This window comes from Photinus pyralis, unplaced genomic scaffold (genome assembly GCF_008802855.1).
Source record: "Photinus pyralis isolate 1611_PpyrPB1 unplaced genomic scaffold, Ppyr1.3 Ppyr1.4_LG1, whole genome shotgun sequence".
NCBI lineage: Eukaryota > Metazoa > Arthropoda > Insecta > Coleoptera > Lampyridae > Photinus > Photinus pyralis.
Window position 1 is genome coordinate 25454862 of NW_022170249.1, and position 142727 is coordinate 25597588.

General features: G+C 36.1%; 13 protein-coding genes across 27 annotated transcripts in view; 5 read left to right on the forward strand and 8 right to left on the reverse strand.

The window, feature by feature from the left end:
- The first annotated feature begins 17903 nt into the window (after positions 1 to 17903).
- LOC116158691 (galectin-4-like) lies at positions 17904 to 19941 on the forward strand. Of its 2 annotated transcripts, none has more exons than XM_031471516.1 (7): positions 17904 to 18009; positions 18057 to 18344; positions 18388 to 18654; positions 18704 to 18835; positions 18944 to 19090; positions 19268 to 19402; positions 19460 to 19941. In XM_031471516.1, the coding sequence occupies exons 1-7, from the start codon at positions 17986 to 17988 to the stop codon at positions 19463 to 19465; spliced, it is 999 nt and encodes a 332-aa protein (XP_031327376.1). In that variant the 5' UTR covers positions 17904 to 17985; the 3' UTR covers positions 19466 to 19941. The 2 variants fall into 2 exon arrangements, with proteins under 2 accessions (XP_031327376.1, XP_031327377.1); XM_031471517.1 differs by lacking the exon at positions 19460 to 19941 and adding an exon at positions 19151 to 19197.
- A 3873-nt stretch (positions 19942 to 23814) lies between these two features.
- Positions 23815 to 29091, reverse strand: LOC116178977 (galectin-7-like). Of its 3 annotated transcripts, XR_004146931.1 has the most exons (5): positions 28813 to 29091; positions 28470 to 28766; positions 28120 to 28422; positions 27293 to 27445; positions 23815 to 25745 (listed from the first exon to the last, which is right to left on the reverse strand). XR_004146931.1 is itself a non-coding variant. In XM_031498647.1 (4 exons), the coding sequence occupies exons 1-4, from the start codon at positions 28834 to 28836 to the stop codon at positions 25641 to 25643; spliced, it is 729 nt and encodes a 242-aa protein (XP_031354507.1). In that variant the 5' UTR covers positions 28837 to 29091; the 3' UTR covers positions 23815 to 25640. The 3 variants fall into 3 exon arrangements, 2 of the variants coding, with proteins under 2 accessions (XP_031354507.1, XP_031354522.1); XM_031498647.1 differs by lacking the exon at positions 27293 to 27445; XM_031498662.1 differs by lacking the exon at positions 23815 to 25745 and having other exon boundaries at positions 27292 to 27445.
- Positions 29092 to 31839: 2748 nt separating this feature from the next.
- Positions 31840 to 32811, forward strand: LOC116181044 (proline-rich protein 13-like). Its single transcript, XM_031501277.1, has 2 exons — positions 31840 to 31993; positions 32137 to 32811. The coding sequence occupies exons 1-2, from the start codon at positions 31991 to 31993 to the stop codon at positions 32668 to 32670; spliced, it is 537 nt and encodes a 178-aa protein (XP_031357137.1). The 5' UTR covers positions 31840 to 31990; the 3' UTR covers positions 32671 to 32811.
- Positions 32812 to 34778: 1967 nt separating this feature from the next.
- Positions 34779 to 41192, forward strand: LOC116163912 (galectin-7-like). Of its 4 annotated transcripts, XM_031478068.1 has the most exons (5): positions 34782 to 35079; positions 35128 to 35424; positions 35470 to 35886; positions 38612 to 38790; positions 38864 to 39372. In XM_031478068.1, the coding sequence occupies exons 1-4, from the start codon at positions 35056 to 35058 to the stop codon at positions 38786 to 38788; spliced, it is 915 nt and encodes a 304-aa protein (XP_031333928.1). In that variant the 5' UTR covers positions 34782 to 35055; the 3' UTR covers positions 38789 to 38790; positions 38864 to 39372. The 4 variants fall into 4 exon arrangements, with proteins under 4 accessions (XP_031334090.1, XP_031334038.1, XP_031333980.1 ...); XM_031478230.1 differs by lacking the exons at positions 38612 to 38790; positions 38864 to 39372 and adding an exon at positions 40568 to 41192 and having other exon boundaries at positions 34779 to 35079; XM_031478178.1 differs by lacking the exons at positions 38612 to 38790; positions 38864 to 39372 and adding an exon at positions 35926 to 37594 and having other exon boundaries at positions 34779 to 35079.
- A 2034-nt stretch (positions 41193 to 43226) lies between these two features.
- LOC116163653 (transcription termination factor 2) lies at positions 43227 to 61281 on the reverse strand. The gene is made up of 17 exons (XM_031477735.1): positions 61263 to 61281; positions 50700 to 50773; positions 50529 to 50651; positions 50076 to 50146; positions 49101 to 49187; positions 48161 to 48256; positions 47960 to 48109; positions 47696 to 47912; positions 47450 to 47650; positions 47154 to 47400; positions 46833 to 47103; positions 46511 to 46784; positions 45906 to 46045; positions 44028 to 44237; positions 43770 to 43976; positions 43564 to 43721; positions 43227 to 43518 (listed from the first exon to the last, which is right to left on the reverse strand). The coding sequence occupies exons 2-17, from the start codon at positions 50737 to 50739 to the stop codon at positions 43371 to 43373; spliced, it is 2640 nt and encodes an 879-aa protein (XP_031333595.1). The 5' UTR covers positions 50740 to 50773; positions 61263 to 61281; the 3' UTR covers positions 43227 to 43370.
- LOC116163726 lies at positions 50736 to 65238 on the forward strand. Of its 3 annotated transcripts, none has more exons than XM_031477934.1 (5): positions 50736 to 53461; positions 53511 to 54166; positions 54211 to 54397; positions 54517 to 54651; positions 63847 to 65238. In XM_031477934.1, exons 1-5 carry the CDS (start codon positions 53335 to 53337, stop codon positions 65040 to 65042), a joined length of 2301 nt encoding a protein of 766 aa, XP_031333794.1. In that variant the 5' UTR covers positions 50736 to 53334; the 3' UTR covers positions 65043 to 65238. The 3 variants fall into 3 exon arrangements, with proteins under 3 accessions (XP_031333794.1, XP_031333716.1, XP_031333847.1); XM_031477856.1 differs by having other exon boundaries at positions 50739 to 53461; positions 53505 to 54166; XM_031477987.1 differs by lacking the exon at positions 54517 to 54651 and having other exon boundaries at positions 50745 to 53461; positions 53505 to 54166.
- Positions 65239 to 69070: 3832 nt separating this feature from the next.
- On the reverse strand, positions 69071 to 70989 carry LOC116164337. The gene is made up of 4 exons (XM_031478538.1): positions 70714 to 70989; positions 70484 to 70664; positions 70254 to 70436; positions 69071 to 70206 (listed from the first exon to the last, which is right to left on the reverse strand). Exons 1-4 carry the CDS (start codon positions 70899 to 70901, stop codon positions 69163 to 69165), a joined length of 1596 nt encoding a protein of 531 aa, XP_031334398.1. The 5' UTR covers positions 70902 to 70989; the 3' UTR covers positions 69071 to 69162.
- A 4043-nt stretch (positions 70990 to 75032) lies between these two features.
- Positions 75033 to 87161, reverse strand: LOC116164423 (N-acylneuraminate-9-phosphatase). Its single transcript, XM_031478641.1, has 3 exons — positions 86960 to 87161; positions 77218 to 77392; positions 75033 to 76152 (listed from the first exon to the last, which is right to left on the reverse strand). Exons 1-3 carry the CDS (start codon positions 87059 to 87061, stop codon positions 75641 to 75643), a joined length of 789 nt encoding a protein of 262 aa, XP_031334501.1. The 5' UTR covers positions 87062 to 87161; the 3' UTR covers positions 75033 to 75640.
- On the reverse strand, positions 84257 to 86919 carry LOC116164162 (neurochondrin homolog). The gene has a single exon (XM_031478333.1). The coding sequence runs from the start codon at positions 86664 to 86666 to the stop codon at positions 84459 to 84461; it is 2208 nt and encodes a 735-aa protein (XP_031334193.1). The 5' UTR covers positions 86667 to 86919; the 3' UTR covers positions 84257 to 84458.
- A 12931-nt stretch (positions 87162 to 100092) lies between the features above and the next one.
- On the forward strand, positions 100093 to 111217 carry LOC116164252 (patj homolog). The gene is made up of 2 exons (XM_031478431.1): positions 100093 to 101321; positions 107035 to 111217. Exons 1-2 carry the CDS (start codon positions 100305 to 100307, stop codon positions 107983 to 107985), a joined length of 1968 nt encoding a protein of 655 aa, XP_031334291.1. The 5' UTR covers positions 100093 to 100304; the 3' UTR covers positions 107986 to 111217.
- A 1205-nt stretch (positions 111218 to 112422) lies between these two features.
- On the reverse strand, positions 112423 to 113109 carry LOC116164515. The gene is made up of 3 exons (XM_031478740.1): positions 112885 to 113109; positions 112724 to 112834; positions 112423 to 112676 (listed from the first exon to the last, which is right to left on the reverse strand). Exons 1-3 carry the CDS (start codon positions 112946 to 112948, stop codon positions 112552 to 112554), a joined length of 300 nt encoding a protein of 99 aa, XP_031334600.1. The 5' UTR covers positions 112949 to 113109; the 3' UTR covers positions 112423 to 112551.
- Positions 113110 to 116644: 3535 nt separating this feature from the next.
- The window catches only part of LOC116160628 (photoreceptor-specific nuclear receptor-like), a 40622-nt gene continuing 14539 nt past the window's right edge, over positions 116645 to 142727 (reverse strand). Inside the window, exons 3-8 of one of the 2 annotated variants that reach the window (XM_031473875.1) lie at positions 126762 to 126865; positions 124885 to 125005; positions 117736 to 117866; positions 117318 to 117556; positions 117037 to 117268; positions 116645 to 116985 (exon numbers count right to left, since the gene is read on the reverse strand). In XM_031473875.1, the coding sequence (XP_031329735.1) occupies positions 116747 to 116985; positions 117037 to 117268; positions 117318 to 117556; positions 117736 to 117866; positions 124885 to 125005; positions 126762 to 126865 (1066 nt within the window). In that variant the 3' untranslated portion in view covers positions 116645 to 116746. Of the gene's footprint in view, positions 116986 to 117036; positions 117269 to 117317; positions 117557 to 117735; positions 117867 to 124884; positions 125033 to 126761; positions 126866 to 142727 lie in introns of both variants that reach the window. The other variant, XM_031473874.1, reaches the window with a different exon arrangement.
- Positions 134544 to 137277, reverse strand: LOC116160629 (ubiquinone biosynthesis O-methyltransferase, mitochondrial-like). 6 transcript variants are annotated; one of them, XM_031473878.1, is made up of 5 exons: positions 137165 to 137277; positions 135682 to 135745; positions 135446 to 135630; positions 134986 to 135402; positions 134544 to 134708 (listed from the first exon to the last, which is right to left on the reverse strand). In XM_031473878.1, exons 2-5 carry the CDS (start codon positions 135702 to 135704, stop codon positions 134593 to 134595), a joined length of 741 nt encoding a protein of 246 aa, XP_031329738.1. In that variant the 5' UTR covers positions 135705 to 135745; positions 137165 to 137277; the 3' UTR covers positions 134544 to 134592. The 6 variants fall into 6 exon arrangements, with proteins under 6 accessions (XP_031329738.1, XP_031329739.1, XP_031329741.1 ...); XM_031473879.1 differs by lacking the exon at positions 137165 to 137277 and adding an exon at positions 137066 to 137131; XM_031473881.1 differs by lacking the exon at positions 137165 to 137277 and adding an exon at positions 136476 to 136700 and having other exon boundaries at positions 135449 to 135630.

The window sequence follows — 142727 nt, forward strand, 5'->3', positions numbered from 1 at the left end:
AATGGAAGAGTATTCATAATTTTATGGACCTATATGCAATGGAAAGCTTTAATTCAATATTTAATAGTAATGGTAGGACTCTTGATTTGGTGTTGACTAATGTACATAGGGTGTCTGTAACCCGGGATGTTGTACCTTTAATACGTGAGGATTTGCATCACCCAGCTTTGAATATTTTGGTTCATGCTCCAAGAAATCCATTTACTACATCTAACCTTCAAAATTTGAGTAGCGAAATTATTTTTCTCCAGTTTAAGGAAGCAAATATTAAAAATGTAAAAAATTGTATCCAAGAGTGTGACTGGAAATCTCTATATACTACAACTGATGTTAATTTAGCTCTTGAAATGTTTTACGATAATTTAAATAAAGTTTTTGATTTGTTCGTCCCTAAAAGTACATATAAATGCGAAACAAAATCACCCATTTGGTTTAATGATGATTTAAAATTACTATCTCGTAAAAAAACAGATTAGCAAAAAAGAGAAAGCACTCTAGAGATTCGGAAAATTCTAAAATTTAAAATAGCGGAAGCATATGAAATGAATTATGATAATGCCAAATTTAAGGGGTCAGAAATTCCTGATGCCTTTGCTAAATTTTTTAAATCGGTACATCCAACTGAGAACTCGAGTTATGATCTGGAGAAGTTGAATGATGATAGTAGTGAGGAATCCAACTTACACTCAGATAAGTTTTGCCTTAAAGTTGTTGATAACAGTGTCACTTCCAGAGCAATAGACCAACTTAAAAATAAAATGAGTAGTGGACCCGATGGAATTCCGACATTTTTTCTTAAACAATTAAAAGATGTTATTTGTGATAAACTGACATATATTATTAATTTATCCATTAAAAGTGGTACCTTTCCCACTCTTTGGAAAATGACAAAGATTACTCCAGTTCACAAATCAGGTCCCGAAAATGTAATAACAAACTATAGACCTGTATCAATTTTGAACAGCTCTGCGAAAGTATTTGAAAATGTTATTTATAAGTCGCTGATGGACGGAGTGAGGTGTTTAATAACTCCCTCTCAGCATCGATTTTATCCCGGCCAATCCACCGAGTCTAACCAACTACTGTTTTCTAATTATGTGCATAGAAATTTGGACGCAAGGGGTAGTTATTGATGTTGTGCTATGTCCGTTTTCTAAATTATGATTCTTTTAGATTTTCTACTACATCCGGGGTTCCGCAAGGTTCGAAGCTTGAGCCCCTATTTTTTATTATTTTTATTAATGATTTGCCAAAAATTTTTACCTCCTCTTGTCTCTTGTATGCTGATGATTTGAAACTTTACAAAGAAATAAACTCAGCTCTTGATGCATTGACTTTGCAGAAGGATTTAGATGCACTCAATAACTGGTGTATTAATAATAAATTAATGTTAAATATAAAGAAATGTTGTGTTGTGTCTATTTTTCGGAAAAAGCCGAGGCGCTCTACTGAATACAGAATTAATAATGAACGTCTTGAATCAGTTTGCACAGTGAGAGACCTCGGGGTAGTTTTTAATAATAACTTTACATTTGTAAATCATATTGATTATTTAGTAAGTAAGTCTTTCAAAATGATTGGGTTCATAAAAAGAAACACTAGACATTTTAGAAATACAAAGGAAATCATTATGTTATATTGTGCTTTTGTAAGAGCAAAGCTAGAATATTGTTCTACTATATGGGCTCCACATACAGTTAAACAAAGGATAGAAAAGGTGCAAAACTATTTTCTTAGATATTTATATTTTAAAAAATTGAATAAGGTTTGCCCAAGAGATCTTCCTTCTTTGATACTTCGGGGTCAAGCTAGTATGTGTAGTTTAAAAGTGCGAAGAGACATATCCAGCGTTATGATTTTGTATAAGATTATTCATGGCTTAATTGATTCTTCTGAACTACTATGTGAAATTAAATTTAATGTTCCAAGAACAGCTAATGTCAGAAATTACAACACGTTTTATATTCCCTGGGCTAAATCTAATTCGTATAAGGACTCGCCACTTTTGTATTCCATGAAATTATATAATTTAATTTCGAATAATGATACTAATATAGATATTTTTCACAACAGACGCAATTTATTTTAAAAAAAGTTATTTGAGTTATTATAGATCTAAGATTTCTATTCTCAAACCTATACATTAGAAAATTCAGTTATCTGGACCGTTTTGGGCTATGCCTGTGGTCTAATAGTATTATGTATTAATAATAATTTTTGTTAAATATTACGACTAATAAATGAATTCAATTGAATTGAATTGAATAGATAAACATATTTTGGATTCCAACTCAAGCTTGTAATAAAGCACCAGCGCTCTATGCAAATCCTATTGTCTACAATTTTTTTTGTAATTGTAAATCTAAATATTTCTAGCACACTAATTGTCGTAAATTGTCGGATATACCTACAATGAAAGAACCATTTATTAAATAAAATATTTTAAAAATATAGTAGTATAGATGCAATATACATTAAGTACCTAATCATCATTATATCATCTGGCATCATGATCATCATCGTTTCATAATACATATACAGTGATATTCATGTAGAAGTATGCATAGGGATTTCCTATATCTACTCTCAAATGAGAAAAAGTCTTCTGAAAGACGCCTAATTTTATGCAACCGAAATAACTACCTAAAACAAATGAAGATCTGGCTGTCATATTAACTATTAATTTGAATATTGTTGCTTTGGCTTCGCAGAAAATAAATCTCTTACTTCAATAAATATCGATTTTATTACCAAAAAGGCATTTGCCATTTTCTGATCGGCTCCAGAAGCTCTCGAGACCATTTAAAAAAAATTACCACTTTGACCTGAAACTGGGTGCACTTTTCATTTAAAAATACATACATTTGTTCAGGGGATAAACCTGTGAACTCTTCGGCAATGTAAAAATGACTTCAAATGCAAATTCCTTACATAAAAACCCCAAAAGCGATCTATTCCTATTTTTAAACAATACAAATATTCAAAGAAACTTACTTTTTTCGGTATATTGAAGTTTTCTCCAATTGTCAGTTGGATTTCTCCTCCTGTGTAACTGTCAAAAACGTGCCCTTGTAACGTAGGGTTTTAACAACAAACAAAAACCGTTTAGTTCGTACTTCATTTTTTACGACAAATTTGTGCACAACGAAATGGACTCACCTTGGACCCAAACGCTTTCGTAGTAAGAATTTATTTAATCGCAAGAATAATAAACCAAATATGTCTCATACGAAAAATGTTCGCTTCCGTATTAATACGGTAACGCATCGCAATATTCACGTTTGAAAATTATAGTAGCAGCAATGCGCAATGAAGTCCTTTTTCTGTGTAAACCAGACCCGTAGTATTAATGTACGTCTAATGGCAACTCGTAGCCAATTTAGAAGGCGCTCACGTTCGTTAAACTCGTTAAAAATGGCGGCACTGTCTTTGTTTATGAGGCCAGCGATTCTCACAGTCCGCGATCTCAAAATTGGCGTACACAAAATCACAATATTCGCCTTGGTAGTTTGGCGATGGATTTCGTTCTATGCGGTATATCTCCCCGTTCGCAATATGTAAGTTGCGCCATAAGGTCGGATAAGAAAGCAATACGCGATCGTAAAAATATAGCGCTTGACCGGCATAGATTCAGTTCGAAAGTTTCAGTAAAAATCCCGCTCTCCCACCAGATTTTTACTCGCACAATCCAAAATACGAAACAAGTAGAACACAGGTTGCTTATCTCAAAGCGCTCTATTCCGCAAATGTTAGTTTTGTTCTCTTTCATTATGAAGCGGTACACGTATAAAATTTCCTATACCAGTAAATTTCGTAAATCTTAAAAGACTCTTTAAATGAATAGTTACTTTTACAGCCACAATATTGACTAACTTGGGCATTGTAAATAAACAAAATGGCGGTCTTATTACAATGTGCTGCCACCAGAGGTCTCACTCGAATAGAGACCTTACCAACGGCAGGAAAAAGGCACGCCCACAAAATCCCTAATCATCTAAATGAGATCGAGTGGGTGCGTTACATAATAAGGCGCTTCCAATTTTAATTTCGTGTGGGCGAGCAACCTCAGGCAAAGGAAACATAATGAGGGTTGCTTGAGGATATTTTTTCTTTAACTAACAAATTGAGAAACACAGAAAAAATGAATTCCTGTTCTTGATACGTTTCTACGTCGGGAAGCTTCCGTCTGCAGTCTTTTTTCCAGAGACCTTTCTATTGCCGGCCTGGGATCAAAATGGGCTACCTCTACACCATTTGGGGTAATATATATCCTAGAATTTATTGCTTATTTAGAATAATTCTGATGTCTATAACTACTATAAACTTCTCGCCGAGTTACGTAATGAAGATTTTCAACTTTCTTGCTTTCTTGGAAATGCTGCAACAATCGGAAATGTGACCGGTGTCTTCGGAATCCACTCAAGCGCAGATTTAGTACTGCGTGATGCCTGTTTCCCACTATTTACACTCATATTTATAGGTATCGCCCTTGTAAAATTGCATTTTTCTAACCGCACTTGTTACTTTATGTTTCTAATTTCCTTTCAGTCTCCGTACGGTTAAATAAAAAGTAACTTGGGTCATAAATAAATGAAATAATTAATTTCCTTTCAATTCCTTTCCTGCTCACACGAACACAAAGTCAATGTTTAGATTATGCATTTTTACTAAACTACAATTTTTGAGTGCATACATTTTCCAACTAGAACTCGAGATAAGATTATTCTTTTTATCTACAACTCACTGGAGCCCGAGACTTTCGAGAGTTATTAAGAAAACAATGCGCCATAGAAATCAAATCACACAGAAAGGATAATTGTTAATTCCACCAGTTGAAAAACTAAATTAAATGAAAGTCCGGTACTGACCAAAATATCCTATCAAATCGATATGCCAAAAAAGAAAACAATACTAGGTCAAGCTATTCCAACAATCCACCATATTTTATCCTTTGCGTCAAATATGTAAGAAAATTTCAAGATGAACCTGACCTGTTACAATGAATTCATTTTTAAATGGAAACTCTGCAGGAAGGTGTCTTGAGTTCTCATGCCTTCGTTTGAAATAAGTACTTGGATAATTGGACGAAGTCATTATTATGCAGGTAATGTAATTTGTGTTGCAACCGGCAAACTCCACCAAAGAACAACTATATGCACGTTCGACTACTTAAGCACACATGTCGAGTATATAAATTGCAAAATTATATTAAAATTACTGAATTTAGATTCTAGTGTAGTTTATAACTCTATTGAAGTTGGAAAAGTAGTTTTCTTTGAATTCGTTTTCAACGTGGTGGTTGTCACACTTTGCCAAATTTGATTACAGTCGCTACATACTCGTACTATTTCCTGCGAGTGTTTTTTTGAGGTAAGAGAAATCTTGTCTGAATGTATTTGACATATAAAGCGTATTCAGAATCTGTCCGGCCTTTCGCGGAATGCAAAAAAACAATTTCAGCCAATTTGGTACTTTAAGGGATCGTCTATGTTTCCTTTTGGCGAGGGAGTAAGACGTGGTGAACGCAGATGCATGCAGGCGGGGGTCTCAATTTAATAAATAAATGTATTTCCTTTGTAACCTGCAGCAGTAGACGAAATGGGATTGAAAAGCATAATAAAGTAGCATTTTGTTTTTCATGAGATGAATATGGAGAAACAAAGTTGAAATAGGATATCATGTTTTAAGGTTCTTAGTTGTAATGGATTATAGTGTCTTCTGCATTTACAATATGGACTAATGGACAACACACAAAATTTAATTTTAGTCACAGACGATGGAACGTGGGTGTTTTATTGGAAATCTCCTACAAAACAGGAATAAATCGACTCTGCTGATTCCAAAAATGGGCTCGGTTTCCACCTCAGGCGCCCTTCCTTAAAGCCCTAAGACCCTTAGCAAGAGTCGAGGAACGCCCTAAGATCCTTTTAGACTAGCGACTGAGTTGCTACCTCGTTCCAAAGAGGAAGGATTGAAACAGATATCCTTTCGGCTACCTCTTCCGGTTTCAAAGCTAAACTTTGGAACGGGCCTGTACCCGAAGCCCTCTGCTCTCGAAACTTTCAAAAATTGTGTAAAAGTTGCTTTACATTTGGATTTACTTTTTCGAAATTTATAGAGTTGGGGATTTTTGGGATTTGTAAAGGTTCACAAGGTTAAAGAACCACAGGGTGTTAAAATAGAGGGTTCGTAAGTAGTTGGCGGAATTAGCGTTTAATTAGATACGGAAATAGGTCTCACCCAACTCTTCAGAGTTATCTTAATTAGAGCTACGTGATTAAAATTGCGTATTAAGCATTAGATCATCCCTTATCGATTCGTAAAGTTTGCAGAAGATTCAGGGAGTATACCTTTCAGGGGGTATCGCAACTCTGATTGACTCTTAACGTAAAATAGTTTACTTCATTACTAGAAGCCATCTTGAAAAAAGAGTTAAGCATAATTAATGAAGTAGGGGTTATTCCGGGATATTTTGATTTCATTCGTGTCCTCTCGTCTGATGCTATCTGGGTTATAATATGAACCTTCTGTTAGATATTTATTTAGCCGAGGAGATGTTTATAAAGGGGGGTTGCAATAACTTACCACTTCGTTATGTGTTCAGAGATTAACGTCCACCACCAAAAAAGTCACGATTCACGTCTTCCTCTGCTATTTAAAACAATTTCCCTCTATTTTCAACTTTCCGAACCATCTCCTCCTTATCAAATTATTGCGTCGTCAACAAAACTCACACCTGTCTATTTCGGCGATAAATAAATAAATTAATTAGCCCACGCAGCGATTGATCGCAGATAAGCGATTATTTAAACAAAATGAACAACATTAAACAATTCTTAAACAAGAAAATTACATTGGCTTCAAATTCAATTCCCATGATCCAAATGGTGTTCAATCTCCAAAGTATCGACGCTTAGAAGTTCGACATACAGGGTGACCCATCGTTATTTTAGGTGCTGATACCAAATAAAACGTTCGCATGGCGTAGTTTAGAGAATGCTTGAGGATTCGACCTGTCAATTATTAGACTCATTTTAATAGAAAAAATTGAGTGTGAAAGCCACCACTTACAAAATTCAATTAGCTCGTTGGATACTCAACGGCTACCCTTGAAATTTATATTTTCCCCGTCTACAATAAGTAAATTCATGCAGGGATTGAGATTTTAACCTAGCTTTTGTGTTGATTTAGGACGAATCAGTGGAAATTTAAAATAAGAGCGAATTTTTCATGTACGAATAATACGAGATTCATTCTCCTCAAAGAACTGGGGTGTAATTGTGTTTTTTGTGCATCGATTGAACTAGCTGTGGGGCAACAGTAAAATTTAACAATAATAACACGACCATTAGTAACAATAAGTATAGAGGAATCCTAAGTACCGCTGCAAGCTGTTTAATTAGCAACTTCCCCCTATAGCTTTCACTATTTCTTCTGGTTCTCAATAAGTTTTCAGGTCGAGTCTTAAATCTTGTTTTTATTTTTCACTTTTTTCAATTTTTCACCACCCTTTAGTCTAGTTGTTTTTCTTCATTTCACTTGTACTTTTTAACCTTCTTTATCAGTAACTTGCACACAATTTATCACATACGAGCACGAAATCACTACTCATTAATTCCGCGTCGATGTTGGAACTCCCATTAAACACAATTCCATTTGCTTGTATAGCAAACGGAAAGTTTCTAGAAAGATCGAGTGTATTCTCGAGAATTTCCGAATACCTGCGAAGTTGACTTATCACATTTTTTCGCTTGCGTTTCTTATCGCCGGTGGTAAATCTTTTATGGCGCCTCTATGACGGCTGCTAGCGCCCAGATGTCTGGAATATTTGTTCGAAGATATTATTTGCTCGGCAGCTAGCTCTCTTTACTAAAATACTGCAATTTACTCAGGCGCATAGACCTATTTTTTCTTAAAAACGGTAAAGGTTTAACATGTCGCTTTTTCGATGGGCATCACCTTGTTGCAAATAATATTAGTCAAACTGCTCACTCAAAAATCTGCTCCTTTTACATAGCTTCCGCATTAAAAATTAAATTCAATGTATGAAATGTCGGTGGCCACTTGGTTCCCCGATTGAATCTAATTTACTATGTGAGGCCTCGTTTGCAAATTCATTTGAACCTTCATTGGACCATCCACAATTAGTTAACTCATGAGCGAAACGGAGTGGTTTGGTCCCACCAATCACATGCGCACAATCCATATAAAGCCCACGGCAATTTAATATTGCAAGTTCAGCGCTTCATACGAACCCACATGATGTCATGAAGAGTAATCTCGACTGAATTATTTCGGACACGTAATACACATTAAGCATATTGTATCACTGGTCAGACTGTTACCCAGGGGCTTGTAAAATCAACCCTCTAAATACGAATACCCTGTATAGGCACTCCCAATGCTTGTAACAAAAAAAAAATGAAAAATTGAAAAAACCTTTTTCGTCTGCGTTATTCGGCCTCCGATAGTAGAGAAGATTGGATGAAAACAAAATAAAGTTACCAATAGACTTAATGCAAACAAATTACCTTTTCATGTCATGTTTATTGCCGGTACGTGAAACGATATTTTTCCGAACGCATTCCATCGGAGGGAATTAGAAAAAGTAGATACTAAATCGAAATTACCACGTACTTTGTTTTCGAAAGGGTAGGTATCCGGAATAGATCGACTAACGCAATTATTTCGAAAGAAGTCGTAAAATGCGAGTTCATTAGATACGCGCTTCAAGACATACCGCCCTGCATGACATTAAATCAATTTCCACCATTCGTCAGCCTCTTTGATATCAAAACGTTTCGTTATCTGAAATATTGAGCTGCCAAAGCTCGTTTGACTGCGGCCATTATTTAAGGGCGCAGCGAAAAGGTTCTAGTTTCCAAAGAGAAATTAACAAGCTAAAGTTGCGAGACAAAAAGGAATAAAAGTTTTAGGCAAGTTACCAGTAAGTAATATATAACGCGCGGCCATTGTTGTTTGATTTCCTCCCTACTTTATATCGGTATACAAAAATATCACGAATATTTGTAAGGGAACACAGTTTCTCGTGGCCCATTAAAAGTTATTTACCGACCGAAATTCGCATTTAACAAATTAAAGTTAAAAAGGTCGGAAGAATTGGTCAAGAGGGTTGAGTGGTTCATTGTGCGCGTCCTATCCTTTTGAATATATGAGATTTAGGGGAATTCTTATGTTTTTGTTGGAGGAAACAGTCTTATTTTTATCATTATACCATAGAAAAGTGCTCTCGGTTCAACAATTTTAAGGATTCGTATGTACACTGGTGAAATCCTCTCGATTTGTCATTGAATAAAAGTTGGTGACAACTACAGATTCCGCGTTAAGGGATACAAACTGCCCTTACACATTTGATGATATGTTCCAACTGCTGTTTCGATAACAACAAAATTTACGATTTCTGTTTTCGAGGAGATTCCCCTACAAGTATAACGGCGGCGTGTATATGTTTTATAAAGAATTGGGTCAATAGTTATGGGCGAGTGTGATAGCATCCCATTATAGAGTTTTTCCTTTCAGATCTTTCGTAACAAATTGGAATTTATACGGCAAGAATATTGAGTGGTTAGGAGAAGATGCGGAGGAAAAGGGTAATTAAAAATCCCAATTGACATGCGATCGGTATATGTATCAATATACAGAGAAACGTTTGATCTGTATAAGTTCTCTTTAGGGTTCTAACACAAAGTTTCCGGCGATGCTTCGTGATACGAATGTAACATTAGCAATCAAAAGAGCAAGGCGAACTCGAGCTAACTCCTAACAACATCGCTTCGGGATCAGGAGCGATCTGTTTCAGTTCGAGTTGAATAGAGTCAATTGAACTGTTTTCAAGTTTCGCTGTATTTGCGCTATCTGGGGTAGAAACCTACACAATTGTGTTATATTATCTTTATAGAAAGTTTGGCACACGGTCCTTCCATTCTATACTTGTTTAGCAAACTTTATTTTAAATTGATTTCCTACTGTGATACGTAAGTATGATACATGTAATCAGAGAACCTTCAATAAATCCTATCCTGCCCCCCAACATCACACATTTACTAACAATAAGCTTCATTATAGGTGTTTATACATCGATTTTTACCAACAGATTCGCGGGGAAAAACAAATTACACCAATAATTGCAATGTCGTTCCGTTTGTCCGTCCATCCCTGTCCCCTCCACTACCTACTCTCCGATCTTAAAGATGCGCGGAAGGATTTCTTTAGGTAAAAAAAGCAGAAAATGTCATTGATCCCTCGAGAACACCGCTCAAGAACCCAAAAAATGTATGGATGGGGTCCAGAACTCTCTCCAATACTTAGTGATGCGTTCGATTCACCAACCCACCAGCTTCCAACATTTTTTCATCACAACTCAAGCCCAAATAGTAGCTTCGTTATGCGGACACAGAGGTTAGTTCGTATGGGTAACTTACCATGAGGGTGAGAACTACCCAGTTAGTTTGAAAGCTTCACTCACCCTAGGAAGATGTGTTTCCTTTTTTCATTAAAGTCTGGCTTGCTTCCGTATTTTATAGTAGTTATGTGTCCTCCCAGTAAGAAAAAATCTATTGCAAATGCGTTACATTACATAGTGATGTGTGATTTTAGGTCTTTAGTTGCAATAACGTGTAGAGGATGTTACCGCAATGCCTTATGTCCGCGTCAGGGACGTTAGTTTTCTAACGTTTAAATGTTAACGTGTACGTAACGTTTGCAGTTGTCATCACACAGAACTGGGCAGTATTCGATTTTGTAAATACTTTTTAGTATTCAAATCCTTTAAAGTATTCAAATACTTTGTAATTAAATACTTTTATGGAAGCAGTATTTGTTTTTGTAACTCAAATACTTTCACAAATATTTAGTATTCGAATACTTCGCAAGGTATTTGAATACTTTGAAGGCCTCAAAAAAACCTTCCTTTTTTACCAAAAATCGACTGCACCAAAATTTCTCGGGAAATCACTTTTTCTTATTAATTTTGGTGCGTAGAATCCAAATCAATTCGTACTTTTTCGATCAGACTTCTCAATCAAAAGTTATAGACTAGAAACCAATTTCGAAAGAAAATTCAAAAGGCTGTAACTTTTGAACTAGTAGCCCAATCTTGGAACTGTTTGAAATTATGGATTCTACAGGCCACATTCTATAAGAAAATTTTTTTTCCGGTCGATCTGAGACAATTTTTTCTTCGGGCCTTAAAAAAAGGCAGTGTATAACCTTCCTTTTTTACCAAAAATCGACTACACCAAAATTTCTCGGGAAAACACTTTTTCTTATTAATTTTGGTGCGTAGAATCCAAAACAATTCGTACTTTTTCGATCAGACTTCTCAATCAAAAGTTATAGACTAGAAACCAATTTCGAAAGAAAATTCAAAGGGCTGTAACTTTTGAACTAGTAGCCCAATCTTGGAACTGTTTGAAATTATGGATTCTACAGGGCACATTCTATAAGAAAATTTTTTTCCGGGTCGATCTGAGACAATTTTTTCTTCGAGTCTCAAAAAAAGGCAGTGTATACCTTCCTTTTTTACCAAAAATCGACTACACCAAAATTTCTCGGGGAAACACTTTTTCATATTAATTTTGGGGCGTAGAATCCAAAACAATTCGTACTTTTTCGATTAGACTTCTCAATCAAAAAATAGACTATGAAACCAATTTCGAAAGAAAATTCAAAAGGCTGTAGCTTTTGAACTAGTAGCCCAATCTTGAAACTGATTGAAATTATGGATTCTACAGGCCACGTTCTATAAGAAAATTTATTTTCCGGGTCGATCTGAGACAATTTTTTTTAAGGCCTCAAAAAAACGCAGTGTTTAACCTTCCTTTTTTTTACCAAAAATCGACTGCACCAAAATTTCTCGGGAAAACACTTTTTCTTATTAATTTTGGGGCGTAGAATCCAAAACGATTCGTACTTTTTCGATCAGACTTCTCAATCAAAAGTTATAGACTAGAAACCAATTTCGAAAGAAAATTCAAAGGCTGTAACTTTTGAACTAGTAGCCCAATCTTGGAACTGTTTGAAATTATGGATTCTACAGGCCACATTCTATAAGAAAATTTTTTTCCGGGTCGATCTGAGACAATTTTTTTTCGATCTGAGACAATTTTTTTTTCGGGGCTCAAAAAAAGGCAGTGTATAACCTTCCTTTTTTACCAAAAATCGACTACACCAAAATTTCTCGGGAAAACACTTTTTCTTATTAATTTGGGTGCGTAGAATCCAAATCAATTCGTACTTTTTCGATCAGACTTCTCAATCAAAAGTTATAGACTAGAAACCAATTTCGAGAAAAAATTCAAAGGGCTGTAACTTTTGAACTAGTAGCCCAATCTTGGAACTGTTTGAAATTATGGATTCTACAGGCCACATTCTATAAGAAAAATTTTTTTCCGGGTCGATCTGAGACAATTTTTTTTCGGGGCTCAAAAAAAGGCAGTGTACAACCTTCCTTTTTTACCAAAAATCGACTGCACCAAAATTTCTCGGGAAAACACTTTTTCTTATTAATTTTGGTGCGTAGAATCCAAAACAATTCGTACTTTTTCGATCAGACTTCTCAATCAAAAGTTATAGACTAGAAACCAATTTCGAAAGAAAATTCAAAGGGCTGTAACTTTTGAACTAGTAGCCCAATCTTGGAACTGTTTGAAATTATGGATTCTACAGGCCACATTCTATAAGAAAATTTTTTTTCCAGGTCGATCTGAGACAATTTTTTTTTCGGGGCTCAAAAAAAGGCAGTGTATAACCTTCCCTTTTTCCAAAAATCGACTGCACCAAAATTTCTCGGGAAAACACTTTTCTTATTAATTTTGGTGCGTAGAATCCAAAACAATTCGTACTTTTTCGATCAGACTTCTCAATCAAAAGTTATGGACTAGAAACCAATTTCGAAAGAAAATTCAAAAGGCTGTAACTTTTGAACTAGTAGCCCAATCTTCAAACTGTTTGAAATTATGGACAATTTTTTTCAGGCCTCAAAAAAAGGCAGTACTTTTAAGTTATTCAAATATTTGAGAACAATTTAGAAATGTTTAGGGAAAGTTTCCATTGTCACAAAATCAAATATAAAAATCCGATACATCTGAATACCGTACTCGATAGTCTACGTAACTTAAAAACAATAGGGACCTTTCTTATATCCTTAAAACCATGTGTACCAATTTTCAAAGCGATCGCACGTTTCTAAACAAGTTATCATGCATACGGACAAACGGATGGTCAAAAATGGATCTGTTCCAAAATCGCTAGGAATGCTAGGATTAATTTCAGAAAGGCGTACGTATCATGTGCACGACGTACGATCGCTTTGAAAACTGGTACACGTATTCTTAAGGGTATAACTGGTATAAGAAAGGTCCTGGTAGGTACCTCCTATATAATAATATAATAATAATAATACGCTTTTACTCCCCTTAAATTTGTATATAACAATAGAAATATAAAAAAAGGTAACCCCATACAAAGTATAACTTGATTTTTTAAGTAGTATTAGTATACTATTTAAATTTTTAATGTATTTGAGTGACAAGTATTTGAATACTTTTATAGTATTCGAATACCTTTGATAGTATTAGAATACTTTTGAAAGTATTCGAATACATACAAGTATTTGAATACTTATTTTATTTGAATACTTTTCAATGTATCTGTATCTAGTATTCGCTTGTGCTGGACGTAAAAGTATTTAGTATTCAAATACTTTTTGAAAGTATTCTGCCCAGCTCTGTCATCACAGACACATTACTTCAACGTTATTTATTTTACTTCTAGATTACACAATAAAAACATTGAAAACAGTGGATTTGGCCGAGTATACTGATGAAATAACCGCACCAATCGATAGTCTGCAATGTAAAGTTTAAAATTGAAGAAAAAACATTTTTTAATTTGAATATAGCCGGTATTGCACGCACGCAATCAATTCGATCAGCCAACCAGTATCAAATACGGGAGCTAGGAGTTAAATCCTGATAAACAGTGAATTCCAATAACTATAATTCTCTATCTGCCTAGCCGCACCAAAAGCTAACCCAATCTCTCTCTCTCTCTCTAGGTCGAAAAATACGAAAATATGATAATTAAATTGTTAAACCTAGTGCTAACTTTGCCTAAATCTATGCAAAATATCATACAGCTCTAACCTGAACTACCATAACTATCTACTACCTACCCTATACACTATTTCAAATTGCTACACTCCTCATATATTATTTAATTATTATTTAATGCAACATTAACCAATTTTCCCCTTTAAATAGGAAGGAAGCACTCCAGAATCTGGCTCAGGGACTTCTCTCGTCTGGCAGGGTTCCGCAGGGTGTAATGGCGTTGGAGGTCACCGTTCCTCTTATTAGGCCCCAGGATGGCGCGTCCTAAGGGAATGGAACCACGGTGATGCCTGTGTTATACGGCCTCCCGGATGACAAAGCCACCATCTTGATGGTGTCGATGCGATGGGACATCCTATCGGGCTCCGGCTGCACCATGTAAGGGAAGGGGCCCCACGAGAGCCGCGGAACCCAGTCCCTCGTTATCAACCTCCTGTAGAGGCGTCGGAATTACCAACGTGCTGTAAAGGGAACAGGAAACGCGTAAGGGGTCTAGACCCGGTGGAGGACTTTCTTTATTGAGGAATATAAAATGGCTGATTTCTGTTTCAGGGTTGTCGTAGCTATAAGACTTCAGCAGAAATATGGCAGAGGACGGACCAGGCACTTGGTGGTCTGGTCCCCGTACGACTCGGAAGAGGCTCCACCTACCAGGGAGCTGACTGAGTTGTCTGTCTGTCTGTACAATGATTTCTTAGCCTATAAAATCCCAACTATGTATCACATAAGGGTAAAAATGCCAACTCTCGCATAGGATGGTCTAAATGAGGATCATTGAGGACCTTCTGTGGTAACCTGAAGTTCAAGAACTTCGTAAGATGCTTTTGAAAAGCCCAGGGCAAAAAGTGAGGACACTGAAGCTTCCATTCGGCAGATATACGTCTACCGCGGGTGAGGCTCCCACGTATCTCCTAAAAACACACTTTCCCGGCGGGCTCTGATCCTAGTTACGAAGGAAAAGGGGGTAGGGTGGGCTTTTGGTGTGCCTAAGTGCTACCTGGTAGGGCTCCCCTTATTAATAAGAACCGAAATTCTTAGAATTTTCGAAAACTCTTAGGATTTGAAGTTTTCGGAGAATCTTCTTAGGACTGTAGGAACGTCTTGGAATCTTCTTAGAAGAAGTTTATTAGAATTTGTGCCATAATATAATCGCACGGGGTCGGGGAGCATCAAAAGGTTTGAATTTTTAATTTAAACAATGGTAGAAAATTGTTGCAAAAAAGACGGTATGTCATACGCCTACAGAGTAAATCTTCTTAGAACCACGATATAGTCTGAATTGGTCATTTTTATGTTATTTTTATATTCAAAGATCCCCCGGATAAGAATGCAGCGTCATCCTAGGATACGGAAATAGGAGTTTTGTTAACATTTTTTTTCAAAATTAGGATGGGCTTATTGAAACAATTGGTTAAACCCATTCTGTTTTAAGAAAAAATAATTGAAAAAATGCAAGTAAATTTTGAAACGTTTAGGAACGTGGCTCACAAAGATCTCCCAGTTTATGAAACGCATGTCGGAAAAATAAATATTAAAGTCGTATTGGACATTTTTGATGAGAGTAAAATCCAAGTTGTTTGTGAGAGCTTTGAATAATAAATCTGATTATTCAATGGTGAAAGCTAATGTTTGTAAAAGGAAGTGTGGCGAATCTCCGGAATAGACAAATTTTCACGTGGGAATTTGTTATTTAATTTAATTATCTTAAATTACCTCCTCCCTCGTTTATTATTTTAATATCTTCACTTAGGGAGATGTGCAGATAAAAACACTTTGCATGTAGGTATTTGGTGTTTGGCAAAGCTTTCTCAATTAATAAATATAGGTAGGTAATCTGGAGACGTCTAAGTAATCGAAAAAGTACGAATCTTTTTGGATTCTACGCACCAAAATTAATAAGAAAAAGTGTTTTCCCCAGAAATTTTGATGTAGTCGATTTTTGGTAAAAAAGGAAGGTTATACACTGCCTTTTTTTGAGGCCCGCAAAAAAAATTGTCTCAGATCGGCCGGAAAAAAAATTTCCTTATAGAATGTGGCCTGTAGAATCTATAATTTCAAACAGTTCCAAGATTGGGCTACTATTTCAAAAGTTGCAGCCCTTAGAATGTTCTTTTGAAATTGGTTTCTAGTCTATAACTTTTGATTGAGAAGTCTGATCGAAAAAGTACGAATTGTTTTGGATTCTACGCACCAAAATTAATAGAAAAAAGTGTTTTCCCGAGAAATTTTGGTGCAGTCGATTTTTGGTAAAAAAGGAAGGTTATACACTGCCTTTTTTTGAGCCCCGAAAAAAAATTGTCTCAGATCGACCCGGAAAAAAAATTTCTTATAGAATGTGGCCTGTAGAATCCATAATTTCAAACAGTTCCAAGATTGGGCTACTAGATCAAAAGTTACAGCCCTTTGAAATTTCTTACGAAATTGGTTTCTAGTCTACCTATAACTTTTGATTGTGAAGTCTAATCGAAAAAGTACGAATCGTTTTGGATTCTACGCACCAAAATTTCATTGAGATGTCGCCACGTACGTAACTACATTAACAAGAATTTTTTAATTTATGCACTTAATGGCCACGTCCGACTCAATTTTCCTTAAAGGGCAGTTGAAAATGTGCAATTTCATGTAGGATTTGTAGAGCAATTGTACTTCAATGATCCAGGAGCTGGAATATGTCTTTTGATGTGTATGCAATTGGTACATTTGCGCCATCTCTTTGGTAATCCCTATACTTTTACTAATTATTTTCTTTTAATAGTTGAACCAGTTCCAATGAGATGTCGCCACGTACGTAACCACATTAACAAGAACATTTTAATTTATGCACTTAATGGTCACGTCCGACTCAATTTTTCGTAACTAAAGGGCAGTTGAAAATGTGCGATTTCATGTATTTCAAACAGTTCCAAGATTGGGCTACTAGTTCAAAAGTTACAGCCCTTTGAAATTTCTTACGAAATTGGTTTCTGGTCTATAACTTTTGATTGAGACGCCTAATCGAAAAAGTACTAATCGTTTTGGATTCTACGCACCAAAATTAATACGAAAAAGTGTTTTCCCGAGAAATTGTGGTGTAGTCGATTTTTGGTAAAAAAGGAAGGTTGTACACTGCCTTTTTTTTGCCGGAAAAAAAATTGTCTCAGATCGGCCGGAAAAAAAAATTTCCTTATAGAATGTGGCCTGTAGAATCCATAATTTCAAACAGTTCCAAGATTGGGCTACTAGATCAAAAGTTACAGCCCTTTGAAATTTCTTACGCAATTATGGTTTCTAGTCTATAACTTTTGATTGAGACCGTAATCAATTTCTAAGTCAGCCTTAAGACATATACCTATTACCCCACTGATACATTTGCGCAATTTGAGCAATATGAAACGTGTAAACAGCAAAGTGTGCATCCACAAACAAAATCGTAGGAGTAGGTAACATTTTTTGTAAATAACATATTATTTTAAACATTAATATTTATGAGATAATCATAGTAGAATCTTTACTACGTCATACCCACACAGTCTAAAAATAAAGATTAAAGAATTCAATCTGTAATTTAATTGGCACGCTTCGTCATACAGTATGCGCTAAAAGTAAATATCGCCTGGATACAATGGATACTTCTCTGTATAATAACTTAATTAATGTAATTACCTACCTCAAGTCAACAGTGAATTGTTATCACTAGATATGCAAACTGTCCATTGGCGCTAATAGTGGCGTAACGCACTGATTTGGAACACCCTGTAATTCAGTTATAGCCTTGTTTTTATAGATTGCGTTAGGATTTTTAATGCAGACTGCAGTCGTTCGAGCAGTTGTGTCGTGTTAGTTGCCTACGTTCCCATTTAAACAAGGTGCTATTATGGTGCAAGTGATAAATAATCCGGTAAAAATTTGTATTTCCACTGCAAATTTCCCAAATTTTTATTTTAGGCCGTGCCTTTCGTGGGTCCAATCAAGGGGGGCCTTGATCCCGGGTCAATGATCAGAATTCAAGGAGCGGTGCCCGAAAACGCCGACAAATTTAATGTGAACTTACACTGTGGTCGGCCACCTTCCGATGTTGCCCTTCATATTTCAGTTCGACTTCTTCAAGGGTACATAGCGAGGAATTCGCTGCAAGACGACGACTGGGGCGAAGAGGAAGGTGACGGAAATTTAACTATCGGTTCCGGACAGTCTTTCGAAATACTGATTCTTTGTGACCCGAGTAGTTACAAGGTTTTGTGGTTTGCTTTTGGGTCGTTTCGTAATTTAGCTGTAGATTGCAGTGAATGGGCGACATTTTTGCGAGTTTCGGCATAGGATACCCTTTAACGGAGTAAGCCACTTGGAAATTGAGGGCACGGTTGAGCTTCAGCTAATCGCAATTGAGAGTGCGTTACCTGCTCCACCGCCACCTAGACAACCTCCACCCAATGCTGATTTTTCGTCAGGTTACAATATGCCCCCTCCCCCCGGTAATTACGGGCAAGGTCCACCGCCCCAAGGACCTTATGGTGGAGGCCCGGGTTACTACCCACATCATCCTGTAAGTTTACAGTATTTAAATAAGAAGATGCACATATACATACTTTCAGCCTGGAAATAAACAAGAAGAATCTGGCCTTGATTCGATATTCGGAAATGCTGGTGCTGCAATAGCAGGTGTGGTAGTTAGTGGACTTGCAGAAAATTTTCTAAGCGGTTTATCTGGAGGTGGTGGACAATCGGTAGGTGACTTTTACTAATTTGAATACAAGCACCCCCTATTACATTACGCTTTGGGTGTTTGAGTCTTCATTTTTTTCTGCTATGAAGTACAAGTCAAATAAATTTAGAACAATACTCAACAACACCCACCGATGCAACCCCAGCAGCCCCACTACCAAGGTGCACCCCAATCTCACGGGCAGCAGTCCTCTAATATTATGGGAGACATACTTGGATCTTTGGCATCTGAACTGGCCGGAGGTGGTGCACAATCGGTAGGTGCAACATTGTATAAACCCCAACAATGGTGGCTTCACAATTTTACTTATTTTAAGGCGGGCACCCCTTACGCTTTGGGTGTTTGAATCTAAAATAACAGCATGTATGTATTATTTCCTTTATTTTTTTTCTGCTGTGAAGTAGATACAACTTAACTGATAATACAAATTTAGCGCCATCCCCAACAACCAATGCACCCTCAACAGCCTCCCTACCAAGGTGGCCCCCAACCCCAAGGGCAGCAGTCTTCCATTGTGGGAGATCTACTTGGAAATTTGGCTTCTGAAATATTCAAACCGTCTAGAAGGGTGTGTAGCTGAAATGTATTATAAGTGATATACTTATACTACTTTTTTCCATTACAGAATTAGACGAGCAGCTTACAGCTTCCAGAATTAGTTAAATCTTGTTATTAAGCTATTTAAAAACTTTATATATTGTTAACACCGTCCTGTGGTAAAAAAAAGGGGGGGTTATTGAAACGTGTAGAATGTGCCTGCTAATATAGGTGTGGCCCCAAGTCTCGAATGTAAATCTGTTTCACTACTGAGTAAGTAATGGTAAAGTGGTCTTATACAGGGTGTAACAAAAGTATGTAGGATATACTAATATGTACGTAGGGGTGCATTTTCTGGCCTTTTATTTTGCATACACGTTACACGCTGTAGTTTGAAATGCAGCTTTGGGACAGTAAAAGGCCACACTGTATCATTTTTATTTTGGACAACTGCGCTTAGAAAAATTAAAGCAGCACTATTTATTAAAATCTTGAAATGTTCTAGTCGTCAATATATAACAGAAAATTGTGTATTTTGCCAATAAAAATCGAATCTGAGCGCTTTAAATACCCACTAATGTCTTCTAATAGTTTAGTTTCTATGGGTTATGGGTTTAATTTGCACTAATAGTACACCATTCATGGAACAAACACATTCAAAGATGGCAGAGGGGATGCATGCAACACAATTACGCACTTTTGATGCACTTGACTAAAGTTGTGCTCCATTGTTCCCAAAAAATTGTAGTTAAAGCACCCGTTTCAACCTGTACTGCGCACTAATTTCCTTATTCTTTACTGGATTACGCTATGTATTTTTTGAAATTTGATAAATGCCCACTTTCAAAAGTAGTCGCTGTTAGTTATGCTGAATATTAAACAAAAGAAACATTTTTTTAGTGTCATCGTAACCTCAAAAGCGCATTCTATTGGTATAGGGAAATGTTCTAATTCAGACACTCCACTTCATTGCCGTTCCCACTGTTCAAACGTCCAAAAATTCTGCGTCGCAAATAACACGTAGGCCACGACGCTAAATCTTGTTACTTAACAGACGTCCCCAAAATTCACTATTTGGGTACATGTTACACTGTTCCAGGATATATGTCTGAAATATAGGCGCATATCAGTGAGGCATGGGCACAGATCCACAATTATAATACTTGCATTAAACGTGCGTCCATGTTACTTGCGATACTTTGAGAGGTTATCGAAATGGTTGTAGGCAGTTAACAAATAAAACATTCATATAGTGGTATGTAAATAAAATTAGGTAGTAGTTTCCTTTGGGACCTTTGGGTGCAAAAAACAAAGCATTTAAAACCCCGGGTATATTTTGAAAAATATTGTTTCTTTAATGATTTTTATTATATTTGTTCCCATAAATATGAGACAACATTAAAATCTTATCAAACGTTCTGGAGGAGAAAACTCCATCATGCTCCCTTTGCGCATGAACACTAAAATAAAGAAATGGGAACAAGGCTAACATTTGAACTCAAAATATGCGGTGTTCGTAGATCTCGCCGAAAAAAGAATTACTCCATATACAGGGTGTCTTACATTGAGTAGGATAACAATGGCTATCTTTGTTATTATATTATACTTACAGATTCGGTAAATTGACAAAGTTGTGTAGTGTTTGATGCTGATGGATATTTCGATGTGATATTTTGAAAAAAATAATTCGTTTCGTAGATTTTTGGAAAAAAGTTAAAATCCTCATTTTTAAAAAGTTCAAATATTTTAGTAATAAAGAGAGCTATCGAAAAGTTTCCAAATTCGGTGGAATAAATTCAATGGACGTAGAACATTTTTTTCCAAAATGGCGGTTTTCGAGATAGACATCAACTTCCTTATTTTAACAGGACGCCATATTGGATTTTTACGTCACTAGAGAAAAAAATTACAATGAGTAAGATGATGAAAGTCACTTTGGGTTTCAGGTTGTAGTGTACTAACCCCCCAGGTTCTACGCTACCGTCACACTACGGTAATAAAACGAACCCGATAACGTTTAAAAATGGCTATTCTAAAAACTGACCACGTTCTGCTTAAATTTGAAATGGCGTGGTTATTCTTGCAAGTATTTGAGACTTGAAAAATATAACCCCTTAATCCTATCCTACCTGAAAGGCCTTTGATAGAGAATGTTATTCAAAGCGGAGTGTGTCAAAGAATGACATATCTCCTATTTTTTGTGTATAATTGCACTGTTCACAATTAAAGACTTTGGAAATATTATGCGTTAGACGACAATTTTTTAAATTATTCTTGAGATGCATAATTTCACCGATCACATTTAAAATCCTTGAAAATAACGTGATGAAATGTGACGTTTTAAACTATCCTTGTTCTTTAGAGTGTATAATTACACTGATTGCAAATGAAATTTTTACAAGTGTATTACCTTCACAACCATAAAAACTACAATATTGATTACTTTTGGTAAATAAACAAAATGTCAGTCTTATCCCACCAATATTAATTACAATGCGGTCTCAGCAGAGGTCTCACTGTTAATCTGAATCGCAAAAATTCGAATTTCAGTTATCAGTTATTTTGTCATTAATTTCGGTTGGACAGTAGTGAAAATATCACGTGCAAGATATAATTTGTTTCATTAAATGGCAAAACAAAGAGCTGGTGGAGTACAAGCAAGTAAAGAACAAGGTGACTTATCTTTCGTACAATAAAACCCTTGTTACTTGCCTATAGTTGCGAACAGTCCCAGCATTAGGTGTCGTTACAATTATTTACCACTCACGTGGCTGTCTCATTCACGGCAAAAATGTCCGTAGAGTCTATACACACATATCAAACATCTAACAATTCGAAAATTTCCACTACCTATTTTAATTAATGATCGAAAATATAAATTTAACTTGGGACCAAGATTATTTAATAAAATTCAGCCAACATTTAGACCAAAAATGAAAACGATTTCAAATAAAAATTAAACAAATATAGCAAACGAGCTCCTGGGTATGGCTATAGCATGTGCAAAACCAAATTTTAAACCTGATGTTAGTTTTGCTTTTATTTAAAGTGTAGGTATATGTATGAAATTTCATTTGAATGCCTCCATAAATAAGCTGCGCATGCGCAAAACCAAATTTTGAAACTGATGTTAAATTTTCTTTTATTTCAAGTGGTTATGTACCAAATTTCATTTAAATCCCCCTATAAATCAGAAAGTTGGCACTGCGCATGCGCTAAACCAAATTTTGAAACTGGCGTTAAATTTACTTTTATTCCAAGTGGCTATGTATCAAATTTCATTTAAATACCTTCATAAATAAGAAAGTTTGCAATTCGGTCTGTAAATGGTCGAGATGCGCAAAGGGCACTGTGAATGCTGATCGATTAGGTTCAACTTTTGGAATTGTGTTTTATATGGCTAAAGCTATGCGCATATCGAATTTCATGCAATTCGGTTCATAACTAACGGAGATGTCAAAAGGGCCTACTTTATTTTTTGGGCTACATTGCCAATTCACGAACTCCGATCTACAAATTTGATAAAGAATCCACCTGCAAAATTTCATCGTAATCGGTCCATTCGTTTATGAGTTATCGTGCTAACGGACGGACAGACACAACAAAATTATAAACTCGCTAGGAGCTCGTTAATAATAAAAGTTAACTGTATAAAACACATGATTCTGCATTGTGGTTAAATCAAGTTAACTTCAAAAACAAAAACAAAAATTATAAAATGTTGTATACAACACAAATACATTATAAATCAATGAATGTAAATAGTACCTATATTAAGTAACAAGGGATTAAAAATAGCTTTTGTTCCTAAGAGAATGGTTTAAATTCTTAAGGGAACAAAAACTAGTTTAATCCAGTGTTGCTTATGCTATTTTTTCCAATACCGGCCGATTTAAATCAATTTTTCCATGAATTGTTCATAAAAAAACAAAAATGAGGGATTAAGTAGGTATTGGAAAAAATTACGATCTGCATTAAACAACATCGTTTACGGAACGATACTTTTTAATTAATCCTCGCCATTAAAAACAAGATACCAAATGTTCGTGCTCTCCGAGGTGACGCAAACAGTTTATATAGTACTAAGACAAAGTCGGAGGGAAAAGGCGATGAGTTCGTTTGGAGAGACAAAAAATCACACTCGCTTTCATTGCTTATTGCCAGTGACTATCCCTTATCGACTTGATGGCGCTCCGATGTCGGTCTGGAATATTCGCTATATAATTAACATATTGTGGGACCTACCCACTAAACACGAACCATCTATGAAACATATCTATTTAACCTGGTGATGGATATGAAGTCGGGAGTTGACAAAAATACCAGAAATACAGGAATAAAATTAGTAGAAAGAAGCGATGTGGTGGAAAGGGAAGGAAAAGCCATCAGAGAGGTGGAGTGATCGACGAGGACACGGGACTTTAAATATATGTCACAGCAGACGGAAATCTTGATAGGAAGATCAAACAAAGGATTCAGTACTGGTGGAAAACTCAAAAAGATCAAACATATTGTAGGTATTATAAAATGTCTCGTGCAAAAACAATTTATTATAACAATATAAAGATAAACACAGTCATTACAATGAGAAAGGTAGGCTATTTTGTGCTGTGACACAAATATCTAGCAAATTGAGCAATCACAATAGAAATTTTAAACGGTGCAACCATAAGTTAAAAACAAATCGCAAAATCTATGTGTACTTACATAGTTTTTTAGTAAGCAGTGCAGCATCCCTCAATGGAACACACAGTGCAAATGGAAGGCACAAATTTCATGATTTATGAATGATATACTACAATCATTTATCTTCTATTGTATATAGAGAGCTATAATTAGATTACAGCTAAATTTTTGTTGGTAGTCATTTAACATCCTATACCTACCTAAAATTGGAAGTGTAAAACTAGTTTTCTATTAAAATAGATACTATAACTAGGCTGCCGAATTTAGTACAGTTTGCTTACAGTTTGATGTGAACGCTGCAAACAAAATTATTTGGAACGGTAAGGCAAACCACATGATTTAACATTGTTGCTGGCTGCAATACGGTTGCCAGTAGCTTTAACTTTGGTTTATGCGATAGTAAACTGCGAGAATATTTATCAATGGCATGCAAGATCGGGGAAGACCACAGATAATGGAACACTAGGTCTCGAACTGGGATTCGAAACGAGATTGATCTCCTGGTTGTGGAATAGATGCATTTTGAAGCGCAATTAAAAACTTGAAGCCTACGCTAAACAAAACTGATAACTGCTGGTGTCCAAAGCAAATAGATGCAATATTGTCAAATGATAAGTATTGAAAGGTGCAATAGCGATGTTTTTGAAATGCAACCAAATCAATTTTTGATATTGAATGAAACAAAGGTGGAGGAGGTTATTATATCATTATCATATATAAAGGAAGCATATTGTTAGCTATCTGTGCGTATGAAAGTAGAAGCCCGATACATTTACATTTCAATAGAAACCTTCTTGGCGATCGTGCAAAGCCGAATGGCAACTGTAATGTGTAGGACCAGCAACAGGGTCAGTTGCATTCAAATCTGAAGATCTCGGCATGTCATTTGAAAGGCAAAAAATGCGTATTATAAATGGTTGTCAATTGTAAGCTAGCGATACCTATACTTTAATTAAAAGTAAGTTGTGTATGACTCATCGCACAAAATGTATGGATCTCATGGCTCACAAACCAAAATGTCGTTTTTCAGTTGTAATGACGCAAAGATCATAGTCTTTGAGTGACGGGTGACACGTTCTCAATTTATTTATTATGGTGTATTAAAAAGATGTCAGTTAAAGAGCGTTTTGGGTGATGGATCACACGCGACTTCATTAACATGGTACTTTTACTATTACCACAAGCATTATTGCTTACAATATTATATAAGGTAGAAGCATATAGCGATTATAAAATTCGTATGAATGCATTTACTTTTGTTTTGCTAAGACTACCTACACAGTTAACTCTGGCAGGATGGAAGTGTTTTCTTCTTCTCACTCATAAATAAAAGGTTACAGAAACATTGTACAAAAAATTAGTTGTGTGAATATTACACCCAACTGCAGGCTTTTTTACCAGTGGCGGCATAACGGACGCGCACTGCCACTGTGATCACTGATCAGGTATGATTCTGCGCGCTAGCTTTTCTGACTCACAATCAGACTTCAAAATTTTCAATTCATTTTTTAAATGAAACTGAAACAAAATAGCTTACCCAAGGTGGAATTAACAAAAACCGCTTGCCTAATTCTGAAAGCAGTTTATGCATTAAACATAACCCATGTGAGTAGAAGAATGCCCAGAATGATGTTAACAAGAAAAAAAACAAATATTCCAACTCTTCCCATCGGCTCTGATTTTTTATCCTGAAAAAAACAAAAATCGTGTTAAAGACAGACTTAATAATTCACGAGGAGGCAGAGGATTAAAACTGTGTCAATCCAAATCAAATTCTGTACTGCAAAGTGATAACGGATCATTTGTTCCCTAAAGCACATCCAAATTATACTTAAACGAACACAACATGCAACTCTGCGCAACTGTGAAGTTACATTGCAAAAAACAAATTTCAATTGTTTGTTTTAGTTCTGTCGTTCGGTTGCAACTGCAGTACATTTTACCAAATTTTCAAAATGGGCAGTACAACTGCACTTATACTGCCCAACCTCTAAACATTGACCGTATTACCCTTTCAAGCTTCTCTTCCAGCCACAGTAATCATATAAGGCCTACCCTGACTCAGTTCAAGGTCGCTAGCCACCTGGTGTTGACTTTGGAAAGTACATAGGTCAAAGTGAAAGTTGCATGCCACGTGGCATGCTTGGGAAGTAGGTCAAGGCATCATTTTTCTGTTATATTTTACTTTCAAGGTTACCAACGGTCACCCCATTTTTGCAGTACCACATTTTTACCCCCAAGGTCATTAGAGATCATTGACTACATTTGTAATGCCATCTATTTTTATTTTCAAGTTAAATAACCTACATTTTTGTGGTGTAATATTCTATTTTCAAGGTCAACAAAGGTTTTTTAATTATTTTTTATTTTCAAGGTCATCAAAGTTCCTCATTTTTGTTATCTATTTCATTTTCAAGGTGGCCTCATTTCATTTTAATGACATCCATTTTTGCGGTGTAATTTTCAAGGTCAACAAAGGTCAAGGATACCATAGTTTAATGTCATCCATTTTTATTTTCAAGGTCATCAAAGTTTAATTACCTCCAAGCAGTGTAATATTCTAGTTTCAAGGTTATCAGAGGTGCACTATTTTTGTGGTGACATTTCATTTTCAAGATAATCAGAGGTTAATGCAATGCTTCGCACGATTTAGAACTACAATCCCAGTGACTATGGAAAGTCTCAAACCAAAATATCCTACTAAAGGGGTGAAAAGCAAAAGAAACAGAGGACGTATATATAAAACCTAAGTAGGCGTGGTAGTGTGCATGAGAAACAACTGATACGTAAGCACTTGTCAAATATTTACTTTCAGTGAACGCATTCAATTAACAAATAAGAAAAAAAACAATAAATATTCGATACAAATGAAATGATGATATGTTCAATTTGTAATGATTGGGTAGTACCTACCTAATGTACCTATATGTGAAGCTCCGCCCACTTTGAAATTTATAAAAATTGGATTTATGGTGGTAAACAAAAGCTATAATTGAATAAACAAACGGTAATACTGTCAATATTTAGAGGTTGGACAGTCCAGTGAAGCTGTACCTACTGCTCATTTTGAAAATTAAGTAAAATGTACTGCAATTGCAAACAAACGACGGAACTATAGGTAAACAAATAATAAACAAACAATTTAATTTTGTTTTTTGTAATTTAGTAACTTCACAGATGTCAACTCTGCCCTCATCTGCTTGTAGACATTAAAAAAAAAAATAAAAAAATAAACCTTTATAATGCCAATTGCGATGTAACTATTATCGTTACTTCTACCACAGTGATAACGACTAACTCGATTCTCATGTCCCGTGCTTTAGTTAACTTTGCAAAATGTCCAACGATAATAATTCCAGTCATAATTTCCCGAAAGTATATCTTCCACCTGTAAATTATGAATAACTTTTAGCCTCTCACTTTCAAATGTTTCCATTGTCTTTCTCCGTGACAAACAGAACAAAATCAAAAAATAAATTTTTATAATTCTGTTTTGTTTCATTGGTAATTGATGGATTAAAAAAATCGAGAGGGGGGGGGGGATATTTTCATACTATAAATTGTCAAATTATGAATAAAATTTATCAATGCAATTATTCCATACATATGGACCACTCTATATATAATAATAATAATAATGTGTTTATTTCCACCAAATTAAAGAAATGGAAACCACAGGGGTTATCGGTTCAGTTTCTGCACAGGCAGGTTAAATATCAATTGATTACATCAAGTACATAATTATGTGGTCATGTACTTGTACAGTGGAAGCATCACTTCCAAATGTCAGTTTGACCTTGCGTCATCGACATCCTTGATGGCCTCATGACAGTTACCAATGAAACAATGGAATTTCCTTTGATCTGTTAGTCAATCAACCAACATAAAAGTTGAAGAAATTGAACTTTAGGTACTGTTTGTTGATTGGCTAAAGGATCGATTGAAGTGGATGGTTATCAACCAACCAGGCTTAAGGGTGGCTGCACAATTCGACTTCCAGAATATTTTATTTTTAGTGGATAGATCAGTTCTATGCAACCAACCCCTTTATGACTTACGTACCGGCTTAGATAGTGGCGCATTAAGTTCTGCACCAGTCAGTGGAATCAATTCTGGTGCAGTCGGGGACGAATCCGATGTGACTGTCACTGTAGCCGAATTATGAGTGGGTGGTGATGTGGCAGACAAATCTTGGGGGTAGGGAGGCACATTTACAACCTCCGAATACGAGGGAGGTTTCCCGGATGCTTGCGACCCGTCGGATATTTCGGCTACCGTCACCTCACCCTCGATCACTAAATGCGTAATACGATCATAATGGATTCTTTGCGGATAATCGCAAACTAATTGATCGTTTATTGAAACCTGCAAGCACCACCGAGTTACGAAATCACTAACAAGACAAAAATTACCATAAACTTATTGAAGTCGCACACGATGACCATCTCGAAGTGATCTGCCCGCTTGATCGGCTGTGTGTGACCTTTTAATTCGTCGTCCCATATCCCGTTTTGCAAGGAATTCAGGGCTATGAAACCGTCGAGTATTCGTACAGCAATCTGGAGCACGATGTCGTCTCTCGGTGCAGTCTGTGGACCGCATTGTAGGTTTATATCAAATCTATTTGCTATTGACGGGACAGCACCTTTTATACGAATAACCTTGCCAGGGCTAAATCTACCTCCAATAGGACCGACTAGGGGTATGGGCTAAAAACCGTCGTTTAAACATTGTGTAATACTAAGAATTACGAACCGGATCTATAATTGGTTGTTCCATGATTGAAATATTTTCCAAAATATTTAAGCCATCACTTATTTATCACTTTTCTAATAAATATTGAAGATACCTATCAATTAAATCAGTCACTGCAGATATTTGTGCACAAAACAGGATTTGTGGGCCATTTCTGTTCTGGATATTTGATTTGTGCTTAGGGGTTGTGCAGGGTTACTAGGGAAGTTTGAATAATAAATAAATAATTTAGAATTTAGGGAGTTTTTATTTGACTTGTGGGTATGCAACACCATTGCACCATAGACAAGTGGTTTGTCTATAGACATATTCATATGCTCTACCTACTGTCTAGGGAATTTCATTCTTACAGGGTTGCTATATCTGATTAGTCCGCTCCTTTTGAATAAAAAGAGTGGTCTATAGATCTACGACATGACAAAGCCCTAGTCAGAAGGTGGGCAGATGTTTCTGGGAAATGGACAGCAAATGTAAAACAGACCTAAAGAGTAAGGATGAGACGTGACACAGTAGTAAAGGAGGTGAAGAAGCACGAAGAAAGATGAATAAAATCTATAAGTTCTGAGGATCATGCTAAACAGCAATCAATTTCTTTTTTCTGGTGGGTTTTCTCAAAATATTCAAGGTCTTCCTGGTCCTCAGTATCTTCATGACGGTTTTTTGGGAAATGACCATAGAGTCTTCCTTACGGTAGAGGTATTCCATATACTCCCCAGCCCTCTGGAGTAGTATGTTTTCCCCGAAGAACTGAAGAACCCCCTGAAGGAAAACGTTTATTGCTATCCTCTAAATTTTCGGGATTATCATTTAGGGAGACCCATCAATTTCTTTTCCCCAAAATATTCCAAGGTCCTCAGTATTTTCATGAAGGTTTTTTGGGAAAGGACGAGTGTCTTCTTTTCATACTTGGGGGGGGGGGTATTTCCCAAGGAGTACGTTTTCCCCAGAACATGTTTACTATCCTCCTTTAGAAAGCTATCCTCCAAGTTCGCAGGATCATCCTTTATCCTTGAGGAAGAACCATTAATTTCTTTTTTCTGAGGGGTATTCCATAACCCTCAAAGCTACATTTCGCTAAAGTGTTCAAGATCCCCATCAGTATCTTCATGATGGTTTGTTTGCGGAATTCCCTTACCCCCGGAGTACGTTTTCCCCAGAACACGTTTAGTATACCTCTAAGATCTTGGCATCATCATTTAGGAAGAGCCATCTTTTTCTTTTTTCTGATGGTTTTTCCATACCCCCCAAAGCTACGTACGTTTTCCTTAAAATGTTCAAAGTCCTCAGTATCTTCATGAGGGTTTTTTTGGGGAAAGGACCACACAGACTTCCTTACCTAGGAGGTATCCCATACCCCCGGACTACTATGTTTTCCCGGAAACAAGTTTGCTATCCTGTAAGTTCTTAGGAACATCCTTTAGGAAGGGCCATCAATTTCTTTTTTCTGAGGGGTATTCCACACCCCCCAAAGCTACGTTTTCCCCCAAAATGTTCAAGGTCTTCAGTATCATGAGGGTTTTACACAGTCTTCTTTTACCTGAGAGGTATACCATATACCCCAGACCCCCACAGTAAGGGGTGGACTGGCCCGGGGGGGGGGGCGGATGGCATGGCGATTGCCACCTGGCCTGTAGGTCATATTGGCCCGTTGGAAATTTATAAGTATGTTCTGTATTTCGTTTCTTGCACTATTAATAAATTATTAACACGTTTATCTCATTGGGGTCGATGTTTAGGTTGTTATTAAAAAATTCTCTTTTTATTTAAGTGTTTTACAATGAATTTATCATTTTTTGTCGTATTTTGAAAGTCCTGAAACGCAATTATAGGCAACTCATTTGTATATTTTGTTACTTTTAATTATCAGCTGCCAGTGGCGTATTTAGAATGCTTTTCTAGGGGGGTCATGAGGTACTAAGTTTGAAAAATGAAGAAACATATACGTATATTATACTTACGTATTGCATACATGGAGAGGTATCTGGTATCAATAAATCAATTTAAATTTTAATTGAAAAAAAATTTACAAAATCCATCCTTCTTCCTTTCTTCTGGAGTTCATCGAGTACTTCATCGGGTGTAATATCGATATGTAAATACACATATAGCAGGGCGAGTCCATTGAGCCGATCTTAGCGTCAAGTATTGCGCAAATATGTTTTTAAATCTTTTAAAGTCGAGAACATTCTTTCATTTGTAGCAGTACTAACGGGTAATGTACAAAGAATTAGGAGCAATGTGTGAATATTTTTAAAAATTGTAGCGTAGCATATTTCAAGGGTTTCTATTGCTGATTTTGGATACTCGGCGGTTTCTTCAAAATTTCGCATCCATCCATCCATTCATTGAACTCTGCTTCCAGGACTGCCCAACTAACATCATTTAAGTTATCCAAGTAGAAACTCAGTTAAATCTTGAAACTTCTTGAGTTGTTTAGCAGAATCTTGATATTTTTCTTTGGAAGGAATATAAGGCATTCAAAAGCAGACAAAATCTGTTTGTGCTTAAGAAATCTTTCCGACAGTTGCATTATTACAGTGTCAACAAAAGGATTAAAAACACTCACTCTGTAATACTCTTCCACAGTTTCTGTGTGAATATTAACCCTGTGAGTTTGCCTCTTAGCAATTCTTGGTTTTTGTAATTCACAATTGAATATGTCAGCAGCGATTGAAGTTGCTTCTTGAAAAAGTTTATTAAATATCTTGGCTGCAGTTAAGCATTCGTGCGCTGGCGACGTTATCGCAGACGTGAGGAACGTGAGGGTAGGGTAGTGGGAGACTAGGGGGGGGGGGTATTAGCCCCCACTGCCCCCCCTTAAATACGCCACTGTCAGCTGCAATTTTAAAAAAACTGTATTCTAGGTAATTGATTTTCGAGAAAGGAATACTTTAAAATGAAGCAAAAAATGTTTGGTTGCTCCCCCCCCCCCCCCTCAAGGCTCATTACACTAATACTTTAATGGCCCGTAACCTATGCAATTCCTCCTGGCCCGTAAGTACCCAGCTAACGTAGTGATGATACGCCACTGGTTTATGTATGGTACTTTTATTTATTGTAGATAATTTAATTGAATAGATTTCTAAAATGAGTCATATCTACCTACTTACGTTTACCTACTTATATTTCGTTTAATTGAAGACGAGCAGTGAAATTATCAGTGTCTGCTACTTTAAAAATGGTAAGTTCTCATGATTCTAAATCTAAAAAACAATTTTTGCTATAAGCCAAAAGCAATGGCGTACCATATTTCAATAATAAGAAAGTATGTCAAATGATTCACATACGCAACCGGATTTAGTTATTGACCAATCTCAATTTTAGTCTCACCCTCCGCCAAACCAGTATGGCATGCATCCCCCTCCAGGACAACCTCCACCGGTTTATCCTGCGTCAGGTTCAATATATCCCAACCTTCCCCATCCGCAAAACTTTGGGCCGCCACCGCCGTACCACTCGAACCCGCCACCGCAGCCAATGGGCCACCCCATACCGCAACCTCAGCATCATACAGGTCACCCAATACCGCAATATCATGCAGGTCAACCCATACCGCAACCGCAATATCATGCAGGTCAACCCATACCCTACCCATCGAGTGGAGTACCTCAAATGCCAGTACCGGGTTTGCACCCGCAACACGGGTATCTACCGCCACCTGGACTTGCAGGGCCGCTCGATTCCCACCACCAAAAGAAACTTAAAAAGAAGGAATTAAAGAAAATGATGAAAATGGGAATTCCGATCGCGGGTGCGACCGCTGTTGGAGCTTATGGTGTTTCGAAAATGCACAAGCATAAGAAGCACAAGCACAAGTCGAAGCATAAGAGCAGCAGCAGCAGCAGTTCAAGTGATTAAAATTAATTATTCTTATTACATGGTTTAAAGTTGGGGTTAAATGTATAGGTTTTATATATTATCATTGTAATATTATGGATTATGAATTGGTTAAATAGGCTAATCTTTCAATAAAAAGTAGTCGGTTTTCTAGAGCCAGCATTGAGCATTTAGTTCATTTTTGACGGTGGGCACAGTATCAATAATAATAATAATAAATTGTCTTTTATTGGATAGTGGATAAAATATATAAAACATAATAGAAGGAAAAGAAAAGATATAATTTTGACACAATCCAATGGGGCACAGTTCAGATGGGGTACATGACCACACATCTGCTCTTTCACTTAACCCCTCCAATTTAATTAACCAAACAACAAAGTGGAATGAAACTAACCATATAATGATGATGTGAAACGTATGATTAACATACATTTGGGAATAACAATAATAATAATAATAAATGCTTTTATTCACTAGGAATGGGCGAGGTTCAGCAATGACATGTATGCCATGTGCTGCTCTTCCACCTAACCCGATATAACATATAGAAATTAATATTGATATGGCCACAGATAAAACATAAACATGTAAAAAATTAAAGAAAGAATATCTCCAGTGAACACTAAGGTACATAATTATTTATATACATATATAGGTAGGTATATTATTGGAATTAATGGGACACGAAAACAAGCAAAGATTCAACTGAAGGGAGCAATTAAGTGTATAAAAATTAATTTTTATATAAGAAATGCATTCTCAGCCTTTTTTTTAAAATTAACTTGGCTTAATGTTTTAAAATCAGATGGTATCTTGTTATACAGATGTGCAATTTGGTAACTAAAGGATCTCTTGAAAAATTCATGTTTGTGCGACGGAGAAGTTAATATTCCTCTGTAACGTAAATTCAGATGATGTACATCTGTCCTGAAAGTTATTTTTTTATATAAGTATGCTGGACAAGCATCTTTTATAATTTTGTGATACAAACAAGCAGCATGGAATATCCTGCGATCATTCATGCTTAACCATTTCACCGTTTCCAACGTATGCGAAATGTGACTGTATTTCCTGATTCCAAAAATTAATCTTAAACAAGCATTTTGCAAGATTTGAATTTTTTTATTTCTATGCTTTTTAATGACGGACCATACACAACATCACAATAATCTAAGCTCGACAGGACCAAAGATTCGCACAGTACCACTTTAGTCTTTATATTTAAAATATCGCGATTAATATAAATAGCTTTTAAAGCAGCATAACCCCGTTGGATGTTTTTTGATATTTGCTGAGTGAATCGCAGTTCACTATCTATGATTACACCGAGATTCTTAGCAGATCTTTGAATTACTAGTTTATGACCACCTACATATATATTCGTTTGAGCAGACAAAATCTCCAAATCACTAGAATTTGCAAATAACATAACAACTGATTTTCTCATGTTTATGTTGAGGCAATGGTTTGTAGATGTTTCAAAAATGTTTTGTAGGTCACTATTTACAGTTTCACACGCCTTCACTATGTCTCTTGGAAAAAACGAAAAATATATCTGAGTATCGTCAGCATATAGGTGATATTGGCAATCTTTTAGAACAGAAGGGATAGCATGTGTGTAAATTAAATACAGTAAAGGCCCTAATATGGATCCCTGAGGGACCCCTCTTTTGATATTTAAGTAATGACAATTGAACAAAACCGACAAAAGAAAATAATAATAAAAAAACATGTATCAATTTTGAATTTTCTGTTTTTTAGGTTGTTAAATAAAACTACATACTATTTTTTGTAAATATAAATAAATTATTATTAGACATTATTTCTGGTATCACTCGTGTGTTTTTAGTTTATTTATTTAGGCAACTAAATAAATAAACTAAACACACACAAGTGATACCAGAAATAATGTCTAATAATAATAAACCTCGTGGAAATCTAAATGAAAGTATAAATAAATTATGCCCATCTGTATTAGTATGGTATGTCAATTTATATTATATTAATTATATATTATTATTATTAGTATACTAATTATTCTGTGCCGCCACTGCCTATATATCAGCTGTTTACGTATGTTTGGAAAAAGATAGGAGGGGAGACATTAAGAGCAGCCTTGGGAATTGGGAAATTCATTTATTCTAATTTATCTTTCTGATAACTTTTTGCAAGGTTTTGCAGATAAGGTTCATGATCCATGATCCTATGTAACCAAATCAAGGCCACCGTAGTTCTCGGGACGCTGACGCTTCTGTTTCCCATTTAATTTTGTCTCTCAAGTCGCAACCGCCGTCAAATGAGTCATTCTTGTTTTAACTCCTTGTGCGATAAATTAAAATAGCGTGTCGCTCCTCATTTCTGTCTTAACTGAAAATAACAATAAGAGCGGGAGCCCTGGGAGCTATGGAAGAACCGATTAGAGACCCAGTAATTATAAATTTCATTTAATTTCGATAAAATCAAAGATTGTTCCAGAGTATACCATACGTGGGTGTAATCGCCGGTAGATTTACCCCTGGTAAAATAATTCGAATTCAGGGTGCAGTACCGGGTATAGCCTACAGGTTTGACATTAACCTACAATGTGGTCCGGAAACGCGACCGAGGGACGATATTGCCATGCATCTTTCTGTGCGATTTCTCGACGGATTCATAGCCATGAATTCCTTACAAAACGGCATTTGGGGCGAAGTGGTGCATGGAAATACGCAGCCGGTGAAACGCGCAGAACAATTTGAAATACTTATCATGTGCGATTTTAACAAATACAAGGTAAATTAATCTTATACAGAGCGTGTCGTGTATTACGATTTTTAGATTGTCATAAACGACCAACTATTCTATGACTTTCCGCAAAGAATTCATTACGACTCCATATCTTACTTAACAATTGAAGGCGATGTGACAATAGCCAATATAACGTACGGATCTCAGAATAGCCTACCCACCCTTCCAAGGCCGGGCCCCGTGCCCGTTATACGCAGACCCCCGGATAATGATTTCGAAATTGTAAATGGCCCAGATCATTCGCAACCGCCGTCGTATTCCGAAGTGGTACACAATTTACCACCAAAAGGACAACCGTACCCGATGAAAAGTTCTCCTTATAATCCTGGGATGACCGCACCATATCCCACCGCTTCGAGTTCGTTCCCATCGCCGTCTGCACCAAATTTGACTTTACCTGCCGGTATGCCCGTTCCTCTGAATGCAGCTTCTTCCAATTTTAGACCCGTAAGTATAATGAAAAGCGATCGCTAAATGCTTTCGTAGCTGTCGTAATTTTAATTTTATACAGGGTGTCCCATGACGAATTTTATATGGAAACTGGTATATCAGAAGTTCACGCCCACCTTGGTTATCTTAAATGCAACACCCTATATATTATTTTATTTTTATGTTCTACCAAAATTCTATACACCTTTCCGTTTATGACATATTTTCATTTTTATGTCAAAAATGACATTTACTACCCAAATCATATTGCACTCATTACACAACTATTCCACAGGCATTGCATGTTTAATCTGAGGTTTAATCATCGAAGTTGCAAATTTTTAACTATGTTAATAATTATTAGATAAAACTAACTACAAAAATATGTATTTCATCTTTAATTTTTTTTTCAGCAATATTGTAATTTTATTTCAGCTCTGCCACCCTCACATTAAAACTACCCCCCCCCCCATCCATCTAAAAACTTTTTAAAAATAAATAGCACACTTGATTAAAATGCAAATATTGGTTTTGACTAGTATTTTTTATACACCACTTATAAGAGATTCCCCTTAATCCTATCAAAGTTTCAGTATATTGAATAAAAGAAAGTGGCTATTCGTGCCAATATCCTACTGTAATCTTGACTTTCATTTCGACCCAATTTTTGAGTTTTGTCTTATCGAAATAAGGAACTTTCATATTAAACTAATTTTCCTCAAATCTGTGGTTTTCATTTTTTTTAGATTACTTCTAATCATACTTTTATCTTAAAACCTTCTAAATGGAATTAATCAATAATCAGCATAAAAAACAATAATGAGAAAATTACCCACGCCATACCGCTCTATCTAGGAAACCCTCTGTACAGGGTGTTCCTAAATATGATGTATAGACGGAAGGGACTATTTGCCTTAATTTATGACTAAAAAAGTTCATGTAAACATAGGGTGTTAATATTTCCAGGATTTTTAAGTTTTTTCTTTAAATCCTGTAGTTGTTGAGATATTGTGCTCAAATTTGGAATGAGATTGATCAATGGTAGTGAGAATCTACAGGGTATTGTTTTTTCAGCAGCCATGTTCCATTTTCTACCCCTGAACTTTTTTTCTGTGCGCCACTTGTAGATTGTAATATAAGAATTTGATTTCTTGGTTTGTTTGGAAACTTTTTGGCGTTGAGTGAAGGACCTAGGTAGAGACGCAATGTCTATAAGAAAATCATTATTCTTCCCGAACTTTTACTAACGCTGTGATGACCCAGTTTTTGTAGCAATCATTTTTGTTGAAAGTGACCTCCTCCAACTCTATACATGTATCCGTTCTTCTGCTCATTGATGCCATTACTCCTTTGAATACCCCCTGTATTTGATTTATGATTTCAAATGCATCTAATATTCGGGAATTTTTTAGAATACCTGTGAATTTTCGGAATTTGTGGTAATACTCATCTTATACAAATGTTAGGTAATATAACGCATCTGAAAACCTTAAAACGAAATTTGACATTTTAAGTTTTTCGGTGATATCTCATTTATTTTTCAAACATTTCAAATGTGTTTTTTTACCCTCAAAGAGGGGCAATATTGCCCCCATTTAATCTACACTGTACCTCTAACCGAGATTATTAATTACATTTATCGAAGATTTATAACAATTTTACACTGTACACTTTACCATTTAAACCTTTAATTTATAAACATATGCAAACACAAGATATAATTTCAAATGCGAACTGTCAAAACTAATAAAAACAAGAGATTATCCAAATAAAGTCAAAGCCTACTGGACTATTTTAAAAATTTGACTTTCGTTTAGCTAACTACTGAAAATTGATTTTTATTTTATATCAACCATATGCATTTCTTATGTTGTCCTACAGTAAATTGATTGCTCATTTCAAATAACAAAAGTTGCATTGATTTCCGGTTAAACCGGAAGTGTGAATCAGATACATCATAATGTCCCATAAAATTATTTTTGACAAATTTTTTGTATCTCGCCAAATAATAGAAATATTGAGGTGCCCCTCTTATCTGAAACGCAATGTATATACCTTCCCGTTAGAGGGAGAATTTTAGTGTTCTGAAGAATCCTCGACAAGAATCCAATTTGTGAATATTTGCAATTGTTCGGATAATTCTCCGAGACGCAGCTAGAATAAGGCAATGGTCCCCCATCAACAAATTCCCAAATGCAGGATATAAAGAACAAATCTTGAAATTGTAACACCCTATAGATCTGTAACGCTAACAAAGCGTTTGCAGACCTATGTTTATAGGAACTTTTAGTCTTAAAGTAAATCAAAGAACCCCTTCCGTAATTACATCATATTAAGAAATTTTCTCAGTGAAGGCAAGACCTATATAAAAATAATAATGGATAAGTCAATCCACAAATTTTTAATTCGATTTAAATATAATGAACAATCTTTAGTTTTTTTCCCCTTGTTCTTGTGCTAATTTAAGGTATGTTTTCTAAAACGAATTGTTATTATTAATCTATCTTTAGTTTAGAAATTTATTTAATTTAATTTACTTTGTGTGCACTTACCAGGTAATTAACGTGTATATGTCCTGTAATTGGTAAGGATATTAAATTATTATCTAAACAATTCTGTGAAAAATTGTTTTTTATTTTGTTTGTCATAGTACATAGAGCAACACACAAAAGCTTGGCTAGTATATGACAGCTGCGTAGTAGTAGTTTTAAGCGCTCCATTAAAATACTTTTATAATTTACAGGTTCAGAAAACGAATACGAAAAAATATTGCGGATACTTTTGGTCTGTCGTTATTGGAATTATTATTGTTGTCGCTGTTATAGTCAGCAAAACTAAAACTACGCATACTACGAAGTCTAGTTCCCATTATGATTACTACCAAAATAACAATAACCGTTATACCGACAATTGGCGTTAAAGGTTTTGTTTTTACTTTATTTTTTATTATTATACTTTTTCATTTCTTGTTTTATAATGTTTTATATTTTTCCAGGGTCGGAGCCAATGGGTAAAGTGGGAGTATTTGTTTTCATGCTTGTTAGCATTATAATCGCAATTATTTTACTTACCATGGTTATGTTCACTGCCTAAGTTTTATTGTTCGTTTATCTGTTTTTTACTCAGGGACTATCGTTTTGTTCCATGACAATGTGAAGGCACATTATACATGTTTAGAATGTTTACTCATTTAGACAAATCTAAATCATGATGTACCCCACAAAATAAATGTGCCTTGTATATGTAATCTATGTGCTGTTGTTAATATTTAAGTATGTAGATATTTCTCTACAACTTTTAGTTCAAATTAAATAGGAATCTTCCCGGAAGACTGTTATAAATATGTTTTATGTATTCTTAAACATTTTGTAATGTAATGGTACTATACAGTTTGCTAAAGCATATACTGTAGATGCTGGTTATGCAATTTACTTGATTACGGCATTATTTTTTTGCATAGTTTATAAGTGTTTCTCATAATAAAACAATACATATGGAAAGCAATGATATTTTCGAATCACACGCCGTTTTTTATTGGTTTACCCTTGGGTAATTTATAATTAATTTGCTTAATGATCGTAAAAATATCGTTTGGGTTCTTTCAAACGTCGAGTTGCAAAATTCTATTTATTTATAATCAATTTCATTTGGCTCAAAGGACCAATATCTTGCGGCGTTTTTAACAAATCTCATTGTAATTTAGTGTAGATAATTTGTGCTACCTCATTTCTTCCGTTTGCATACAACTGTTTTAATTTCATCTCGTTATCATTTACTTTACACATTATCAAAACGTGTAGGTATGTAAAATTATTACCACACACACAAGGTCAGAACTTTTTAATTTTCGGTTTTTGTGTGTTAAGGTTTTGATTTGATTTTGATAAAACATACCACTCGTCTCGTTCAGATACATGATGACCCATACCTCGGCTTCGCACAGTGCACTATTTATTCATTACATCACATTTTTTAAAGTGGGTTTTTTTACATTGTGCAATGTCGGTCAAGCGATTACTTTTTTTGTAAGAGAAGTGGCTTTTTGGGAATCACATGTCCAGATAAAGCGCATTTTTAATTTTCAAAGAGGAGCTTATTGCTTCGCTAACACTTGCAAAAAAAACCTTGACATTCTCTAGTGGATTGGATTTTTGTAATTTCAAGGGAAATTATTTAACAATAGAAGTAAAATAATCAACTGATTTCAAGGGACCAAAGTGGAAATGGCCAATAAAGTTCAGTGTGTCAGGTGACTGAGATGAGAGGCGGCGTATCATAAAGTATACAGCACACGTACATGTGGGTCATCAACTCAATCTGACTGTCTATGGTATTTTCATGTGACTATTTTTTGTGTGAAAAAGTGTAACAACCCCCCCCCCCCCCGCCAAAATGGGGACACTTTCCCCCACTCTTTTGTCTGCTTTTTATCCATTTCCGTCGCGTGCTCCTTTAATGTTACTCGCTTGTTTTTACTCGTAGGTCCATAATGATAGAACATGCGGCAGGTGACGCGCGCACGTTAATTTGTATTTTCCCGCGTCGACAAACAACCAAGCGTTCACTAGTTGGCAGCGACTATGACTACGTTTACAGGGCAAGACGCTGGTTTTACTAAAATTAAGAATTATAACTGGCGTTAAGTCACCATGTAAACGTACTTTAGGTAACTGTGTTAATAATTCCAGGCTTCTTACAGTGATGCACCATAATGGCGGCAATTAACGATGTTTTCATCTGGGTCGCTGGACCACTATGGATTTCAATAGATCCAAAAGTAAGAAAAGGAACAAACAAAGCACCTGGTTCAGAAGGAAGTTACGCAGATAACACCAGTAGATCCCGACTCAGGTACCAAGGCGCCTTAATATGAGCGGCACGATTCAATTTTTCGGTACATCATTAGAGGAACCTACCATAAAAATTTAGATCAAATTGCTCCACAAATAATAAAGTTGTCTATTGCGCATGTGCGGTGCCATTTTGTTTGCTTTTATTAGAAGAACCTACCATAAAAACTTTGCTCCAAAAAGGTCTGAAATGCGTTTTTCTACACTCATATTATTGAACACCCTGTGTCTCATGTTTTCAGTTTATTTCATTATTAATTTCTGCAAGGGCCAGGAACCTTCGACCTGCAGCCCAAAAAACTTACACATCAGTCTGCTCCTGGTGTTCATTACACATGATGCAAGGGAAGAGAAAGCCAAGAAAGATATGATACTATGCTGTCTCAATCCTGTTCGATTTTAAGGTCCCACAAGCCAGCAGAGCCATTTTAGAAAAATGAAGGACGAAATACATCAGGATTATAGGCCCTTTTTGGACACTTGAACAAATTTTCAAGCGGCATCCTTTAAACAAAAAAAACTATGATTTTCCTGACTAAAGAAGAAGCTAGCCCATGCGCAAAATTTTTGCCTTGTAATTAATATCGATCCATTAACAGTGACTGTATAAAGACAGTGTGGTCATATGCTCTATATCCGCCATGTTTTTCCCATATTCTTCATTAAGCTGATCGGTTTAATTGAATTGGTAGATCTTGGCATTTTTCTATGGTTACAATATTATTGCCACAACTGTTTGTGACTTGATCACCTTGGATTCCAAGTTAATTTCCGCCAACCCGATTTATTTGGTTAAAATATGGCGGATATCCCACATACCAATAAAAAAACACCAAATTTTGACCAAACTGCCTCTATACAGTAGGTATACAGTCACTGTAGATCCATTATAAGTCACTAAATATAGAAAGTACCGCAATCCATTGGGCCCGTGTGTTAGAGAGAGAACGCATGTTTTTTTGCCCAAAAATTGCGGAAGTTACCAGATTCTAGTAACTTTAATGTTAGGGATTGTTCCACCTGTTTGGAGACATCTGTCAAGTAGGTATTTGAAATTTGAATTTTCTTTTATTAATAAATCAAATATATAGCGAGTTGTTGTGTTTCAGGTTTTAAAAAAAGTAATGTTAAAAGTGTCTGAGTTGTCTATGCATCTTCTCTTGTATTATAGGAGAAGAAAAGTTGAAACGATATTCCTGAATTGGAAAGAAGTACAAAAAAAATTAAAATTATTCGTCTCATTATATTATTAACGAACCTCGAGATCGTTTATAATTTTGTATTGCTGCCTGCCTGTACGTCTGTCTGTCCGTCTGTCTGTCAGTGTGTACGATAACTTTGTGTAGAAACGTCCGATCGCTTAAAAATTGATATACACATGTTCTTCAGGATATAACAAAGTTCGCAATTGTTTTTCGGCTACGTAGACCAACGGACCAAAAAGTTACAGACCAAAAACTGCGCAAACCTCCAAAAAGGGTTTCTAACTCTTGTTACAAAGAACATATGAATGTCCGGTTTTCTGTGTTAGTTCCTTAAACTTCAGGCAACTATGCAAATGCAAACAAATACTGCGCATGCGCATAACAACTTTTGTATTTGCGCAATCCTAATTTTTTATTTGTTAATATATTTAAATGAAATTCTGTATCTAGGCACCTCCAATAAGTGAAACTAATGCCAAATCAAAAAATTTGTTTTGCGCATGCGCAGTCGGTTTTCTTTTATTTGTTAAGGTATTTAAATGAAATGTTGTATGCAGGCACCTCAAATAAAAATAAAACTAATTCCATTTCAAAAAATTTGTGTTACAAGCTATATCAGGTGGGACAGAATCAACCCCTTAGGGTGTATTGTAAAAATGATGTATGTGTGAAGATCTTGAGGATCGTTTGGTATTCAGTTGTATCGGATTTTTGAAATATAAGTTAGAGTTTAAATAAATATATTAATTGGGCGAAAGCCCATTGAGGGCCTAGAACAAGAGAGGGACAATAAATAAATAATTTTTATTTATCCACTACATCTCCGAGAGGGGCAAAATCAAACTGATCTGGATGATAGTTTTTTTTGTTTAAAGGATGCCGCCTGAAAATTTGTTGTAGTGTCTCAAAAAGCCTATAAATAGCCTATAATTTTGTGATCTGAATTTTTCACCTTCGAAGCAAATCTCACAAGTGGTCAGTTAGCTTCGTCTTTAGCCAGCAGAGCCATAGTTTTTTTCTTTAAAAAATGCCGTCTGAAAATTTGTTAAAGTGTCCAAAAAGGGCCTATAATCAGCCTATAATTCTGATGTATTTCGTCCTTCATTTTTCTAAAATGGCTCTGCTGGCTTGTGGGACCTTCGATTATGCGTATGACGTCATGCGGTACCTACAGTTCCCATTTAGATGGGAAACAGAAATCATGTTCATTACATACAGTTGAAAATCAAAGAAATTTTTCCCCTTTTGTTCTATTAAATGATATTGTTTGTTACTGGCAGGTTTAATGAAATTAAACTGGTGGTTATAGTTCTGCTTAGACAACATGACTTATATTTCCTGCAGTACTGTATAAAAAAAATTTACAAAATATTTTAATTAACCAATCTTTAGACCTTAACTATGTACATTAAAAAAGTAATTTAAGAATATAAAAATCTTACGTACATCACATATTAAAAAGCAATTTTATATCATTTAACGACAGCTTGCTTTGCTCCCCGACTTGAACCCCCGATAACACTTTATCGGACATCTCTAATTTGTTTTTTTGTAATTGCTTTATTCGTTCCTCAATCGTATCCAACGCCATTATCCTTGAAAAATGTGTTAGGTATACACACAATATTACAATTACTTACTTAAAAATCTTTACAGGTTTCGTTTGGCCGACCCTATATATTCTATCTTGTGCTTGCATTTCCAACTGGGGATTCCAGTGAAGATCGGTTAAAATTAAACGATTTCCGCCGATTAAATTTAATCCGACCCCTCCGGCACTTAGCGATAACAGAAAGACCTACGAATATTTTCACTTACACAACCAGAAAGATTCATTTCAACTTACTTTCACTCCATCTTTTGGGTTATTAAAATTGGTAACAAGCGTCATTCGTTTATGAATCGGTACAGACCCATCCAGCCGGTAATGCTCCAAACGACAAGCTCTCAATTGAATTGTCAGTAGATCAAGCACTCTCGTCCACTGCGAAACGACAATGATCTTGTCACCGCTATCAATACTTTCCCTGATCAACGACAGCATCACTTTCATCTGAAAGTTATCCGTTAGTTGTCGGTTTTTTCGACAAATTCGAGTCTTTACTTTGCTACTTTGCCTGTCCTCCGCAAAAATTGGATTAGACGGATTAAGCAAATTGCGGGAAGCGGCTGCTAATCCTAACGTGTTATTTTCGTCGGGGACGTCATTCGCGTCCTCTTCATTTATGTTTAAATTATTTAATTGTTCTAGAAGATTTAATTCATCCACCCCTTGTATGTCTTCGTCATCTAAATTTTCCTCGCCCTGTAACATCTGCGAAAAGATTTTATTGTGGACTGTGAGAAGCGACCTGTGCTGATCTTAAAGTGCCAGTTACCACGGGATCGTTTCCTAATTGTATGGTTGCTAATAACCTGGCAATTGTTTTTAATAGTTTCTACCTCTGAGGTATGAAACTGTTGGCCGCTAGGAGGCGTTTCTCAAATTTAGTCGATTTCTCTTTGTTCGCCCAAACTTTTGTTATTAAAGATAAACAATTTTTGAAATGAAGGCGGTATTTTTATTTATTCATCAGATTATTTTTTGTAGTTTCCATATCTGAGATCTTATTTAATAAGCGGCCGACTAAACAACTGCAGGTCGGTCGCAATCCCCCAATGTCAATAGACTGACCTTTTTTATTCTTTATATAGTGTACGTAAAAGGCATTGTTGCATATAGGTGGATCTGGGCAGTATTTGATGTTGGAAATACTTTTTAGTATTTAATTACTTTAAAGTATTCAAATACAGTAGGTGCTCGGTAATCCGGCACCCAAATTTTTTCTCCCATATCATGGATTACTGGAATTGCCGGATTAGTGAATTTGAATGGGCTATGAAGCATTTTCCAACTTATGTTGGAAGGCGCTATTATGGCCACTTTCTCCGTCTGTCACTCCAAGGCCTTGTTTACCCCATCAAGATGGGCGAATGTTGACCTTATGTGAGATCTTGTACTAGAAGGGTGGTTTTTCCGAAAATCGTGAATATCTCGAAACGACCCAACTTTACGCCTCCAAACAATTATCTCCTTTTTTCTCATAAAAAAAGACCTATGTTTCCTCCAAATTTTAGACCCATACGATTTTTTGTCGCAAAAATAAAAAATGAAAACTAAAAAACAGTTATTCGAGTCTTTTCTCTGAATGTTAGAGGTATGTGAAAAAAGTGTAGATACAAACAGGTGTCTTTTTTAATTCCCTACAACTTGTGTTTCGAACATTTTATAAAATTATACGATTAACTGGCCTGGTAGGGGTAAGTCTCCCCATCTTTTACATAAGGACTTGTTCCTTTGGAGATATTTAAAATCCAAAACTTATTTTGCACATAGATGTCAAAATGTGAACAACTGCAAAATTTATTTTATATTATTTATTTTATAACAATGTTAAATTAACATTTTAATAGGTTTGAATGTGTAGGCTAAGTCGCTCCTTAACCATGAGGGTAGATAAAGTGATCACTTTAACCGCAAGTGAAACAGATGATTGTGCATTTTAATGAAATCTGTCATTCTTATTTTAAATGGGACGCACAGCGCGATATAAAATGACGTTCAGAACATATGCCAATGCCGTTTCTGTGGATACGACTCTTCTTTTCTTGCCACGTCATGGTTAAATTCTGTTTACTTCGTTGCAGGATTCAGAAAATGGTTCAGTAACACGCTGGTAGCGGCATTTAGCGCACATACAATTCGGTGATCTAAACAAGCGCGCCAAGCAGAGGGTATGTCACGCGGTTCTTAATAAGCGTTATACTTCTTACAGGGTTTTTAATCAATGACGTATATCTAAAGAAAAAATGAAAGTATACCAGGCGTTCCATAAACAAAGCAGTTCTCTTAAAACTAATCTAGAGATATCTCATAAAAAACCCTCCTAGCGACCATGCGGTTCGAATTCATTTATTGAAGCTTGAGTGTGAGTATACTTACGTTGGTAATTAGCGAAGGATGACAACAGATTTGCCTAAGGCGCAAAATTAACATTAAAATCTCGGTCTGTGTTACTGCTTTGACCCTATTTAACTTGAGAAGATGTTTATGCATTTTATAATACTCTTCGTTTGGTTTGGCTGAAAAAGATTACATAGTTTAGGGATCGGAACTGTAGAATGTAGCTACAAAAAAGGTGAATCCGTTCACTAATTATTCCAGAATCCCCAATTTAATGAATCCAATTGCCAGATATTAATAAAACATGGATGATGGCAATTAAAATTCCATGCGTTCTAAGTTACGCCTCAGCTGTTAGTTTTAATGACGTGTCACCTGATACGGTTCTCGACAGAAAGGAAGGAAGACAATCGACGACCAAAAATCACGGCGCGGACATTCTGCGCGGCGAAAGGCGTGGTTAAAATTTCAACAGTCGATAGAGCCATCTATCGAAAAGTTACGAGGATCTTTCAACACTAATAATGCTTGTAATGAAGAAAATAAATCGTTACACAGTGCCCTGTGTATTAGAGTTAATGCCCGAGATTGTCTCTGACATAAAAAACCACAACCATAAACACCAAGAAAATAAATCTATTTACCAGTCGGTGGAGCCAACTCATCCCTCTTTTCTGCACGCTGATGCAAAAATTGAGCAAAAAGCGTTCGCGAAAAGATCAAAATCTTTTGGTAAATACTAGTCTCTTCCTTATCCAAATTAACCGATACAAGTGTCCAAGACTTTTCCGGTAGGGAATTTAACATTTTTTTCTCTTGCAGCTCCTGTTTGGTTCTACGCAACAAAAGAGACGACATAACCGTGTTCATGCGATCTTGACCTCCAGCCTGTTTATTTGCCACCCACCTTTTCCAAACCTATAATTTACGGGTAGTTTGTCGGAAGAAAAAACCGAAAATACTTACTGCCAAATCATCAAATGGTGAGCATCGTAAAAACTTTAATAAGGAGTACAAGTCCAGTTCTTTGTTATGGATTGGTGTTCCGGTTAGCACCCATCTCGACCTTGCCGATAGCTCGCACATGGCAACTGCAGTTTTTGTTTTATAGTTTCTGATTTGGTGCGCCTCGTCTACAATGATACGGCGCCATTTCACTTTAAATAAAGGACCGTCTTTTTGAAAATCGCTCATGACCAGCGCATAAGTGGTGAGCACTATATTATGCTTGGCCAATCTAAAATGATACTCTCAGATATATACAAAAAAAAAAGGCAGAGTTGCAACCTTTTAGCCTTTGTATCTCTGTCACCCCCATGATACATTCCTACCGTGAGTAAACCTTTTTTTACATGTTTTTTAATTTCAGCTTCCCACTGGTAGATTACACTAGCCGGACACACTACCAAAGTTCCGCCGGGATATTTAGACGATCTCCCAGGGGCCTCGTTTTCATTATCTTCCTCTTCCTGTTGCAAAACTTTCAGAGTTAGCGAGATCATTGTAAGAGTTTTTCCTAAGCCCATGTCATCCGCTGTAAAACGAGGCATTAAGTTTAAATACTCCCACCACGGTCGACTCACCTAAGATACCGCCAGGTGGCTTCTGCTTTTCGCGCCACATTAGCCAAGCCAACGCGTGTTTCTGATGAGACATCAGCTCAACCTTTAGACCTTCCGGCTGGTCAATTTCCGTTTCTGCAGTAGGACAACTTTTTAACGATCCGTGTAATTGTTCCAAACGATCCATAGTCAAGGCCTTCTGTACATTAAGAGTTTGCATAGCTAAAAGCAAAATTAGACTATCATCAATTACGGAATAATCCGTACCTTTTTTGCCAAATGTTTTTGGTTCGACGCGTCCGAGACCCTGCTCCAATTGTGTCCAGGATACCGGTTGTAGTTTGGGTTGCTCGGTTGTGTCTATTTTCATTTGTTTAAATATTGATTCTTCTAATTTGTACTCCTGCTGAAGTTTGTCTAGCCGAGCCAAAACAGACCTTCCTCCATCGGGAAGTTTACTCAAAGTAACTTCACGCATAAAGTTCTATAACATAATAATCACAGTATTGGCAACGCCGCTCGTGCAACTACCTTCATTTTCTCTAACGAATAGCGTAGAGTTTCAATTTTGCTTTGTTGAGCGTTATACTGAACACTTGAAACTAGCTGCTTTGGACTAGTATCCTCGGTCATTTTAGCAGTTTCAATTTTGCTTTGATGCATCTTGCTGGCTATGTTATGCTATAGTTCAAAACGTAGTTTTGGTAAATTTTAATATTAAGATTAACCTACCTTGCTCTCTTGTTTCCCATCGTGCGGTTGAAAAGTTCCCTTGGTCTCTACCTTAATTGGACTTCCATCATCAATCTCTTGCACATCTGATTCGTCCTGTAGTTAAGTTGAATATCAAATATGACAAGTATTATGTTGAGGGGAGAGCAAGTGTCCAAGTCAGAACCAAGACAATAGGACGAGTGGAAACCAGGTTAAACTAACAACTGGCCTGGGGATAAGCTTTCGTCGGTGACAAAAGGAAAAGGACAAGTTCTAACTTGCGAAAATGGGAACTTGCACCGCCCCCGCAAATAGGTTTTCAGGTAACCCCCTAAATTTTATTCTTTCTTTACTTAATAAACTAACAATCAGGATAGGTTTTTATGTCACCAACGAGGTATTTTACATATTTTATGAAGTGGTAGTGCAATTTTTCCATTTGCCTCCAGCTAGGTCGAGTGAAATAGAGGGTGAAACAGCCCACTTAAAACTTAATTCAATTTAAAAATAACCAAATTTCACAATTTTTTTGAAAATTCAAAGTCAACATTTAACAAACTTGAACATTTCAATTTTCCAATTTAAGTTTCACGATATTTGAGAATTTGTAACATATAATGAAGTTCAAAAAATTTAAATTTAATTTTTTTTTAATTCAAAGTGCCAAGAATTAAAGAAACTTGGATGTGTAAATTTCGCAATATTCAAAAACTTACAATTCGAAGTTCAAAGAATCAAAATTACAAAATTTTTTTTTAATTCTATCGTCAACATTATAGAGAACTGGAGCATTTAAATTTTCCAATAATTTTGTGATATTCAATAATTCCAGGTTCAAAAAATTAAAATTATTCAATTTTTTTGAAAGTTCAAAGTCTCAACATTTTAGAAATCAAATCTTAAACATTTTTTTCAGAGTAGTATTTTAAAATTGAGATTAATAAAGCCCTTAACCTACCTTGCTCTGATTGTACTGACTAAAAGATCCCATGCTGTCTACCTTAATTGGACTTGCATCATCAATATCTTGCACATCTGATCCATCCTGTATAGTTAAGTTGAATATCAAATACGACAAGTATTATATTTCATAGGGGAGGGCAAGTGGCCAATGTCAGAACCAAGACCAAGTCTACGCCAGTGGTAGAGTGGCAGCTCCATATTGTTAAAAATGGAGTGATTTGTGGCAAACTAACAGCTATCCTAGTTAACGCATCCTGACACCACACGGTGTGCTAGATTTCAGAAGTTTTCTAAATATTGAATCACGAATTTCTCACTTTTTGGTATATCAAACACATGCATTTTTTATGTTGTACCGCAAATTGATTGGTCTTTTCAAATATCTTAAAAAAAAACATAGGTAATGTCACATATTTATATGTATATCTCGCCACATAAAAAAGATATTGAGGGTACCCTCTTGTCTCAAACACACTGGATAAATTTAACTGTTTTTGACCATTTTAATTTTTATCCCAAAAATGATATTGCAGTCAAAGTCAGAATTGCCAACTAAGATAGCTGTTATTTTTTAATTATAAAGGGTGCCTCTTTCGTGGACTGTATTGGTAGAACATAGAACATTAAATTTTGAATTGAAAAAATTTTTAAATGGAACTTGGTAACTTTTAATAATAATAATAGTGGCTATTTAATTTTTGTATTGTAAAAATACTAAGTATGATAAGAATTTTTGTTAGTTGGCCATGACTTGTAGCCAAAAAAAAAAAACAGACAAGCACTATAAACTGTCACTTTTACTTACCACTTAACACTACGCTAAGAGCATTTTTACAATAAAAAAAATCAAAATTTAAAAACCTTGAAAACTTCTGGAAACAATTAAATATAAGCCGATAGAAAATTAAATAAAAGTTTATGTGGGTAAAAAAAGTATATATAGTCTCACAATTTAAATAGTCATACTTACACTATCTTCCTCTTCAGAATCCGAGTCAGAATCTATGATAATTGGCCCATTTCTTCTCTGTGCAGGTACGACTAATACAAAAAGAACAAGAACTTTTTAATGTCGGAAACATGAACTATTTGTAAGGTGCTTTCTTACTAAAATGCAGCACATTTTACAAATGATTTAAAATTATCTTCATAAGAATGATTTATGCGAGACAACAACAAACACATACAAGGGGCTCTAGAGTGTCTTGCTACCTGAATTTCAATTAGTGGGAGTCTTGCTCGCGTTCTATGCAAGACGAATATGTGGAATATCTAAAAGGTTCCGTTCCTTTACATAAACCAACAGGACCTCGTGCCATTTTAATTATTTAACTGGGGCTGATCAACTGTCAAATCAAAATTGAAAATACCTTCTTATAGGTCTATATTAAATAATAAAAATAGTGCAATTTGAAACACTTACTAAAACTGTCATCCTCGTTTTCATCACCTAGATCCTCCACTGAGAAATCTGAATCATGAACTATTGAAGAGTCCACAATAGAATGTTCCTTACTTGCAGATAATGCTTCATCATCAGATGGATCTAAAACTTGACAATCAAAACCTTATCACGTTAAAAAACCTTGCATACCTGGAGTTTCAGGAACTTGTTCCTTCAAAAAGGATGCCATTGTTCAAAACGTGCTTGAGAGTAAAACTTTGACACTAATCAACAAAACAGACAAATCACAATATTGTTATAAATAAGTCTACTTTACGAGTAAGTAAAGAGGAAAAAGGCATTGCAAAACGTTAAAAGTGCAAGATGCACATTGCAGTCAAGCTAAAAACCAGTAAAGTGAACCAATCAAAATTTAAACTTCAAATTCGTTATTTTTAAGGGAAGGTGGACCAATCATAACTCGGCGGTTACGAAAATACAGGGTGTTACTATACTGTTGTCACATTCGTTCAGTATAAAGTGTTGCCTATACATCTGTGCGGGTGACTCAGTTTGACCGTAATTTCATTATTCCCAATTTTTCTTTTTCTGTACCATCTTGTTATTAAAGCTTGGTGTTAGATTCTAATAATTGTGTATACCTAAGAATGGGATCTGGTTTTGAGAATCAGGAGGGACAGCAAGGTAATGGGCCGATCTCTGGGCAGACACATAGCTATGGGGAAATTGATGTAAGACTGTTTATCCTTGTACACAATCTGTTCAGGCAATGGAAACAATTGGTAGATGAAAGACGGACAGATTTACCCAGGTATTAGTACTAAAATAATACTAAAAATAGACATATGTCATTATTGTTTTCATGATCTACTGCTTGAATAGAAGAAAAAAATAGTTGTTTTCTCCGTAAACTATAAACTATAATGAACGTGCAAAATCCATTTGCATATTCCTTCCTCCGTACCCATCTTGTATGTGGAGGGTGGCTCCCAAAAGGGCGTGTCCCGAAGTGACGGATATTAGGAGGATGGCCCTGTGAATGATCTAATAAGACACAGAGGGTTATTAATGCGTAAATGGGATGCGCACAGGACACAGACAAAGCTGTTAGAGGCCAAGGACTTTGCACGAAGTAGAACGGCGCCGTCTTGGTACTGATCTACTTCAAATCAGCCATGGCGGGAAACCCGATAAAATAACAGAGGGTGTTGCTCCTCGCTCCTCTAAGCGCACCATCCTTTGGACCTGGACCTACTTGGTGCTTCGTCAGATACAGCAGTTGCGTCACATTGTGCGGAGTCACAAAATCCAGATGAAGCTGCAAGTATGCTGCGTGAGGCTATGTGGTCCAAATCCAGATGAATGTTAGGCTCCCCAACATGAGCGCTGCTGCAAGGCAACGGTACCGTTGGCTGAGGCAACATGGCCTCAAGTAGCCGAGCAAGCCGTCTAGCAGCATGTATAGAAGAGAGAACAAGGTAACTCGGACAAAGGGAAGAAAAGGTCCCGCAGTCCGACGATATATCGCATCCGAGGCTGCCCAGACAAGGAAGCGATCACGCAGAGAGACGACAGGTTCAAGTGGGAGTACGTTTCCACAGCTAGGACTCTGTCAATCTCTCTACAACCCATAAACAGGCTACAGATGGTAAAAAAAGGTAGGGATTCTGCCTGGCAGGTATCCGGCGAGGGGAACCTGTCACTACAGATGAACTTAAAGCACTTCAGGAGAGTATCCTTGGAACCTGAGGAACGGTGTGTCCTCCAACGTGGCTGGTTGCTGGTCAACTGTGCTGATGACACCACCGCAGAATGGCTCAAAGGAGTGGCGTCAAGCATCAAGTCATGGGAAGGTTCCAAAGGCGACTATTGTGAACGCCTATTTTAGTTTTTAGGAGTCTTTGAAGAAGGAAGGTCTTTAACGCTATTGAACCGGTTTTCTAGTTTCTTAAGGGATTCAAAAAATTGTAAACAGTCTTTAAGAGCGATCAAGAGTTGTCCACGCGCCCTACATTACAAAGAAATTTTTCAGAGCTCTGTGGTTTTAAGAGGCTGTTTAAATGTGTGATAGGAATAAAATGAAAAATTCAAAGAAAATTAAGAATCTAAACCGTTCATGTGAATAAGATGCTTTTGAACGAAAGAATTCCATGAATCTGAAAAACTTGAAGGAAGTAAATGATCAGAAGAATTTGAGTGAAGAATCCAAAGTATACGAATGGTTCGAAGAAATTGCAAGAATCTGAAGGGTCCGAAGAGTTTCTTGAAAATGCGATACCCAATTGAAAGTTCACTAAAATTCAAAAATCGAAAAGGTAAGGAAAAATCTAAATCGTCTCAAAAAGCAAAACAACGTGAAATATCTTAAGCGTAGGGAGAATTTGGAGAATTCTACCTCGAAAAAATCGCAACGACTACACAAATATAATGTTTGCGCATTTACAATACATTAAACAAGAGATACTTATGAACAGCTTTGTATACAGTGGACACTTGACAACGTTGCTTTCTTTGAATTTGAAAAGTAGGTGAAAGGCAGAGACATGTCTCTGGTGAAAGGACAACTTCACAGTGTCAAAAACGTCTAACTTCGTTGGTGATAAAATGGCAGTTGAAAGGAATACAAGTTTTTAGTTTTACAATTTTAAAGAAAAGGTGGACGTGTTTTAAGTACTCATTTAATGATGTAAAATTAAGAAATGTCTATACGCCCAACGACAGATCAGTTAATTACAAAAAGTGCTTACTACGTGTCATAGAAATATTGAAGGTGACATATGCAAGTATTGACAAATTTTCCTAAATTTGGTTGTAAAAAGTCAGCATGTCGAATATTATACCACCTTTGCTAAGTAGTTCACCGCCTCCAATGGTCGGTACAATTTCACTGGATGACGACGACGAATTCGGTACCTTTACCATGGCGGCAGACTTGCATTCTGATGCTGATGGTATGGCATTACATTTTAGTTCACGTTAATACATGCTTTGCAGTTACAGTTTCGTCACCGACCTGCGAATTACCTATTCCAAAAATAGACAGTATTGAAGAGGAGTTGGACAGAAGAAAAGGCGAAAACGGATTAGACGAATGCGTTACCAAATATAATAGTTTTCAGTATTACCCCGATATTCCCCCTGATATATCGTCCAAAGTATGCGATTTAGACGAGGATGATAAAGAAATTAGTGAAATATTAGAGACTGAACTTTCTAATTGCACAGTCGTAAATGATATTAAACCAGTAGATGTAGATGCGAGTTCTCCTCACTCGGAGGGCGATTTTGCCGATTTTGACGTGTACAAGCAGGATGACGAGATTTTTGAAGGCACATCGGGTTTGGCTAGTCTGAATGTAGAGCCCGAAATTCCTGAGGACAAAGTCGATGAGGAATTTGGGGATTTCAATGATTACTCGGTACAAAGTAGTTGTAGTGTTGATTGGCCTTCTAACCTGGACGATACTGTTAAAGTTATGTTTCCCACATTGGAAAACATCACCGAAGAATTCGTAGACGAGGATATCACTAGTGCTAATGTGATTTTTGTACAATTAAAAGATATTACCGATACGCCCGCGTTATCGTATCAATGGAGTAAGTCTAGCAGTCAAAGTTGTTTGCTGCAAGCCTTAAATATCGACACCCGAAATATTGTAAGTGCACCACCTTCTGATTCATCTGTACAAGTATATTTCAGTTGTATGGACCACGGTGGAACGAGTCAATGCCACGTTACGCCGCAACTTTAGGCTACGCGCCATTGCAACCGGTCAAATCCGACGGTCCCTCCGGCGCAGACGTTGCCAACGAGTCGGTTCAACCCGCCGAAATTCCGTCCGCCGAATTCGATTGGGTGGGGTCAGGTCTTGTAAATCCGCTCGAAAGTAAGTATTTTACGGCTATCAGTTCAGGTGCGCGAATTTATTCTGACAATAAATTTTTTTCACGCATTCGTTTTGGATTGTTATTCTATTGCACTTTATTTTATACCAACTGTTGGTAGATTCCCCAGCTAGTACAATGCTATTAGATTTAGAACAGTTGGTAGCGTCATTAGACATTCAGTACTCTTCAAGTCAGTCCCCTAATTCGTTTTCTAACGTCGATGATTTAGACGATTGGGAATTTTGGTTGAGACGTAAGTATTTTGCTAAAGTTGCGATTTTTTTTTCATTCGTTGTCGATTTATATGCACAATCTCCATATTCCTTGTTATCACAGACCAAAATCTTTAATTATAAGGTCCAAAAGTGAAATGAGTAAATTGATAATGATTGATTAGATGATGGGTAACCAGGAAATGTCCACTAAGAACAAGAAAATTCCCAGAATTCAAATTTCTATAAAAAAAGTGGTAAAGAATTTTAAAAAGAGTATACATAAATTGTATGCACATTGGGTATCCCCAATTACTCATCTTTTATTTAAATCACTATTTTTGCATTGTTTCTGAATTCCAGAACGTATATTTTTTGCTGTATTTTGTGAACTTAAATGAGATGTTTTAATTCAATACCTGTTTAATCTTATATGTTATTATTACGTATATTTTAATTGTATCGGGAAACCCAGGAAATTCCTGGTATTTTCCCCATCAATTTAGGTTGGTTCACTTTTAGTTGTCTGGCACAATTCACTAACTTTTTAGTTTAAAAGTTTGCCCATAGGTGTCACGGCAGCAGTCGGTCTGCTTGTGGCTGAACTCGTATATCTCATAAACTGATCGAAAGTGACACATTGAACCCCATGCTATTCTCTATTAAATTCCCTCTCATTGAACTTATCAAGGGTGTCCCAACTAAGCATCTAAAGTTCCTTTGACTGAATTGGATATTTACCAATCAAATTTGTTTATTCAGTCGATTGAACTGAATTTGAACTACTTCAGCACAAATGGCCCTAAACGCTACTCGTTACAAGCGCCTCATTTGTACAAATCGAAAATGTATGTTTGCGCTCCCTTGATTGGGCAAAAAAGTTACAGGGTTGGCAAAACGAAAACCCACAGAGTTTTTGTGTCAAAAACCCAGCACAAAAACCCATACAAAAGCCCAAAGAATTTGAGACCAAATCGAGATAATTTTTATATAGTATTTAATAACAAAATATAATGTAGTTTACTTGGAAACAGACAGATACTGATAGATCAGTCTTACATTCTTATTCCTAAGTTTCAAGAACATTTTACATTAAAATATAGAATACGAAACGGCTTATTCATTAGGAACAAAATAAAATAAAAATAATAATTAAAAACCTAAAACAACTTTTAGTCTTTTTTAAAGTGGCTCATTTTTATTATTTTTACAAGCTTTTCTACTTTATCGGGCAGCTCAAAAAAGTTCAAAATTAATGTTATTTTTCTATAATTTGAGGTTAGAGTTCCGGAAATTCGACAAATACCCAAAAATCACCCAAATACCCAAGAAAAACACAAAAACCCAACACAAATATCCAAAACCCCACCCAAAGCATACAAAAACCCAGATTTTTGCCAACCCTGAAAAATTAAAAATTCGGTACTCCATGCAGGGCGCAGTTTTGATGCTATTGAGTTACAATTTGGTAGATATTTAGCGTTCGCCGGGAAGTGAAACCGTAAATGTTTTCGGTGAAAATTGAAAACCATGTTCCCGAGTAATCTTTGTGAATTTTATCGTTCGCATTCCTTTAAATGTCATTTCTAAAAGCGGAATAAAACAAATAGAAATTTTATTTGGCTCGAAGGACCAACATTTTGAAGCGCTCATTTTTAACAAATCGCATCCCTCGCATTTTAAAGTGGTATTTTAGGTAGAATTATTTCTATGTTTGCGTTTGTTGAAGGTTCTAGCGCAGAAAACTTTTTAACTTCGGTTTTAGTGTGTTAAGGTGTTAAGGTAGTGTTTTAATTTAATCTTGTTTTTTGATTTTGAGAAAGCATACACTCGTCTTTCGGGGCTATGCCGCCTCGCCTCGCGCTGTACATAAATTATATAGGAATATTTTCATACGTTTGCGCGCGTCATCTGTGTATTACATCTGAATTAAGTATGTTTACATAGTATCTGAAATCGATTGAACAGAATAAGTATGTAGGAAACCATATGAGAAGTATAGCATTGTAGTTGGTATACTCAATACACCAACGATCCTCTACAGTATACCAACCACAATGCAGCACTGCTCATATGGTTTCCTACATACTCATTCTATTTTATCAATTGCAGATACTATGTAAACATGCCTAATTCAAATGTAACACACCGACGACCTGTGCGCAAACGTAGGAAAAACCTACTATATCAATATCAAATTACATATTGCAACATGAGTAGTAAAAGCCGGATTCTCCCCTCCCCCTTTTTTTCTGTTGTCACAGTGCTTCGTTGTAATTGGCTGCGCCATTTTGTAGCGCTTAGTTTGGATTGGTGCAGCAGATTTGAATTGTTGTGGGGAATTTGAATTGTTTATTGTGATTGGCTGTGCCATTTTAAATATACAGGGTGTAATGATAGTTTACCCTATACATAGGGTGTTTGTGTTTCGCCATTTTGGTCCGGGGTGTGTAATGGCACTAATCTCCCAGCCATTCAGTTCTGCTGAGGGCATTTTGAGGCAGGTAAATGTTAAAACTTTCTCATAGTGATTATGTGACGTAGACGGTGTATTGTCCTTGGAGTGATTCTGTGTGTAACATTATATCTAAGATTGCTCGCCCGAAGGTATTGTGACAGTTGTTATTCCTTTTTTAAATGAACAAGTTACATAATACCCGTGGTAAATAAAATATTGTACAGCGGTAGTTCTAAATTGGTCTCGTTTCACTGTAGTGTATGATGGTAGAGCAGACGACAATGGAGTCGCCGAGCTATCAGGTGACATATGACAAATATTATATTTTTGTGAAAATTCACATTTTCTCGATTAGTCAAGATTACTTTTGAGTCAAGGAACCTGAGGGAAAGGTAAAAAATGAGGATTTCTCATATTTGACCCCAAAATGATGTTATAAAATTCCGATTTTTCAAAATGCTCTGAAGTTTAAGATCCTGGTATGTAATCATACTCGGCTATCTCCATAATCCTGGCGTTCATGGAAGTTCTTAGGTTCGAAGAGATCATCGCCCCTTTCCCCAATACATTTCTTGCTATCGCCAGACATACTTTTGTGCATGTTCGCTATGAAGCGCTGTATGTGTAAATTTTCCTATAGTTAATAAAATACACATTTTTGAAACGGTACAGCGGCCACCTGTAACATCCTCGCGCTATTTATGCATTAAATAAAATTCTTTTAGCAGAGCATTTTACATTTTACAACGTCGGAAATATCAATTGATTGAATAAACAATTTTTTAAATTTTTAAAAAATGGTTTGGTTGTTTAGCAATATCGCCCCGACCCGTGTTGCGCAGTTCAGTTGAAATCGGACTTCGGTACTAGGGTTCCCTAGTCTGAATCCGGGTTCGAGAATGGATATTTGTAAGTGTATAGTGGATTGGGTTGGATTGGTAGAGCAGCTTTGGCCGTCCACTCAAAAGTAAAGGCAAACGTAAAATAAAAATAAATTTTTTTAAATTTTGATACAAATCGTCTCTGGATTTGCAGATAAATGATTTGATGAATCACGATTGATTATGCGGGTTGAATGTCAATGTTCAATCGCCACAAGGTTTTCAAGCCCGATTCACGTCTATTTGAGATTTATGGTGGTACATCGCACATGGAATGAAAGCTCTCACCCATACCGTAGCGGTTGTATCTTGGTTTTGGGATATATTTTTTTTTGATTTTTTTAACATTTTGGCAGAATTCATACTTGAAGAGGGTACACCCCTAAACGACGAGAGTCTAATTGCCACATGGTACAGCCCCCCCTCTCAAAGGGGATTACACATGCTCAAATTATATTTATTATTAACCATCTTCTAAGCATAAAGAAAAAAAAACCAATGAATCTCGTAAAGTTAGTAAAAAATGCAAATTTGGTAAATTTTTAATGGAACACCCTGTAGATTTGTATTCGTATATTGATTACAAATTTCTTTGCCAGAAAAATATTTAATTATAGTAACTGATTACTTCATAAAATGTGTATTCGATTACTGATTACAAATGTAATCGATTACTTTGGCATTGTAATCACAATTACTTTTTCTTTTAACTTTTTCCTCGCTTTTTCTATTTGTAAAAGAAGAAGACATTTATTTAAAATAATCTTTCAAGCCAGTATTGTACTTTTGAACTCAAAATCTCTAGCAATAGATACTCATTCAACATTTAAAAATTCTTTCGTCTATCGTCTAGATATTTAACTAGCTCTAATTGCTGCATATTTCTTTTGGTTTCTTGGTAATACTTACTGCACCAATATATAACTGTGATTACTTTTGTATTCATGATTACTAATTACGATTATACCGCAAAATGTAATTAAATTACAATACTGATTAAGTGATTACAGTACTTTAACAGTCATTTGTTATATAAGACGAGAAAGGGATATTTTACATTGAGTGAATTAACTTTCGCGAGATGGTTAGTTTCCCTTTATCGTCGTGTATTATACAACACTTTATTTTATAGTAGTAGCCATATAAATCGTTTTAAAACTTGTGACAATTCTGAATTTACTTTAGACGTCAAAAATAGCAAGCTTAGATTCTGCCGTCGCGGTCGTTACTATAGAAATAGCATTGTCATGTTCAGAATGTCATTTTATACCGTGCTTCGCGTCCCATTTGAAATAAGAGTGACATGTCATTAGAATGCACAATCATCTGTTTCACTTTATCTACCCTCACAGTTCAAGAGCGACTTAGCCTACTCGTTTAAACCTATTAAAATGCCAGTATAACATATGCTATAAAATAAAAGTATTTACTTAGTGATTACACAAAAAGTAATTAAATACTGTAATCGATTACTTCCCAGCTCTGGTCAAGGACATCGCCTAGGTGTGTGAGTTTCAGTGTAAACGAGTATGTCTGATGAGACACGATTACAGACTGTCAAAGTTTAAATTAACGTCAAATAGTGATAAAATTAAAACGAAAAAATTACGCATCTAACAAATCTTCTAAAACAAAAGATATAAATATAAGTTCAAGTAAAATAAACCAACTTTGTGTTTATTCGTAAATAACTCACCAGAGTTGCACTTAAAAATTGAAATTCTCATATACAGTTCCATCATTATTTTTGGTGTTCTGACAGTAATAAAGTCTACATTAGACACATGAAAACGAAAAACAACGGGGCGGATTTTTGAGAAACATTTTTTTGAGCGGACGAACTTTATTTTTCAAATAGTGACGCAAAATTTGTATTATTCGAAATACTGCCTATTTTAGATATTTTTGCGTAGAATCTAGTGGTGTAGTCACAGCTCAAAGTTGGTATTTTTTTAATGCACCACCCTGTATATCTTAAAGTCAATTGTTTATAATTTTTCCCTGATAACATTGATATAACACAACGTATATTTTTTTAATATTATATCATATTTTTCAGATTTTTGGAATGACCGTCAGCCAAGTCTATTAGAACTTTTCGTTTTCACCCTGTATCTGTACAAAAAAGTGGCTCGAAAAAATATAAATATGTTATTTGCTTTAGTCATATTTGAAATTTTTACATTTATAGTATATTATCAAATTATTGTTTTACCAAATCACAGATGCCATAACAAAACAAATGAAATGCCCATTTATTTATTATTAATTGATATATTATTTTTACCTTGGAAATAACCTAGACCAGATTTAGTTTTTAATATTGATTTTCAATAAACAAAATTAACCAAAATTTATAAAAATAAAAAATAAATAAATACAAATATTTCAAAAACGGCTAAAGTAAATGTCAACAATATATTTTTCAAATCAGAAAAATAAGATTTATTCCAAATTTGAAAAATGTATAGGCATAGGGTGTTCTATTAAAAATTAACCAAATTTGCATTTTTTACTAACTGCGATATTCATTTGCTTTTTACTTTTCTGGCGATTTCTGATAAACCTCACAATTTTTGTTGTTTTCTTGTAAACGCGCTACGTGCTGTCTAAGTATATGGAATAACCCTGTACAAAAATTGCGCCTAAGAGTTATTTTTGGTATCAGGAGAAGGCTACCTATTTCGCATAAATTAAATGGTTAAAAATTTAGAAAATACGTTCGTGCTTCTCTTCTTTTTTACAGAATCCTAACCTTGAAGGCCTACGCGCGCGGCGGAGCGCCTTTTCTCACACATAAATAAATTAAGGGTTGAGTGGAAGAGCAGACATGGATAATATCCCTGTCTGAACTCCAGCATTTAGACAGGATCTTCACAATGTATAGGATTGAAAATTATACTTCCACGTTGGTTGCGCCAAAGATGTTGTTTTTTTTCTTACTCGCTCATTGACTTGTAGGTGCACCTTAGGTTATAGCTCGTTGTATGAAACTTATCTTTTTTGATATGCCATATAAATACCGTCAAATGCAGGTTATACTTTAAATAAAATAAACAATTCTATGTGAGAGTTAATACACAATTTGAACGAATATTCTAATGATAAATTCAATTAAAATTTACCCCAAAGTCTTACGCGCCACAATATAAACAATTGTTCAGAGAAACGCCAACGCAATTCAGTTTATTTAATATGTGTAAAATGCACTATGTACCTTGTCTCAAACCAGCTGACGTAACTGTGACGTCACAGGAAAATGCAAATAAATGAACCTGGCATTATGAGAACGAAGATTTTCTTCCAATCTTTTATATTTTTCACAGCAATCTTCGATAAATAATACCAGCGTGTTACTACAAAAGTTTTCCATGTAGTGGCCGTCCTCCTTGTACAGGGTGTCCATTAATAATGGTCACAGGCTGTATCTATGGAACCGTTAATTGCACAGCTTCGGGAAAAAAAATTTGTTAACAAAAGGGGCCAAGAGAAATCGCTGGAAATTATTTTCAAGTTTCTAACTTCGCCGCTAGAGGGCGTATGATTCATGGTTAGGTAGAAAAATGACTTTTTCTCTAAAATATACCCAACAAACATGCATAAAAAATACATGCATAGTAATCTTGTATCAATTTTGCATCATTTTGATGGAGCACAAATTGCTCTAGCTCATAAAATATGAGGAGTGGGGAAGGGGAACATCTCTTTAAGGAATTGATTGTAACTTCGGATTAGGTTAACAGATTTTCACAAAATAGGTCTTGTTGGAAGGAGCTCTCTTCGCGGAATCAGATTTTACACTAATAGAGTCAATAGAGTAAATGTGATGAGTGGTAGAGGGCGCGATGTGACATTAACATAAACTTTGCAGGTTTTTTTGGTAATTTCAAATGGAATGATATTATTATTATATGATCAAATAAGGTGAAATAGTGAGAATATCAGTGAAAACCGGATTTTGATATCTGTTTTCTAAACATAGATCTGGCGAAAATACGAATACATTCACAAATTTTAATTGCAATATTGATGCTTATTCAAGTTGGCTTTGAAACAAAAGAAAACAGAACAAAAGAAAGTTTATCAGTCCTTTCATTAAACGTATTCGTGCGAATTATCACCACTATGGGTGCCCAGCACATTTCTTGGTAAGCGAGAGTCGAGGCGAGAGTGTTTGAATTTGAGTTATCCTGGCAAATGGATAGAAAGAGGAAGTATTTTTTCATGACCAGCTAGGTCACTCGACTTAACTTGCTTAGACTTAAATTTGTTTGAAGGGATAAAAGACGCACAGTCTTTCTAACAAGGCCAACTACAAGAAACGATATGGTGACGAGAATTAGAAATGTAATTCATAGTCATGGCTGAAGTTAAAGCAACTGTCTGTGTAGAGAGAGCTACACAGCAGAGACTCGTCTTTGTGTCGAAAATAATGGCAGACATTGAACATTTACGTTAATTATAATTATTATTTCTTTTATTATTTACTTAATTCATATTTCTCTGATTTAAAGTTTGAATCATTTTTTTGTTGCTCATAATTAGAAAACTTAGATCGAGTGTTAATTTTGAACTGCCATCGCCTCATTCATTTTGACATAATTATCGGTTGCTATGTGTTCATTTGTTTCAAATCCAACTTGGATGAATATAAATATTGCAATTAAAATTTGTGAATGTTCGTATTTTCCCCATATCTCTGCTTAGAAAACAGATATCAAAATGCAGTTTTCACTGATATTCTCACTTTTTCATCTTATTTGATAATATAATGTAATAATTATATCGTTCCATTTGAAATTTTCAAAACAACTTGCAAAGTTTATGTTAATGTCACATCGCGTCCTCTACCACTCATCACGTTTACTAATTAGACTCTCTTCATGTAAAATCTGATTCCACGAAGAGAGCTCTTTCCAACAAGACCTATTATGTGAAAATCTGTTAACCTAATCCGAAGTTAACATCAATTCCTTAAAGAGATGTTCCCCTTCCCCCACTCCTCATATTTTATGAGCTAGAGCAATTTGCGCTCCATCAAAATGATGCAAGATTGATACAAGATTACTATGCATGTATTTTTTATGCATGTTTGTTGGGTATATTTTAGGAAAAAAGTCATTTGTCTACTTAACCATGAATCGTACGCCCTCTAGCGGCGAAGTTACAAACTTGAAAATAATTTCCAGCGATTTCTCTTGGCCCCTTTTGTTAACAAAATTTTTTCCCCGAAGCTGTGCAATTAACGGTTCCATAGATATGGCCTGTGACCGTTATTAATGGGACACCCTGCACATACATGAAGTGGAAACGTTATGTAGGCCAACCGCAATTAACTCTTCTAAACTAGCTGTTTAGCGTTGAAAATTGTTGATGTGTGTGGAAAAAGGACTTGTAGAACAATATTTAGCACTTTTTCCACTAAACATAACTAATTAGACGCCACATAATCACGCGTCTTTCTCAAGAATGCGCTCACACGTTCTCGTCTATCCCGTGATTACATAAAAATATATATTCAGATATAAAATGTCTAATAAAGTCGTTTATTGTTATTGTTATAATTTAGATAAGACCTTTGCGTCATTTTTGATGCATTGCCATTTATTTCCATACATAGAAAAAAGTTTGTACAAGCTCTGGCATTGGTTTTGGAGAAAGTTGCATATAACTAGACTTTAGTCGCAGAACCGTATTGTATTTTGGTTTCATTTTGCTTATAAAGGAAATCATTCAGATTATACATATTTAGAGTTCTGCAACTAATTTTTTTGTTTTGCAATAGGCCCCCACAAAGATACGGTAAAATGCTACTTGTTCATTGTTATAGTTGTGGAGGTCTCTTTAGCTAGCATTTATCGCTGAAATAGTCACAAATTTATAAGTACTTTTTTCAGTCACCCCACCCAAGGTGGAAAAACCACAATTAAATAATGGCACAGCTCAACACGCAAACGAGTCAATTACGCAAACAAAACTGGAATCAAATAACACTAATATTCCGGTAGAAGTTTTCGATAAAGCTGAAACCGATTTTGACGATTTCCATTGTTTTCAATCCGGTAAGGTGGAAGAACCGGCTTATGACAGTTGGCCAATGTCGCTGCGTGAAACGCATATTTCCAATGTAAAATTGGACGATCCTAGTTGGCTACAGCCTACAATTTTGACACCTGAATTACCACGAAAGGAGTTGCGGAATGGAGACGAATTCGCTAATTTTCAATCGGGAACTTCTGAGTCTGTACAAGACGCTAGTGAACCGCCGACAAGTCGGTCCGATATTGCAGCATCAGATATACTGGACCCTTGCAAGTTGGAACCGATCAGTAACACAGATACATCAATTCCCGTTGTGCCAGAGGACGATGACGAATTTACCGAGTTTCAATCTACAAGCTGTTTACCACCGACTGAACCTGCGATCTGCGAACCACTACAACCTTCCATTCTTCAACCTGTCAAGATTGAGAGCCAACAGCCTTCGGCGGCATCTACAACAATAAACTGGCCAGATCCTGGAATTACAGAAGAAGATTTGCAACGGTTCAGTTTATATAAACCAGCGGCTAAAGAGCCTGTAGTTGAAAGTGACAAAAAAGCTGAAGAAGACGATTGGAGTGACTTTGTCTCAAACCAAACGGAACAATTAAACAACTCGCACCTCAATCAGTCGGTACAAAATGGCTTTCAATCAACCTTGGTCTCAAATCAGTACGTCGTGTTTGCATCAAAGCCCGACGAGGTTGAAGAGGAATGGAATGATTTTGTTTCCAGTGAACCTCCTCCTGCCCCCCCAGTTTTCACTAGACCACCACGCACCTCGTTACCCAAGCTGAATCTCGACTGGAACAGTCCGCCACAGTTTTCCAGTTGGTCGTCGAGCATCGCACCGAACATAATTGCAAACCCCACTTCTTTTGAATCCTTCCAAAGCTTCACAACTTTCGATGGTGACCTACTCAAAAATCGGATAGCCAACAAAAAAACTCCCAACATTCTGGTACAGCCGAAAATGAACGCGGTACCGAGTATATCGACGATACCGGATTTGGAATTTATCGCACCGAAGAATCGAACCTGGAAAAAATGACTAAAAGAGCAGGTCATGCTGTGAACCAAGGAGTATTATTTTAGTACACTGTTTTCTGTAATTTATTTAATTCCGACTTGTGATCCTAAGGCGAAAATAATGCGTTTGGCATCTTGTTAGTTCTTAAGAACGAAAATAATTGTAGTTTTCGAATAATCTGTGGTTTTGTGATAAATTGTTAAATTACGTTTTGGAATGTGCAAGCTGATTTGTTTCACCGTATAAATCCCTTGTACGTGTATTATCTTGTACTTAATTACCTTACTTGTTCGTCCATGTATATAAAAGTATGTTAACATTCCAATTTTGTATATAAAATTGTAAATTAAACGTACTTAATTATTTTTTTATCTATTCTAAGAAAATATGGGTTTGCTTACAATATATTTTTAGTCTAGTACAAAACAATGTAGACAAATGTCCTTTTCGTTGTGTTGAGGAGCGTTGGGCAAAAAAATCGATTAATCGATTATAATCAATCGATAATCGGGTTTGATTATTCTATTAAATTAATAGATTATTTGATTAATCGATTAATCAGTGTAATCGATAATTTTTCATAATCGATTATTCAAACCCGTAATCGCCCAGCCCTAGTGTTGAGTCTTCAATTGTCTTGTCAAACAAAAGAAGTGTGACATTTTAGAATCCTTTATCTTGTAGTCTATTTACATAGTTTTAATTGATATTTGTTTCATATTGTAAGATTATTGTTCTGGTCATCCATGGATACCTTTTCAACGTTGTACATATTACGTATGTTCAATTATTTGTTTGTCGATTTTGACATCCAGAACTAGCTTTGCTATTTGTATTGTTTCCGCATTTCATGTTACAAATCAAACCTCCAAGTACCAAGGTCTGCATGTGGCTTGTTAAATGCCGGCGTATCTGTACTGGATTTGACATTTGAAGAATTCCACACTGAAACTATTTACCAGCCAGCTCTGTGTGTATATGGAAAACTCTCCCTCCCGTAAAGGCCAGTGGAAAATGAAGTATAAATGAGAAGTTTTGTGTTTCAAGCACAAATTCGGTTAATTACCACCCGCACTTTCTTGAAGCACCAGGAATCTGAATCAAACAAAATCTTGCTGATGTCGGTTTCTCTGCCTGTACTCTTTATTTCCGGCTAAACCAATTGGAACCATATTCTTAGACAAAAGGAAAAGCATTTGGCCAGAATCGCGCATGCGCAGGAGTGGGTGCTAGCCGCAGCAAATTTTTATGGATCGTTTGATGAATTTTGTAAGCACCGCAAGTAATCGCCTTCTAGAAAAATTTTCCATGGATTTCTTCTGAATCTTTAAGAACCAGGTATGTCCGACTTATAAATTATATCAAAGAACTTACATTTAATACATGCCTGGCCACTTTCAATTCATTGTGATTCACGGGCTGCATGCAATTGGTTTTAGTAAGTGAACATTTTTTGGAAGAGAAAAAAAAGAATTAATTTAATGTAGGCCATATTTATTCTTCTTTTTTAATTTAATTTAATAATACAAGCCCGAATATTGGGAGACATACTTTTATTTAGGCGAAACATCAATAGGCATGTTTTGCACCAAACTTTTATTTATGTATTTGCAATTGTTTGTCTTATCGGCCGTGGATCCTAGGTACGAATAGAAAAATCTGAAATGAAAACTCTTATCTGGGTCGCACTTAGGGTTCAATTAAACACAGTTAATTATTAAAGACAAGAATTTATTCTGCAAAACAAAAAAAAAATTAAGAAGTTAAGAAATCTTAACTACCTACTTACAGTTTTTTTTATAATTCAATAATATTCAGACGCACTTAGCACTGTCACCAAAAACACTTGCTGACAGCTTCACTTCTTTTCTATTAAACTGAACTCAATGATTCGAATTGCCTTGTTCAATTAGATTTCGTGGTTTCTCAGGCACTATGCATGACAAAGCCTATCAAAGGCTTCACTGTGCAAAAATACTCGGTACTAACTTTTCCACGAACATTTATTCGCTTGGACAATGTAATAATTAAATCTATTACTTAACTTCTTTCGTACACTTTATTTCGATACCGACGAATTACGTTAACACATAAAGAGGCTGACTGCTCGAAAAATTTAGCGTAAGGAAATGTACACGTTCTCAAACCGTCGCGATATAAAAAAGCCCTGTCTTCCCGTTGTCTTCAGTATTTAACCACTTCAACCATAAAAAAAATTCCTCATGAATTTTCAAATACACCGCCAATTACGGACTTCAATAACGCCAACTGCGACAGGATATACTTCTCCACATGAAACATGCATTTAGACCTTTTAGACCATACAGTACATGGACAGTCAAGGACAGAGCTGGCATGATTCCTCAGAAAAGTATTCAAATAGTGATTACAAATTACTTTGCCAGAAAAATATTTAATTGTAGTAACTGATTACTTTCGCATTGTAATCACAATTACTTTTTTTTTTAACTTTTTGTGTTTGTAAAAGAAGAAGATATTTATTTAAAATAATCTCTCAAGCCTGTATTGTACTTTAAATTCAAAATCTAGCAATAGATCCTCATTCAACACTTAAAAATTCTTTCGTCTATCGTCTAGATATTTAACTAGCTCTAATTCCATTTTGCTACATATTTCTTTTGGTTTCTTGGTAATACTTACTGCACCAATATATAACTGTGATTACCTTTTGTATTCATGATTACTAATTACGATTAGTATCGTAATTAAATTACAATACTGATTAAGTAATTACAGTAATTTAATAGTCATTTATTATATAAGACGATAAAGGGATATTTTACATTGAGTGAATTAACTTTCGCGAGATGGGTAGTTTCCCTTTACCGTCGTGTATTATACAACACTTTATTTTATAGCAGAAGCCATATAAATCGTTGTGAAGCTTCTGACAATTTTGAATTTAGTTTAGACGTCAAAAATAGCAAGCTTAGATTCTGCCGTCGCGGTCGTTACTATAGAAACAGCATTGTTATGTTCTGAACGTCATTTTATACCGTGTTTCGCGTCCCATTTGAAATAAGAACGACGGATGTCACTATAATGTACAATCATCTGTTTCACTTTATCTACCCTCACAGTTCAAACCTATTAAAATGCCAGTATAACATATGCTATAAAATAAAAGTATTTAGTTACTGATTACACAAAAAGTAATTAAATACTGTAATGGATTACTTCCCAGCTCTGGTCAAGGACATCGCCTAGGTGTGTGAGTTTCAGTGTAAACCAGTCTGTCTGATGAGACACGATTAGAGACTGTCAAAGTTTAAATTAACAAACGTCAAATAGTTCATTCAAAAAATGGATAAAATTGCGTACCTAACAAATCTTTCAAAACAAAAGATATAAATTTAAGTAAAATAAACCAACTTTGTGTTTATTCGTAAATAACCCATCAGATTTGCACTTAAAAATTAAAATTCTCACATACAGTTCCATAATTATTTTTGGTAGTCTGACCGAAATAAAGTCTGCATTAGACACATGGAAACGAAAAACAACGGGGCGGATTTTTGAGAAACATTTTTTTGAGCGCACGAACTTTTTTTTTCAAATAGTGACGCAAAATTTGTATTATTGGAAATACTGCCTATTTCAGATATTTTTACGTAGAATCTAGTAATGTAGTCACTTGACCCAAAGTTGGTATTTTTTAAATTTCGATTTTGTAAATACTTTTATGGAAGCAGTATTTGTAACTCAAATACTTTCGCAAATATTTAGTATTCGAATACTTCGCAAAGTATTCGAATACTTTTAAGATATTCAAATATTTGAGAACTATTTAGATATGTTTAGGGGAAGTTTCCATTATCACAAAATCAAATTAAAAATTCGATACAACTGAATACCGAACGATCCTGGAAGTGAAACTTTAGGGTGCAGTTAAACCCCAGTAAATCTTCCACTGAAACTGATATCTTTTCTAAGCAAAAATGTTTGCTTTATATGGCAAATCATCTACATGCATGTATAACAAATGAAAGACCAAAGTAGGTACCTATGTAAAAACAATCACCATCAAATAAACAAAAAGAAGAATTTTATTTAGTTAAAGCTGTTTAAATTACAATCTGCCACGTGTCGTCTTTAATTACAGAAATTTGATATGATGACGTTAATCTTCGTGCTGGGGATTTTGATCAGTAGCTCCACTTCTTAAGTTACATTTCACTCGTTCCTTTGTCTTCAACTTGCCTCGATCATGCTTAATTTTCGCATCGACTTTATGAAGTTCGTTTGGAACTAGTAAGTCCGGCCCATTATTAATAAAATACTCCTGGGCGCCTTTAGGAATTTTTCTTAAGGGCACGAGACGGTCTAAGGAAGTTTGTGTACCACTAGTCGGATAAAATTGGTTTAACGTATACATATCTAAATTTCTAATTTTGTGTTGAACGATCTCGTATTTGTCGCCCAGCAGCAGGTTTGTATCCGCTTTATTTATCGAGAGATCGACGTCTCGTTGTGGCGTCAAATCGTAATGGTTTAAATCGACTTGGCATATTTTGTTTTGGGGGACATTCGAGAAGTTGACGGATTGATCGATACAGTCGGTCTCGGTGGAGGTGGCTTTGTATTCGGTTTCTATCTGAGTGGAGGCCTCGCAGTTTGCCGATTTTTGGTCCGTGTTGACTGCCACATTTTTCGTTATGAGTAAGTAGTGGTTCTTTTCGGAAGAAACTGGTGCTACCGAAACACTCTCGCCACCTTTGCTTTCGTTTAGGTAAACCTTCGGCATGTACAGAGGACCAGGAAGTAATACAAACTCTGCATCTGCAGTTTTAAAATTTTCCCTCTCATCTTCACCTTGATCTAACTTAATCTCTTCTTTTTCTACCTCAGATACAGTATGCTCCATTGAATGCTTATAGCTGTCATAGAGACCAATATCTGCTTGCATAACTGTAATAGTGCTATCATCTTTGGTGTTTGTTTTATCTTCGTCTAAATGCTCGGCATTCTCAAAATTGGGTGTTAATTCCGTAACTCGGTAGCATAAGGGTGGGTTACGAACGACGTCACACTCATCACAGTTTAAACTCAAGTTCTTTTTTGCTACAACACAATTTACACATTTTTGCGACTGTTTCATCGTGTAAATTTTTTCTGGTATGTTGAATTCAGTTTTTAAAAAACTAATTTGTTGCATCATTCTCTCCTACAAGAAAATAAGGTAATGACAAAATTTGAAATTTGTACATTTACATTGTTCAGAGTTTCACGGTTGGCCTCAATATGACTATTGAATACATCTTGTATCTGCCTATTTGTATGGAGGTCATTACGAATAATATCCTCTATAATTCGTAACGAGAACCGTACATATTCGTGTTCCGAGGTTTTTTTTGGGTGTGTCATTTCAGTAGTCTGCTGTTCACGTGTCGATGTCTACATTTACAAAGCGTTAGCCTGCTAAAATTATTGAAAATACTTACCTGTGGGGGACTAACTTGCACTAAAGCTGACCGGAGCCTTGATGCCGAACGAGGTTTTATCGAACCCGGTTCGACACATTGCACATTCGCGATTTTCCGTCTCGTTGATTTTACTGGTAAACTATGAGATCGGGCAGATTGAGGTCTATTCTTCTTCAAATACAGCAAACTTGCATAGTAACTGGAAATATTCGACGTATAGGCCTAAAGCAAAATTCGAAAATTGTTACCTATCTGAACTATTAGCTGACGATATGCGACTTTCATTTCTCGATGTAAGCCTACTTTCTCTACTTGATTGTGATTTAAAAACTGTTGGAGGAGACGTATCAACTACACTTTTCACATTTCTGAGTTTCCGGTAATGATTTGTCATATGAAAGTATATGTCTATCGGAGCTGTGGTTTTTCGCGTCATTTTTATGTTACATATTTACAAACCTGTACGGTATTTAACTCGCAAAAAATTTATGAAAAAAATGTGTACAGTCTTGTTTGCAATGTAACATGTAAGCTGTTGTCATGGCAACTAAATCAATCGCAATATAAATTGTGCTTAATAAATGTTTATAGAATTTAATTTATTGACATGTTATTCATATGCTTAGGTATGCTGTAATACGCCAGTGTGAATGTCCCCCTTTGGGGGGGGGGAGGTTGTGGGACAGAAATAGCATATAAACCACCCATGATACTTTTTTATATTTTAAATTGGCCTATGAAAAACTGGTGCTCGGGCCATTCTACTTTATACTCAGGATTATTTAGGTCTTTAGCAAAACGATAAGGTTCATTTAGAGCTTTTTAGACTCGCTCAGTCCTTTAGAACTTCTAGATCATTTCAATAGGATTATAGGAAGACAAAAGAATCCAAGGGCATCTCCTAAAAATTTTGATGACATCTCATATGATGATTGGAATTGTGGTAAATAAGATTCTGGATAAATACATGGATTCCGATGCTTAAATCATTGATCGGTGCGGTTCCATCCGCCTCGCATAATACGATAACTCAAAATTTAATAGGATAAATTCCGTAAAGACGTATTACTAGTTGCTGGGAGACCACACCTATTAATTTTCAGACTGGTAGGCCGTGACCTTCTGCGCATGCGCGGAAATATCTTTTATTTATGGACTGATCTTACTGAAATTTTAACGGTAGCACTCTTTACTAAATGCAAATGGATCCATTAAACATGTAAAAAGACGCGTGCGTGCATGCGCAGAACTAACTTTTTCCCATCCTACTGAAATTTTAACAGTACCTAGCACCTTTTAATAGATAACATTAAATATTTGTGTAATATATACCAGGAATATTCAAAAAGGTGTATTTGAACGATTTTGTTTTAATTTTTTTATGATGTTATTTGTACAGATACAAAGAAATAGAAAACACTTGCCACTTTTTGGACAAATCATCATCAACTTTATTTTTTCATATGCCCCGCAAAAACGTACACACTGTATTGGGTAGACTTTTTATTACGAATACAATGATGTCCGGCACACACAAAAAAAACAAAAGTTGAAAACTGTTGGTTCAACAGGATGGTGCACCGGCGCACAACGCCCAAATCGTGCTGGAATACCTATCGGACAAATTTCCTGGAAAATGCAAAAGGCTTGTCTGCAACCAACTTTGTGTATATGCATTTACTGTTTCTTTATTATTGCTTAAATTTGATAATTTTTCAAATTAGTTTACTATCTTTTTTGGGTTTATTAATGAAAGGTCAAGATTGTTGAATAGTTGTACTTGGTATTGAATTAATTAACTTATAGTTACTAATATTTTTCCACATGTAATGTTAATATTTTATAATATTTGAACCGGGATTTTTTTGAACGGAATATTAATATTTAGCAATTAGTAGAGTGAATATAGTTTCGAATATGTGATATACCTACTCGGTACATAGCCACCTGACACACGCCAAAGATATACAGTAGGCGGCTAAAATACGGAACAAATGCATTTAAAAATCAGGTGTTTGGGTAAAAAAAATGCTAGCACACGCCTATTATAATTTTTTGCACTAATGAGAAAATATATAAGATGCGCCAAAAAGAAGATTTTGATCCCAAAGTGGATGTATTTAAATGAAACAGTAATTTTTAAAATCCATTTTCGAATTCTGTGTCAAATTCTACGCATAATATAAATAATTCGAAAATGGATTTAAAAAAGTACTGTTCCGATTAAAAAATCAACTTTGGTCTCAAAATCTATACTGTTTGATGCATCCTGTATAGTTTATTATTATTTATGTGTGTACGTGCCACAAAACACTGCTTGTTTTCATGTGTCTTAGGAAAGGGCCACCGGCCACCTTCATTTTAAGGGTCCAAAATGACCCCGCAGCTGAATCCTGACGTCATTTTTGGATTTGGACAAGTCAACCTTTTGTTCACAACAAAAGAACGTTTTGTTTTTCCAAAGCACTCTTCTCAAAAAATTAAAAATTGTGTTTTTAAGAAAAATGTAATACTGAACCACCATGTGTGATATATCGTTGTAAATAGAAAAAAAGACGTAATCCCAAAATGTGAAAATTCAAAATGCGCCCATAAGAAAAACTAAAGTTTCCACGTGTTTCTCCGTCATCTTGAAAGTAATTAAAAACAGGATGCCATATTTGAAATCTCCATTAAAAAGTGTCCGAATAATGTGTTCATTAGAAATGTCTACTACGATTAGTTTATCATAAAAAAATTAAAAACGAAAATCAGAAATGTTCGTTTTTTGTGATATCTTCAATATATTTCAAATTTCTTTTCAGATTCTTATTCAGCATGGAAATTTGCAACTTTGCCCCCATTTAATCAACGTTCTATCTCTTAAGATAAGTGAGATCCCCACAGTGGCACTCAAAAAATGGACACAGTGTAGGTGGCCTAAATTTCTGCACTACGTGCTCCCATTCGTCCTCTGTCGTAAGTGATATCTAAAAAACATGAGAAAGTTAGGACTTTGGGGAGGATGTAATGTTAGGTTTTTTGACTTTTTGTCTCTTAAGGCCCCAAAATGACCCCGCAACCCCCTTCTACAGATTTCAAAATATTGAAGTCGTTTATGTTCACGTTTTAGCACCACAAAGATTAAGAGCCTCCAACCAAGAACTTTCTAAGGGCCATTAAATACATGAGCGTATAATAAATAGCCTTATGGCTGTTCAAAAACTGCTACTTGTCTTTGATAGTACATAGCGATCAAAAATGAGTGACCGTCTAGTCACTTTTGGAATTTTTGTTTACATGGGAAATCCTACTTAACTTGAACTTTCAAAGGCGACTCGACAGTCACTCATTCTTGATCGCCCGTTATAAAGAATCCTTCAAGTTACTCAAGAAGGTTTTAAGGAGCTTCCAAGCAGGGCTGCGAAAAATAATCATATCTATAATTATCGATAAATATTAATAATTATCTCTCCTTTTACAAGAATGCACCCTTTGTGTCCCAGGTGGCCCTTTTCATATGAAAAATTATCGATAATGGACAATATAGATAATTAACAGTATCGATAATCCATCATATCAAGAACCGATATCGATATAGGCATCATCGATAACTTTTTATTATTGATTATCGACAGTGAATTTCGATTGTCGCGCAGCCCAACTTCCAAGTATACCTAAGAGTCCCTAGAGTATAGTAGTAGGAAAAAGTCTTTTGGAAACGTATGTACGGGTATGGGTTTGTAACGACGATTAAAGACTCCAAAATGTTTTTATTCCAATCCACAATAATTAGATTCGTAATTCCCAAAAAAACCTAACTAACCAGCAATAAATACAAGGGACAATTTAATAGCTAACCACTTACCTAACACCAGCCTTTTCACTTCAATTAATATAATTATAAAAAATCTGGTAATAATTGGCCTAATGGCTGTTACAAGTCTGAATAGGAAATACCGCTTTTTGAACTTAATCGCATTACCCTGCCTACACAATACGTAAGCTTGATATCCAACTTTAAAGTATGAAAAATTGTCGGTACTATCAGAAACTGAGTAAGGCGTCAAATTTGAATTTAAAAAATTGAAGTTGGTTACTTCAGTCTGGTTTCGGTAATTGTGCTACACGTATATATTGAATCTTTGAGATCACTACAGCGCTTTTATAAAATCGAGTCGGGTGTAGTATGACCACTTCCAATTTTAACGTACCTCATTGACCATTGGGGATTAAAGGACTTTGCAATAAAAAACCATTTACAGGTGGAAATTAATTTTATTAAAAAAGTTTTTGTCAGGAACCCAAAACAAAATGTATAACAACTAAAAACTTACTTTACGCTATTTACAAAAATATAATCGATCACTACGAATATAAAAATAAATATTTGGAACAAGAATACGCAACCGCTTCAAAACAAAAAATCCATTACGTCTAGTAATATACAAAATAAGCGTCTTTTAATTTGTTTAGGTACCTACAGTTAATAAATAGAATACTTTTAGATTATCGGTGTAATAAATAACTTATGGAAGAAATTATGACAATACTTCTGCCGTTACATGAGATAAATTTTGTCACACTGTTTAATAATGAGCGCTTTAATATTTCTAAATATACTGTACAGATGAGCACACTCTCGCTTAAAACTAAATGGTATTCAAACGTTTTGTTTAGTTGTACTATCTCTATTTGTTTAATATGTAGATGTAAAAATAATTCGAAGAAATAAAAAATATGTTATTTCTGAGAAGAGTGAAGAGTTTCCCAACACCAAAAAGAAAAATATTTGCACTTGATCTCCATCAGATGTCTTCTGTTACGTTTTTTTTTGTGTTTTAGGTGTGTAATTATGTTTTCTTAAATTAAAATAAATTAGTTATATTCTACTTGCGTAAAAAGTTAGTAAACAATGGCTAAAAGTAATATTTTTGCATTCTAATACAGTAGTGTAGTGTATCACAAATAATTGTGACGACATTCTGCAAACATTTAGCTTACATTATCAGTCTCAAATTCATAAGACTGTAGATCATTCACTTCGGTAACTGTTAAGATCATATCACATGCCATCCTAGCACCATTTGTTACGAAAGAAAATTTGTTCTGAGCTATCTAAATACTACTACCTACTACACCCACTACGTGTCGAGCAACATTCATTTATAAATTAAAAATTAAAATGAATAAGAATCAGCTCCCGTCGCTACTGTTGCTGTTAGAATCATCCAAATCGATGTTGCGTCGAAAAACGGGTACAGCGACATTTTTCGGTAGCAAACTAATCAATTCGTGAACGCTTTGGATGATATAATCCGGGCGACATTGGCTAAACTCGAAGCTAGCGCCGTTCAAAGGTATCCAAATGGTACCGCCTAATTTCGCCTGCATGCCACCTAGGATATCGGTTTCTAACTTGTCTCCTACCATTAGACACTGCAGCGGTTTCACACCGAGCAAGTTACACGCCTCCTTAAATATCATTTTATCGGGTTTCTCACAGGGAAGGTCTCCCGATACTAATATCACGTCGAAATATTCGCGTAACTGCAGCCTGTTAATTTTTTCCCATTGCGCGTTCGATGTACCGTTCGTTATTAGTCCGAGTAAGTACGTCTGGTGTAGTTTGTTAAGTAATATTTTGATCTCTGGCGTTATCGCCAGGTAGGCGAAGCGCAGCTGTAACCATTTACGGTATACTGTATCTGTAATAGAAAGCACATTTTAAAAATGCGATCGAAATTACATGCGATAGTTTAAATTTAAATGACTAAAGAAAAAAATTCTCTCTGGTAAGTACTTGATTTATATCTGATCATAATCAGGCATACCAGTTCAGCAACAAAAATTATATGAAAAGGTCCCCCATAAAGTGACTGGTTACTCTTCGCGAACAGGCGGGCGTAATTTTCAGGCGTATATCCTAAAAATATTATAATCGATAGATGGCTTAAGCGAAAAGTATTTAAATACCTTTCCGTTTTTATCATCTCCTCAACTTTTCTGCTTGATTTTCTGTCCAAAGTGCCTCCTTCCTCAAACAGAACATGAGATGCAGTTCTGAGTGGTAGTCCCCTATCTTGAGATGTACAGGACTAATGAGCTACCAGTACTATGGCATTGTGTACAGACAGACATGTTGATAGTTTTTATAAAGTTATCAAGCATTGAGGAACTGAATCACCATCACGAAATGATTTATCGTGCTATTATCTACGTCAGTGATATGATACACGGGCGATATTATTTTTTAAATTAAGCAACTGTTAAGTACAGTTACCGTGAGATAAAATGATGCCTTGCCAACAATCTGCTAATAGAAAAATTGCTTTAAATTACGTGCAGGGTAACAAAGTCCTTGATAAGCGAAATGTGCGCAATTAAGTGATTAGTACAATCGGTCAAATAGGTGTAAAATATGAGTGCAATAATGGACTTTGCATACAATACAATTTGGCAGGTTAATTATAAACAATGATATGAACTGTCAAAATCTTTCGTGCTTAAAAATACCACTGTCGACTACAAATGCTATTAAAAATTATAACAATAAGTGGCAACGAACTGGAAATTGACGTACAATCGTCCGATAACATTGAAAGAGTGAAAGAAAAAATTGAGCAGCTGGAAGGTATACCTCCGGCTCAACAGAGGCTCATCTATCAAGGAAAGCAAATGAACGATAGTAAAACTTTGGCAAATTATAAGGTAAAAGGTGGCACAACGCTACACTTAGTAATTGCTTTAAGGGGTGGAATTTGAGTACCTACCGGCAAGGTGACAATAGTCATCGCCCAATGACTGAACCCACAACAAGTGTCTCCATTCGTCTAAGCCCATATTTACGTTCTCCGGACATTTCCTGAAGGATTTTAAGAAAGTGTTGCAAATTTGAGAGGTTGCGGTTGACGTCAGAGAGTATCTGTCTCGTAGGATTTCTGATATCTGAAACAAAAATATCTGCAATGTAGTCGAAGCTTTCAATAATAAGTGCCATTATAATTTCGTACTCTGTACTGTAAGATTTTGGTATATGACTTTGTCAATTGTTATTATCTAAAATTTGTTTACGTTATACTAGCACAAAAGCATACAAAGAGATCATCGTATCACAAATTATGGAAACCCTTTGTAGATAATTCACTGAGCCTTAGTGCAATCGACAACTAGGCTTAGTCTAATAGAAAACTTAATTTTTATTGTTCGAAAACTAAAGCCCTCCTTAGGATCAGGCTTATTTAGAAGAGAACGCCCATACTTCTGGAAAGGGGGGCGCAAAATCCTACGTTTTGATTTTAATGATTTATTGATACTGTATACATACACCCCACGTGTCTTTGATATTGGAGGTATGTTAATCTGCCGGGGGTAGAAACAGGGATTTATTCAAGAGCGTCAGAGAATGTTAAGTGAAACCCCCATTCAAACGACTGACGATTTGAACATGACGCAAGCTCAGGGTGGCTTTTTGAAAATGCAAAAAATCGCCATTTTGAAATACTCGAGTGCGCCAGCTTATTATACAGCCCTAGTTCTAGTCGGGCTGACCCATAATCTAACGATAATTCAGAGGGATTCTCGTAATCTGACGATTTGAAAAAACTTTTTAGGCGAGGCATTTTTTAGCGCATTTTTGGAAAAAATCCGCTATTATATTCGTTATGGCTGGCTGGCTGGCTGTCCGACTGAGATCTCAGCAATTACAATAATAGCTAGAGACTTCAAATTTCCACTAAAAGCTTTCTGCTATAGTGTAGATGTGCAGGCTCTACTCTATTTTGAGATTTATTCGTGAGATCGATAATTTTAAACTTTGCTAATGAAATACTGATCTGCATTATCAAAAATGCGCTTTCATCATGCATATGCTGATTTACAACTTGTTTGTTTCAAACTTGAATTTAAAAATTGGTTCAACAGTACTGTATAGTATTATCATTCATCCTCGTAGTAGATATTAAACAAAATTTGATTTATAATACACAATTACTAATTTATTACTATTATAATCGTAAAAACAGAAACAAGCCAGAGCGTTGTGGCGTGTGGAAATCGGCAGACTATATTTCATCTGTTATTCTTGACCTTCAAAATTAAAAAGGATTCCAACGCGCTCAAGAATATGTCAAGGTAACGTTTTTTTTTGGCAAGTTTGTGACCTCCCCTCTCCCGTACGTCACGCTCAAATGGCCAGATTGTTGAAATGCGCACTTTTCAACACGTAGTTAACCTACCTTATTTTAATTTGACGCGCTCGAGTATTTCTAACGATCGATTTTTTTACTATTCTGTCCTAGGTCCACGATCCTGTATAATTAAGGGCTTATCATAAATACAATATGGCTCATGAGCACGACGGTCGTCATGTTTTTTCCAAATTTATTATTGGTTTAACCGTATTGGTGAAAAATAAGGATAAATCGATTCAAAAACAGTAAAAGGGTTGAAGAATGTGTGAAGAAAGCAATAGTTGAAACTAGTGGTGAAGAAAAAGAAAAAAGGGAGTTCCATATAAACCTAACAAAGAAGTACATATCTACAAAATTAATACATTTTTTATTTGCGTATGTTGGAACACGTAAAAACCGAAAAAAAAACTGAAACGGAACATTATTAAAAGTCACAGAACCAGAACCCGAACCCTTAAAAAATAGTTCTCAGCAATGAGCCACTCGTGTTTGATATATAAGCAAATTGAATTGCGTTTCAAAACCGAAGTAGGTAATAAATAGTTCGCGCTGTTATAAATTGTGTATATGTGAGTGATAAATAATATTTTATCTGTTATAAATTAATCCATTTCAAGACTTATTGTTAGTTTAATGTAAATAAATAAGTCACGTAATTAAATTTGCGTTACAGTATTTTACAGAAATACTTCGAAACATATTTTGCACGTTTCGATTCCATCAACAGATTGCATCTGGTATTTTCTACTCAGTCTTGAGATATTCGTAGTTATAGTTTTGGCTCTACTAGCAATAAGTGAGTCAGCTCCACATTTTTATTGGTATTCGTAGACATGTACCTAATTACTTTTACATAACGACCGAGGACAGCATCAAAATTTCATAGTTTTTTTTGTAGTTCTACACATGCGCAAATCCAATATGTGGTTTAAAATTGTATTGAAATAAGTACAGGGTCGTAGTCAGTTTAATTATTAAGAGCGGACCAATAAATCTACAGAGCGGGCGAGCGAAATCATTTCCTGTGTCCGCGCAAATACCACCCGCTGAAGAAATTCGTTTTTCTTGGAAAATACACTTCGCATAATTTGATAGCTAACGTTTAATTGAATTTAATAAATAAAAAAATAAGCACATTTTCAAAAGCTTCTCAGTTGTTCATCCTTTTGCCTAAGAACACGTGATTGATCATTGAGATCTGGTTCATAGGGATCCAAAACGCAAATGTGTTACAAAAATTATCCTAAACACTTTCTTGATTAATATCGCCACTTAAAGTAGTTGACGTTCTTTTGTTCTTTTTGAAGAAATTCCAAAGCTAAAAAAATCAAATCAGCCATTTATGAGACATCGAAAACCTTTGTAAATTCTTGATTCGCATCATTGTAGAAAATGAAGATCATTTAATTTAGAGCAGTCAACAACCAAACACTGCAACTGTTGCATATAGCTCGTACGTTTTTTTAAAGCTTCTTTTTGGGGATATAACGTTTTGAAAACACTGAGGTAAACTCGATGTTGAAAACGAAATTCTCTTAAAAGGATTCAATTAAAAAAAGAAGTTTTTAAAGAAAATATTTGAACCTCTTTTAATCTTTAAAAAAATTGTTTTAATCTTTTTGAATCTTTTCAATTTTTGAATCACTTGAATCTTATTTTTTTAATATCTTTTTTTTTCCTCCAAGGCGTCGACATCTTGGTCATTGGTCTTTTTTTTACTTATACCGCCATCACCAATCATCACTACTCTAGGTATGTATAATATGTTAGTTAAATCATGTTGAATAAGTTATTTCCTTTCAGAAAAGTCAGAAAAGTTCAAAACTTCAAGTTCTGCTGTAGGTCTGGTGATATTTGCAACGCTGTTCTTGTTTGGACAAAATTTGAACACGTACATACGATATGGACGACCACATTGACACATGGGAGGAGGTTCTCCGCGAAGTATATAAGCACGGGTGAGTCCAGTTTGTCCTATCCGCAGCCTTTGTATTTTCACGCGTTCAGTTCGTGTTAGCTTAAGTGGCGGAATCCATTTTGCTGTCCTTCCCACGGCCAGCCTCAGGGCTGCATTAAGATCCATGGGTCTTAGGTCCTGGACGTCTACTAGGGTTCCTCTTGTTGGACGTTTTGCTGCCGCATCAACCAGTTCATTTCCTTGTATTCCTACATGACTGGGTATCCACGCAAATTCCACTACCTTACCGGACTTCGTAACATTTGTGTACATTGCTTGTATTCTCTGAATAAGAGGAATCCTTGGTGTACTAGTTTTGAAAAGAGAATTTAATATGCTGGCTGTTTGGATTAAAATATATAGGGTGTTTCATTTAACATTTTTTAATTGACCCCGTATACTGATTTTGAAAACAGTAGATTATCAAACAATCATTTGTAATAAACACATCTCCGATAACTTAATCAACAAAGAAATTATAGGCTTTTATATATTTAAAAATGGAAAAATGCACCGTTTGCCTATAACTCGCAAAAACAAAAAACTGTAGGCTAGTTTGGTTTTCAACATCGAGTTTATCTCAGAAAATACATCGAGACTGCAATGTCAGTTTTTTTTTTATTACTTATCGTTTTTGCGTTACCCCATACAACCAACCAAATTTGGTCACCCTGTACAGAGAAAATAATTTATACACAATCGTGAACGTAGTCCAGTTTTAATATTTGACATAATTCCGAATGCACCTTCTTTATATATAATGATTTATGAGCATGCTATATTGCGTCATATTAAGCAATTTTTAATAGCGTGAGTTCCAAGAGCGGGCTGACCCGCTATTTCCCCCCCCCCCTGGCTACGGCCCTGCATAAGTGTACCGGGTAATTCTTGGCGAGCGTCGGTTAGAAAGATGTGGAGAACCTTTGAAAATGAAGCTGAACTGATAAGTCCTTTAAGGGTTTTGGTACATATGATGAATTGAACTAAAATATTTTCAAGATGGCGCCACTTCCGCAAATACCGGAAGTAGCCATCAACTTTGTTATTTTAAATAGGGAAGGGAGCTCCTATTTTTTCTACATTTTCGGATTCTACGTCGAAATTGGATTAATATTAAACACGGTGAATGTAATCGAATAACGGTCAGGACTTGCCCTCTTTTTTCCGAAAGATACCCTGACAAGGCGCGACCCACAGAGGCTACAATTCGCAAATTATTACAAGAATTACAGGAATAACGGCATGTTTCAAATAAATAATAAATTTTTAGAATTACCCCTGCAAATTCAATTTTTGACATAAAAACTTGAATATCGACAAAGCAAAGGGTGAATTATGAGGTATCGTTGTACTCCAAATTCGACGTAGAATCCGAAAATGTAGAAAAATAGGGGGCAAAGTTGATGGCTACTTCTCGTATTTGCGGAAGTGGTGTCATCTTGAAAATATTTTAGTTCAATTCATCATGTGCCAAAACCCCTAAAGGACTTAAGCCGGCTCCACACATTCGACTATTTGTGACAAATGTGGCAAATATCCGAATGTGTGGATGGGGTGCTTGAAGACAAATATTCGCACAAAGAGACATATTCGGCAAATATAAATATTTCCCGTTCGAAGTCGGTAAATGAACACAAATCAAAGGCACCAAATATTTCAAACAGGCGAGACGTGTCTGATGGCACAAATGGCAAATATGAGGATGGTGACTTTGTGATTAAGACAAATATTTTAGCAAATATACAAATATTCGTGTATTTGCCATATATTCGAATGTGTGGAGCCGGCTTTAGTTTTTCAAAGGTTCTTCATATGACGCTCGTCAAGAATGACCCTCTGTATAGTTGGGGTGAGATTGCGCAGAATGGAAACCTCCGTGGAAACTTATGCCATCTTTTTTATTCTTCTCGCTCACCCTGTGTTGAAACCTATCAACTAAAAAAATCGCAGCTTTTTAGGAGGTCCCCCTGTTGAAATTCCAAATCCTCACTCGGACGCAATTCACAATAGAAGCGGCATTTCTAATGAAGCATACGTACAGCAGTTATAATTGCGCCCCAAACATATAAACATCCCCTAACTGACTATATTTATTAGCGAGCTCCTAGCGAGTTTATAATTTTGTGATGTCTGTCCGTCCGTCTGTCCGTTAGCACGATAACTCATAAACGAATGGACCGATTACGATGAAATTTTGCAGGTGGATTCTTTATCAAATTTGTAGATCGGAGTTCGTGAATTGGCAATGTAGCCCAAAAAATAAAGTAGGCCCTTTTGACATCTCCGTTAGTTATGAACCGAATTGCATGAAATTCAATATGCGCATGGCTTTAGCCATATAAAACGCAATTCCAAAAGTTGAGCCTAATCGATTAGCATTCACAGTGCCCTTTGCGCATCTGGACCATTTACAGACCAAACTGCAAACTTTCTTATTTATGAAGGTATTTAAATAAAATTTGATACATAGCCACTTGGAATAAAAGCAAATTTAACGCCAGTTTCAAAATTTGGTTTTGCGCATGCGCAGTGCCAACTTTCTTATTTGTGGAGGGATTTAAATGAAATTTGATACATATACACTTTAACTTACCAAAGATTATACCGTTACTTATATTCAGAAGGGAATGGAATAGGAATAGGGATAATTTTATGGTAATTAGCCGAGATGGATAATGAATTAATGATAATTTGAATAACTGAATGTTTCTTCTTCTAACTTTAATCTCACAATTTTACGTTTATTCGTTGTAACCGCGGCGTGTTTCTACTAGATCTGGTTATATTTTCTATTGCTGTATTTACGCGCGTAGGTACGATGACGTCCGACAACAAACATGGCGGCAATTTAAAATTTCTATTGCGCGCCCAAAAAGCAAAACTAACATTTGGTTTAAAATTTGGTTTTGCACATGCTATAGCCATACCCAGGAGCTCGTTTGCTATATTTTTTTAATTTATTAAGGTACAACGGGACAATAATGTCTATGTCAATGTTTTTGTTGATTCGGCTTTATTGTTCAGTGGTAGAGCGTTGGACTATAAATCCGGAGGTCGGGTGTTCGAACCTGAGTTGAGGTAAATTTTTCATCTGTGGCAGAGATAGGAATTACCTTAGACCAGTTTCGAGCATTCTGCCGGCTACTCCGAATTAGGTTTTCCTAATTCGTAAGGTAAATACCGAGGTAGTATAGAACAACTTAAGACCTTCTGCAGCGGCACCTCTAAAAAGCATTATGCGGGTCACTCTGTAATTGGGCGCAAGCCTGTTGAGGGCCCAGAATAAGAGAGGGTTAATATATAAATAAAAATAAATAAATCACAGACAATAAATTATTATTATTACTGCCTATAAATGTTAAAAATTACTTCGAAGTATCTTAAATGCCCTGCAAATGCAAAAAAATACTTTGATATACCAAAAACTACCTAAAAATTCCAACCTAGGGCCCCCCTTGGCCATGTGACTGAAAAGACAGTGATTATATAATTTTTGAAGCGCATCTAATTCTCCAGCATGTAATTGGTAACAAAAATTGAGTAGCAACTAAAACTGACAATAAAAAGGCAATATAAATCATATTACTTTGTTTAAACTTTAAAGGAAACCTTCACAAATGTCACGTTCTAAATCGAGAGGTTTATAAATAAGTACTACAGAAATAAACGGGAGTTCAGTTGAAGTTTTATTTAATAGTTTCCACTTTGGCATATGTTACAAGTACAAAAGTTCATTAGGTACACACAAAATGCGTTATCAAAAATACTCAGACTACTCATTAGTAATCTAAAGCAATTAAAAAAGCGGTCCTCATTAAAATATAATCTGCCATTTAGAGAAACGCAAATTATCACAGATTTTTAATTAATCCCCGAACAGTTTCTTCCCCAGTTCCATAAATCGGTGGTTTCTGCACACTTTGAGCGCGTCCGCCTTTTTCAAGACGTCCACAACGTTCGCGTCGGCGTCGACGAGGTGGCACAGGAAGTCCTCGTATGCGGATTTGATGTTCGGCTGTAGTGTGCCGATTTTGACCTTTTTCAATTTCTTAATTATGTCCTCTGCCCAGCCGCTTTCGATTGCGAATTCGGATATCCAAGGAACCACGGCGAGCACGCTCGACATCGTTTGCATGCCCAAAAACCACAGCTCCATGATCTCCATCCAGTGCTCCTTGTAGGAGATCGCGACGACCAAGGCGTTCGGGTCGCTCGATTCGTCGATGGTGTAGGCGTCCCAAAGGAAGCGTATGGTGACTTGTATGTACCGGCAGATGGAGAAGTCGTTTTTTTTAATGCGCTTCGATTGTTGCTTTAACAGTAGTAGGCCGAGGACGGCGAGATGCCCGTGCAGGACTAGGTTCTCGGGGATGCTCTTCAACTCGGACAAGTTCTCGAAGATGAATTGCAGCAGTTTGTTGAAGGTCTCGCTGTCTTCGACGAGTTTCGCCTCGAGAACTGTAATGTTCATGAAAATATTGCAGATGCTGATCATCGCCGTGCGAGCGTCTTGCATTTCTTCGAGGATTTCGGGGGAAAGCTCCTCCGGTGGTTGATTGAGCAACTTCAACCGCTCGGATCTGGGCACCTTCGGCTTTTTTCTCTGCACGATGCCCCAGTAAAACTCGAAGCAGTCGAATAGTACGTCTTCCTGCTTGATTTTCAGCATGATCTTCCTGGCCTCGTCCTCCACCGTCAGATGGCAGAGAGCCGGAAGCATTATCCGTAGGATATCCATTTGGCTTAGCGGATTCGGGGGGGCGTCCATTACGGTTCCGGTTTTTTCGGCGATTCTCCGTGCACGGCTCAGGTTGAAAGTCTCGTTCGCCAGACTGAGCATGTACGGGAGCAGCTGGTAGACCTGAGACCGCATGGCCGTCGTCTCCTGGGCGAGCCACGCTACCAGTACGCGTACGGAGGCACAGACGAAAATTTTCTCGTCGCTTGCCAAGCTATCGCGACCCTTATCGTTGGAGATCTTCGTTAAAAGGCCGATAACCGCGGAGAAGGCGCCCTTGAGCCCGGTGTAAAGTGTCTGCTTCTCCTTTTGTTCCAAGTCGAGGACGTCGGTCGCGATGTAATTCAGCGAAACCTCCAGGATTATGTAGCAACTGGTCACCAAAATATCCTGCGAGTGCGCCTGCTTTAAGCTTTTACCGTCGAGCTGCATCCGCACCTCGATTGCCGCCAGCTGAATCAGCAAAAGGAAGAACTGCTTCGGCTTGTCCTCATCAGAGGTCGCCCACTCGGCACCCAACAAGCTGAGTACAGTCGACGCCAAGATTAACGCGGGGTTACGCTGATCCTTCCCGATTTTACTCTGCAAAATGTCGGTGAGCCCCTTGTAGACGCTCTGAGGCCACGTCTCCTCCTGCGGCGTCGTTTTCGTTACCGCATTCTTCGGGGCGTTAAACAAGAGCGACTGCAAAATTTGGCAGAGCTCGAATTTGCGTTCGTCGTGATCGGTCTCGAACTCCAAAGCGATTTTGTTGACGATCTGATGAAAAGCCCCGGTGTTGTCGCCCCACGAGCTCGCCCCGAAACGACCGACCAACGTGACCAAAATACCGAGCGCCTCGTCAGTTTGGAAGCTCTGCTGGGCGTAGATCTCCAACATTTTATTCACCGCGCCCATCTTGTAGAGGGCCTGCTGGCCGGGGTCATACGCGACGATCGCCTTAAGACAACCGTAAGCCTCTCTGATTATAATTAAGTTATCGTCGTAATCGCTTGTATCGCTTTGCTGAACGATATCCAGAAACACTGGTATGTTTGCGAGCATTTCCGAATGAGTCGCCAGCTCCGGCTCGTTGCAAAAGCATGTCAGGACGGACAGAGCGACAGATTTATATATCGAAGGTGGACAGTCGACGGGTACATCGGACGTAAGGAGCAGCCGTTTCAGAAAATCAAACCCGATTGCCTCGAAGATCAGCTTTTTGGCGTTCGCCTTACAATCTTTCGCCTTAACTAATTTAGTAACCAAAAAAAGACCGGTAAATTTCTCCGTATCCGTCGACGCGTTTTTTAAAAGCGCGACGACTTTTTTTACCGCTTCGGACACTTCACCCATAACGCGCGCACTTTAAAGAACTAAGAAGTTCGACGCGTGTGGAAAATTATATTTAGGCACTCACGCCGCATTCTAAATTCGGTAATTGTGAGGTTTCCATTTCACGCATTTATTTTTAAACTAAGAAGTCATCGACTACGGACAGTAAATCCTGCAGAAACGTGTGCATGCTTAACAGCTGATGCCACGTTCAGGCCCGTATTCGATCGATTTTGACTGTCAAAAACAGCTGAGCGGCCAGGAACGTATTTTATTCAGACAATGGAAATTTTAAATAAAATAAAAAATCTTACCTTATTGCAGGCTAATTTATCCGCTTTTCTCGTTGGAATTAACGTATTATCCAAGTCGAAGAAAATCGTGGAAATAGACGAACTCCATATTCGTGTTGCCATCCCTTTATTAACAATATAGAAACAGATTTAAAGACAGCCTTGTGGAAATGTACTTTTATATCGAGAGTGGACGTCATTCATCGTGGAATCGCACTAGGCAGGGGCTGACCCAGACGGTTTCCCCCCGCCGTAAAGTCTACGTCGTCGCATTTCCGTTCATCGGATATTAACTAACGTTGTGAAATATGTTTGCTTTTTTTTGTCAAGTATTTCAAATTTATTCATTAACAAATTGACTAATCGATAAATAAGCACATACAGAGGAATTTATTCAAGTATTTTATATCTGCGTAATTGAATTTTAAGTAGGCGCCTATGCTATCCGACGACCTATGTGACAATGAAACGAGGTCGCACTTTCTTCGCCCGTCTGTGATGGAATGGAATCCCAGCGAAATTTAGCAATATATTCGCGCTTTCTTTTTGGCATTTTAAGATTGGGCATAATTCTGAGCACAGCCAAGGGTTGGCTGAGCCAACCTTTGCTCAGCATAATTCCGTTTTTTAATCGATGAGTCTGTTTTTAATTAAGCCGTCACTAACTTTCTTAGATTCAGAGTTCGAAAGACTGTTAAAACATTAAACATATGATTCTTTATATGAAACACCCTGTATATTATTACACCATGTGACAGCTAATTATATTCTCTACGCAAGTTCTTAATGCACCATATCCAAAATACCTACTTTCTTTTTCAATTCTCGTTCAATTGTTTTCATTTCGATCTAATTATCCATGTACTTAAATGATAAAATAAAGATGGCGCGAAGCAATAGTTGCATTAATATAGGCAATTTATAAAAAAAACTGCAATCCTGAACCATTGATTTTACAATACACATTGACTAACAGGATTAGAAATAATAAGAGGATTTTTTCTTTGCAATTAATTTTGAAACTATTTCGTATAGATTATATACTGTAGAATCCAAAACTGCAAACATTTTTAAAATTGGGTACAAAAAAAGTACGACAAAATACGAGAAGTTTTGGATACTATACGATTTGGTGAAAAACTGTCTCAGATCGACCGGGAAAAACATTTTCTTATAGAATGTAGCCTGTAGAATCCATAATTTCAAACAGTTCCAAGATTGGGCTACTGGATCAAAATTTACAGCCCTTTGAATTTTCTTTCGAAATTGGTTTCTAGTCTATAACTTTTGATTGAGAAGTCTAATCGAAAAAGTACGAATTGTTTTGAATTCTACGCCCCAAAATTAATAGTGGCAGCGGCTCGTGATAAATATTGGCATTATTCGGCATTTCGTATTAAAATTGTGCCACTTGGAATACATGTTCCCTAGACCTATTGGAGTGATTTGAGTCGCAGAGCTGGAAGTTCCGTCCCTTAGGATTGAAAATGGCGCCAATTTTTAAAATTTCAGGAAATATATGTTTTAAGAGCGATTTTTACGTTTGGGGTGACGTTTACGAGGTTTCCGACGGTGAATATGACAAAAATAATATCCAAAGATAATTTCTGTGTGGGAAGCATGTTTCATTTATCATATATAGGCCAATTGTATGATATCTTTAACGTCCGACAAGATTCAAAGGTTTTGACCGATTTTCGTAGTTGAGGTGGCGTTTCTGAGATTCTTTTGGGTGAAGATTACCAAAAAAGACCCATTAAAGGCCTTTTTTTTATGAATTTTTATGTATTTTGAATAAACAGATCGAGGTTAACTAAGTGCAAAACTGAAACTTATTCATTGAATCCTGTTTTTAACTAAATATTGAAACCTATTTACAAGTAAAAAGTCAAAGTCATCAAAGGGGAATGCCTCATCATCGCTCAGATCTCCTGTTGCAGTCGAGCTATAAAAAATATTTAGTTAAAATCATTAAAAATAAAACGCTGACAGTCATGTTTATAATAAGCATGTACTCGGCTGCGATTTTTGCAGTGTTCTGGCAGTTAGAACTCTGTAGGGTGCAGGGAAGGCTGTTTCGTAGGCATGAGCACCTCATGGTCTCACAAGTTGACTTGCAGCCGCATTTTCCTACGATTGAGAACGCTTTCCCTTTTGATGGGATACAAGTTACTCAAGAAGAGCCGGAGGGGCGAATCATCCTCCATGCGAAAGATATGGTGGAGCATGAAGCCCAGAACGTCCTCGTCCAGTCTTGAGATACTGACGTTCTGATGGTCATATATATTTTGTTTTTTTTTCTGAAAGAACTCGGACTGAAAGAAGGATATCTGTAAGGTGTTGGGGCCAAGCGTCGATATATAGCGACCCATTTGATTGTATTAGCACTTGGAGAAGAAAATTCACAATTCCTACGGGGCTTTCATTGTTACACAGGTTGTGCCACAACGCCCTGCTTCAATTCTATTGGAAACAAGAAGGCGTTTATGACTTGGATGAAACGCCCGGACGTGACACCAGCTTTACTTGAACTCTCCAATTCACAAAGAGGAATAACAGAAAAAAAACAATTAAAACTTTGGAAGAATTTACTACCGTTCTCTATGACCCCGAAGCTCCGGAGAAATCCACTACTAATGTGGGAAAATATTTATTTTGTACCAACATAAATTACTGCAGTTCCTGTCCCCAATCAAGCAGGTCATGTGTTGTGGGGGCACTGCTTCTATCCTACTGAATGCCCTCCACATCCGTCAACGTGGAGATGGACACGAGGCAAAGTGGGCTGGGAACCAAACTGGACCAAATAGGTGTAAATATGAAAGGAGCTCACAATCCTAGGGAAATGCGACTGCAAGGGAACTTGTGAGACCATAAGGTGTTCATGCTTGCGAAACAGCCTTCCCTGCACCCTAAAGTGTTCTAACTGTGAAGAGCACTGTAAAAATCGAAGCCGAGTATATGTACCGACATGCTTATTTTATAAACGTGACTGTCAGAGTTTTATTTTTAATGATCTTAACTAAATATTTTTTTATATCTTGACTGCAACAGGAGATCTGAGCGATGATGAGGCATTCCCCTTTGATGACTTTGACTTTTTACTTGTAAATAGGTTTCAATAATCAACAATTTTTAGTTAAAAACCGAATTCAATGAATAAGTTTCACCTTTACACTTAGAGTACCTCGACCTGTTTATTCAAAATACTTAAAAATTCATTAAAAAAATAGCTATTTGTGTATTAAGAGCGCAAAATGATATATTGTCGATTGAAAGAGACATTTGCCGCGCTAATCTCTTGAAATCAACAATCAATTTGCGCTCGAATTACACACAAGATTTTTTCTACAATCGAAAAACATTTTCTTGTAGAATGTGGCCTGTAGAATCCATAATTTCAAACAGTTCCAAGATACTTAATAGCATTTAAAAACATCTCGTAAAAATTTAAAAACATTGAGAAATAAAGAAATTTTATGCATGAATGAAAATTGATTGTTGCTGTATTCTTATACTCGACAATTTTATGCAATTAACGAATATTCTCGAACAAAACACATCGTATTTCCCGGAAAGAATGCATCACATTCGCCGATCGGTGACTATAGTCTTTTATGGCGCCTCCATGTCTTTCTGGATTTGTAGAACACTACAATATTCCAATACAGCCACTGTACTACTAAATTCTTTATAAACAATCGGCAAGTTCGACATAATATTATTCAGTGTTATTCTTGTGGCTCTTGAAAATAATTCAAGATCCTTTTCAAGCGTCTTTACAATATTGAAAATAAATGGTATTCAGGTGTGTTCATTCACTTTTTCAAGTATTTCGATTGTTTCCAATATTGAAAAAGTAGTTGATTGTTCAATAAGTTTATTAACTTGAAGCATATGGGTCAACTGTGCAAATTTTGTACCAAATCGATCCAAGCGTTTGACAGATATATCGTGTTCACGGACAGACGGACACCATCGATTCCTCTATAAACCTTACATCGCATTGCCACTTAATAATCATAAAATCATTAGTACGCTCTCTAAAAAATGTACCGTGTGTTCTATTTTTTGTGCATAATTCTTTTTCTCGATCACATTGATGTATCACATTTGACCATGAATATTAATAAAAACCTTATTTTTTACTGTTTTTAAATAGTAGGCCATGGATTCATGGAGATTTTGTTTTGTTTATTGTATCCATGGTAACTAAGGCAACCGATACCATTCAATAAAAATGGCCAACTGTAAAAACTATGCCATCTCAAAATTTTGAAAAATATGATATGATTATACAAAAAAAATATAGGATGTAATACATCAATGTACCTAATCAGGAAAAGGAATACCATATTAAAAATCAAATCTTAGAAACGGTGGCCCCAGGACCGGATCTATATATTTTGAGCCTATGGGCCCCTCGATATCGCCCCCCCCCCCAACCAATCAAAAGCATTTTATACCTCAACCAATATTTATCTCTAGAAATATGCAATATTTTTTACTCTACAAAAAGTGTTAATACGATTTTCTTTCTCCTAATTTGCCCTGATTCATTTAATTTTATTAACTTTTGATTCATGTCAATCTGTCAGTGATGACAGGACAGGACAGGAAATGTCACAAATGCGGACGGTAAAGTATTTATCGGGCAAAACTGTACATGTTCGTAACGGTTCTGTTGGGTTCCTGTTCTGTCTTGAATTGATTCGAAATAGTGAGAGCACCTAAACCACGAAAATTCCATAAGAAAACTTTCATCTTCTAAAGTGTTTCCCGACTTTAGATATTTCGGAAACTGTTGATCTTCAATATTGAACTCATAGTAGATCTGTTATTCTTGTTTCTACCCAAGTTTGAATTCACAGGAAATTTGTAACGGTAGCTCTTAATTTTTATTTATTTTTTTCGAATTTTTTATGAAGTAGGTAGAGAGTGATTGAAGTATATGGGCTTGGTAATTTCAAAATGTGAGTAAATTTAGATTTCAATCGGAGTTTGTAGTTAAATTTATCGATCGTTTTTTTTCTGCGTATTTAAATTCCGCACCTTGTAGACCTCGTAATGAGATCAGGAAGCTGCGGCGTCATACTGTCGAAGTAACAAGAGCTATAGATCCTTCTTTATCTAGTAGACTCTCCGTTTTGTGTGTGTTTTTTTAAATAAAATCATCGGTACTTTCGGGATCACGAGTGTATATGGAGATGGCGTCACTTTTATGAAAGCGTTGAAAACCTCTTGAATGTGTTTTTTGGACCCGCGAAACGTAAAGGGGTGTATAAATCGAAAGCACAATATGCATTGATACGAAGTGAGAAGGAGGGGAAAGGAAAATGGTCATTTAGGGGACAAAAGTATTTTTTTAACGTGGAACTGAGAACGTTGGTCGTCCTGACCGATAAAGGGCCACATGCTTCTAAAGCCGCTCATAGATAAAGTATTAAAGTAAAGAAGATAAAGTATTATCTTTGAGCCGCTATACGAATAATAGGGATTATCTTGAAATCCACGAGGCGAATGCTGAAGTACATATCCAAATTTGGAGACTTTCTATCAAGCACTTTCTGAGCTAGCCCGGTTCAATATTTTAAAATAAACCAAGTAGTGATAAGCACAAATTTCCTTGTTGTATGCACTTGCAACTAATTGTATGCATTTCACATAAACAAACAACTAGTGCACAAAGAGTACCCAAAAATATAGTATTCCAAAGCTTTTTCGAATGGGGGCTGTAACGCTATGATCTTTTTTGCAGGTGAAAGTTGTCACAGCATTAACTTATTCAAATTGCAAATTACAAAAAGGAAAATTTTGTTGTTTAGGTATGGAAAATTTGTTTTGTCATTCGGAGTTTTTTTATTGCATCTTGTTTTGCTGTTACGAAATTGTTGCTCGCATAACTTATGGAACTTTTGTTTTGAACGCGTGTTTTAATACAATGACGAATGCAATGATACATTTTACGTAATTACTACCTACTAAGTAGGTAAATATAATCTAAGTATATAGATACAATGTTATTGACAAATGTTATTTAATTTACATTTCAACTTCTTTAAGTAGGTAGGTACATATAATAACCTACATTGTTGCGCCATTCTATTGCGTTGTAACATGCTTTTGTCGGGAGAGAACATTGAAAATGGCATTGGGTAATTCTAAACACGCGCCTGGTTAGATGTCACATAGTAGATCTGAAGTCATATAGGGAAGAAGATGTGCATCCCAAAATATCAAACTTCAGACCTTTGTGATGCCCAAATGATCGCTTCCCCCCCCCCAGCTCCCCCATATCGTTCATCTTACGTCACCCCAAAACTATTATTTATCATACTCACGCTAATTAAATGATTCATAAAAAAGGTATTAAAATCATCCGATTAAAGGGAATTGACGCCATCTGATACTGATAAAATGATAAATGCGCCAATTAGATAAGTTAAATTTGAGTGAAACTTGACTCATGACGATCTTTGAAATTTAGATGGATGATAACTGGGCTGACGTGTGGTATTTCCTTTTATTTATCCCATTTCAAGGAACACGCCGCTCAATTATTGACTGGACTTTGTCTTAGATGATTACTTTTAATTTAGTTTGGGTCAGGGAACCACAGAAATTCCTTTCTAGTTCCGCTAGTTTATTTATCTTTGTTGTTGGATGAGCGGAGTTGGTCTTCCAGGCCTCCTATGCTTGGAATCGTTCCGTAAACCGGGGGACTATTTCACCGGAATACCATCAAGATAACTTGGAAGAATAAAACAATATATCGCTATCCTTCTCGTGTTGAATTTAATTTGCGCTTTTTTTATACAGTACCTAGCTATGGATAACAAACCTGATGTTTTGTACGCTTTGGGTATATATGCGCAAATCTTTAATTGACTGCAGCATACTTTCAAAAATCTAACCTCTAACCTTCTAACCTGTTGTGCAAAAAGTGTGTTTATTTACGTAGTGCTCTACAACATACGTCACCAAGCCCTATCTGTTACCGTTTGCCGTTTTTTTTTGGAATCAAGTAGTGGGTTGTTTTTTGATGGAGAAATGGCTTGACATCATAAATTGTAACAATATTGAATAACTGAAGATAAGCTGTCCATTTTATTGAAAGAAAGAAAACGTTTGTAAAATAGTTCACAAAGAATCCTCCTATTTTAACCCCGTTAGTGGAAAGTAGGTTACCACCGGAGATAATCAGGACCTTCAGAAAGTATTCGGATAACAAAAATCAGAGCTCCAAGGAAAGGCTGAAACTATTATTGAAATTTTTAGAAAAGGAAATCGAAACAGAACAGCGTGTTCTTTTAGCTTTGTCAGGATTTGAAGCAGAAGATCGGAGAGGTCCTATGTTATAATGGAAGTGGCTAAGAAGTTGGATCTACCCGATGAAGAACTGTCTTTTTGGTGGTATCAATACTGAAGAAAAGAAGATTTTATGTTATGTGATCACAGCAGAATCCAGCAATTTTGCTTTTGAACTAGTATTACTTGGAATGGAACAAATTACCCGTTACGAACCTCCGATTTGCGTAGGTACCCTGAACTGAGGAAACATTAAACTTTACTCTGGCAATGGACCGATAGAAATGCTAATTGGAGCGGAATATCTAAGGAGCTTATTGACCGGAAATAGTAAGCGGAAAGTAAGGATTTGATCGCATTTAGAAAGTGAATTTGGATGGGCAGTAATTGGAAGAACGTAATGTAAATCAAATGTATCATGTGCTATATACATACCTATTACTACCTACTGAGGATATGGTTGCTGACTTTTGGAAATTAGAAGCTCTTGGAATTCGAGAGAATGCGGGTTCGGAAAACAACGCAACAGAAACTTTGAAAAGATTCGAAGAAACCGTGAAGTATGAAAATAATATGTACTATCACCGACTAAAGTAATGATAATCGGAACCTTACTGCCACTTAGGCAACCAACCATACATAGTTTTCCCGCGGGGATTCGTGTGGAATGGGACGCACGGCGTCACGCATTGTCGTCTTTGCTTCGTCACTGCCTTGGTGTAAGCGCTACAGCAAGTATAATTACTAAAGTCACTAGATAATAGAAAGTACCGCAATCATCCGCCATTTTTGGGCAAATTTGCTGCCAACTTAAAAAAATTGACAAATAAAATCTGAATAGCTGTCATTTTTTATAACCTAACTTCATAGTACTGTCATGTTTTATAAAAATCATTGAACTATATACTCTGTTACAGAGTATACAGGGTGACAATTTGAAAACTTACCACCCCCCATATCTTAGTAAATAAACGAGATATTTAAAAAAATCAAAATCCGTTTCAGTAATTCGGAGGGGGAGTCACAATGACATAGTTGGCGACGCACCCCCTCCAACCCCCTGCGCCCCAGCCAACCCAACTTTTAAATCTTAAATAGTGACCCCCTATGTGTGATACGTCGTTGGAAAGCTCTGAAAAAATGCTTTCAAACCGTACCAAATAGCATTACATTTAGGTTAGTAATTATCGTGCAAATCAAAAAATAAACTAATATGATACATTTGAAATCTGTCGTATTTCAAACGCAAACGGCGAACATAGACGAACTAAGACAGAGAATAATCTCGAGAATAATTCAAGAATGTCGAAATATTGCAAAACCAACATTTGAAAAGGTTCGACAAGAGTCTGAGAATAGATTATAACTGGCGATCAAAAATGAGTTGCTGTCGAGTCGGCTTTGGAAGTTCAAGTTAAATACGATTTTCCATGTAAACAAAAATTTCAAAGGGCGACTCGACAGCAACTCATTTTTGATCGCATAGTAATACTGTCTTACCAAGAACGGAAACCATTTTGAACATTTATTGAAATAAAAGCCAACTTTAGAAAATGTATCATATTAGTTTATTTTTTGATTTGCATGATAATTACTAAACTAAATGTAATGCTATTGGTATGGTTGGAAAGCATTTTTTCAGAGCTTTCCAACGACGTATCACACATGGGGGGTCACTATTTAAGATTTAAAAGTTGGGGTGGCTGGGGCGCAAGGGGTGTGAGGGGGTGCGTCGCCAACTATGTAATTGTGATTCCCCCTCCGAATTACCGAAACGGATTTTGATTTTTTTAAATATTTTGTTCATTTACTAAGATATGGGGGGTGGTAAGTTTTCAAATTGTCACCCTGTATAGTTCAATGATAAAAATATATACAGATCTCTCCAAACAGGTGTAACAATCCCTAACATTAAAGTTACTAGAATCTGGTAACTTCCGCCATTTTTGGGCAAAAATCTTGCGTTCTCTCTCTAACACACGAGCCCAATGGATTGCGGTACTTTCTATATTTTAGTGACTTTATATAATTACAAGAATTGAGAAAACCGGCTTTTATTAATTATATCATGGACAAATTTAATTTTGCGTATTACGGAGATGGTTTCGAGGTATCATTTCCTAGGCTTGCGTTGATGGCGGTGCTTAGTGGAGTTCGGTTGTTGAGGATAGTACTGAAATGGGAAAACCTTTCAGCTGTTGTATGGACCGATTCAACAACGGCCATTCAATGGATTCGAAGGTCTGACAACTGGTCAATTTTTCCATGCATCATGAGGCTCTAGTATTTCACATCTCATTGCTTTGAAATGGTGGGAGGGACCTGAGTGGCTGAAGTACCAAATCAACAACACTCCACTACTATGGTTTAACCTTTTTGGGTTGTCCCTGATCAATTGTTGACTTATTCGCAAAAATAAAAAGGGACCCATGCCTTTTGCTTGTAGCTAAATGGGTCACCCTGTGTGTGACCTGAACATCCTATACAGATGTGCGCATACTGTTTTTTGCCATTATCTATTAATTGGCAAAAATCTGATACCATTGATTAAATTAAAATAAGATGAATTTTTTAGGCGCATCAACCGGTTGTTAATTTTGCATAAGATGAATTTGCATGTCTCGAATATCAATAATAGCATTGTTTATTTTGAACGAATCTGATGTTACATAATGCACTGCATGTGAGATCACAATCTAGCTAGTACCTTCTCCGCCCACCCCTTTTTGGCCCAAAGGCTCAAAACGCAACCCCTCGGTCTTTGTGCGTATTATTAACATTTGCGGGATAGTTCGTGGAAAATTGCTAGGAGCATTTGTAACACAGAAACACTCGTAGGTAATGACATGTTCACGAGACGTAAACGTGATCGTCTACAGAGTTTGATGCCAAGAAAACGTAAATATCAACAGCATTTAGAAGGATTAATGGTTTTATCCTGTAGCACGTGCCGAAAAAAAGTAACTTTGACATTGAAAAATTCAAAAGTATAAATAAATGGAGGCCATCTTTTAAAGAGTATATTTAATTGGATATATCGGTGGATAGTGTAATGCATGTACTTAATTCGAGTGACACTTTTTTGTGGCATAGTGCCAAAAAAAGGAATTTCTGGAAAAAATAGTCTTAGTGATGGTTATTCATAATTGAGGTTGCAGCTCATCGAAAGAAGGTCATACTTTCACTGAAACCGATGGCAAAGTTTTTAAAAGAAAATTATTATTACCCAGTCTATAGGTTAACGCCCTCGTTTATTCAGACTTTAAGATGTAGGTAAAATGGGGTATTTTCAAGTCAAAAATTTGGAGCTACCAGGACTTTTGTTTCCATCAAGAATGTTTATCTGATTTTGTTAGTCTTGGATCAGTTTTATTTCCCTATTTACCGAAGATCGTAAACATTTTCCACAGAGGTTTATCGTTTTTACGTTTTCTGCTTTTCTTCTAAAAGTGGTTATCGTTTCGGAATTGACCACTCTTAGAGGGAAAGAATCGATAGAAACCTCTTGGGCGCCTTGCTGAAAGTAGATTGGAAATTAATGAAAAGACGAAATTTGTCAGAAACAAGTGGAAATAGAACGGAACATAGAAACAATATCGTCCGGTTATAAATTCGCGTGTCAAGGGAAAGTACTATGCTGATATTTAAAAATTTATTCGATCTTGGTGCTTCTTGTAGTGGAAATCTGCAAGTAGAATACCGGCACTATCCCCCGCCACTTTTTCTGACGTCCCAAGGTCGGGGATGACGTAAATGACGGGGATTTGCCTCGGTTACGTAACCAAGATCGTGGTTGGCGATTCGCGTTAGTCGATTATTTTTGCGGATCTGATTGAATTAATTAATGTTTATTATTTATATTTAAATGTGTGTAACCGAGCACCTGTGTTCCGCCTTGAAATTATCAGTTTTTATGATTACTTTGCAGATGAACAACGGGTATCAAAAGGCGTTTTAAGTTGGGCGCTTCGTTACGAAGATTGACGCTTTATTTCTGTGTAGGAGTTCGAAATATATTAGTGGGTTAATTTGTGGAGCCGCTCGTTACGGAGGGTAAAATCCGTCGAAAGCTCTCTGTCCAGGAAAGAAGAAAGAGAATCAATCTTATTAAGTTTTAGGTCCGTTAATAATTTTAGTTTTCTAATTGTATACGAAAATCTAACATTAAACCGGCAAGGCCGTGGAGTTTAAGGAAAATATCAACGTGATAAGAGAATACGCCGCTTGACCTCACATTCCAAGGAACAAAAGGGTATAAAGTGTATACCTATGTATGAAATTTCATTTAATTGCTTCCATAAATAAGAAAGTTGGCACTGCGCATCCTACACAAAATCAAATTTGGAAAATGGCGCTACATTTGCTTTTATTTCAAATGGCTATGTATCAAATTTCATTTGAATGCCTCCATAAATAAGAAAGTTGGCACTGCGCATGCGCATAACCAAATTTTGAAACTGGCGTTAAATTTGCTTTTATTCCAAGTGGCTATGTATCAAATTTCATTTAAATACCTTCATAAATAAGAAAGTTTGCAATTCGGTCTGTAAATGGTCGAGATGCGCAAAGGGCACTGTGAATACTGATCGATTAGGCTCAACTTTTGGAATTGTGTTTTGTATGGCTAAACCTATACGCATATTGAATTTCTTGCAATTCAGATCATAAGTAACGAAGATGTCAAAAGGGCCTACTTTATTTTTTGGTCTACATTGCCAATTCACGAACTCCGATCTACAAATTTGATAAAGAATCCACCTGCAAAATTTCATCGTGATCGGTCCATTCGTTTATGAGTTATCGTGCTAACGGACGGACGGACGGACAGACACCGCAAAATTATAAACTCGCTAGGAGCTCGTTAATAAAGTACAATTTCAAAGACTATTTTTAGACAATATTTTTTATCAAATTCAGTTGATATGTCCGGGTTTATAATCCCTAAATCTGGGGTTTTCGTGCTTCCTGTGCTAGCTGTTGGCAGAGTTTTGAGATGGTAACCCTAAGTGCACACAATTGTAAGCCTGTCTTTTTGCTTAATTTTATTTTGCTAATCGTTAACCTTTTCTCAATGGTCCCACTGAGGAAGGACAGCAAAGTGCGTCCGAAATATTTGGATTACCAAATAAAAATACTAAACGAAGTCTGACTTTTGAGCCTACTCACCCCACTCCAATTAAATACATATTTATTTAATATTTTGGTGCTCTTAAGGTGAGGGGGTGGGGGGGGGCTGAATTTGATCATGGCTAGATGTACTTAGCACAAAAATGTAATGGGCAAAGCGAGGTCGCACCTTAACCGTGTTCTATAACAACTATTTATTTATGTAGGAACACTTAAAGACCGGAAAAATACTGGAACCGGAACCTAAAATTATTAAGGTCTCAGAACCGGAACTCACAAAAAGAATATTCTATCTAAGTAGTGCCGAACATATGTCTTCCAATCCTCTAGCTAGGCCGAAAGTAGCGGGATGGGGGAGATTAAGGGCCCAATGTTCGGCTAATGCGCCCTTGGCAATCTCGGTAGATATAATATAATTGTAGTCTGATTGATTATGCAAATTTGTGTATTTATCAGAACGTAGTAAATAGTACAAGAGTGGAAGCTTGTAAGTTTTAAATACAAAGCGCGACCTACCCTTTAATTAACTGAGTATATTTATGAAACCGGAGGTGGTTTTATCGATTTAGGGCATGAAATATTCAAATGCAATCTGCTAATGGCGTTTGCGTGGTACGAATTTAAATTGTAGAGTAGCAGCATCCAATGAACAGATAGTGAAATAAGCGCCATCACAGGTCGCGGATGTTTGATTGAACTACGCCAGACCGTGCGTCATCTGTCAAAATGTGTGTTATAAACGTCAAATGAGAATTTAAAAGTGAATTTAAAAACGCAAGAAAATAAGATGAGGTACCGCAGTAGTGAGATTGAAATGTTTTGCTTAAAGCATTTACATAAAATGGGCGTTTGACAAAAGAGAAAAACCAAAATCGAAAGGCGCTAGAGCATTTAACTTGTCCAAAATTAAAAATGTACAAAAAATCACAAAATGGTCTTAAGTACAGAATGGTCTCAAGTTGAAGTAATAGACCTTATAAATGACGGTTCCGGTTTAGGTTTTGGCATCGTCGGCGGCCGAAGCACTGGTGTCGTTATCAAATCTATTCTTCCAGGAGGGATTGCCGACAGAGACAATCGACTTCAAAGCGGCGACCACATCTTACAAATCGGCGATGTAAATCTGCGAGGTCTAGGATCCGATCAGGTGGCAAGCGTTCTTCGCCAAACCGGTTCGCAGGTTAGAATGGTAGTAGCGAGACCGATCGAGCCGTCGTCTGTTAATTTCCACAATGTCTCGAGTACGGCGCCGATAGTTCCGACGAAAATTCTAACGGATCCCGAAGAATTAGACCGGCAATTGCTTCAAAATGGTTACTCGCAAATTTGCAACTTGCACGCTTATAATAATCAAGATCTCGCTCAATTACATTTAAATAATATTGATATTAACGAATTAAACGTACTTAACGCTATCGATATTAACGTAGTAAATTCGTCGAATAATTTATCGCCGGATAGTGAGAAGCAGTTTGTGGTCACGCCCGTCGATATCGAACAAGCTTTGCCGGAAACCGAACGTTTTACGGTCGAGTTAAACAAGAACGAGTATGGCTTAGGTATTACGATCGCCGGATACGTCTGCGAACGAGAGGATCTGAGCGGGATTTTCATAAAAAGTATCAGCGAAGGAAGCGAGGCGTACCGTTGCGGTACAATCGACATTAACGATCGTATCGTCGAGGTGAACGGTTATCCGCTTCACGAATGCACCAATCATCAGGCGGTCGAGAAACTGAAGCAGAGCGGGAATGCGGTCGTGCTTACGCTGGAAAGGTATCTACGCGGTCCGAAGTATGAGCACTTGCAAGAAGCGTTAGCCAGCCAGCAAGACAAGAAAGATTTAAGTCCTCCGTCTCCGTCGGTTACGACACTTAGCTGGATTCCGATAGATGCTGATATTTCAATAGAACCGGAGGGTGAATCGGTCACAACTGTTAATAGTGAGGTAAGATGCAATACAGGTGGGGGAGGGGGGTGAATAGTAGCAATGGGGAATTAATTTTTTGCTCGTTTTTTTGTTATCTCCTGCATTTTAAAAAAAATTGATACAACTGGATACCAAACGATCCTCGAGATCTTCACACGTATTCTTACAACAGTCCTTAAGGGGTTGATTCTGTTCCACCAGATCAGCATAGCTTGTAAAACAAATTTTTTTGATTCAGCATTTGTTTTACTTTTATTCGAGGTGCCTACATACAAAATTTCATTTAAATATCTTGACAAATAAAAAAATGGGATTGCGCAAATACCAAAGTTGGACTGCGCATGCGCATTTTTTTTATTCATCTGCATAGTTGCCTTATTATTATTATTATTACTAACACATAAAACCGGACATTCGTATGTTTTTGTAACAGGAATTATAAATGAAACCCTTTTTTGGAGGTGTGAGCTGGAACTTTTTGGCCCGTTAGTAGCTGAAAAACAATAGCGTCCTTTCTTGAAGGTCCTAAAGAACATATGTATCAATTTTCAAAGCGATCGGACTTTTCTACACAAAGTTATCGTGTATACGGGCAGACAACAGACAGACGGATAGGCAGACAGCAGTACAACATTATAAAAGATCTCGAGGATCGTTAATAGTCATCCAAGAAGCACCTTATCGTGGTTATTCATTATTTATAGTCGATCAACATATACAGTGTGTCCCAGATCGCGTGGGATTGCATGGGTAACTTTCTTATTAAATGGGCAATGTTTTGCAGTTTTAGATGCATATTTAAAATTTCCTTATGAAAATTCAAAATGTCGACGTATATTCAAAAAAACTAAAATTGGTCATTTCCTTGAATGTCTTATATCATTGACAGTATAAGAGATATAAAAAAAAGATTTATATAAAAGTTACTGTCTTTGATACGCTTCATTCAGAATTGATGTTAAAAAAAATTCAAGATGGCTACTTTTGACGGGACTTTTGAGGAACATTTACCAACTTCCTAAAGTTAAATAGGCGCCATGTTGAATTTTTAGATTACTTGCATAGGATTGAAAACAAGATACCAGTTAAATCAACGATTTTTATATTTTAATCAAGTAGTCTGTGATGAATAAAAAAAAACAAAACAAAATCTATTGGAGGCAACAAAACAATGGAAATAAATACATCAGATGCTTAAAATATCAGGGGCGCACTCATGGAAGGGGGGTTTTGGTATTACAACTACCTCAAGTAGGCGTAGAAAAATGTTGACTTTTATGACGTTACTTATTGACTTATCCATACTAACATAATACCTACAAAATGGTGGTAGAACTACAAACCATCCCCTTGCAAAAGCCTTAAGCTGCTCACCATTAGTTACAAATTCTCCAATAAACTTCTTTAAAGGATTTTCTAGATAATGTATGTTTCGCAGAAAGGGTTGCTTTATGGTACCTACCAACAAGCTGGCCGCCCAGGTTATTGTGTACATTGTACATTAAAGAATGAAGTAATAATAATAATAATGATGATATATTTTCATGTTTTGCACAGTAGCGCTTACATTCGTCAAGTTTTTCTAGTTAAATAACATATGTAATGTACTTATATATTTACTTAATACAATAGTCAATTTAAATTTAAAATCACTCTGATTCTCTAAAGCCTTCACTTACAAATTCTTGTATGGAAAATGTTAGGTATCGTTTAAGGGTTACTTTTAGTTTTTTTATATCATTATGATTGGATACTCTTTGGTAGGAGGTTAAAGAATTTTTTAGCTTGGAACTGGTGATTACTTTGGGTCTTAGATAGTCGAACGTAAGCTGCCCTAATATTGTTTTTGTTTCTGGTATCATGACGATGTATGTCTGCATGGGTTTTAAAATTATCTGTATTAATTCTGGCATACAGTATGCATTCTAGTATATACATGCTCGGCAGGGTTAGTATTTGCAGTTGTCTAAAGGAGTCTCTGCATTCTTCCTGATAACCTAATGAGTCAACTATACGTATCGCTCTTCTCTGCAGGGCGAAGACATCTTTGGCTGTGGCGCAGTTACCCCATATTAATAAGCTGTAGTTTATTAACGTGTGTATCAGCGAATAATATGCTGTTAATAAGATTGACTTTGACACATTGTCGGTCAGTCTTCGTAAAACATATATGTTGGTACTGATTTTTTTACATATACTATTAGTATGTGCCGCCAGACTTAGCTTTTCATCAATGACTAGCCCTAAAAATTTTACAAAACTAGGGTTATCAAAGGTGTGATGCCTTAACGTAGTTAGTAACACTTCTGTTTTTCCTTTATTTAGGATCAGGTCATTGGCTATACACCATGTAGAGGCCAGAGATGTTAGTTCTTCTTTGGTCGCTAAAACTTTATCCAAATTTTCCCGTTTTGAGAAAATATTGGAGTCATCTGCATAAAGAATGCAGTCGGCATGTGGTTTCATATATTGGGGAAAATCGTTAAAGTAGATTAAAAACAGCAATGGTCCTGATATGGATCCCTGAGGAACCCCTCGTTTGGTATGTAACTTATCGGACATGATATTTTCATTTATTATAACATATTGAGATCTATCCGAAAGATATGATTCAATAAGTTTTAAACTGTTTTGGTCGAAATTATAAATCCGTTCCAGTTTACTAAGTAATATATTATGCGAGACACTATCAAATGCTTTTGATAGGTCTAAAAATATTGCGAGTGAATAGAGACCTTCTTCAAAACAAGCGAGGGTGTTATTTACAAATTTACTCAAAGCTTGGATTGTGCGTCGTCCTTTCCTGAACCCGTATTGGTCATTATCTAGTATATTGTTAAATTCAAAGTGATCTGCTATTTGACTATGAACTATTTTTTCAAAAATTTTTGAAAAAATAGGTAGCATTGATATTGGCCTGTAGTTTCTGTGATCTTGAGCATCTCCTGATTTAAAAACGGGAATAACTAAAGCTACTTTCAAGTCTCGGGGTTCTACGCACCAAAATTAATTAAAAAAAGTTTTTTCCGGAGAAATTTTGGTGTAGTCGATTTTTGGTAAAAAAGGAAGGTTATACACTGCCTTTTTTTGAGGCCCTCAAAAAAAATTGTCTTAGATTGACCCGGAAAAAAATTTTTCTTATAGAATGTGGCCTGTAGAATCCATAATTTCAAACAGTTCCTAGATTGGGCTACTAGTTCAAAAGTTACAGCCCTTTGAATTTTCTTTCGACATTGGTTTCTAGTCTATAACTTTTGATTGAGAAGTCTGATCGAAAAAGTACGAATTGTTTTGGATTCTACGCACCAAAATTAATAAAAAAAAGTGTTTTCCCGAGAAATTTTGGTGCAGTCGATTTTTGGTAAAAAAGGAAGGTTATACACTGCCTTTTTTTGAGGCCCTCAAAAAAAAATTGTCTCAGATCGACCCGGAAAAAATTTTTTCTTATAGAATGTGGCCTGTAGAATCCATAATTTCAAACAGTTCCAAGATTGGGCTACTAGTTCAAAAGTTACAGCCCTTTGAATTTTCTTTCGAAATTGGATTCTAGTCTATAACTTTTGATTGAGAAGTCTGATCGAAAAAGTACGAATTGTTTTGGATTCTACCCACCAAAATTAATACGAAAAAGTGTTTTCCGGAGAAATTTTGGTGTAGTCGATTTTTAGTAAAAAAGGTAGGTTATATAGACTGCCTTTTTTTGAGGCCCTCAAAAAAAATTGTCTCAGATTGACCCGGAAAAAAATTTTTCTTATAGAATGTGGCCTGTAGAATCCATAATTTCAAACAGTTCCTAGATTTGGCTACTAGTTCAAAAGTTGCAGCCCTTCGAATTTTCTTTCGAAATTGGTTTCTAGTCTATAACTTTTGATTGAGAAGTCTGATCGAAAAACTACGAATTGTTTTGGATTCTACGCACCAAAATTAATAAGAAAAAGTGTTTTCCGGAGAAATTTTGCTGTAGTCGATTTTTGGTAAAAAAGGAAGGTTATACACTGCCTTTTTTTGAGGCCCTTAAAAAAAAATTGTCTCAGATCGACCCGGAAAAAAATTGTTCTTATAGAATGTGGCCTGTAGAATCCATAATTTCAAACAGTTCCTAGATTGGCTACTAGTTCAAAAGTTACAGCTCTTTGAATTTTCTTTCGAAATTGCTTTCTAGTAGGGAATGCAATCCCGCAGCAAAATCTCAATCCCGGTATTTTCGGGATTGTTAGATGTTAATCCCGCGGGATCCCGGAATTTGCGGGATCTCGCAAAACTTGGATATAGATTTTTGACTCATTTTATGGGCGGGTATTGAAATGCTACCTTGCACTTAAGAAACCCACTATAGCAAGTGCCGTCCGGGGTTGCGGGGGTGGCGGCATAGCTGAAATTGAACCTTAGGGTGTCTAGAACATCCTCTGAAAGTTTCATAAAGTTATCACAAAATGCAAGGTTGAAACCTATAACTGCTGCACTAATTGGTCTGTGAAAATTTTGAAATACACTCCACATGCCATTAAATTTTAATCTAAATTGTCCGCACCGTAGAATTCACTGCGCATGCGCAAAAGAAACGTCATATTTGACCTTCCCTTCAACTATTTGGGAATGCGAACTCGGTTCAGTCACAATAGTCATAAGTATGTCTCACCTAGACTTTACAGTGCAAGGAACGTAGGGCACTGCATATTCTTATAGGGGTTTTTAGTGAGGCGATGCCGATTTATTTATAATATTCTTTCTTCTTCAAAAAACCGAAAAATGTCATTTTCAAAAATGCGCCGGCGTTTATTTATTTTCGAAGATATCAAAAAATAGTTTTAAAAAACCCTTGGTAATTTTTTCTTTTTAAACACTTAATATTTGACTTGGGAATCAATCGTGCATTTTTGCCTTGAAGCTTACAATGTGTTTCTTATGGCAATAATTCCATGGCCGAGTCGATGGTGTCAATGCAAGACAATAAACGAATGAATTTGGTTTTAATCACAATCAGCCATGGAATTATTGCCATAAGAAATACATTGTAAACTTCGAGGCAAAAATACAAAGTTGATTCCCAAATTAAATAGTAAGTGTGTTGGTTTTGTAATTTTTTTCTCTCTCAAATGACATAAAAATCCAATATGGCGTCCATAAGAAATAAGAAAGAAACTCGAAATTCACAATTTGTCAAATTATATTTTAGCATCATCAGAAAGCTGAGAAGAAATTGCTAAGGATTTATTTAAACTATTTTTTGAAATCTGAAAATAAATGAACGCCAGCTCATTTTTGAAAATGACATTTTTCGGTTTTTTACCATAACTTCGTTGTTTGTAGAGCTACAAGAAAGGGAAAATTAATCTACATAAAATTCTGCAATTTTTTTCTGCAATTTTTGCTAATTTAATCGACCCTGTATTTTTTTACCGTTTACGAGATCCTCATACTGAACATTGGAAAAAACTCACCCTGTATATCTTTTGTTGTTCTTTTTTGGTTGACAAAACTTTAAATGATTTATTTACACAATAAATAAAATTATTATTGTGTATGATGTTTTAGTGGCAAGTGGTGCCTTTCTTTAATCCATTCACACGCACCCACAGGGTAGGGTAGGAAAAGGGTTTGTATCAATAATTTTTCTTCGTATGTCCAATAAATTTTAATTTTTCATTGTGTATTTGTGTACTCCTGAAAAAAGTTAAAAACTAAATAGAATAAACAAGAGATAGCAACAATTAATACTGTGTACTTTCAGATTTACGACAACAACCCCGACAACGTTGAGATATTCGTGGATGAAAACTTTGACGCCGATTTAACCGAAGATTTGGAAACGACGATCAAGAAAAAGTGGGAGAGCCTCGTCGGTCCCGAGTCTGAAATTGTAGTAGCGCACATAAAAAAATTAAAAGGACTAGGAATAAGTTTAGAAGGTACGGTCGACGTTGAAGGTGGAGTTGAGCTGAGACCGCGCCACTACATCCGGTCAATTTTACCCGACGGTCCCGTCGGACAGCACGGCAAGTTGGGGTCGGGGGATGAGCTGCTGGAAGTTAACGGTCAGAAGTTGTTGGGGATAAAACATGTCGAGGTCGTAAAAATACTCAAAAGTCTACCAAATACAGTCCGCCTTGTGTGTTCACGTAAGCACGACGAGAATCGTGTTATAAATACTTCGCAGGATAGGGAAGCGTTCGAAGCTAGAAATATTTTAGGTGGAAGCTTGAAAAACCTACTTCCTCAACCCGAGCAGAAATTACTTAAGGCACTTAGTGATACTAGTATTAATACGTCGAGTACCGCTACAATTACCGACGAGACTAACTTGCAAAAGGCTAAGTCGCGATCTTTAGAAAACACAAACCTGGCCATGTGGTCGGATTCGGTCGAATTTGTAGATTTAGTGAAGGGCGAGAGGGGGCTCGGTTTTTCTATTTTAGATTATCAAGATCCCTTGGATCCGAAGTCAACCGTAATCGTGATACGTAGTTTAGTACCTAACGGTGCTGCAGAGCTTGATGGTAGGTTGAAGCCTGGCGATCGCTTAATATCGGTCAACGATAGAGTTATTAAGAACGCCAATCTCGATCAGGCCGTGCAAGCATTAAAAGGAACGTCGCTCGGTAAGGTTAAGATTGGCATTGCAAAACCACTTCCTTTATCTAGACCTAGCGATTCACGTAGCAGCCCAACTGTTGGTTCGTAACTGGTAGGTAGCAACCAATTAATTGTTGATTTCCGAATCAAAATGCAGACAGTATTGGAATTTGGAATGTAATTGCATTGGAATGGCCCCACAGTAAGCGCCAATGTTTTATGGTAAAAAAACACTTAAAGTGGTATGTGTATATTATGCTTGCCAGGAGAGAATGCCGGTCACAGAACACCTGATGCAGCTCTACAAATTTAATATGAAAAACATACAGTTGTGGATCGGCATCAGTTGTTCAGTGATCGGCATTCGCTCCCCACGAGCGTTATAGTATACACAGCATTTAAGTTTCCCTCTAAAACATGAAATTATCTTTTTCGAATATGCCGATATACAGGGTGTTTTTTTGGAAGCTGTAATTTTAAATGAAACGCCTATATTTGGATTCTACTGAAATTTCAAATAGAATCCAAAAATAGGGGTTTCTATTTAAAATAACGAAGTTACTAGAACTAAAGCAACTACAACAACTAAAACACCCTGTATAGCACTTTGGTAAAAAGGATTCGTCTAAAAAAATATTACAAGTGGGGAGGTTTCATTGAAAATTTATACATGAAGATGGATGAGGTTTAAAGATTGGGATATTTTTGAAGCTATTTAGGTATTGGTAAATTAAAAAGAACTGTGATCTAGTAATGGAATTGATTTTAATCATAAGCATAAGCAAAATTGTGGTATGTACCTAATCCAATCTCAAACTTTAAGGATGTGTTTACCATATGCAAATTATCTGTTTGTGAGAAGAATCAGTGTAGATATCTTTGGTAGTGCTTTGTTGTAAACTACATGTAGTTCTAAGGTTTGTGTGTTTGGAATGATATTTTTTTTATAACTTACAATAGGTTTGTATTTGACCGAGTACATTTGGGTCGTTTAATGAAAATCTGTTGCGTTATTCGAGTCAAATTGCTAAAGGAAACAAATTTTAAATTTCAACAACACAAATTTACTCGGTTTAAGTACAAACCTTGAGTGTTGTTTGGCAGGACAATTTAACGTACAAGAAATTCACGTTGCTATTAAAAAAAATTCAAGATGGCGGTCGCACTAAAAAAAATAGCGTTCTAATTTTCATGCCTATATCTCAAACGGTTTGAGCGTGAGATTTAATCGCGACCCTGTATATACTTTTTTGGAAAACGTTAAATATGCTTGTGTAGGAAGCTCCAAAGAGTCCGTTCATTTAGCCATCTGTTAGCCCAAAAATGAAGCAATTTTGTTGTATCTACTCTACTGTATCTCAATGTGTTCTATTGTGCATTTGTGTGCACAATTTGTGCCTTTTTCGTTTTAGAAAAATTTTAAAAATTAAAATGGGGGCTAAGTGAACGTTTAGCGCCGTAAAAAATTAAACTGTTTAATACGCCAGTATCACATAATACTTCAATTGTGCTTAATTGGGCTTTTAGGTTCACATATATTTAGAGAAACCAAATGGAGGGTAAAGTGAACTTTTAACGCCCCCCCCCCTCCCCTTCCCTCAAAAATTGACCTTTTCATACTGAAGTACAGGGTGATTTCGTATATTTAGACAACGCTTTTGTTAGAAGAGAAAAAAAACTGTAAATACAAAGGTAAAAAAACAAAAGAAAATCACAAAGTTTATTATTTTTTATCAATTAATATATTATTTTTACCTTGAGAATAACCCAGACCAACTTGACTGTTTAATATTTATTTTCAATAAACAAAATGTGTCCTAAATTTACAAATAATAAATGGTCATTACTACTTCCAATACATTTCCTGTAGTTTATCCAATTTAAGCAAAGTATTGCTAATAAATATGTATTTTTGAAATTAGAAAGAAAAGATTTTTCAATTTTTCGAAGAATATATAACGCGCTCCATTAAAAATTTACCAAATTTGCATTTTTTACTAAATTTGCATTTTTTACTAAATTTCTGGCGAATTCTGATAAGCCCCACAATTTTTATACTAAATACTAACTAATAAACGCGTTACGCGCTGTCTAAATATACCTAGTACTTTGATTGTGCTTAATTGCGCTTTTATGGTCACTGTCTGTTCCATTTTGAGTAAGCGTTTACTTAGGTGGGGGGGGGGCAATGGGGGGATTTCATTTTTCGAAATATTTCCTAAATCAAAAAGGCACAATCCGTGAACATACAAGCACAATCAAAAGTGCTGTGTAATACTGTTGTTTCAGTGTGAAAATGTTTAATTCAAGAGCGGGGGTTTTTTAAAACTATTTCTAAAGCCAAAGAGACACAAAAAAATTGGTGTATTGTTAGGCTAATGGGAGGGCTAAGTGAACGGACCGATAGCAAAAACCAGAACTCCAATTAAAATGTCCTCATATATTCTTCTTATGGAAATAGTAACGCAGACGCTTCAAATATCGAGAACAATATCACCAAAATGTTTAGAACATTCTCAATAATAAAAAATGTGTGATTGCGCCCTGTTTTTTGACAAGCAGGCAGAAATTCATGACTATAAAGAACGGAATGGTTCTACTGCGTATTGTGGAAAATGTAGCTCTCCTAAAATAGGATCTCAACAGGATGCAATAGAATCCCTCCAACAAAAAGAAGCTTGCGGAACGGATGTTCGGGAAAATATACAGGGTGGAAATTTTATCTGGAGCACTGAATATATCTTCGAAAGTATATTTTTTTAGACTTTTTTGTGCTATCCAAAATTATAAAAATTTTGCCGCTGATTTGTATACCTTAGAATTGTCACCAGTGGCGGACGTCTACAGATCCAAGGGGGAATATATATTTTTAATGGCAACTACTATTTTTTATTACATATTCTTAAAGTTTATGGACATAAAAACTAAAATAATTTTGATTTATATGTTTTTTCAGTAACAGCTGAATTAAATACAGACGCACGACACTGTTCATAGTTTTTAAGTTTGTAAATTTGTTGAATATTTTTAATAATTTTTGATTCAACAAAACTCTTGAAATTTTGACACTCTGTAGGTCGGTCATTAGGTGTTTGCGGACATATGCTTATATGAACTTTTTTAAATTTCCTTTTAGACAGATTCATGAGTGAAGGGGTCTATTTTTTAACCTAAAAACCCATGTTGTTTGACGGTTTTTTTTCCGAATAACTTTTATGTCATGAAATGAGTTGAGAAATGTCATGTTCTATTGACGTTTGAGGAAAAAGTATTTGATTGGAAAAATTATTCTTTGTAAAAATGTAACTTAGTTAGGGTGGGTTTATCATCCGTGTAGACCCAATAGAAATCGAATAATAGCTTGTGGAAGATTGGTTCTTATTCATCAAACGCCAAAAATTTCAACGTGAAGTAACCAAAAAATGCATTTTCAGAGAAAACTCATAGAAGCTTTTTTGAAGTGCTTGAAAAACCTTTATTTTTTTTATAAAGGTCCCTATCATCAAAACTAAGCGAGTTGTGACGAAAATAATCTGGGTCCCTATTTTTTTAGGGACAAAAAATACGAAAATCACTCCCTAATTATTACTAACCTCAATTTAAAAAAATTGTTACCACTTTACAATTAATTTTATTTAGGTACATGTAATATAGGTACTCTAGAAGTTTTCAAAAAAATACTTTTTGTACAAAATAACTCAAAGACTATTATGAGACGCAAAATTTTGTTTGGTGCAAAATTGTAGGTTTTGTTTTTCTGAAAATACTGATTCTTTTTTATGTAGGATGGGCAATCAATAGTAACTTGTTCAAGTTCTTTCAGCTTAAATCCATTCAAAAATAAGGGCTAATAGAATATTTAATTTATATGAGCTTATAGCTGTAGAAAAAACCTAAAAAATGGTTTTTTGAAGGACTAGCTGAGAGAGTTTTGGAAAAAAGTTTCACTGAAGGTGATTGTCAAAATAATGCTCCAATTATGTACCAAGAGGAAGGATGAGGCGGAAGTGGAACAAAATGGGAAACGGAAAACGAGGAGGATTTTTGATTATTTTTTGTAATAAAGTAAAAAAATTAAAATCCCTAAAAAATAAAGAAATGTTTATTTAATATACAAGTTGCTTTGTCATTATTTTTTAATGATTACTGTTATTCATCGAAACATGTGTAGAGCACCTGTAACTGCTCACAACACAGCTTGCGTAATTTTGTGGGAAACAACTCCTTAAAGAATAAAAAATCCAATACTGTTTGTATTTTGTACAAATTTTCTGCACTTAAAATCAGAACCAAATATAAATGCGCAAGTAAATGGCATATTGTAGGTGTAGCATTATATAATATATTGTAACTCTTTTAATGTTATACAGGGTTTTCAATATCGGTTGAAACTAAAAATCTCTGAATACAGGGCATAAAAGTTACAGATTCTAAAGGTGTATATAAAAGCTCATCAAAATATTACTATTTTACGAAGAGATTGAACTTCAGATGATGTAAATAAACGCTTACAAATTAACTAAAATTTTAAACAGAAAGCAATTCCTTCCGCGAAAGTATTTTTATTGTAAATATTAACACAAATTCTAGTCATTATATTTAAATCATTTGCGTTAAATGCATGAGTATATAAGTTGATCGTTGTGACTCCACTGTAAATAAAATATTAGAATTATTATTGTTTAAAGAAGATGTTTAATTTATCAATACAGCAGCAACCCGCTATGAGGCTGTGCTCCTTGCACGAGTTCGCGTGGAGAAAGCTGCAGTCGGCAAACTGGCATTGGAACGGTAGCGGATCTACAAAATTTGGTAATCTGTTATGGGTATCGCAAGTAAGCTCTTACAATAGTCGTTGTGCGGACTGCAACAGCAGGAATCGTGGAACATCTTCTCCGAGCAGTAACCGTATACTGAAGAATCGCATATGGGGCAATACCGTCGGTCCATAGCAATGTCTAAAAATATAACGGGTTATTGTGGGATTTTGTGTTGGTTTCGGCACAACCTTTGCAGTAACTAAGCGCTACGGCGCACACTATGAAAAGGAATATTCTTGCCTGTGTTGACATTTTGTGCGTTACTGAGGAACTGGTCACATATTCTTGAAAGGAAAGATGCAAATTAGTAACTGTTCACTTTCAGGTCCTGGTACTGTTATAATGCTTTGAACTTGTTTATTTTCATCAGGTGGGTTGTTTATATGATGACCTTTACGGGAATTTCATTTTGAAGTAATGCATCAGGCATGTTTTGCATGTATAAAGTATGAATAAATAGAAGATTTAACGTTTCTAAAAAATTGATTTTTTTTACATTTTCCCAATTTTTTATACAATGCTTTTTAGGAACTTCAATTTAAATTAATTGGTGCAAATACTTTATTATTACAATTGCTTTAGGTGACCTGATATGGCACAGTTTTCTTTCCTAGAGGGTAAGCCAACGGGCCGGGTAATACCAGGGAAACTACTTGCTTTATTGTTAAAGTGCATTGCATGTACTTTACAAATAAATTTTGTAATGATTGAACTATATACCTAACATATTTTTGTGCAGACAAGAGTACACGCGTGTTTATCTGTTTATCAGCAATAGAAAGAGATTTGGGACAGTAAAGGCAATACAAGACTTGAGTTGTCAAATAATAAAAGGAAATTAAATTTAGTGTCATTGAGCATGTCTTGCATAACAGTAGAATCTTAGGAGCTTCTGTACCTTCAGCATCTTCAAAAAGCTATCTTTTGTTGACCTTGAATCAATTTTTAATAGTAGAAAGTTGGTCGGAGCTGGAACAGAAGTGGGGACATTTTTGGATTCTATGCACCCAATTTATTGTAGTATTTGCGTTAAATTGGGAAAATGGGAATTTTTGAATTTAACAGAAACTGGTTTCTTTGTAGCGCACAAATTTGGGTCACCTGGCACTTCCGGTTCCAGAACAGACCCAAAAGCTCAGGTTATACGTATTGTTTTAGAAACCGTAAATCGCAATCACAAGTTAAAATGAAGTTGGTACATTCGGAAGGGGTCATGTCCGTTTTTTAGAATGTCTAGCTCGAGCTAGGTCAATGTTTTTTTGGACGTGAAGATTTCATCAAATGCAGACATGCAATTTTTTTCAGTGTATGTGTGTACAGTCATTGACAAAAGTAATGATCGCAGTACCTATATGCAACCAACATCTCAATATATTGTAAAACTTGGAAATGAGAGCCAACAGTTTAAGGTATCTCTTTCTTGAAAAAGCCGACGGAGCCCGATGTGATAAGGCATGGCATGTTGTTGCTGTGCCTACTTTAGGCGATCATTACTTTTGTCAATGAAGGCAACGAAAATAGCGGGACCTCTTAAAAAAAAAAAGGCCCGTGGTTATATACCTGTAATATTTAAGTTGGAAAAAAGCATGTAACGAACGTAGTAGAAGTAGTATTATTTAATCTTCGAATAAATGTTATATAGGTAGAAATTACAAGGTACTAGACTAGTTATTATTTAACATACTAAGTAAATAGTACAAGAAGCCACGTTAGGAAGATCATCGGTGTCCTCATGGAGCACTGGATGGTCAACTATCACCTGCCTAACATAATGGGTAAAGGAGAGCCCACATACAGGTTCTGTGGTCCCCTTATGTGAATAGACTAGAATAGCCTCAGAGTCTCAAATAATGTCTAGAATTTTGTAAACGTTTTGAGAACCTTTAATACAATAAAACAATGACGGGACGGGAAATATACTAATACATAATGATATAAAAATATCACCCGTGGGTATATCACATGTTTTTACAGCCATAAATGTATTCATTGATGGTGTAATAGCATGATACTACAACTTAACACAGTAGTATCATGGTGTAATTATAGTAACAAGTTAAAAAGTAATCGTAAACGATTTACATAAAGCGCATTTCCACTTGCATTCATTTCCCATTTGTAAGATGCAACTTGTTAAAATCGTAAAAATCCGACCACAAATATGAAAGATAGCGTTGCACATGGGCAATCCATTTTTGACGTGCTATTTCAATTTCAGTTGAATTTCATTTAAATGCTTTTCTAAATAAGAAAGTTGGAAGATTTTCCTTTGTTCCAAGCGCCTAAGTATCAAATTTCACTTAAATGCTTCCATAGATAAAAAAGTTGGCACTGCGCATGCGCAAAATAAAATTTTGAAACTGGCGCTAGATTTTCCTTTATTCCAAGTGCCTATGTATCACATTTCATTTAAATTCTTCCATAAATAAAAAAAGTTCGCACTGCGCATGCGCAAAACCAAATTTTGAAACTGGCGTTAGATTTTCCTTTATTTCAAGTGCCTATGTATCAAATTTCATTCAAATACTTTTATAAGTAAAAAAGTTTGCAATTCGGTTTATAAATGGTCGAGATGCGAAAAGGGCAATGTGAATTTTGAATCGATTCGATTCAACTTTTGGCATTGCGTATTATATGGCTAAAGCTATGCCCATATTGAATTTCATGCAATTCAAACGGCAAAAGTGTAAAATTATGGAACATGTAAAAAATGGTTTTTTTGTTTTTTTTTACCATAACATTTTGTAAGCGGTACAGAAAAAATTCCTTCCTTGGTACAAGACTCAACACCATAACGAACCAAATAGCGAAAAAAGTAGAACAATAGCTCTTAAGATAAAGAACTAGTAGGGTCGCAAAACGAGCGTACGGACGGACGGACAAAATGGCCACAATAGCGCATTTTTTGTTTATTTTTGTGGAAATGCGCTAAAAATCGTTTAGTTTCCATGCGGAATTCTGCCACTGAATGGCATAGTTTGTAGTGGTCGGCTAGAGCATTATACAGGGTGTAGCACCTAAGATTCCTCGGATCATAAATCTTTTACCATACCTAAAAGATACCGAAAAAAGCATCCTATCTTTGATTATCTCAATTTACGGTAGCGCTTTGGTCACCTTTAGATTAGGTTTGATCTCGGGTTTGATGTACTGTCCCGTTCTTTTTTTCCAGGAATCAATTTCACGTAGCGATGTTGGCATACCGAATTCAAAACAGCCCGATTATCCTCTTCTAAAATAACAAATCATTGCAATTAATTCGCGTATGACGTAGGTTAATTTCCACGCAATTTAGCATTTTCAATTACACTCTTACATGCCTTATCTTGCATTGATACATTCCATTCTAAAAATACGCTTGCTAATATGAATTTATCTAATGTGCAAAAAAATCCTCTACATTAGGAATAAAACGCAATCAAATTTATATTGAAAATAGCCTGTTATCATTTCGGTGGGTAGGGGTAGGGTTTGGTTTTGCGGATGATTTTCTTCGAGATTGGGTATTGTTGCATGGTGTCTGAATTCAAGTTTAGCAAGTGAGGCGTTGTTCTCTTCATGGTATAGATGTCAATTTTACGAGGGGACCTATTAAAACAAAAGGTTAACGCTGATTTTATATAAGGGTAATTTTTATTGTTAAAAAAAAGCGATTTTTGGGGGTGATGCAAATTTACATTTACAACTATTACCAGTGGCGTTTCATACACTACGCGCCTTTTTAGGAAATAAAATCGCCAAATTTTAAATTGAGTTTAGCGGACAATGGTCGGGTGCATCAATGATAGTACTAAATAATGTCGGACCACCTGACTAGAATGACCACTTACTTTGTTCGTGATGGTTTTCCAGCTTTCTTTGACCCTGGAAGGAACTTTATGGCATGAGTGAATAATTTACCACAGAGTGCAATACATTTTATTTTTTTGTATCTTAGGCTTAGCCATCATATACACACTTACATAATTTAAACAAATTTAAAATATAAATACTCTACTTAAAACTCTTTAATATACCACAGTAATGAAGAGCGCACGTCGCCAAAGATTTTTAATTCTTGTACATGTCGCATAACACCTTTTCCATTGGGGTGTTGCCTATAGTTTTTTGAAAAAATACGGCTTCCACCCTAATGGCTGGAACAATTCTTAATAAAGGTAACATTAATAATAGTCTTCCGAAACGCGCGACTTGCGCCGGCAATTGTGTACGGCAATGCTGCCACAGCATAACTTGCGCTTGATCTTGTAAATTTTCTATTTGGCTTGGGTCTTTTAATCCACGCGTCTCTGTAAATATGGCATTAAAGTGGCCACAAAATTAAAATCGATACCACTCACCTGCCCTGAAAAGCACGATCGCCTTTAAACAGGCAAACTCGGCAGGGTCCACGTGAACAGCTTTAAACCGCATTAAAGTATCACATAATATTCGTACATCCGCAGCACCTTGTCCGTTCTTCGTGTGCTCGTTGGGGTTAAATAGCGAACTTGAGACGGCATCGAGCGGCATACACCACTGGATGGCGTTTAAAAGAAACAACTCGCTCCACGCCTCCTCCAATAAAATCACCTTTGGCGTCAATAATTAACAGGCGGCAAAATGAAACAGGGGGGCTCACCTGATCGCGAAATGGTAAACTGGCGAAGCTGGGTAAGTTTTTGGCCCACTTCACCGCCATGAACAGTAGTCTAGCTGAGGTTTCATAAATTGTTTCGTGCGTACTTGGGTAGATGCCTATGGTTGATAGACCCGAAGTGATTTGATGGGGTTCATGACGGAAAGGTCCGCTACTCGAAGAGACGCCGCAGCCGGATGACGGGGCGTCCTCTTCTTCGTTTGTAACATCTATACTTTCCTCTGCAAAATTACAATTAAATTGTGATTACGCCGATATTAAAATTTTGTATTCGGTTTTTCCCTCGTTGCTCTGTGACATAAGCCTTTAGAGCGCATTTAAATTTAACTCCACAGTCCCTAAAGAGTAATTAGTAGGTAGCTGAATTAATTTGGGCGTTTTTGTAATGCGAAGAACTTACCGTCGTTGTCGCTTGTCTCCTGCTTCGGACTTGGTTCGCGATTGATCACAGGCGGTGGAGGAACTGGAGGTAACAAGCTAGGCCCGTATCTAACCGGCGAGGATAATGCCATCGTTAATGACACCGGCGGCCTGTAAACGAACGTAATATCAAAAAGAAAATCGATGAAATTATAAAACCCCCGCGGGCTGTGATATTACGACGTGTGAGATTTTATCATACGCTACAACTTCAAAGACATTTTTGCAGTACCTGAACTTTAAAGCTACACCGAACGGCGGCTTTTCAGTTTTGCCACCAACAAAGGGCTTTTGATCGATGTTGTCATTTCGTACCTCACATTAACTCCTTGATGTAATCGGGTCTGTGTCTATTTTCATCCCGCATTACTTCCGCACCTTTTCCGATTTATACCCATACTCAAGCGCCAATAAATATCTTTATAACAAGGATGACAGAGTTTGCTATCAATATATCATATATCGAATTCTGAATTAAATGAGTCGAAAGGGTTTTGGATCGTATACCTATAGGTAAATGTTTTTTTTTTTTGTATTTGTAGTGCAGTAAGAACCAACAAAGAGTTTGATCGATTTTCAGGGGAATTTCAGAAAATGACACCTACAGGAGCGGTGCACCCGTTTTCCGCCCCGAAGTTCATACCGGAAGTTATCACCGCACCGTACATTTAAGTCGACCAGCTTTGCTGAACACCCGGTATCGAATTTAAACTTCGTATCGCCTTAGAATTAAAAAAAACTGAATACCAAACGATCCTCGAGATGCTTCTTGGTTAGAAATCGACATTTTAGAGAAGATTACAAATTCAAAAAACTGCACTTTCTGAATGTAAACACAGCAGAATAATTTACAAATTACGGCTGTAGGTCTACCTAAAAGTGTAGGGTGCTTTTCCATTTTAATTAATTAATTAATTAATCTCGTTTTCCCAATAATTGAGGTTAACGGTTCACTGGCCTCTTTGAGTGTTAATTGGCTACATTTTCATAAAGAAAAAGTCATATCATTCCATTTGATGTTGATTTTTTTAGGATATTAAATTATAGTGTCAAAACTAGCCCCCTGGTGGAGAAGGATTCAACTAAATTAACTATATTCTTGTTGCCCAAGGAATGCTCTTTTCAACGATACCAAATTTGTTACAATCGGTCAAACGGTTAAGAAGTTAAATCAGGTTATTGTAAAAACAATTGAACGCCCCACGCCATCTTTGTTTTTGAAATAACTGAGTTTTTGTTTTTATGAAAATGATAAACTGGTTCTCTTTAAAAATGTGAAAAACAAATGTTTAGTTTATTATGCGAAATTTAAAGGAAATGTAATTTTTAAAATTTAAGATGGCTGTTACGCCTTGTGGTGGTCATTTTTAGAACTTGAAAATTTTTCCCAGCGATTCCTCATAACCGATTTACCCAATAATTTTTTTACTCCCAAGTCATACGACGAACGGTTCCCGAGATATGGCCGAGGAACAGTCTTATTGGATCACCCGGTACAAAATTTCATTTAAATAACAAATAAAAAAATGGGATTGCCAAAATACAAAAGTTGGGTTGCGCATGCGCAATTTTTTTTATTCATCTGAATAAGTTACCTGAGAGAATTATAAAATTATACAAGAAATCCTTTTTTGGAGGTTTGGGCTGTAACTTTTTGCCCGAAAAACAATATTTTCTCATTTTCCGGTAAAATTTTCGCATGTTTTAATATCCTATGTCCTATGTACCGAATAGTCTAGATATCTCGACAGACATCGAGGCGCCATAAAATATTAGTCATCGACGATAAGAAACGAAAGCGGATGTGACGCATTATTTCCGGGAAATATGAGTGTTTGTTCGAGAACATTCTAGAATACTCGGGAGCGCTCGGAAACGTTCGAGATAGAGGGGCGTTTGCTATATAAGCAAATCAAATTGTGTTTCAGTCAGTTCTAATACTGATATCGATGTGAAATATTAGCGTCGCTGTACCCATTTTTTGTACGGAACTTTGGCGCTTATTAATTCTTCACGTCACTCGCGCTTTCACGATTTTAAATTCGCAATCACTAGTCAGTTAGGTAAGTACTTTGACGTACTCGCAGACTACACCATCTTACATTCCATACAGACTAAAAATAATATACACTGTTGTATTTAACGCTATTGGTACCTCCACTGTAAACATTTTTCTTTTTGCAGGAAGCAAGAAATTTGTAATTCACTTTGAAGTGGAAAAATGGTAACCAGTTTCAAGGAAATGGATTTCTACGGGTGCAGGCATCATGCGTTGGTTTTAAGTCCGTATGGAGTTGGTGTAATCGTGACCACTAGACGCGTAAGTAGAAAAGGTTCACTGTAATGGGTGGTAACGCTTCTGTTGCTTTAAATTTGTATTTTGTTAAACATAGGAAAATTTCCACATGTACCGCTTCATAGTAAACTTGAACTAAAGTAAGTCTGGGAAAGCGAACCCAGTTGCCACGATCTCGTCGGCACTAAAAGTTTATCCCTCTGATGAAAAAGCTGCAATACCGGTTTTATATAAGTTGTTAGGGCACGCCGGTCGAGGTCATTGCGTTCAGAAAAGAGGACCCGTTTCGGTTTTTCTAACGGGCGAGAAAAGTGGGCGAGCATAGCAATTTGTGTACGCTAATTATTATTATTCTTGGTTTATTTCAAGTAAAAACGAAAGGTGAAATCTATCCGAATAGTAGTAACGAATTAGCAGCTTAACTTCGGGCAAAAAGCTCCTAGATTTCGAGTACGTCGTGGAGGAACTTTTCGTTGAGAGTTATCTGCAATTTTCTATGTGTTTAAATAAACGAATTACAGTAGATTCTCAGACAAAGAAAATTTTGTTAGCAGCCTGATCAGTAGCAAGGCCTTTTACTTACGAGTGGTAAAATATACGTGAAGGAACATTTTCAAGTCAACTAAATTGAAATTAAACTTATTGTGATAAACAAAGAAATAAGGACTGGTTAAAAGTAAGTTGAGTGACATCACGGTGCGAGTAATAAAAATTTTGTATACAGCGGCATAATTTAAAGACAATTAATCGGTGCATTTTACCTGTAACAAAATCTGGTTAATAAATTGCGCAAAATTAATATCGACACAGCGAAACATTGGCTTATTATTCCTGTGCGTAGTCACGATCTCGAGTATTATTTTCGCGAATTTGAAACCGGTATGTCTGGACTCGCGATTCATACGATTTTTTCTGCCGCGAAATTTGGCATTCAGGGTGGTTCAGAAACAAGCGATCTGTTTCCAATATTGCTAAGGGAATCGGCATTTTTTAAGGAGAGATAAGATCAAGTGACCGGTTATTTTTTTGCATATTAAATTTGTTTGAAATAATTTTAATATTCCTAAAGGAATCGACCCGTGAGAATTACTTGCATGAAACAAATTTATATATTATTGAATCCAATTGTAGTGAGTTTATTGAATCCAAACAAAGGATTTGGTTTATTTTTCTTCACTGATTAGGGATTTTGTATTTAATTTCAGTGATATTATTTAGTCCTTTGGTTGGTGTGTATATTTTAAACAGGAGAATTGACCAGGAATTTATTATGTATTAAAAAATGACAGTTTAGATAAGGATCAAATCTAACACGAGATAGGCATTGCATTTTTTTGTATTTCTTTTTATGAATCAAATCAATATTTTATATTGAAGGAAGGAACATATGAAGAAAAATCCAAATTGACCGGATAAGTAGAACAGCCCCCCTCCCCTCCCTCTTTATCGCATAACAGAAATGAACTTTCTTAAGAATACATAAACAATCGAATAAGAATCGAGTCAATCTGTGAATTATTATTATTGCAAATAAAAATTAGTGAAATATTGAATAGTTAAGGGCAGTGGTGTAACTACAATGCCTCAAAGCTGCGCAATGGGGGCGAGCCCCGACTTAAAAGGGGCCTCGGCAAAAAATGTACAAAAAATTTAATTCGTTTATAAAAAATTCTGAAAAAACTCCTTCAATGGTATGCTTCTATTAATTATTTACCTACATATGATTTTACTTAGGAAGAGATAAAACGTAAAAAGCGTAATGCAAATGCTGGCTAATGTTTTATTTACGAAGGGCCATGCACATGCTTCCTTTTACAGTTTACAGTTACAGTCCGAAGAAAATTCTGAATCATTGTTCACGTAGGGCAAATATAGGTGAAAAATCTGGAGCAATATCTGCAATATACAAAAATTAACAATCCGAGGAAGTAACCCTTGAATTTGAATAATTTAAATCTGACTTTAATCTAATACAAAATTTGATTTGCTCAAAAGTAGCCAGCTCAAATAGATTTAAAAGCAACCCCACTCCTTTCCCATTTGTGAAAAATAACACTCCGAAGTCTCTTAAATAAAGTCGAGCATAAAGTAAATGAAATACTTTGTTAATTAGCGGGACCTTCTCCGATCCAGAAGGTATCTGAAGGTCCTGGATAGGTAACCTTGGACTGAAGTTGTATTTCGAAATGAATAGCGCTAAGTGATTTTAACACTCCAGCATTTAAAAAAAGGCAAACTAAATGAGTTAAACATCAAAGGAACTGACCAATATTAAACAAATAAGGATAAAGTAAAACAATTAAATAACAAACAAATTCAAGGGTTACCCTGTACCCCTAGTTACAAATAGCTGAAGTCAATACAAGTTACAATAAAACGAAGAGTTACAAGTACATTATTACCTTTTGTTATGGCACAAATATTACACAAACCTTGACAATTAAAGTTCGAACAAAATCAACTGGACTCTGACTGACGGCAGTCGCTAAATCTTACAATGGACCTGTCAACCAATGAATTACAAAAGGCAAAATCAGTAAAGCTAAATCAAGTCACTATTTTTTACATATACAGATTAACATCGTTTAAAAATTACTGATATAAGAAAAAAATATTTTTGAAGATGGGCCTCTAAAATGAAGTTCCGCCACTGGTTAAGGGTAAACCCTTTGATTCCACATGATATAAGTTAAATAATCCCAGTAAAAAGGGAACGGGAGATGAGAGAAAGGGATGCTATATTGCAAATTTAATTTTTGTTAAATGACAAATTATGCATTTCAAATTTCGCAAAGAAAAAAAGTAGAACATTCAAACGAAAGAAAAAAGGTTCTGTACTTGCATATAACATTTTCCCTTATTTCTTTACAAGTATTGACACACAGATAATAATTACGTAAACTCTAGGATAACCTTATCTTTTGATAATCATCGATTATTGTTAAAAATAGTAATTTTTGGGTTTTAGAAACATGCATCTACCCTTGACATATGTCCATTATTGTAGTTTTGTCTATCTTTAGTTTAAAAATGAATTCAGTTTAAGGCCTATGTAATGTAAGAGGGATGCTAAGCACAATTTTATTGTTCTAATGGAGCCATACCATGTTTTCTTATGGAACGCACATTTGATTAGAAATGAAGGAAATCGGAAAGAAATACAAAGGAATTTATAAGAAATATTTTCTATGAAAAAGTCGGGTCCGTTAACTTGGCCCCCCCACTGAGAGATTTCATAGTCGTATTATTTTGAAATGAATGCGCTCGTTATGGGCTCATATGCGCCACCGATAATAACTCTTGCGCCATTATCGTTTTTTTAGAAATCCGAAAAAACATTTGCGGGGGGCCAAGTGAACGTAGCCCCCCCCCCCCCCGTACGTATTTTGTCCCTTGTAACTAGGTCACCTGATACATTTGGTTATGCGCTTAATTGCGCCACTTGAATTAAAGCTAGCGCCATTACGGTTAAGCCGTGACAAATTTTCAAAAAGTGGGGGGGGGGCCAACTTAACGTTTTTAAAAGTTACTTTTTTTTAACATCTTTTCATACGAAATTGTACTCTCAGGTATGCGCTGAAATGCGCCGTAAAAAGATATCTTTGCGCCATTATTGTTTTTTTGGTTATCCTTAAATATATTTGGGGGGGGGGGGCAAGTGAACGGAATCCCCCATAACGCATTTTGCTACCGGTATTTGTGCCACTTGATACATCTGGTTATGAGCTCAATTGCGCCACTTGAATTAAAGCTAGCGCCATTACGGTTAAGCCATAAAAAATTTTTAAAAAATGGGGGAGGGGGGGCTAACTTAACGTTTTCAAAAGTTACGTTTTTTAACATGTTTTTTCTACTACATCGTACCTTTCATCATGCGCTAAAATGCGCCGTAAACAAAAATCTTGGCGCCATTATAGTGTTTCAGAAACACTATACAGGGTGTTTTTTTTGGGAGCTTTAGTTAAACGATTCTGGGAAAATAAAATAGGTAGGTTTTAAAAAATTTGTATTTAGGAGTTACTCCGAAGGCCGAATCGATGTAAAATATTTTCAAAATGGACGCACTTCCGGAAATAATTTTTGAAAACGCTAAGTTAGACCCTCCACGTTTTAAAAATTTTTTATGGCTTAACCGTAATGGCGCTAGCTTTAATTCAAATGGCGCAATTGAGCTCATAACCAGATGTATCAAGTGGCACAAATACCGGTAGCAAAATGCGTTATGGGGGATTCCGTTCACTTGCCCCCCCCCTCCCAAATATATTTAAGGATAACCAAAAACAATAATGGCNCTAAAATGCGCCGTAAACAAAAGCGCATTCATTTCAAAATAATACGACTATGAAATCTCTCAGTGGGGGGGCCAAGTTAACCCGAAAAAGTCTGCGACAACTCAAACCGTTTAGGAATAATAAGCATTTAAATGTGTATAATGTTTATTCCTGTTCAAAGTCACATATTTTTCATTTATTTAAGTTCGTATATGAACACTGTCAAAATGATACGAGATAATTTTTATGTAAATAATAGGCCATGTCAATCGGCTATCAATAATAAATACCGCGCGATCGTGATTTTCGCAAGAAAACATCATACGACGCCGTTAGCGCATCTCTTTCTTATCGGTATTGGTCGAAACACATAATTGCACAAAAATTATATGATAGAACAATGAGCCCAAAATTATTAGATATTCAGAAATGGGATATTTCGATTCCTAGCACACGAGTAAAATTTTCCTTTTGAAAATTATTCAGTTCAAGGGTACTGCACAACATGTCTTCATTTTTGGGTGGGTAAATAGGTAGTTTCCGAGCCGATAATTATACATACCCAAAAACACCAACAGCGACGGCCGCCTCTCGAAGTGCCCTTTCCTGTTCCGCACTCATTTCTCGGAGGGATTCCGGTCGAATAGTGGCAGTGTTTCGGGGTTGTCTTTCATTTTGCACAGCTAGAAGATCATAAGAAGCTATAATTGCTGAAAACAATGTAAAGAACACTGTAGCGATAGTGCAATTACGCTAGATCGTCGTCATAATGATCGGTTTAGCGAGGTGGCTTTAAATGGAGCGTGATAAAATTACAGCTAAAAATATTAAATCGTGGCCACAAGCTGTATCATATTTTCACGCAGGGGCTGGTATTTGCGTGCCAAATTACCCCTTTTTCGGCGAAATGGTTGGCACGTGTAAAGCGCGCGTGTTACCCTTTTATTTGATGCGCGCATGTAAAATAATTGAGCGTTATATTTAAATGATGTGCTCTTTATCTGGGGCTTTCTTGTTCAATTTGCCATTTTAAATGAAGATCGGGTGTAGTATTTAAAAGCGGGCCAGATAAGAGAAAATTTATTTTCGCGTTTATAAACCACAAAGAAATTCTCAACGGACAACTTTTCAGTTTTCCTTTGGTTATTACTCATTCAAATTTAGAAAATCCTTTGTGTTGCTCAAGTTACCCTTAAAAATAATTTCCGCACCGTGTGGTCGGTACACAAAGACGCGAAATAAAACAGTTAACGAGTCAAGCACGTCGGTTTGGCGTCGTTTTTGAAAACTTGAAGCGCGCTCTCCTTATTTATCTTTATAAATTAAAAAAGGATCAAGAGAAATCCAAACTTACGTGCATTAAATCCGAGATTGCTTGAGGTATAATTGGTAGAGTTAGAGTGACAAAGGATGAGATGCAAATGTAGAGGGTGTCAGAGGCGTGGGTGACGCTAAGCGTCGGTCGCGTCGTGTGTTCGCTTAAGGCTTGCTTTATACTCTGCTTATTGGCTTCGTTTATTTGTATTTGATAAGGCACGCCTTTCTTGCACCTTTGTCAAAAGAATTAATCATATCGCTTTTTACTCAAGATAGGTAGGTACGTAAGCGACAGGGGCATTACAAAAGAAAAATTCTAAATCTGCTCCGGTAATAAATTGAGGCGGAATTCTCCTTAATCTGGAAGATACAGAGCAGAGGATCAAAAACAATTTCACTTTAGCAAATCACAGAACTCCATGACCATTTCGCAGCCATCAATTTAAGATTGTAAATTACAGAAGTGTAATACGCATGCGATTTTAGTCCCCGTTTTTAGAATGGCACTTTTGGGGAATAAACGTTCGGGAAACAACACAAGTTTATTGAGGCTTAGTCATATTCTAATGCAGCATCCCCGGGAGTTTTGGTAGAGCGTTTGGTGGGAATTAACCGGCTTTGAATCGCATTAATCAGCGTCTTCTAAATCCCTGCTATGGCTGTTTGTTGCAGATCTCGCTTTTCCATCTTTCTCGCTTCACTCGGCGCCGGTAACGCACCGTTCGGAAAATGAAAAGGGGAGAATCTGCGATCTACCGCTGGACAAAACTAATTTTAAATGCCGTAATTAATCCGCTAAAAAATAACGTTTGCGTCTCCCCCTAGGTCAGATTTTATTATAAAGCACAAAGATATAGGACGAGCGAAATTCCCCAGCTTACTCAGTATGCAGAAAACGCAAGCATTGAGGAACTTCTCAGTTTTGTAATGTTCATAGAGAGCTTTCTCACTTCTCTTAGGACCTCTCACGCTTTATCCTTTCTATCCCCCCCTTTTGCTAACGGTCGTACTCAGTTTAGGTAAAATTCATTTCGTCAAGACGATATTATCCGAAAATTAACATCCCTCGCTTATTCGTTACGGATAACATTAAATTGAGGTTAGTGTAATTTATTTACTTACCGTCTTTGTTCATCCCCATTGAAAGACACTTTTTTAATCGACACGCCTGGCATTGATTTCGGTGCGCTTTGTCAACTATGCAACGTCCTGTCCCTGCCTGGCACCTGGAATAAATGAAGGATTAACATTTCTTCAACTCTTTCTAAAAGTAGGTATATATGAATCTTAAAAATCTAAAAAAAAGAGATTTCGAAGAATTTGAAACGGACGAAAAGTCCTAATTATCTGAAGAGTACGGAAAGGATTCGAAAATCTAAAGAAGTACGTGTAGACAATAGTTCAACAATACAGTGTGTCTTAAATTGAGTAGGATGGCATGGCTATCTTTGTTATTTTTATACTTACAGATTTGGATTCGATTTATTTTTATCAAAATATCGCATCGGAATATCCATCAGCATCAAAAACTACACAATTTTGCCAATTTAACCGAATCTGGATAACAAAGATAGCATAGTTATCCTACTCAATTTGAGACACCCTGTATATTCGTATAGTCTATAATCAATGTTGCAGGATGGAATATTGTCAAAAAATCTTCTAGAATATCCATCGGTGTAATTTTCTTCTCAAAATGGATCCACCGAGCTTTCATAATCCAGTTTCATGGGGAAGGTTTCGTGTCAACTTTTGTTGAAGATAATTTGTTAAAATGATTGATACGTGAATTCGGATCAAGTAATTAAAAGTAATTTTCTAATGTCAGATATAATAAAAGTCATTGTTCATATAGTTTTCAATAAACTTATAATTTAATAACGATAATAACTGTGTAATAAGTGCTAATCATTTCCTGAATCCTGCAATAATCCAAGAGGTTATGGGCCCAGACCAGGAAGTTGTGGAAATAAATTAGTTACATCGTAATAACTGGACGAACATACGTGGGAAACATTTTTTAATTTGAAGAAAAAATGACATCGTATGGACCAGCAAAAATTGAACCACTGACACACGAAAATTATCGTTCATGATGTCGTCAAATGAAGGCGATTTTAAATCTGAATGACTTATGGGAATTCACATCAGGAGAAAATGTGAAACCAGAATTACAAATCGAAGAAAATGGAAAATTCAACAGCAGCATCAACAATTGCAAGAAAAGTCTGGTTGAAAAAGGATGAGCATGCACAATCCTTGATAACTCTTGCAATGACCGGTGAGCAAATTGAATTAACCAATGATTGTCAGACGTCAAAAGAAATGTGGGATAAACTGCAGAAAATGACGCAAGGACCACTTAGAAAATCCATGATGATCAGAAAATTAGCGGTAACGAGACTAGAAGACGGAGAGGATGTTAGGAAACATTTAAATGAGATGTTTACAACGTGGCAGAAACTCAAAGAACTGTCACTGGAAATTAGTAAGGAATTATTTTCTTATCTCGTTTTACTAAGCCTTCCGCCAAGTTTTGAGGTATTCTGCACCACAATGGAGTCTCAAGACACATTACCGGACCCCGAAGAACTGAGAATCAAAATCATTGAATGTCGAGATTCAAGGAAGCACCATGCAGAAACAGGAATAAAAAATGCCATGGTCGCAAAGAAGAATTTCGATAAAAAGTCATCGGAGGAAATTGAAAAGGAAAAGAAATTTCCGTATAAATGCAACCGCTGTAGAAAGAAAGGACACATGGCCAAATTTTGTAACCGAAAAGGAAAGCAAGACAATTCCGCTAAAGCAAACAACGTGGAAGCTACAACAATGTACTCTGAAGTTGTACCAGAAGCTTTTGGAGGATTACTCAATTATGGGAAAAACAATTGGTGTGTTGATAGCGGATGTACGTCACATTTATGTAAAGATGAGGAAAGTTTCACAAAACTGCAAAACACAAATGGAGGGAAACTGAAACTCGCCAGCAATTCATCTACAGAGATCAAAGGAAAAGGAACAGTGGAAATTAAGTCGAATTTTGACGGAAAAGTCAAGGAAATAAAAATTCAAGATACGTTCTACGTTCCAGATTTGAGAATGAATCTCCTATCTGTGGGAAAAATAACAGACAAGGGGATGATAGTCACTTTCAATGATAAAACCGCAGATATCGTAGACAAGAAAACTGGGAAGTTGATTCTCCAAGCAAGGAGAATAAACGAATTGTACATAATTGAAGAAGAAACGAATGAATGCAATTCTGTACCAGAAGTGACGACGAAAGAATCGAGACTAAATAAAATCGAAATATGGCATCGAAGATTGGGTCACGTAAACTTTAAAGATCTTCAAGAAGGTTCGAGAAAGGGTACTATTAGAGGTATTGACATCAATGCAGCCAGGGATGGTCTCGAATGCGAAATCTGTATTCAAGGAAAAATGACAAGAACTCCATTTCCTATACGAGAAAAGAAATCAGAAGAATTACTAGAAATAATTCATTCAGATGTCTGGGGACCAGCCAGAGTAGAATCAAATGGAAAAGCAAAATATTTTGTAATATTCATCGAGTATTCTGGATGGTGTGTGGTAAAGCTTTTAAAGAATAAAAGTGACGTTTTCAACGCGTTTAAAGATTACAAAGTACTGGTTGAAAATCAGACAGGAAAGAAAATTAAATATTTACAATCCGATAATGGAAAAGAATACGTAAATAAAGTCTTTGATGAATATTTGAGAACAAATGGAATTAATAGACGATTAACCGTCACACACACAACACAACAAAATGGGATCGCCGAAAGAAGAAATCGAACACTGGTAGAAATGGCACGATGTATGTTGATACAATCTAGATTACTTCAATCGTTCTGGGGCGAAGCAATCAACACAGTCAACTACACCAGAAATCGATGTCCATCGAGAAGTTTGGGAGGAAAAACACCACACGAGCTTTGGACTGGAAAAATACCGAACGTTAATTATTTTCGAGAATTTGGATGCAAAGTATATACTCGAAACAGGGAACAAAATCCAGGAAAATTCGAGGCTCGATCTAAAGCGGGAATATTTGTCGGGTATGCAGAAATATCCAAGGCGTACAGAGTGTGGATCCCAGAAGAGAGAAAAATTGAAAGAATTGAGAAGAAAATTACACTGATGGATATTCTAGAAAATTTTAATGCCCACCGAGCATTCACGATCCACAATTTTTTTAAGTTTCATGGAGGAGATTTCGTGTCAACTTTAAACTTTATTGTCAAAAACGTGAGTCCTCGTGAGAGAATTTATTGTGACGATTGAATTGTATTGTGTGAAGGGTGCCATCAAACAAAAGTTTTAATCATGGTTTAAAAGAAAATAGGTGTATCTTTAGTATAAGCAGAAAGTGAATCCAGTTTTTGGTCGATGCAGTTCAAGAGAGACGCAAGCTCGGGTGCAATTGCGATACCACTAACGGATTCTTAGGGTGATTTTTTTGGAAAATTACGACACTTCATTGGATTCAAAATTTAGGATTTTATTTTATAGCAGAAATTTGTCTTCTGAAAAAGCTGTAGGTAAATAGCTTATGTTATCACGGCATTACCATGACAACAATTTTGTTTTCTGTTCTAAACTTCATTTTATTTCGTGCTTGGCGTTCCATTTTCAATAAGAATGGCATAATGTCATTAGAATACCCACAATCATTTGATTCACTTTATCTACCCTTGCCGTTAAAGTGATCAGTTCATGTATTCTTAACTATTAAAGAGACACTTGGCCTTGGGCTTGTATAAATGTCATCTGTAACGCGACATTTTACGAGCACACAGCCGATTCCGAACAAAAGCGAAATCAGTACCTATTCCCGTAACACTGGCACGCTTTAACTCAGGTCCGGTCAATGCGGTTACCAACTACTAAAATATCAAATTATGTGGTTTTTTAGCGCACTTTTTAAGAATTAAAAAAATGTGCTATTGTTTGCGTTCTGTCCGTCCGTCCGGACCCACTTCTGCCGTTTTGAACTACTTCTAGGGGATTGGTCTTAGAGACCTGGAATTTTTTGCAGTAGATAGCCTGTACCATGAAGGTGTGCTAGACGGTCATCAAATTTCGCTGTCTAAAAGGCCCCCCCCCCCACGAATTATTTCCTGAGATGTTGTTTTTGAAAGTAAAACGTGCATAACTTAACAATTAGTCTCAGATTTTGTATACGCAACTACTGCCCTTCTTTCTGTCTTCTTATCAAAGTACGGGGTGGAGGGGGAGGGGGTGGAACTAATTTTATCCTTCATGGTACTTTGATGAGAGGTCTCAACGATAGGAATTAATTTCTACCACTCTCCTCCTCGACCTCTTATCGTGATATCGGGTGACCCCCTCCAGATTTTTGTGATACGTCGTTGGAAAGCTCTGAAAAAATGCTTTCCAACTATAGCGAATAGCATTACATTTAGGTTAGTAATTATCGTGCAAATAAAAAAATATACGGTTTGATTTTTCAGAGCTTTCCAACGACGTATCACACACGGGGAGTTACTATTTAAGATTTAAAAGTTGAGGTGGCTGGGGCGCAGGGGGTTGGAGGGGGTGCGTCGGCAACTATGTCATTGTGATTCCACCTCCGAATTACCGAAACGGATTTTGATTTTTTTAAAAATATATCGTTTATTTACTAAGACATGGGGGGTGGTAAGTTTTCAAATTGCCACCCTGTATATAGGTGTTATTGAATATATCTGTACTTTGAATTACAAACAAATAACTGAAATAACTGTTTCATTTTTAGAGAAATATACTCTTTTTTTTATTAATATTGCTGCATCATTACCTCAACAGGAGGTGATGGATGGGGCTATATCTAATTTTACTTTTGAGAATATATTTATACGTTATGAAATTCAGAAGTAGTTTTCCAAAATAATAAAAGACATCAATTTCAAATAACGTATTTCAAGTTTATTTTTCAGTGATCCCCCCCCCCCCCTAGGTACGATCATGAAATTGATAGAAATGGCTAGAGGGCATCTTAATTAAGAGTTTTCAACGACAAAAATTTGCGGGCGAAGCCCTAAATAAGTTCACATAATTTCGTCGGAATGTGAGGTTATGTTACTCCATAGTTCGTGATTACTGATTACTTATAAGTTGCGCCATGACATTTTATAGTAATAAATAAAGTTACGTGTCGGTAAGTTTGTTTACACGTCAGTTTTATCCTTTGAAACGATCGCTACTTAGTAATACAATGGTTCGTTTTCATGAATTCACAATTCCTGGGCAGTTTATAGCCATATCAGACACCTTGGTGCCACAATTAATGGTAAGCAGCATCGCGAAGATGAAGACCAACAGATAAGGACCGAGTAAACCTGCTGTTGCATTAATATCAAGAAATTTTCGGCGAGAATGAAGGGCCTACCCCCGTATGGAAAATACTACATCTCATCTCCACAGACTCTTGCCATCCAAAAAGGAAGCTCTTAAACGGGAGTTCGAGGTAGAAAAGGGGATAATTGAGTAGTGTGACTCGGGTTATGAAGCGCCAGTGGTGCTAGTACCCAAAAAGGACTCAAGTTTGCCTTTGTTGTAATAATTGGGCATCATCGTTCCACTTTGAGCCGTTTACCTGCACCTGTGACGTGACAATTCACCAGCTGCTCAAGATAAAGGTTAGTGTGTTTACATTTCATGCGCACTTAAACTGAATTGCGTTGAATTCGTTATATATTAACATTGGAATATGCGTTGTGTATTAAATTTAAGAGCTCAGTTACGATTCGAATCTTAGATGAAATTGTTTTGATATTGTAACCTATAACGTTTTGCATCATAAATATAGCAGGCGATGTGTTACCGGCATTTGCCAGTATTGATTTGAAGATATAATTCAGGTATCGTATCAATTTTTGTTTTGATGGGATATTTAAATTTGGCGCTTTATCTGAGCGCATTTTATCTAATGCGCCAATGAATGTGATTTTACGACTACGAACAACCAGAGTTCAATACCTTCTTCAGATTCACGGCAGTAAATATTTACACAGCAGTTTTATCAATTTACGTAAACAATTAAACAATTCTTACGCGACGTTGTCTGGCTATTACGTTTTTTCGTATTTTTGCTACGTGTATAAAACCGACACGTTGGAATTTATTTACTTCAAACTTTTTTTATTTTTTAACTGTAACTACCGGAACTCGCGTTGTTATATTTTACGTTTCAAACACAAATACTGGTCGTGACGGTAGTCCAAAAATCGAATCTGGCTCAAATTTGATTGGCAACGGCTTTCCGAGTCGCCTTGATCGCGATGCCCCTATGTAATATGACGTTTCTATCTGAACAAATTAAGATAGATCGACTAAATAAATTAAATAAAGATTTATCTAATTTTCTCTAAACCGAATCAACCAACTTTCAAAAATCAAACGTCAAATTAAAGGACTTCGAAAGACCTTTCAAACAAGCTGTTACTCGATACCACTTTTTTCCTTTAATCAGTTGTTTTCGATAAATCTGTGGTGGGAAGTTTTCAAATGAACACTCTGTATGTCAACTATGCAAAGTTTGAACCGAATCGGTCCAAGCGTTTGGCAGTTATCGTGTTCACAGACAGACAGACAGACAGACAGACAAATACCATCGACTCCCCTATAAAGCTTGCATCGTTTTGTTCTGTCGCTTAATTTTTGTTCGATTATTCTTCAACGGGATAGTGCACCCGCGCACAACGCCCTTATCGTGCGAGAATACCTACCGTACAAATTTTGCATATTCCACGAAATTTGTCCCATAGGTCTTGTCGCGCGATTAGGGCGTTGTGAGAGGGTGCACCATTCTGTTGGAACCAACTTTTTTTTACTGATCCTTTACTCAACTACGAAAGTTAAAAGTACTGGAGTGATCCACTTTATTGATACTTGTTAATTAATAATTAAGAAAGAAGAATCTTTATTTTTAATTGGAATTTTTGAAATAGAAATAACGAATACGTAGGCGCTTTGTAATTTCATTGGCGAAAGTTATTTCAGGCGCCCACTAATATGCGCAACGTGCCCTTTTTCGTATTAACCAGTTTTTTTTAACAAAACAGAGTCAGCACTTAAGATCTTAAACAGATAAACTAATCATTTATCACGTGGAGCATAAACAGAATTCGGTTATGAGACTCAGGCAATAAAGGTGGATGTTTATTTTATTCTTAAGAAATGGATATTTAACTTGCAAAGAAAGCGTCCGAGGATAGTCAAGCATACCCGTTGACCGAGGAAAGATGTAGAAATGTGCAACTTAATCCGGCAACTTATTCAGTAAAAAAAGGTGTATTTTGGTTGTTCCATAGTGTTACTAAAAATGTACACAATCGCGTGTAACCAGGCAGTTGTTAATTGAATAGTGCAAAGGTAATATTTCATTTATATTGAATAATTGAATTGAATACGTAATGTTTACTACGGCTGACAGTAAGTTCAAATAGTGCCTTAAATGTTGGTTCTGTAAGAAGCAGACCTAAGCTCAACTACGCCTATTATAATAAAAGACATTATTTTGTCAGTGTGACCTTGGTTCTGTAAACCACTATCCATTCAACTAATACCAGTCCGCGTTCACGTAGTTAATAGGTCCCGAGTACTGTCATTATGCGTTCGCTCGTTAGACCGAAATTAAAAGGGAATCAATGAAACAGATGTGAGCGTATGCTGTCCTCGTAATCCTAGTAATAACAACGGTGCAAGAAGTAATTTATAGTTTAATAGGTATAAAATTAGATCTACATTATATTCTTATGGTATTTTGCAAAGCAAATTATTGCATGAGAAATTCGCAGTGGTTGAAAAAGAAAACACGCCAATAAAATATGGAGCCACAATAGAAAGTTCTGTTCGTCGTTTACTTCTTTCAATTATCCATCACTCACTGAACACTCCGGATAGATGCACAAGTTTAAAAATGTAATTACAAGATCTTCTTCGCGTGCAAAGCGTAATTAATTGATGTACTCGACGACTGAGACCAAGATCTTGATAAAAAGTTAAAACGAATGCCTTGAACGTCTACTGTTTTGCAGTTATCTAAAAAAGAAGGAGTTAAAAGAGTGGGGTGTGCTACCACTATCTCAGTTCGAGGGTGCTGAACATTGTTCATTTGGTATTTCTTACGATAAGCTAATGATGAGAGAAAAACATATTAGATACGGAGTTCGAACTAAAATTTGCACCTCCTCCATTTTGTATTGGAAGAGTTTTTCTCATTCAATACAAAATGGACGTGCTTTTTTAATTGTCCGCAAACTGATTGATTTGGGAATGAAAGGAGACACCCTGTATATAGTAGATACCTAACACTTACGTATCTCAAGTATCTTTCTTATTGCATCAGGAGAGATAAATTTATTCCACGCGTGAGTACCTCGTGGTATTATATTTAACACTTCCTGTATAAGCACGATTCCCATTATCCACGAACGAATCGTTTTATTAAAGGTCGTAATGAACAGAGAACCATTTGGTTTAAGGCACTTTATGCAAGCCTCCAAGAACATTTCCTTCTCTGTCACATGTTCCACGACCTCCGAAGCGATAACGACGTCATATTTTTCGGCATTTTCAATCGCGTGTTCTTCAATCGTCGTCACAATGTAAGTCAGATTGACTAAAGTCGGATTGAGTGAGGCATGGTGCCTAGCAACTTCGACCGAATCGGATCCTGGGTCAATTGCGTCCACTATTGCGCCAAGCTTGGCCAACTCCTCCGAAAGAAGACCGCCTAAATTGAAACTAAATCTACGTAAACTTGCACAAGATCTTACCACCACAACCCACATCGAGAATTTTCAAATTTTCCACAGATTTTATGTTTTCGGTCAAGAGCAGGGCATTAAAGATGTATGGTACGCGAACGTCATTGAAAGACTGCAACTTTGACTTTCCTGACCACCAACGCTGGTTTAGGGTTTTAAAATGCTCGATTTCTCCATTGTCAACTGTCGATCTTCTATAAAATGCCAAATGTCCATTACTTTAGTTAGCGTGGAAGTCGACTTACTCATGTATGAGCTTTTTCCCCATTATTGGTCACTTTTTTAAATGAAACTTAACCGTGCTGGTCACTACGAATTAAAGATTAGAATTAGGTACATATTAATTGTAAATGCTAGAACTCGGAAAGTCCGTCCGTTCGTCAGTTTTTTTTTTTACAATGGTTTCGGTTAGGGTTTAAGGAAATTGAACATTGTCGCCTCGCGCCATATTCTCCCTATCTTTAATATAATATCAATCTTGTTTAATTAGAGTTTCTGTGTACATTTCAGAATATGGTCGTTTATCAAAAATAAAACCCTCCTCCCCTTTTTTACCACCCGGACGATATTAAGGGAGGTATTGCATTGGGGTAAAAAAAATAACCCCCCACTTTTTTAACGGAAATACACGTTTTGAAGCACCAGGACCACGAATCCGAATCAAACGAAATCTCGATCGGTCTATCTGTACTCTCATTTCCGGCTAAACGACTCAACCGATTGGATCCAAATTTGGTACACATATTTTTAGACATTAAATGGCAGAATCGCCTATGCGCAGGTGTGTGGGTGGGGTGTGCTAGCCACAGCAAATTAGAAAGAAGTGATTTTAATCGAAATCAATAAATCTTATGAACTAAAACACGAATCATATTGGCAGATGTTAAATGAAAGTGGTCACAGGGGTTCAGCTACAAAAAGTCCAAAAACCCCTTTTTTTACAAAATGGACATGAGATTTTAAAAAGCCCTTAAACAGACTCATCGGGCAAGGCTCATCGTGTAAGTTTTTTGTTCGGGCCATGATAACCTTGGCTTACCTACACTATAACAACAATGTACCTAATCGATTAAGAACACTTCAGTTCAGAAGGTCTACACATGGCACTCGTGGGATCAAATTTTAACTGAATAAACTGAAATGGGAAGAAGATAATAAAATTGGCAGAACTCTTAAGTTAGTAATTTCTGATCGTTCGTTGAAAACCGACTTTTGGACGTGGTCTACATCAGCAAATTGCATTTTAAAAAGATCTATCGTATCTTACGAAATTGCTGACTATAGAAATGAAAATAATTATAACAAATTGATGACACAGATTTGTTATCTTATTATGTGTGATATGTGTTCGTTACCCGGTGCAGGTTTATTATTACACCCTGTAAACTACGGGTAGGTACAAAGGTACCATTACGTATAGTTATGATAACAGTCAGTGGAAATGCTCGGATCTGTTTCGAAGGGAGGTAATCCTCCTTATAGATCACCCCTTGAAATTTTAGATTGTAACTTTTTGTATTTTTTAACGACATTATAGCTCTGTTGCTTTACTGAAAGAAATAATTAAATGTATATGAAGCAATAAGCAAAATACAAGTAGGTATTATTTTAGTTAATTGCCAGATATACCTAACTGTCACTGGAAATTCGAAAGAGTTGCCAGAGTGGCCGCCCTAGAGTGAACGAGCTCCATATAAAGGTATAAGGTATGGCAAAAGGTGGTCTTACATATTGTGTGAATTGTGGCACAGTCACTGTTGCTTGCGGAATACTTAAAAGATGTTGTGGTAATTAATAGACGACAAATCCATCAACTGCTGTGAAACAAAGCGACAACCAGTATTAAACAAAAAGATATTATAATTAATGGGCTCGTGATAAAGTTAAATTCCTGGTAAACACGATGATTTACTCAACAAGCGGTGATATCGACTTTGCAAATATCAGAAGGTCAGGTTCAAATATAATCTAATTGTCCTAAACTGTGGCATTGCCCTCATCCAAAGAAATAGATATTGAGACTTCTTCCAAAGCTAATAAATCTAATAACGATCCGGATACCAAGGACATGGGTCTTTCCTGAAGTCGACTGTGAAACGATAACATCCAAATTTCGGGCATATTACGCCTTCCTTCAAAATCGATCCAAAAATTCTTGAAATACAATACCAGGCCGGGTTCGGACCAGACCAGACTTTCTGCAACTGGATTGCAGATCACTTAAACACGTGAAATCTGTCATTTAGCGCCGAGGAATCTCCAAAAATGTTAAAAATTAGTGACGTTATCCCCATTTATAAGACATTAATTTTCATTGGTTAGTTATTTTCTTTCCACCATTACCAAACGGCTTTTAGGCGCTATCAAGTGTGCAGAGCTAGTATTTTTTCACCGCTTGCTTCTTAATTAGAGTTGCAAAAATACCCAAAGAAGGCTAATTTACAGAGTGTAATTCAAAACCAGATCCAGACAATGAGGCGACAACTTAACCCTTTCTACTTACGCGTAATTCGGCGGGAAAACAAATTCAAATAAAAATGCTCTCGTTGCAGTGGGCCATTAGTGCGTGGGTGGAAGATTGTGGATGTGTTAACGCGCATATTTAAAATTTATTGTCGGAGTATGTTGAAAAGACTCTTCAGGCTACATATTTTCAACGAAATTGAAATTGTTATACTAAATATCAATTCCTTGTTATTATTGTTATATTTCCTTAATTTTGGATGTCGCTTTAAATCTGTTTTAAAGTTTTAAATAAACAGGCCACTATTGATGTTTCGTAATTTCTGCAAATAGACTCGAGTATTTAAATTTTTAATAAATGTTCCAAATTTTACAAATTTGTGAACAAAATCAATTTATCTAAGCTGACCTGGGAAGTCTTATACTAGGTAGTCCAGTAAAATTAGACAAAATAAGGGCCAAACCCGGAAATTTCCGAAATGTTCCAAAAGATCTCGGTTGGGGAACGGACGCCATCTTGAAAAAACTACCCCTAAACTCGATTTCTCGAGTTTTGAGCAAAACCAATGAACCAATGGTCTGATTCTCGTTGCCAAGGTGTCAAAATGTTTGTTTTAATGTGTATTTGGAGTAAAAACATAATTCCGCACATAAAGAAGGCCTTGGAAATTCGAGCTTTTTAGGAAAATCACCCCCAACCTGGATTTTTCACGTTTTCGGCATTTGTTGTTGTTTTGTTTGCGCAATCCTAGGATTGGTTGGACGCAGTCCTCCACCTTTTCCTATCCTGCGCTAATCTTTTCAGTTCTACGTAACTACCCTTGCCTACGTCCCTAACTATTTGCTCTATGTATTTAAGTCTCCGTGGTCCTACCCCTCTCTTGCCCTCGGCCCTCCTTCTATAGCTAGTAGCGCTATTCCTCCGTGTCTTAGCACGTTCGCTATCATTCTATCTCGTCTTCTCGGTACGGTTCTCCATATTTCCCTATTTCCTGTACTAGCTCCAAGACTGCTTCGTTTGTTACCCTATCCATCCAGCTAATCCTCATTCTATCCTACTTTTGCCTGCCTATCGTCCAGGTTTCGCACCTGTATGACCTACACTCCATTTGTACGTTTTTAGCAATCTTTTCCTAATTCCTATATTTATCTCGGATCTTAGCAGGTCCTACTTTTATGCCAATGTTTTTTTACCCTGCGCTATCCTGGATTTTATATCTTCCTTGCAACGATTATCTTGTGTAACCTTACTACCTAAATAGCAAAAAGAGCGGTTATCTTAGAAAGTGTTTATGTAATACGGAAACTGGTTTCCTCATCGGCAGCTAAAAGGGCGCTAGAAGTTAAATTACCTTCTGTTTATTCCTAAAAAAAATAAATAAATCTGGCAGCTACGGTTTCTTAGTAACGAAACACCCAAATTTATATCATGTTTCGATACCGTGCGTTCAGGTGTAAGGGTTACTTTTGTAAGAGTAGATCGGTGTCTGATTTTTACTCATAGTATAGATTTTCGTCATTGTGTTGTCGTTCGGTCTCGGAATATTTCCAGTTTAAAACCTGTGTATGGATTGATTATTTCCACACCGTTTTTTTTAGTTATGTGCGAATAGTTGAACGGATTCCGCTTATTTACATTAATTGTAAAATGCATTTAAATATTTTTTACGTGCAACTTAACCTGACTGCAAATAATAATGAAAAATATAATGAATAAAATAGTGTTCATTTAGTTAGTACTCTCAATCTTGTTCTGAACTCTGAAGGTTTTTTTAACAGAAATTTTGACATTCAGATAGAGAACGTCAAGAAGAACGATTAGAAACATCAATACTAATTATCCGAAGCTTTATTTAACAACAATAGCCGGAAAAGGGAGAAATCCATGATGGGGGTGGTTTTTTGAAAAAGGTCACGTTTGCAAGGGCATCGTATTATACGGAATAATTATTTCACTCAAAACAAACATCAAAACAACCATTTTGACACCTTCACAAGGAAATTTGGACCATCCGTTCATTTGTTATGCTCAAAAATCGGAAAATCTAATTTAGGGGTAGTTTTTTCAAGATGGCGTCCGTTCCCCAACCGGGATCTTTTGGGACTTTTCAGGGATTTAGTTCTAGCACTATCCTCACCATGTATGCCAATTTTCAGCTTGTTTTTTCAAATTTCTGGGTCAATGTCTACTTTTACTGGACTATACGGAAGGTAGCTCCAAACCTGGTCCAAACGTGCTACAATAAAAGAAGAAGGCGAAGAAAATTGCAAATAGGACTTCATCAATAGAACCACGAACTCGAAGTTCTTTTCCACAATTTTAGAATTACGCGTTAAACGACTTGGTGCCGGGAGGGCGAGACGAATGGCGTCAAACTTTTCCGCATGGTCAACATTGTTTTTTTTACCTTAGAGATACGGCTATTTACTTTGTTAAAACCAGCTAAAAGTTATTTTTTATGTCCAGTGAGTTCATTACTAGGAAGAGAATTCTCTAGCTTTGGTGCACCGTACTTTTAGAATTTTTATTTTTTATCAAAGAATTTTAAGTATGAAAGGCGCCATTTTAGAAGCCACATTGATTCATACAGCATCACTATATGAATTTGATCTTTAAAATTGACATTTTTTCACGCTAAATATACGTGGAAAATTTTTAATTGAGGTCGCCATTCTTTTATTTGCGACCGGATGATACAAGTACGTAGGCTAAAGCGAGTCCTCATCCCGCAGGTAATAAACTTTCCCTGATAGCCTATTTAATGGTACGTTATCCAGATTTAACAAATATTTAAAAGAATTCAAACACCAATTTAAGAGTGCGATTGACCAATCCTTGGCGATTGATCGTTTTATTTTGCGACACGTTAGAGACTCAAAAAGAAAACTCCTCAACCAATCGCATCAAAATTTAGAGTACCTACATAAAAACGAGGTAAAGCCAATTTTATGACGTTTGAGAACAGGTAGTTTCTAGGCGAATGTGGTTGTTTTCCTCCCAGTTCCTTAGGAATTATAACCTGCCTTCAGAACCGCGATCGATAGAATGTGTACAAAGTATTGACAAAAATGCACTATTTTACTGAAACATGATGGTTATTTCGAGGGTTATTTCTAAAAATACACGGAGAAAAATGTATGTTAAAGGTAATTAAAAATATAATAATAGCTATCAAAAAATATAATACGTATAGGGATAGCTATGAAGAATTATAAAATTTATCATATACATATTGTTGCAGGTGTATAGCTAGTTTTACTATATATTGCTTTAACTCATACAAAAAAAACTGTATGTAACGGCAACCATCTCATATGCATGCTTTTGTAATACGGGAGTAGTTGAATTAACATCTCCGCTTTGTATTAATAAGTAACTTAGATTATTGCAACTAATATACACACCCTGCCAAAAATCGACTGCACCAAAATTTCTCGGGAATTCTTATTAATTTTGGTGCGTAGAATCCAAAACAATTCGTACTTTTTCGATCAGACTTCTCAATCAAAAGTTATAGACTAGAAACCAATTTCGAAAGAAAATTCAAAGGGCTGTAACTTTTGAACTAGTAGCCCAATCTTGGAACTGTTTGAAATTATGGATTCTACAGGCCACATTCTATAAGAAAATTTTTTTTCCGGGTCGATCTGAGACAATTTTTTTTTCGGGCCTCAAAAAAAGGCAGTGTATAACCTTCCTTTTTTACCAAAAATCGACTACACCAAAATTTCTCGGGAAAACACTTTTTCTTATTAATTTTGGTGCGTAGAATCCAAAACAATTCGTACTTTTTCGATCAGACTTCTCAATCAAAAGTTATAGACTAGAAACCAATTTCGAAAGAAAATTCAAAGGGCTGTAACTTTTGAACTAGTAGCCCAATCTTGGAACTGTTTGAAATTATGGATTCTACAGGCCACATTCTATAAGAAAATTTTTTTCCGGGTCGATCTGAGACAATTTTCTTTTCGGGGCTCAAAAAAAGGCAGTGTATAACCTTCCTTTTTACCAAAAATCGACTGCACCAAAATTTCTCGGGAAAACACTTTTTCTTATTAATTTTGGTGCGTAGAATCCAAAACAATTCGTACTTTTTCGATCAGACTTCTCAATCAAAAGTTATAGACTAGAAACCAATTTCGAAAGAAAATTCAAAGGGCTGTAACTTTTGAACTAGTAGCCCAATCTTGGAACTGTTTAAAATTATGGATTCTACAGGCCACATTCTATAAGAAAATTTTTTTTCAGGGTCGATCTGAGACAATTTTTTTTTCGGGCCTCAAAAAAAGGCAGTGTATTACCTTCCTTTTTACCAAAAATCGACTACACCAAAATTTCTCGGGAAAACACTTTTTCTTATTAATTTTGGTGCGTAGAATCCAAAACAATTCGTACTTTTTCGATCCGACTTCTCAATCAAAAGTTATAGACTAGAAACCAATTTCGAAAGAAAATTCAAAGGGCTGTAACTTTTGAACTAGTAGCCCAATCTTGGAACTGTTTGAAATTATGGATTCTACAGGCCACATTATATAAGAAAATTTTTTTCCGGGTCGATCTGAGACAATTTTCTTTTCGGGGCTCAAAAAAAGGCAGTGTAAAACCTTCCTTTTATACCAAAAATCGACTGCACCAAAATTTCAAAAATCAGGATACACACATATTGGTTTTCGAATATATAAAATATATAAAAGTCGTATTTAAGGAATCTACCCTACATGGCTACATCCTATAAGAGTATAGACGTTAACTGATGGTGACACTATCCTCTAATCGACAATGCGTTATTAATAAAACGAAACCGTAATTGTGTAACTGTAGCTCAAT

Excerpts from the sequence above, each read along its gene's own strand:
- LOC116160629 (XM_031473878.1), bottom strand. The coding sequence starts at position 135,704 with ATGGGGAAAAAGCTCATACATGA. Across the intron at positions 135,403-135,445 it reads TCTCGATGTGGGTTGTGGTG|GCGGTCTTCTTTCGGAGGAG; the intron begins GTAAGATCTTGT and ends GTTTCAATTTAG. Across the intron at positions 134,709-134,985 it reads AAGAAAGATACTTGAGATAC|ATAACTGCAAAACAGTAGAC; the intron begins GTAAGTGTTAGG and ends CTTCTTTTTTAG.
- LOC116158691 (XM_031471516.1), top strand. The coding sequence starts at position 17,986 with ATGGTGCAAGTGATAAATAATCCG. Across the intron at positions 18,655-18,703 it reads GTTACTACCCACATCATCCT|CCTGGAAATAAACAAGAAGA; the intron begins GTAAGTTTACAG and ends ACATACTTTCAG. Across the intron at positions 19,091-19,267 it reads CCGGAGGTGGTGCACAATCG|CGCCATCCCCAACAACCAAT; the intron begins GTAGGTGCAACA and ends ATACAAATTTAG.
- LOC116164515 (XM_031478740.1), bottom strand. The coding sequence starts at position 112,948 with ATGTCAACACAGGCAAGAATATTCCTTTTCATAGTGTGCGCCGTAGCG. Across the intron at positions 112,835-112,884 it reads AGCGCTTAGTTACTGCAAAG|ACATTGCTATGGACCGACGG; the intron begins GTTGTGCCGAAA and ends TTATATTTTTAG. Across the intron at positions 112,677-112,723 it reads CAGTCCGCACAACGACTATT|ATCCGCTACCGTTCCAATGC; the intron begins GTAAGAGCTTAC and ends CAAATTTTGTAG.
- LOC116178977 (XM_031498647.1), bottom strand. The coding sequence starts at position 28,836 with ATGGAACAACCAATTATAGATCCG. Across the intron at positions 28,767-28,812 it reads AACAACCAATTATAGATCCG|CCCATACCCCTAGTCGGTCC; the intron begins GTTCGTAATTCT and ends GACGGTTTTTAG. Across the intron at positions 25,746-28,119 it reads ATGCGCCACTATCTAAGCCG|GATAAAAAATCAGAGCCGAT; the intron begins GTACGTAAGTCA and ends TGTTTTTTTCAG.
- LOC116163726 (XM_031477856.1), top strand. The coding sequence starts at position 53,335 with ATGTCGAATATTATACCACCTTTGCTAAGTAGTTCACCGCCTCCAATG. Across the intron at positions 54,167-54,210 it reads ATATCGACACCCGAAATATT|TTGTATGGACCACGGTGGAA; the intron begins GTAAGTGCACCA and ends AGTATATTTCAG. Across the intron at positions 54,398-54,516 it reads TCTTGTAAATCCGCTCGAAA|ATTCCCCAGCTAGTACAATG; the intron begins GTAAGTATTTTA and ends AACTGTTGGTAG.
- LOC116164337 (XM_031478538.1), bottom strand. The coding sequence starts at position 70,901 with ATGACGCGAAAAACCACAGCTCCGATAGACATATACTTTCATATGACA. Across the intron at positions 70,437-70,483 it reads TGCAAGTTAGTCCCCCACAG|ACATCGACACGTGAACAGCA; the intron begins GTAAGTATTTTC and ends TTGTAAATGTAG. Across the intron at positions 70,207-70,253 it reads ACCGTGAAACTCTGAACAAT|GAGAGAATGATGCAACAAAT; the intron begins GTAAATGTACAA and ends ATTTTCTTGTAG.
- LOC116163653 (XM_031477735.1), bottom strand. The coding sequence starts at position 50,739 with ATGGCATCCTTTTTGAAGGAACAAGTTCCTGAAACTCCAG. Across the intron at positions 47,104-47,153 it reads AGAGATACAAAGGCTAAAAG|ATTGGCCAAGCATAATATAG; the intron begins GTTGCAACTCTG and ends GTATCATTTTAG. Across the intron at positions 43,722-43,769 it reads ACCCAAAAGATGGAGTGAAA|GTCTTTCTGTTATCGCTAAG; the intron begins GTAAGTTGAAAT and ends AAATATTCGTAG.
- LOC116164423 (XM_031478641.1), bottom strand. The coding sequence starts at position 87,061 with ATGGCAACACGAATATGGAGTTCGTCTATTTCCACGATTTTCTTCGAC. Across the intron at positions 77,393-86,959 it reads ATAAATTAGCCTGCAATAAG|ATATCAGAAATCCTACGAGA; the intron begins GTAAGATTTTTT and ends TTTTTGTTTCAG. Across the intron at positions 76,153-77,217 it reads TGACTATTGTCACCTTGCCG|ATACAGTATACCGTAAATGG; the intron begins GTAGGTACTCAA and ends TTTCTATTACAG.
- LOC116164162 (XM_031478333.1), bottom strand. The coding sequence starts at position 86,666 with ATGGGTGAAGTGTCCGAAGCGGTAAAAAAAGTCGTCGCGCTTTTAAAA.
- LOC116164252 (XM_031478431.1), top strand. The coding sequence starts at position 100,305 with ATGGTCTTAAGTACAGAATGGTCTCAAGTTGAAGTAATAGACCTTATA. Across the intron at positions 101,322-107,034 it reads TCACAACTGTTAATAGTGAG|ATTTACGACAACAACCCCGA; the intron begins GTAAGATGCAAT and ends GTGTACTTTCAG.
- LOC116163912 (XM_031478068.1), top strand. The coding sequence starts at position 35,056 with ATGGAAGAACCGATTAGAGACCCA. Across the intron at positions 35,080-35,127 it reads AAGAACCGATTAGAGACCCA|AGTATACCATACGTGGGTGT; the intron begins GTAATTATAAAT and ends AGATTGTTCCAG. Across the intron at positions 35,425-35,469 it reads GCGATTTTAACAAATACAAG|ATTGTCATAAACGACCAACT; the intron begins GTAAATTAATCT and ends TACGATTTTTAG.